Source organism: Microtus pennsylvanicus, chromosome 6, assembly GCF_037038515.1.
Source record: "Microtus pennsylvanicus isolate mMicPen1 chromosome 6, mMicPen1.hap1, whole genome shotgun sequence".
NCBI classification, from domain to species: Eukaryota; Metazoa; Chordata; class Mammalia; order Rodentia; family Cricetidae; genus Microtus; species Microtus pennsylvanicus.
The window spans coordinates 26,357,869-26,502,047 of NC_134584.1; the positions used below are offsets into that span (position 1 = coordinate 26,357,869).

Below are 144,179 nucleotides of genomic sequence, written 5' to 3' on the forward strand. Positions count from 1 at the left end.
CTTGTTTATTAAGCTGATCACAGTGACATATATTTACACGATGTACAGGAGGGTTATTCCACAGAAGGTATAAGTAGGAAGAGTGATGGCTTGGTCTGCTTCTTTTATGAGGATAACGGACCCAGGACCTCTTAGAAGCTGCTTGTCACTGCCTCACGCCACAGAGTTCAGAGGAGGTGCTGCTTCCCAGGGTTACATGTCTAGTCTGTCAAGTTTTCAGTTCTCCAGCATAGATCATGGTGGTTGGGATAAAAGCTAGGACAGTTGGGGTGACTTTATGTATGTCCCCTAAGAAGATGAGATGATTTCCTCACGGGCCAGGTACATTTGGAGTTGTACAGATGATACCTAACAAGGGCCGCAGAAAACCTAAGAAGGGGCGTGGTGAGGAGGGCTTGCCAGCAATGGCCAGGGCATTCACTGAGCACTGATCACATGCCAGCTGTCTACTTGTGCTTGCTCTTCCCTGGAAGCAGGAGAGTCAAGGCCCTGGATCCAAAGCCCAGCTCTGTCACTTGTGAGTTGGGGGGCTTCAGATGAGCTACCTCATGGCTTTTTGCCTCTGTTTCCTCATCTAAAAGTGAAGAACAGCCAAAGTACCCATGGTCAAAAGTGCTGTATCAACCAAGTTTAAATCTTTGCAACCATGGGAAGGACTCCCCAAGTGTTAGGCGCCAATTGTTACAAAGTTTTGAGAATGGAATTCATCATACCAAATGCATACATGAGCATGTGTGGTTTGGGGATATTAAGTACGTTGCCACTGAGTACAAAAGAAAGGATCAAAACTAGGAGGGCTCTAAAGTTCATGATTAGTTTTCCTATTAAATAATGTGGTCTCTCAGTATGGTATCAATGCAATCTCTTCAGGCTGCTAAAAAATTCCCCACATGGGAGCCCACTGAGGGGTTTAACTAAAGAAAAGGTGCTTAGTTGGGGTGGGACAGAATATCTTAGGAGGAACCCAGAAATTGTTTCTTGAAAAGACTCAAGAAAAATGTGTTTACTGCATCAATGAAACAGATGAACACTCTTAAGTTGCACAGCTTCCAGAAGGAAACACTCCAAGCACATCTGATAAGAGTGTCATACATTAACCGGAACTAATTTTGAGCAAATTAAATGTGAATAAATCAACACCATAAAACAATCAGCAATATTTAAGTATTTCTGAATTTGTTGAAGTATGTGATTTCCAGTGATATACAGACTGCTTTTTAAAAATCAGATTTTAACACCACAGGTAGGATTGATTTGCTCCTCAGATGTTATCCAGGCCGGATATGACCTTGAGAAATGGAAGCTGACTTTCCCCATCCCTGCATCTAAAAGCAGGTGGCAAGGAAGATGCAGTGAGGTGGGCAATCCTACCACACTCACCTTTCCCATGTGTGCATGCAAAGTGAGATTGCAGTGTGGGATATACAGTTCCTCAAGCCGTAAAGTCCAAGAACATACTGGTTTCTTGCCACAAGCCTCACCTCCTCGTTTGTCCGAGGTTTGAGCCGATGTCTCTTTTTAAACCTAATCTACATATCTAACAAAGAGAGCCACAAAGCAACAGCCTATCAGTGCCACTGCAGAGGCTGTGATCACCACCACAATGACACTCCCAGCCATGTTGACCAGGAAGCCCAGACCAACTCCAACCAAGATCTGAGCCAGCTGCACCATGGAGGTGAGGGCAGCACAGTCCACACCTTTGCCTCTTCCACTCTTGTCAGGTGCTCCTGGGGCTCCCCGCTGCTTCTGCAAGAGAAACACAGGGACAGATGTTGATCTACAAGGCACTGTCACAGGGGGGGTCAAGGGTCAACTTACTTTTCCTGGGAAAATTCCAATGGTAAGTACCTTTGTGTTTCATGGGATCTTGGTTGGAACTGACTGTGAGCTCACAAATCAAGAACAAGTTCACGTAAGAACAAACTACATTCCAATGCAACCTTATTAGATTCCGTGCCATTTTTATACATCACAAAACAGCATCCTTCTTTGAATTTATTTCAATCTTTTAAAAACTTAAAAGGGATTGTCATCTTATAAACTATTTGAAAACAAACAGTAGGCTGTGCTTGACCAGCAGGCCATAGTTTTCTAATTCCTGATTGAGGGACTCCAGGGAACTCCATTGTTGCTGTCTTCCTTATTTACAAGGAAGCCTTTTCCTCCAACTTTAATGAGCATACGGCTCAAACATGAACGTGGTCAGGATTCTCTTTGTAAGAAGTGCATGAATACAATGTTGCAGAAACTCAACAAAGTGTCCATTCAAATATTTTTGTCTACCTTGGTGTTAAAAAAGGCAAGTGGTTTCAAAAGAATGCTAAATTACTTTTAAACATAGGAGAAACAAGTTTCAACCACTTCTCAGCATGGTTATTTGGTTAATATGTTAACACTTGGTATATATTTGGCCCCTGTCCATTCACATTGCCATTGGGTGTCTCTTACATACATGCAAGGCCTTGCCCAAGGCTGTGTTGCAGTTGGGACCTTATTTTGTTATTAGCATTCACCTAGAGCAGATGTTGCTGTCACTGTCTCCAGGACAATAACTCTAGCTGTCATTTTTGGAGTTCTGTGAGGTATTAACTAGGTATTATGCTGAGCACAGTACACACACACACACACACACACACACACACACACACACACACACGTATATAATCTTTAGTGTCCCACTCACTTTAGGAAGTGAATGTTACTAATCTCTTGACTGATAAGGGTATCTGGTGTCTGAATGATCATTCCCTTTACTTGTGAGCAAAATAAGCCTTGGTAATGAGATAGTTAGGAGTCACAATCATGGTCCTAAAACTCAAAAAGTGCTCCACGGTTCACAGCAAGGAGGAGGGAAGAACTCAGCTAGGCTGGTTGTCATGTCTGCATGATGATAATAGTTTATGCAGTCTTCTTCCAAATTCTCCCCTCCCCCGCCCCATTCCTCAGGTAAATTCTCTTTGCTACCCACCTCCTTCTCCTCCTCAAGGTGGTACTCGGCAATGAGGTTAAAGGGCACAGTGTACAATGTACTGGACATCACACCAAACATAGAACAGAGGGCCAGGGTAGAGTAGACATTCGGAAAGAGTCCTATGAATCCTGTTCCCAGGCCAAAGAGCAAATATCCAATGAAATAAAGGCCCTTTAATCCGATGTAGGAAACCAAAGCTTTATGAAAGTCTGTTGAGAGAATAAATAGGAAAAATTACAGCTGGCAGGTGCCTCACAATATCTAATAATTTCAGATAATCCTTTCTTTTGAAGATGCATTTTTTTAGACAGCTTCCTTTGATAATAAGTCAGGAGCAAAACACTTCCTTATCTGTGTGCAAGAAACAGCTGGGTTTGGCGATCAATTTTAAAGCCTTTGCATAAAAGGCAGCATAAAATTGCCTTGCTGGTTTATTGTCCATAGAAGAGAACCAGGTACTTTTTAGCAGTCAGCCAAATATCAAAAGAATATGAAAAAGAAGAGGCACAAAAGCAGACCTTGGTGATGGGACCCAGAGGATGAAAGACACAGAGGAAGAGTCATGTCCATTCTGATGAGAGGGTTCTGGTCCCAGTGGACCCAATGGAGCATGTGTGCCTATCCTGACCCTACCGCCCAAAGTCAGGTTGGGAAAACAATCAGGTTTTGCAGAACCATTCAAATCATTCTTAGTTTCTTAATCCCAATCTGAAGGCAGTCTGCACAGGTAAGAAAGTTGTGAGGTTCTCTGCAGACATTTTCCCCACCCTGTCAATCACACAAAGGCTGTGAAAGGGTTCCTACAGTTCCCCCATGATGGAGACAAGTTTCTTATTTGCTCATCATCTCATCTTTCTTACCTAAAACAATGGAAGTAAAATGTTAGTTGGAATCAAATGAGGTGAAATATATGAAAAATCACCCAGTCCACTATAGGACACATAGAAGATATTCAGTTCATGTGACCAACTGCAGGGTGGGCCAAAGATAGCTAACTTTGGACTTGGCATACACTTTGCACATACAAATATAAAAAATACAGAGGCTGGGCTATCCCTCTTCTACTTTAGTCTATTGGTCCACATTAGCCAGAGAATAAATAATAGATTCTTGAGATGCGCCTATTAAGAATAAAATGTTGCTCAGCCACTGGAATTATTATTGAACTTATGCTTCACAGACAGGAAACAAATCTGTATCATATTTGAATCAGTTACAAAACAAAACACTGTCTTGGGTCACTGGATGAAAGACAAGCTGCAGAAATGGCAAGCAGACAACATTACTTCCCCTATCAGATGCAATCCATGTCTGGAGCACTGTTGCTAAGGCTTGAGAATGGAAGCAGTGCAAAGCTAGGTCAATTTCAGAATAACCCCAGACAAGCCTGTTTGTTTAATGGTTTATATTTATGCAGAAAATGTAGTCTAAGGTGTCTCAGTGCTCAAAAGATAACAGCAATGCATAGCACCTGTCTAGGTGTGTACAGCAAGTCAAAGAGAAGCAAAGAAAGATAAAGAAATACTTGAACATATCTATAACAACAGCTCAAAGGTTGAAAGTCTGGCTTACAGTGCTTTATTCATGAAAAGAAGTCAATGCATCACAGGGACAAAATTCCCTTGCCTCTAATGCCTATGATACCAGGGTGGGCCACATCCTCAACAGTACTGCCTTTGTAGTGGGAAGAAATGACTGAGTTTAACATTAGTCATGAGCATTAGTATAGGATAGGGCAGGCAGCTACGTCTCCGCGCTCAGTTCTTGCAGTAACTGCTAGAAGGCTGTCTCTTGGCTGTGTGGATGGAGATGAGAACAAGTCCAGTTCTCTGTCACCACCCCACCCAGGGATCCAGGTTGACCTGTGGAGCTCTGTGGAGCTGGAGACGCTGGAGAGCTACAGATTTGCTAATTCACCTATGAAATCCACAAAATATCTATGGAATCACGAGGGGTCTTGCTCCAGCAGAACATGGAGCTGCTGGAATTCACATCTCACCTGTCCAGTATCTCACCATCTTACTCACAGAATCCCCTTTTGTTTTCTAAAAAAATATTCCCCAGAAACCCACTGATTACAAGCACAATTCAAGGGCAATGACTCCTAGACTGACTATGGAAAATGACACTGCACATGATCCTCTCTACAGGAATAGTTTTTCCATATTTCCTAAACATTATCAAGAGTCTAATAAAAAGAAGAAAAGAGATTCTGAAGTATAAAATCTGGGTCCTGCTGCCAGCCTGTGGAAGGCTTTCTTAGGAAAAGAACTTACACGAATAAAGTGAAGAGAACAGGGAGTTGATGCACAAGCCCCAGCATCCAATCTCAACTCCTCTCTCATAGATGAGGAACTCTGTGGAGTTGTGGGAACTGTAGGGATCCCCATGGTACACAATCTGAAAGAGAGGGGCCAGCAGTTGAGTAAGGAGCGCAGGATGCACAGCACTTCTCGTGCTCCTAAACCCTTGGAGAAAGGAGCCCTTCATCCGGTGCGGAGTCCAATCAGACACCACCGGGTCACTGTATTCATCTACTATGCCTCCTTCAAGGGCCTTCATGATAAATAGTTATGCATCAAATATAAATAACATTTCTTTGGGGTGATCTTTAATGGTCCTCCCTCTCATCCTAACTCCTGGCCCCACCTGACTTAATCCCATTCTCTAGTATAGCTAACAGACTTCCTACTCACCTCTGCCTATAGTAGGGAGTCCACTTCTTTGTTCCCAGCTGCTCAGCCCCAAAACAACCACACAGAAACTGTACTAATTAAATCACTGCTTGGCCTATTAGCTTATGCATATTTATAGATTACTCTTATATCTTAAATTAACCCATTTCTACTATTTTATATTTTACCACAAGGCTCATGGCCTACCAGCAAGCTTCCAGCTAGCAGCTCACATCTTTCCCCTCTGGTGGCTACATGGCATCTCTTGACTCTGCCTTCTTTCTCCCAACATTCAGTTTAGTTTTCCCCACCTAGCTCTCCTCTGCCCTATCACAGGCCAAGCCAGATTCTTTATTCATTAGCCAATAAAAGCAACACATATACAGAAGAACCTCCCATACCATCTGCCCACACCCTTCCTATTCCCACTTAGAATTCTTTCTTGTCCTGTTTTATCTCTGAAACTCTGAGCCATCCCTCAAGGCCGGGATCATGCCATATATCTCTTTTATGAAGCTTGACATGAGCTCTGAAGATCATACTTACTCTTGTCTAGTTGTTATATTTGACCACACAGTGGTAGACCTCAGAGTATTTAGTTTTACAGGGTGTAGAAGCCTACTTCTAGAATATATCTGTAAACCAGTCCTCGAAGGCACCCTTGGCTGTATCTATTCCAAAGGCCTGACAGAAGAAGCTCCCAATGAATGTGTAAACATAAGACACAAGTTTACCTGTCCCATGAAATCTGTGAAGAAGAGCATGTTTGACAGGAAGGCTGTCCATCCAATGAGGTGGCTGATGCAAAGGCAGCGATAATGGGAAGGCATGTTCACTAACGTCCTCAGAAGTGACTTCATCGACATTGCCCTCTGACTCTGGAAAAAAGCATGAGTCTTCAGCATAGGTGCCCAGGCAGCAGAAGGAGTCAGAGCAAGTACCATGTGACATCTCTGTCACTTGTCTATCATATGACATCACATGTAGGTTTCCACAGGACAAACTTATTGATAATGTGATATGGGAGTATCATATATCAATCTGTTGATTTCATTGGTTAAGCAATAAAAAAACTGCTTGGTCCTGATAGGTTAAAACATAGGTGGGAGGAGTATACAGAACAGAATGCTGGGAGGAAGAGGAAGTGAGCTCAGAGACGCCATGCTCCCCGCTTCCGGGCAGATGCACGCGATGAAGCAAGCCGCCAGGTCAGACATGCTGAATCTTTCCCAGTAAGACCGGTGCTACAGTTTATTAGAAATGGGTTGATCGGGATATCAGAATTAGCCAGTACGGGCTAGAGCTAATGGGCCAAGCAGTGTTTAAAAAATTACAATTTGTGTGTTGTTATTTCGGGGCATAAGCTAGCAGGCAGCCGGGGTGCTGGGGACGCAGCCCCGAGCTCCTATTACTACAATAATGTGCTGTTAAAAATGAATGACTGCTTAGCAGTTACAGGTCCATAAATAACGTTTAAAACCTAAGGCTGGAGAGTTCAGGGATGGAGCTCCACTCAGTGCAAGGCATAAGTGACAGCTGACACTCTGTCTTTAAATGGTATTCCTGCAAGAGGACAAAGCCCATGGGCCTAAACTGTCCCTTAGATAATTACTACTCTTAGAACCTGGTAGGCTAATTCAAGGTGAAGTTCATGATCTCTTGTCTAGATGGTAGCTACAATTATGTTTTCTTACATGTAAAAAATGGATCTGGAAAATATGCTTAAGGTTACTAGTTAGTGGACCCTGAGGGAATTAACAGACAGTTACCTGGTTAATACTAGCTGAATCATACAAGTCCTCAGAAAACAGAGAGTTGTTTTTGTACCAGCTGGGAACAGAAGCAGAATTCTGAGCAACTTCAAGCATGAGGGTTGAAAACAGAAAGGGTCACATGGAAAGGAGCTTGAGAGGAGCCCTTCACAGCTTCACAGTTCCTGGCCAATGATCCACAAGAAAATAGGGACCTTACTCTCACCCCAAAAGGAACAGGGCTCTGCCAATGACCTGAATGAGCTGGAAGACAGGTTCTGTGCAGCTGAAGCTCCAGATGAGAACACTACACTGTTGACATCATGACTGCAGGGATGTAGGACACTGAGCAGAAAACAAAACCACCAACACTTCTGACCTACGAAACTGTTCTAAGCTGCTACATTTGCAGCGATGTAAACTAGGAAGTTAACAGAGAGCCAGTCAGTTCCCTTTGCTAGGTAGGTTCCCGCTCTCAGGTCACTTCTCTGTCTCTTGCCAATGATGGGCAGGTGTAAGTGAGCTTTACGGTGCGTTAAAATGGGAACAGTATAAACACACACACATATAAAACATGAGTACTCATGACCCAGATTCCTCACTTTAGGTTTATGCATTAACAGCAGGGGCTGTAATTATTATTATTATTTGGTTCCCACAAGCTTGAGAGAGCTGGAATTGATACCACTGATGATGTAAAAAGTCTTTAACATCTTGTCATATAAGAGAAGAAAGAATTAAGCAGTCAGCCTCGCTGAGGACATCAAGTGAGGTGGGTTGGTGGCTCTTTCTTCTTGAGTTTTTTAAAATTCTGGGTCTTGACATAATGAAATTGAAACCTAATTAGTAGAATTAAAGGTCTCCTGAGATTGTCTGTTTTCTTTATAATAACATATTGTCCTAAAGCTCCTTTTATCATCTATTGTCATATAGTACTGTATTATGGAATATGTCTTTTTACATAATTGGAAATATGAGGAAAGGATCAATTTATGGTAAGATAGCCATTCACTCTGTTATGTTAAATGTCACATTCTTGGTTATTTTCTGCACATGAGACTTCTTTCTTGGCCTTGTTCTGTTCTAGAACTCTTTTAAAAATAATTTATTATTTTTTATTTTATGTGCATAAATATTGGTATTCAGTCTGTATGCATGTCTATATGAAGATGTCTGATTTCCGAGAACTGGAGTTACTGAGTTGTGAGCTGCCAAGTGGGTGCTGGGATTGGAACCCATGTCCTCTGGAAGAGCAGACAGCGCTCTTAACCACTGAGCCATCTCTTCAGCCCCCTGTTTTATAACTCTTAAACTTATCTGATACCTCTTCCTATTTCTATGTTGAAAATATTAGATTTATCAATTCTGGGCTCATCATAAGGTTGATACCTTCAGTTTCATCACCTTGTTTGCATTTTGTATGTTGAGACAGGATCTCACATAGCTCAGGCTGGCTTTGAATTTTCCAGGTCCCTGAGGGTGAGAGAATGACCTTGAACTGCCAGTCCCCTCCTAAGTGCTGGGATTATAGATGTGCACCATCGCACCCAGCTAACTCCACTCATCTTGTAGTATTTAACCCACTGGTGGGGACTATGCTAATTTTCTTATACATACACACATACATACACACACACACACACACATAGCACTCTCTTACATACAAGAATATAGAACCTAAAATAAAAGATTACTGTAACAAACATGTAGAATTACTTATTCTTCTTCCCAGGGAAAGGTGGCTATTGTCCAGGGAAGGGCAGCTGACCTTCACGCTTTTAACCAAGCACTTTCTCTTCATTTTGTTTCTCCTTTCACCCAAAAAGCACACGCTCGGGAAAATCAGTCTGGCAAGCAAGCATTCTGCCTTAGTCCAAATATTAATGGATCTTTCTTCTTTCCACATAATTTTCAGCCTTCTCCATTGTTAACCTAATTTCTCCTTCCTTCCAAAAGTAAATGTGAGCCTTCAAATTGAGCTTAGCATTTCTGTAAAAGCTGGAAATATAAATATTCAGTTTTTAACTCAGAATAAAAAAAAATCTAGCTGGCATCTTACTTCTGACCCATTGGTTCCCTGAGCAAAGCCCTTCAATGGCTTGGAGGCCCTAGGAGTTGTCTTTGAGAGGGCCGGGGAGCCAGGCAAGGACCACGACTGGCCCTGCTCGTAGCCCTCCAAGACCAGGCCTTGGTTTCAGTTTACTGGAACCAGCTGGAGCTGAGAAAGCAGTTCTCTGGGTAAACCACATCACAGGGGCAGCCAATCAGCAGGCAACCCATAGCCTTCTGCTAGCTCAGCAGAGAACTATAGCCTCCTGCTAGCTAAAGGGAGCTTTCCCTTCCCTGCTGCTGCAAAGTTCCTAACCATCAGGGCCGCCCACAGATCAACCCCAAGACGAATATCTCCTCTCTAGAAACCCCAACCCATCTTAAAAGGGGCCCTGCAAGCCTCTCCAGCTGTCACTGTTTGCCACCCCAACACGCTGGCAGGTTTTTATTATTATTATTAATAAACGTTTTTGCTGAATGTATACGTGACTGGCGGTTTTTTATGGAACTTCTCTCGGATCTTAACAGTTTTATTGCGCAGACTCTACACCATCCATCGGCTGGTGACTGGAGAGTGGTGGATTTGCAAGTGAACTCGCTTCAGGGTCCTCAGGAGGAAGACACACCAAGGCCTTCCCTGATGGAGGAAACGCAAATGTTGAGAAGATAAACAGTTTTGGCATGCAGGGATGGGAGATGGGTTTTTATAGGATCTAGTTTGAATTCCAAAACAGGTCAGGACTCTTTCTATTCAGAATTATAGTTCTAAATTATGCAGCCACCCTTGGTTTGGAATCAAGGACTGTGAGAAAGCTCGCTAACTTTGACCTTGGCTTTGATCTAGGCCCTGACGTGCACAGCTGGAGCATCCCTAGAAGATCATGGAGAAGGGAAATGCATGGAGAAGGAAGGCTTCCATAGGAGCCCACGATGCCTTCTCTGCTACTTCTTCGTTAGTTTCTTTTACAATACTTTTTTTTTTTAGCTTTGCCCACTTTGGTGTATTTTTTTTATTTGTCTTGGAATAGGTCTTATTTACAGAATCCCTGCCTGGCCTGGAACGGGTACATAGACCTGTGCAGATCTGATCTCACAGCAATCCAGCTTCCTCTGCCTCCTGAGCGCTGGGGTTAAAGACACGGGTCACCACACCTGGTCTAGCTTGTCTCTTAAGCCAAACAACAAAAACCGTTCAGATTCTGAAGCTTGTATGTGAACACACTGCTGTTATTTGCCTCATTTTTTTTCTTGTTATTCAACTGAAGAACATTGTTTGACGTGTACTGCACGATGATTGGGAATATGAATACACCATGGAATAACTGGAGAGGATTAAGTGACCTGCCTCGTTGACGGCATTTATCTTTTGTTTTCCCTCTCCCTCTTGCTTCCTCCCCTTTCCATGTTTCTGCTTCTCTCTCTCTCTCTTTCTTTCTCTCTCTCAGAATGAAAACAAAACAAAAAAATGAAAATCAAAACCAACATATCAAACAATAGGATAAAAAATAACAAAGCAAAACAAAATAAAAAAAAAAAAACCTTGCACACACACTAACCCCAACCAAAACAGTAACAAAAACCACGGAGCCCCTCATTTGATGAGTTCCTTTTGGATGGTAATTGATTATCAGAGTATAGAGTTTACAGGCTTTTTTTCTCATCTGGCACCTCGCCTGCTCCTGCTGCTGACTGTATCCTTTGCTGCGCAGAGATCTTTTAGCATCATGCAGGCCCATGTTCCTCTCCTGATTTTGTACTTTGGGATGATAACTAATGAAGAGTCTCTGTTCCCAGACAAAGGTCCCATTGTTTTCCCTGCTGTCTTCTTCTAATGGTTTTACAGTTTGGGGCTTATGTTTAAGTCTTTGATCCCTTCTCATTGGCTTTCAACATAGGATGTTATTGTGATCTCGCTTCATTCTTTCATGTGTGCATATACAGATTTTCCAACACTTTTTATTGAAAACTATCTTTTTTTTCCTAATGTTTATCTTGGCTAGTTTTTGTCATAGATCAAATATGAGGATTAATTCTTGGTTGTCTGCTCTGTTCCATTGGTGTTCATGCCTTATCATGCTTTGTTAATTATATAGCTTCACAGTAAAGTACTTAATGCCTCTAGCTTTGTGCTTTTTGTTCAAGCTTTGGATATCTGTGGTCTTCATGATTTTATATAGTACTAGATATTTTTTCTATTTCTGTGAAAAAAGTTACTAGAATTTTGATAGTGAGGATATTGAATATTTAGATTGTTTTGAGTAATATGGATATTTAATAATGTTAATTATCCTCATTTCCAATTAATTGTGTTTTTTAATATTTTTCACCATTGCTTCATAGTTTTTAATTACAGATATTTTTAAGTATTTTTGTAGCTGCTGTATATTGTTTTTAGTGTATTGATTTTAGTTCTAGATAGTATCCTGGTTTACTTTCTATTGTTGTGTAAAAACACCATGACCAAAAGTTACTAGGTGTGTTGGCAGCTTTTGTGTCAAGTTGACACAAGCTGGAGTCATCCGAAAGGAGGAAACCTCAGTGAGAAAATGAGTCTTTAAGATCCAGCTATAGGACATTTTCTTGATTAGTGGTTGATGCAGGAGGACTCAACCCATAATGGGTGGTGCTATCCTTGGGCTAGTGTGGGCCTGGGTTCTATATGCTGAGTAAGCTATGATGAGCAAGTCAATAAGTAGCACCCCTCCATGGTTTCTGCAGCAGCTCCTGCCTCCAGGTTCCTGCCCTATTGGAGTCTGGTCCTGACTTCCTTCAGTGATAGATTATGAAATGGAAGTGGAAGTCAAATAAACCCTTTCTTCCCCAACTTGCTTTCGGTCATGGTGTTTCATCATAGCGATAGTACCCTCACTAGGAACACTTGTGGAGGAGAGGGCTTATTTGACTTTCACATCCCAGTCACACACCGTCATGAAGAGAAGTCACAGGCACTCAAGGCCAAACCTAGAGGAAAGAATGAAGTAGAAACAATGGAACAAGGCTGCTTACTGACTTGTTCCCCTTCTTTCTTATACAATCCAGGCCCATCTACTTGGGGTGGTACCACCCAAAGTGGGTTGGGCTGTCCCACATTAACTGTTGCTCCAGAAAATGTCTTCCACAGACTTGCTCACAGGCCAATGTGATGGAAGCATTTCCTCAGTTATGGTTCCTCTTCCCAGACGACCCTAGCTTGAGAGAAGTTGCACAGATAGCCTGCTGGAAATATTTGCCAGTGTACTAACTTTTGAATATCCTCACCTCTACTTAATTCATGGTCTGGTTCTAACAGATTTTGGGTTGTGTTACTAGTCTTATGAATATAACAATCTATCCTCCACAAACAGAGACAATTTATGCTCTTTGTTTCCACATGGACACTTTCTTTTTTTTTGACCTTTTCTATTTCCTTGTCTTCACTGATTGCTCCACTACTATGTTACATAGAACTGACAGTGGGTATCCTTAGCACAATTTATTAAGAATTTTAAATCATTAAATGATGTCGAATGTTGTCTAATGCCATTTCCACATTTCTTCCCTTAATCACAGTGTTAACCCTTTGTTATATAAATGTGATACACTATGCCACATTTATAAGGAAAAAAATTTTGCTTGATCATAGTAAATATCCATTTGGGTGTGTTGCTATATTTGGGTGTGCTAGTATTTTGTTGAGGTCTCAACATCAGAGTTTATTAAGAACATCGGCCTGTGAATCTCCTTTCGCTGCTCTCTCTTTGGTATTGGCATAGGAATGATTTCCCCGAAGCATTCAGAAGTTTCCGCTCTTTTGGATTCCTTTAAAAGACTCTGAGAAGAATTGGCACCAGCTATTTACACGCTTGGCGGACTCCAATAGGAGCTCATTCGGCTGTAAACATGGCATGGGATACCGTCACGTTTCTCTTGAAACCTCTCCTGGGACCCACGGGCTGCTTACAAGAATGTTGCTTCATTTCAATATGTCTGTGAATAATCTTGTGTTATTCACTCCTAGTTTTACACTACTCTAGTTGTGAAAGGCCCTCAGTCTGGGGGGGATTCTAATTATTTTTTTAATTATAGGTTTAATTTAAATTTGTAATAAAATATTTAATTTCCCTCTTTTTTCTTTCTTTTTTAATTGTTTTTATTGAGCTATACATTTTTTTCCTGCTCTCCTTCCTTCCTTCCATTTCCTGTTCTAGCTTCCCTCTGCACCCACCCCCATGCTTCCAATTTACCCAGGAGATCTTGTCTTTCTCTCTTTCCTAAGTGGATTCATGTATGTCTCTCTTAGGGTTCTTTTTGTTGTAGACTGTAGGCTGATTATCCTTTGCTTTAGGTCTTCAAATCCGCTTCCGAGTGAGTACATACTATATTTATCATTCTGGGTCTGGGTTACCTTACTCAGTATGTTTTTTTTTTTCTAGTTTCGTCCATTTACTTGTCTATTTCAAGATGTCATTATTTTTTTTTACTGCTAAGTAGTATTCCATTGTGTAAATGTACCACATTTTCCTTATCCATTGTTTGGTTGAGAAGCATCCAGGTTGTTTCCAGATTCTGGTTATTACAAATAATGCTGCTACGAACAATAGTTGAGCACATGTCCTTGTGGTATGATTGAGCATCCTTTGAGTATATGCCCAAAAGTGGTATTTCTGGGTCTTGAGGTATATCGATTCCTAATTTCCTGAGAAATTGTCATACTGATTTGCTAAGTGACTGGACAAATTTGTACTCCCACCAGCCTGTGGGGCTCGCCCAACATGCCTGGCTCACCCTCGCCCCTCAGTATAATTTTAATCTTAAATTCCTAGGGAAATTTTCTGTTCTGTTCAATTGAGAAAAACATAGATTCTAATGCTACTGGTTAGGTTCACATGGTATAAAGTGTGGTTCTAAGCCCATGTGTCCTTGCCGATTTTGTCTGGATGATCTGTCTACTGCTGTGGAATTTACACCGTGTGGCTAGATGTTGCTGGGATGGTTTCATAAAGAAGCTGACTGGTCAACAGCTGGACAGGATAAGGTTCCGCAGGACAGTCAGACTAGGAGAACAGTGGGAGAAGGGAGGGTGGACTCTGGAGTCACCAGCCAGAAAGAGAATGAGTGAGACACTCCAAATGGGATAGAGGTGAGAGCAATGAGCCTTGGGGCAGCACATAGATTAATAGAAATGGATTAAGTAGTCATTCATTTAACAACAGGCCTGAGCTATTGATCGAGCATTAATAAGTAACCTTAAGTCTCCGTTTGGTTATTTGGGAGCAGGCGGTCAGGACATGAAAACCCTGCCTACAACCTACCACTGTGGGTATTGTCCGTGGTCTCTACTGCATTGCACCTCCCTCCAGATCTGTCAGTCATGGATGCTAAAGCTGATGGAGTCCTGCATAGTTATAAAGTTTATCTTTCTGTAACATTGATCTGTTTATCACTAATACCCTTCGACGCCTTTTAAAATTTGTTTTTGTGGAGCTGGGGACCAACCCAAGTCTTGCACATGCTAGACACATTCTCTACCAGGAAGTCCTACCCTTGGCTCTGGTTTTATGGATTTGACTGAAACTCTGTTTTATCTAAGACTGGCCAATGTGAAATTGTTACTGCATTCCCATACACACTAAGGGGGTTTTTGAATTTTTTTTTGATTTGTTTGAACTCTATAGCTCCTTTTTTCTCTACCATGAGCATTCTCCCCAAATCTCTACCTCAAATCCTGACCATCATGCAAAGCACCACTCTGGGATGATCTTGTTTTCTTCATCCATGATGTCTTACTCTATTTACTTAACAACAATTTCAACATTTTGCAAAATCAATTATATTTGAACGCATGAATGAGTGACAGTCAAAGTGCCGTCTCTCTAGATTTACCACACATTCTTGACAATGGCCAAGCAAGATGTAAGGTTCTGGTGCCAGCCTCTTCTGGGTTTGGCTGGGGGTGAGGGGAGACTTCCTGCTCCGCCCGTGTCCTGCGCTGCCTATGCCCCTTCCCTTTCACAGGTGTTTGCCTTTTATCTTGACAGGAAGATACCACTTCCTGCTTCTTCCCTTTGTCTTTGTGGCATCACCCCTGAGAATCTCTTGAATATGTAATTCTACCCAAACACCTGCTGTTTAGAAAATCTTAGAGGATACATTGCTTTTATAGCGTTTTCTGCTTTGTGCCTTATTGTGAAGGCATAAATGGCTCATGCTCATTTATAATTTCCCAGGCATAGAGGCTGGCTTATAGATTCCTCAGCACAGGGTCTGGGCAACAGTCAATGTAATAGTCTCCAAATACCTAGTACAGTGCTGTGCACACGCTCAGTTTCCAAAGCAGTTTGTTAAATTAATAATAATGATAAACAATAGGCTTAGATACTTAATGTCAAGTCTAAGAAACACCTTTATATCTCTATACTAGTTGCAAAATACAATAATTCTGGCAAATCGGCTAAGTCAACAGGAGAAGCCAACCTCACAGAGAGCGGTGACTCACTGGGCTGGTTATATATCGTTTGCTTAGATAGCATCCCCTGATTGTCTCAGAGCACTCAGCAGTCTCACAGATTCATTAGAACAATGCCTAAAGTTACCACCTAGCTCTCCAGGGGGAACCATCCTGAGTGACTTACACAGATCATTCCATGTGAACTGCACAATGCCCTTGCTGGTAGATAGAATTACTTTCCCATTTCATAGAAATGGAAATGCCCAAGGTCATACATCTTCAAAGTTGGCAGTGCCAGAATTTGGCCATGCTCTAAACCTCGAGGCTATTCTAAAGCCACCCTGTCTGCTGAAGAATAATGAAGGTCAGTCATGTATAAGGCTTAGATGTCTGTGCTAATAAGATGATCCTTTATACTAGAGCCCCAAAGAATGGCTATTTAAGGGCAGCTGATGGAAGAATGCGGTTCATGCACCAATGTTGTCCAATCTGACACTTTATAATAATAAAGAAGCTCTACACTTGGCATGCTTGGGTCAGCGGTACTGGTCCCATGTGGCTCTGAGCTTAATTGCAATTTAAGTAGTTATGTAGGGTTAGTGGCCTTCATAACTACTCAACATGATTCTAATTTCTTCTCCGATCTGACCATTTCCTCTCAAACTTGATCCATTTCTCTGGCGTGCAATTGAGGGTTTTGCTGTTGTTGTTGTGGTTGTTGTGGTTTGTTGTTGTTTTGGTGTTTGGTGTTGTTATTGTTTGTTTTTATTTTAAAGTTGAAGCTAATGAGCCTGTTGCCCAGCCAAATCATGCTATGCAAATTTTGTGTGTCCAATCCAGTCATCAACTCAATGACATTCTCACTCGGAGAAACAAAGTTATAGATGATAGTTCTTATAGAAGAGACTGTTTTCTGAGGCCAGAGGATGGCTGGAGAGCTCTCATATGGTCTAAGCTTTGACAGTGCCATCACCTTCCCTGATCTGATGTTTTGAAAGGAGTAAGAGGCAAGAGAACCACAGAGGCACAAAATTCTCATTCTGAAGGCTAATGGCTGATTGAGGTTTTGATTCAAATAGCATTCACAAAAGTCTTCACATCAGACCAGCAAACAAGTTCTCACAAAGAAGACCATGAAGACTATTTCCCCCATTGAAGAAAAAGAAAAAGATTACACATATGTACCTGTTCAAAGGCTTTTTTGTTTGTCCCTTCCTTTAACAGCTCTGTGTCTGCATCATCGGGGTTAACTTTCTCAATAGAACCATATTCGTGAATTGCATCTGCCGACAACGATGGGCTCTGAGGGACCTGGTAAGTGGGAGGGTCTTCGGCAGCGTCTCTGAGCGGGGCTTCAGGGATACTGCACAGGTGGACGAGAAAGCACAAAGTGAGCACCAGGCCAGAGAAGAAGAACATGACCTGGAACTCGGTGCCCAGCAGCCTTCCCAGTTCCAGATGCATCCAGTCTATGGCACCCAAAAGGTAGCCAAGGGCGCCACCAAAACCTGAAAAGCAAAGGAAAGAGCGAGAGATGAGTTGCTATAGTCAGCTAATCACGCTGGTTCCCCACCATGCACAGGCCCTCCTCTTCTGGGAAAAAACTTCCTGAGGAGACCAGAGAAAGCCTGGTAATTATGAAGAGACAATGTAGCAAGAAACTAAGACATCTCTGGTGGAGTAGTGTGGGTTTAAACCCCAGCTCTGGTGTTTACTTGCTGTGACCATGGTCTTGCTCATCAGTTATGCAGCAATAACTGAAGGTCATGATTGGAAAATGACGGGTGCTCGGCACAGCACCAGATATACAGCAGGTGCTTGGTAAATTACCACTATAGATACCATAGACCTGAAGTACCATGCTTAGCTACTCTGGGTCCCTTTAGATAACAAACTCTCCCATAGGGGGCACACAAGTGTGACATACAAGGCACCAGATATACCATTCAAAGATGTCTATTTACTCAGCAGTAAAAAACAAGGACTTCTTGAATTTTGCATACAAATGGATGGAAATAGAAAACACTATCCTGAGTGAGGTAAGCCAGACCCAAAAAGAGGAACATGGGATGTACTCAATCATATTTGGTTTCTAGCCATAAATAAAGGACATTGAGCTTATAATGCATGTTCCTAGAGAAGCTAAATAAGAAGGTGAACCCAAAGACAAACACATAGGCATCCTCATGAATATTAACCTTCATCAGGCGATGAAAGGAGACAGAGACAGAGGAGCACGGGACAGAAATCTCAAGGTCCAAATCAGGAGCAGAAGGAGACGAAGCACGAGCAAGGAACTCAGGACCGCGAGGGGTGCACCCACACACTGAGACAATGGGGATGTTCTATCGGGAACTCACCAAGGCCAGCTGGCCTGGGTCTGAAAAAGCATGGGATAAAACTGGACTCGCTGAACATAGAGGACAATGAGGAATACTGAGAACTCAAGAACAATCGCAGTGGGTTTTTGATCCTACTGCTCGTACTGGCTTTGGGGGACCCTAGGCAGTTTGGATGCTCACCTTAGGAGACCTGGATAGAGGTGGGAGGTCCTTGGGCTTCCCACAGGTCAGGGAACCCTGATTGCTCTTCGAGCAGATGAGGGAGGGTGACTTGATCAGGGAAGGGGGAGGGAAATGGGAGGCGGTTGCGGGGAGGAGGCAGAAATCCTTAATAAATAAATAAATTTAAAAAAAAGATGTCTATTTATAAAACACGAGACTCAAAACAAGAACGCAGAATTTCACCTTATTTAAAGACACTATTCTTACTACATTCTATCTATTACTCAAATGGCAATGTGTGAACTTCCTGACTCAAATATCTTCAACTCTGTAGAGGTCCTCCATGCAGACACTGGCTTTGGTATCACACATAAAATTCTGGTGTGGACAAACGCGTGCATGTGTGTGTGTGTGGACTGCAACAATAATAAGCATCTCGATTGTATTTTATCTTTCTGTTAGGATGCGAGGAATCCCAGGTATGGAGAGTTAGCAGCTCAGAGCTTATCTTACCATCACTGAAGAAGAGCAGATGGCCTGGGGGAAGCTGAGCATCTGTGTCCGTGTTCTGAGGGAGCCTTGTACGGGGAGTGGCAGATGATTCAGTGGTGCCTGTTCAACCTGACCACTAGGATGTGGTGGGGCAGTGAGCACCCTCATAAATGTGGCTGGGGCAGATGTCGCTCAACCTAAGTGCTTCCCCTCCCACACCTTTGCTTTCTATACCACTAACGCGTGGATGCAATCTCTGAGGAAAGAAATGGAAACCATTCCAATCTGATTGAAGCCATGTTCCCCTGTCCTGTGGCAAGGCCCTTATTGTAGAAGCAACTGAACTGTTGGCCTTTGCAGGTTCACAACCATTTTAGACATAAGTTTTCATCCAATGTCATCCTTTGCTGGATGATATCTATACAGCAGACTAGAAAATTTTCAGCAAACCATTGTCAAAATCACAATGTTCTTATTCAACCAAATAAATTCTGATAGCGTGCCAACTGCATTTGCCCAAAATTGCGTATTCTCTGAGATCAGATTTTTTTTTCACACTGGAAGTTTCTAATTTTTGCTAACATGCCTAATACAATAATGGTTCATGCAAAAACATCAACTGTAATTACCTCGCCATTTTTCTAGAAATGAATTTCTCAGTTTCAGCACAGAAAATGGCTCACCAGCCTAGTTCAGAAACTTCCCATTTTCTGATTGGACTCATAAAATCTGACTTCTGTTTCTTTTCGTGACTAAGGATTAGAAATGAGTATATTTTCAGCTCATTAATTGATCTGGTTCTTGAGCCATTTGTCACTATTTACAGTTAATTTTTCAAGTCTACAGAACTGAGACTTATAACACTTGCGTATTTAGGCATCAACGGGGTGAAGGCCTTTGAAAATGCACTAGCGCCATCTAGTGGCGACTAAGAAGAACGGAGTACAGATGTTAGAGATAATGCGCTGAGGGAAAATCCTTTTGAACCACGCTGCAAATCTCAGCCTAATTCCCTCTTGCTCCAGCAGCGGCTGTGGTGAGTTTTACAAAGCCAAGCAGGTGCATCTGGACCTCCCTTCACCTCAGGGAACCACACACATCTTGGAACAACCTTGGGTTAGTGGAGTGATTCTTCCATCCTTCATCCTCCGAGATAAAGAGTTCTGAGACACACTTTACAAGGCTTGTCAGGGAGCATGGAGAGATGGAAGGTAGAAGCCAACTCCATAATGCCTGGTCAGCACATCCAATAATAAGTCCCTCCTTCCCTATGGAATTAATACCCAAATAAACTGTGTGTCTATATTCCCAGGTCTCAACTTGTACCGTAATCCAAATGAAAACAGACACCACATCTTCAGTTAGGTGTTGGCTTTTACCCCTCCCCAACACCCAGTCAGGTGGCTTGGGTTAGTCACTTTAACTCCCAACAACACAACACAACCATTGTGAAAATTGAGGATGTTAAAATAGAATATTCATCACGCCAACAGTTTCTGAGGCCCTTCCATATTCTATGCACTGTTGAAAGCACTGGTCATAAAGCAATGAAAAGACAGTTCCTGCCGGTGGGGGATGAGGAAGCAAACAAAGAAACCACAAATGAATCAATGAATACTAAGAGATCACATGTGAGCATAGGATCTGGAAGGAGAACAAGGAGGCAAAGAGGGCTGTTGGCATCAAGGGGCATTGTGCTAAGTGGCAAAGCTCTCCCAGGGACATCGTGTTAAGTGACAAAGGCAAGCAGGAAAGTATACATAGTGGGTGGAAGCAGAAAGAGCTTGAGCACATAGAAGAAGAGCATAGAGGCACAGCACAGAGGCACAGCACAGAGGCACAGCACAGAGGTAGAGCACAGAGGTAGAGCATAGAGGCAGAGCACAGAGGTAGAGCACAGAGAAAGAACGCAGAGGCACAGCACAGGGACAGAACGCAGAGGCACAGCACGGAGGTAGAACATAGAAGAGTAGTCGGTTCATGGAAGCAACAATGGTGAAAGGGGCAGGGCTGGTGATGGCCCTCACTGCTGTGCACTGTACACAGGCATTGACGACATTATCACACCGAACCCTGTAAATAGAGATGGCACGTGCTGAGTTTGAAACTAAGCTAATTAAAGAGAGGTGGGGGGATGTCTATAGTTTCCACGCTGGCTGTGTCTCTGCCAGGGTGCCAGAGGAAGATGTGAAAGTCCCCCACAGGCACGAACTTCAAAAGCAATCCAGTTGATGAAACAAAACCACTCATCCCACAATTATTCATGAGTGAGAAAAAGTGAAGATAGCCCCAAACATGAAAGACAGTTCTTCAAGAAAAGAAAGAAAGAAAGAAAGAAAGAAAGAAAGAAAGAAAGAAAGAAAGTTCTTCCAAACCGAATCAAAAGTTTGGTTAAATGGGGCTCTATCTGAAATTTATTTTTAGCTTTCCTCTTGGTCTTTTATTTTCTAAGCAGAACATCTTATTTTTACATGTTAGTATTTTGTGCCCACGTTGAAGTACTTTTTTGAAGTTAGGAGAAGCCAAGCCCACTGAGTTTCTTCCCTTTCTTCTGCAGGAATACACAGGGTTAGTTTCTCCTTTACATTCATTCCTTTACAAATACTACTTTTTCAGAAGGGAGCATAGCGAAGCCAAGTGAGCAACAGCTCTGGCCTTCGACCCTGGGCACGTCTCTTTATTCTGTGCGTGGGTCCTTTTGCCAGTTTGTTTGCAACTAACATCATAGGCTCACAGGCTTGGGGACAGGGGACACAAAGTTCAGACCTCCTGAGCCAGCACTGCTGCAAAGGGGAGGCAGGGTTTCCCAGCCTGCCAGCTGCAAGTTTGCCACCCACAGATAGATCTCACTGCCCAGAACAGCACAGTCTGCAATTCAGTTTAGCACAGATACACTGGGTTAGGAACTCTCAACACAAAGCCACTTTCTCCCTCTAAGCATGGGTTTGGTGGCTCACTGGGCTGATCTCCACAGTGACTGATGTGCATACGGAGAGGCTGAGAGTTTGTCCACCAAACCCATCACAGCTCCTGCTGAGCCGGGGCCGGAGAGATGATGGCTACTTTTTAGTGGGAGAGACAAAAGGCCAAATAAAATAGCTTTCTAGGGGACAGTAGAAAAATTCCTCTAACACATTCCACATACACACAAATACTCACGCATACACGCACGCATGCGTGCACACACACTGAATGTGCCGGCTTACATACACAGAACAAGGAATGCTGCATTTTACGAATGGCCTAGCTGTCACTGTCATGGATAATGCAGAGTGCCATCATCAAGTAGTCCGAGACCTTCGAAACAAAGCTCTAAATTGGATGGGGCTACAGACTACTACTCTGGAAGGGAGGAGCTTGATCCTGCTCTTCTCTTGAGAAATGGACTTGCTAGAAGCTAGCCACACACAGTGACCTCCCACAGGCCCTGGAGACACTGACTGACATCTGCAGCTTGGTGCTTACCATGAGACCAAACAAAGGAAAACCTAGAAATCAAATGTCTCATAAGTGCAATTAGGACTATATTTTTTTAACTATTGAATTTCTTTTCTTTAGTAATGCCCCTTCTTCTGTGCTAATGGATCCCAGTTTGCTCCAGGGAAGTGCCACTGTCCCTAAAAATTAAAAGCTAAGCAAACCTTCACTTTTTAACTTCAAGTGCCTAGTAAACGATCTAATTGTGCTCAGTGAGAAACAATAAATGTCTGGGGGGAGCAGAAAGCTCTTGCTTTCCTCGTTTAAACAGATGATGCAGGTTCTTTCCCCAGCTTCCTCCCTGACTCTGCTCTCCATTCCTCCTGTCTAGAGACAAACATGATGGCACTATAGCAACCATCCCGTATCCAAGAGTAACCAATGAAAGTTCAGTTGGTGCTGATGTGGACAACTGACCAAAAGCCACCATGTATTCACTCCCGGGCTTCTTGTTATTTTAAAAATAAAAGTACACCAATACAGGCGTTTAAGCAACTGTTGTGTGAACATTGTTAAGATCAAGTCCTTCCCTAAACGATGCGTTCCTTGAACACCTGCCACGAGAGGGTGGGAGGCATCAGTAAAGCACAGTGACTCCAGCAGGACAGGAAGTGGCTCACTCATCTGCACAGAAGGCTGATAGCTCTGCCACATCTTCCTCACCTTCTTGCTCATTAACACACACTTCTGTGGATAGTTCCTTCTTTGGCAAAATGTGTGGTATTACTGGGGTGACTAGAAATGTCCTAAAAATAGGAGATAAAACAATACCAAAGGCCATGAGGATTATATAAAAATCTCCCGTTGAGGACAGCCTGGTCTTTTAAACTGAGAAGCCCTGGATTGTTTCCTCACAGCTGGACCCAACTTTCTCTTGTCACCAACTGCTCTCCCACCAGAACCAGGGGCTGCAGGTACTTTAGGAGACCTTAAAAGAAGCATCGTGTGGAAGGACCCGAGAACTGCAGGAATGAGACCTAGTAGTCGTGGTCTTTAGACCACGAGCATAAAAATGTAGAACATTAAAAACAAATCTCTTTATAAAGAACTTTTGTGCTCTTATGGTTATTCAAAAAAAAAAGAGAGAATATCTCCAGTATGCTGAAAAGGACAATGAAAGGGATTGGGGGAGGGAGCGAGAAAAACGGGTATGCTCAATCAATATGCCATCTTTTCTTCGAAGGGGAGCTGGGCTCAGGGTCAACGGCCACTGTATGGCCTAGAGTGCACCTGTTCTCACATTCATGCCCTGACATCCTAAACCCTAGTGTGACTGTGTTTGCATGGGGTCTTTAAGAGGTGCTCACAGTTAAATGAGACCTGGAGTCACCCTAGTCTATCAGACTGGTTTTCCTGTATAAGAAACACCCCTGGGGGCAGGGAGAGTGAGGTGGGAGGCACTTGAACAGCAGCGAGGTCACCTGAGGACTCAAGACTGATGTCTGCAAGCCAGGAAGAGGCTTTGGCAGAACCCACCTCCGCAGACATGACCTTAGATTGCAGCCTCTATAAAACTGTGCGGATAGCCTTCCTGCTGTTCAAGCCAGTCAGGCAGCAGTCCTGGGGCACAGCAGTCAGGCTGACCAGAGAACCCCCGGGGTGCTGCACTGAAGGATGAATGCTGAACTTCAGCCCGTCTCTCCACGCTGGAGCCAGCCACCAGATCCCCTGTGTATCCACTCAATAAACTCTGTGTTTTGATTATTTTCTGGATAAAAAAAATCAATCAGATATTAAGTCTAATTGCAATTTAGAAGAGAGGAAGAGGTGGGAATTCCAGACCATTTTTGATTTCTAAAAAGATCTGAGAGCCAAGACCTTGAACCCAGAGAAGAAAAGAGAGAGGGCCTGGAAGGAGTTGGGGGAAGGAAATAAATATGACCAAAATATATTGTTTGAAATTCTCAAAGAATACATAAAGGCATTATTAAAATAAAAAAACGAAGAAGTGTTAGGTTGGAATTTATTTTGAGCATTGGCAATTTGACTGCTGGTGGCCAAAGAGCCCGGGGAAGTGTAAATGAAACAGACTTGATGTCTGTGCTGGAAACATGCTGAGAATTATTCGGGGCACAGAGAATATGGAGGGGCCCCTAAGACATAAGGCTTGAGATGCAGAATGAAAATAGCATGTGGGCCCGGTGGCGGGACGGGGGGATGACTTAGCTGAGAGTGAGGATGCTGAGCAATAGAAGGAAAGATGAGGCAGGAGTTTTCCCAAACTCCAGCTGTGTTCTGCAGCATTTAGACCTCCAGAGGCATGGAGGTCAGGCGCCACTGACACACAGGATTGCACCTCTGGCCTTGTACTTTCACCCAGTGTGGCAGGAACAGCTGACTGGACTGGGGCCGCCTCACCCCTTCCTAGATTCACTACTCAAATATTTGCCAAAACAACAAAACCAGACTTCACGGATTCCACATGCAGGAACTAGTCTTGGCTCTGGAGGTAGGACCCTACATGGCCAGGGAAGGAGACAGGGTGCTTCAAAAATTAACGTGCATTCGGCTTGACTATGAAGACAGTAGAATAAAGCAGCCTGATAGAGTCTCCCTGCTGGATATAAAAATCCCCGGGCTCAGGGTCCTGCCTTCACTTGACAGGCTAACAGGGACTAGATCAAGGATGCCTGGTGTGCTACCAAGAACTGCTTGGGAAACGGCCTAGTGGCAATGGAAGGAGGCCGGCAACAGCCCCCTAGGAATGGCGAGAGCCCTCCCTGCCCAACCAACAAGGACATTTTAAGTGAGCAGGTTGATTTCTTTATATAATTAAGAATTCTTGAAGATGGTGAGGGCTCACTTGCTTTCTCAATTCTAGTTTGAGATTTCAATGAGAGTGAGACCGGCCACACTCTCTGGGGTTCTTATTCAAATCAAAGGCAAATTCCCGAGCCCCACCTGGAATTCACCGAATCAGCATAACTGGAGAAAGACCCCAGAAACCTGCAGTTTCAACACATCCCTAGGCAAGGCTGATGCAGCATGATGAACGCCTGAGGCTCTCTGCTTTAAAGAGAAGGGTCAGTGCACAGGGCTCCTTTTCACTTCCGCTGCACGTGTTTCCACAGCATTCTGAAGAAACCTCTTGCGTGAACATCCTTTTCAAGAACTCAAACCCCAGTCATGAGCTTACTTTGTTCAGGGAAACCAATGGAGACAGGGCGGAGCGCGTGATAGGTGCTTCCTGTCAACTGATCCATTCATTCAAAAGACGCCAAGTGCAGAGACTCTGGCTGCCTTCCACTGAAGTTTCTCCCCATCTGTGAAGCCGAAGGAGAAACTTTCCGGAATGGTCCCTACCTGTGAAGAGGGCGTGGTAGTGGAGACCCTTCTCCTTGTCCTTGTGGGAGCAGACGTCGAACAAGTAGGCTTTGATAGGCCCGTCAATGAAGTCAGCCGAAAAATCGAAGAGAACCACACCTGTCATGGTGATGCTTACGGCCCAAACCAGCTTCCTCCTTGGGTTAGCGACCAAAGCTAAAACAGAAACAAACATCGGTCCTCTGCAGTATGTCTATAGCAACCCATATATTTTTATTTCACTTAAACTGCTGTCAAGTCATCCCTTTTCGGTTATGTAGTTTTATTTTTACATCTAAAAATGACTTTTTTTTTTCACGTTTAAAAAGTATGCAACTGGATGCCCAGGAAAGACAGATCTATGGACAGGAAGTAAATTGGTGATTGCCTGGTACCTGGTGCCTGGGAGAAAAAAAGGGAGTGTCTGCCAGTGGGGAGTGGCTTTCTTTGGAGAGGGACATGAAACTATCCCATATGGGCACAGGGGTGACGGTTGCTCAATCTCATGACTATTCTAAAAAGCTCTGGGTTATATACTTTATCTGAATACTCTGGGGTTTTAATGACACCTCTTTACATCAAAAATAATAACGATATGAAATAACCCAAAGAAAATCTCTTAAATCCTAGGTCCAGTAACAGCTTTGATATGGGGCTTCCCTTTTTGCACGTGCAGACATGCAGTTCTACAGAGGGGCCAAACACAGGACTTCTCAGACCCTGGAGAGCCTGACTGCCATCGGAACCACTTTGTCGAAGCACAGATTGCTGGCACCATTTCCCAAGGCTCTGATTGGGCAGGGGTAAGGGGACGAGTATGACAGCTGGTAACTCTACAGCCCCTTGATACACAATTTTGGGCAACCCAGGCAAATGAGATCATGGAATATAAACATGTCTATCCTCAACCAACTCCCTGATCCCTGATTTAGAAAGCCACTGTATGCTTTTAGCACTTGAGTAGAGTCCATTCCACAAGCTCTACTCATCCTTCAGATCTGCCGAGAGGCATATACTGTTGTGTCCTTTGCTTATTGTTTGTTAAGCTAAAGACAGTGTGCAATATGGAAATGTATTTGAAACATTCCAGTAGAAAAGTAAGTGAAAATGAATTGACCCTCTGTTTCTTACCTCAAATTTCCTAGTTATAACCTACGTTTCCTTATCTATATATCCTTCTAAATCAGTGGTTCACAACCTGTGGGTGGCGACTCCTTTGGGGGGGTCACATATCAGATATCCTGCATATCAGATATTTACAATTCATAACCATAGCAAAATTACAGTTACTGAAATAGCAAGAAATAATTGTATGGTTGCGGTTCACCCCAACATGAGGAAATGTATTTAAGGATCACAGCGTTAGGAAGGTTGGGAACCACTGTTATAAATATATACAAATATTACCTACTTATCTTGTATCATAATCACTTATTCTACTGGCATAAATGGTCTAAAACTATGTGCTTCCTCATGATTTCTTTTTCAATGTGCTGCCAACGAGTACTTAGGAATTGGTAGCTGGTTTCTAACTAGAAACAATGCTTTAACACCAATTTTTTTTTCAGAATTCACAATACAAAGATGTCTTAAGAGCTGGCAGATCTGTGCTCGGTTCCAATTAAAATGTCATAGACCCAGAATCAACTCCTATTTGTATACAGCAGAAGGTGCTTTGTTACAAATGCTCAGAGCTGGACAATTTGACAAAGTATTCCACGAGACATGATATGCTACAAAGCCCTTCAACTGAAAAAAAAAAAGCAAGAATATTTAGTTTGGACAAATGGATAAACTTTCAATCCATTTGAAAACCTTATAATAATAGAAACATTGTTGTAATGTTTCTAGAAGTAAAGGCTCCTCAGCCACAGGTTTGGAAGTCATTCTACTGTAGAAGGAAGTTTACCCCATACTAGGAGAGACCACTGATTGTAACCAGTTTCTGGCAGGCACTAAAAAGTATTTTACCTTAATACTTAACTATTCGGCCCGTGCCCACCACTTACCTGATACAACAGCATCTCCATTGAGGTACAGGGCCATCCCCAAGAGCATCATGATGGCCAGTGTCAGGATGTAGGGTCTCCGGCGGCCCCACCTGGCCCTACAGTGATCACTGATGGATCCCACCACAGGCTGCAGAAGGAATCCCAAGATGGGGCTGAGGAGCCACACCATGCTGTACAAACTTTTAGGCAGGCCCACGCTGAGCAGAACCGGAGTCACGTAAGCGGCCTCCACAGCGTAGCAAAACTCTCGGCCAAACATGGCCATGCTGTGCATGATGAGCCTCCCTGTGGATCTCTTGGGTTGCTCCACAGATCCAAATGGGCAGTCCTCCGAGAGGGATTGATAGGTGTGGGTGTCAGTCTGTCCATGGCTGCCACTCATGACCGCAGAGGTAATAACTTTCCTGCGTGCTACTCAGGTTTGGACTCCAAACCGGCTCTGACATGGAGCCTGTCTGAGCAGAGATGGGCAGGCTGGAGGAGGGGCTGGAATTCTTTCATTCCTCCAAGATCACAAGTTATGATGAGAAGCAAAGGGGGTGCTGGCACTTGGAAGCGTGACAAAGATTAGCTGTTGCAAGCCCTCTGGCTCCTTAGAATGCTGGTGTTTGTCTAAAGTCTCTCTCTCTCTCTCTCTCTCTCTCTCTCTCTCTCTCTCTCTCTCTCTCTCTCTCTCTCACACACACACACACACACACACACACACACACATACACAATTGTACACATTGATTCCATTTTCAAATCATAAAGGCTCCTAAACAGAAACTAATAAAATGTAAATAAATGTAATAATTTCTATAAACTTCTTTCTATCGAGCTGGATATTCTTTTTCCCTGAATTCACATTTTCTACACACAGCTTAAAAGATAAATTAACTAGACTTAAAATGGTGGGTGGGGGTGTCACCCTTCACCCAACTCATTGTCACCTAAGTCCCTGAACGGTTTTCTCACTGCCCTCAATACATTTTCAAATGAGATAATTCAGACAGTTTGTTATATCCTTTGTTATTTCCTTAATATATCCTTTGATTAGCCTTGATCTCCAGGACAGAGATCAGGTTGATTTATGGTATCCCCAGCATGTAGCCTGGCACCTCTTAGGTCTCCCAAAATATTTGCTAATAAATACAATGAATTTGAATGAACAGAGTATAATAAGTCCGTTTTGTGCCCTTCACTGCCTACTTTGCTTAGATCTTGGGACTACCTTTCCCAGGTTCCTTTGTTCTTTGGCTTCTGGGTATATTTGCCCAACAGCAAGCTTTGGTGAAAAGCTAGGGAGGAAGGGAAAACATGTATAATCCAATTTTCTTCATACCAAGGTATTTTTGGCATTGACTGTACACCCACCGTGAACCTACCTTCTAACAGCCACACTGGACCGCTGGATTTCCTTAACTCCCCAAAGCCATTGTTCCCACAGCCCTAGATGTGACCCTGGCTCCTTGATTCTGCTCATATTGGGGTGGCCTCACTATCTCTGTTCTTTATCGCCAATGTAATCCTCTAATTAAATTTACTGTTTTAAAGACTAACTTCAAGTAGGTCACATTTTCCTTACTGGACCCTAATAAAAATCCTTGGTAGGAAAAGTATCTTAGAAGTCCCTGATCTCCAGAAAAAGGGAAGCACACATCACTAACAGGCTACTAACATTACTTTTATACATTTATTCTTTAAATTCACAACCTACCAAAAACAACGTCTCTTTCACTTTGTGTAATCACCTAAACTCAGAAATCAGCGTCAAAGCCAGCTCCTCTGATTAGCCACAGATCTTAACCAATTTGCATTTATCTTTTCCCTAACCACTCCACTGAACAGATTTTTTTTTTCTGAGAACATATGCTAACAATAACAATGGTTTTAAAAAGACTTGTTTGGTTTATATCTCTTAGAACAATGCCACTTGTAATGGTCAGTCCGTCTTTTTATGTATGTGGGTGTTTTTCCTGCATGTCTGTCTGTGCACTACATGCATACCTGGTAATGATGGAAGCCAAAAGAGAGTGGTGGAGCCTCTTGACCTCAACCCTGTTGAGGGCTGCCATGTGGGTGCCGGTTCCTCTGAGCCATCTCTCCACCCCAGCAATTGCTAATCATGATTGCCAACAGGACTGAGTTTAGAAGTCCCCAGGAGACTAGTGAAGCATATTTCTGGGTGTGCTGGTGAGGACATTTGCATACGGGATTAGATCATGAGGACTTTCACCTGAATGGTTTAACCCCCTGGTGGACTGATAATATGGATAGCCAGCCTCTTGGGAGGCAGTGGAGCTGTGGAAATGGAGCCTGATTGGAGATGTTTGGTTGCTGGTGTAGGAAGGCCTCCTGGGGGGGGGGGGTTACTTCATGCCTTGGCCCCTCCTATTGTCGCTCCATCTGCCCCTGCATGCCATAATCCTTGCCTTGCCTTGATGGTCTGAAACTTAGCAAAAGTAAACCTTCTCCGGTATTACCTGTCTCAAGTATTGTGGTCACAATAGTAAGCAAAAGCATCAGAAATTAAGCAAGGTGAAGCCTTTGAGTTGTACATTACATACAACTACTTGGATGCTTTCTAGAAATGCAAATGTGTAGGTATCACCCTTGGCCCACCGTATCAACTTTCTGGGAGCAGGGCTCAGATTCTGTGTTGGCAGATTCCATAAATGGTGTCTTTGAACTAGATATAAATACTACAGTCATTACCCCAGGCGATCATGGCTTAGTGAACAACTTGTAAGCCATAATAAAAAGTAATTTCTATGCTTGGACACAAAAGCAGAGTACATTGGGAACAGAGCAAGGGCCCTAACAGAAAGAATGAACAACTTCTGAGCTTTTACAATATGTCAAGTACTTCCAAAGTATTGAATCAGACATCACATGGGAGAGTAAAATTTGAGCACATGACCTTTCTGACATTATAGCTCACATTCACTGTGCAAAACCATCCTAGGGTTGAGAAGGGAGGAAGTTGGACAAAGAAGGCTGCATTTGAGTCAACATGGCTTTGCTGACCAAGCGGCAGGAACAAAAGGTGTATTGTTTGTCCCAGAAAATGATGCAGTGCACGGAAGCAAGAGATACAACATGCAGACATTTGAGTTGGTCCAAATGGCTGCAGAGCAGGAGCTAAGGATGGGATTGGTGACCTAGGCAGCTTTTGTTGTTGATTACTGTTATTCCTGCTATTAAGATTATATTTTACCCCATAGGAGAAAAATGCACTATTGCAAAATTTTGCATGCCTAAAAGGCTAGTCTTGCATCAATTACCAATACGGTGATATGACAGAAATAAGAGCGAAGTAGTGGTATCAGAAGTGGAGACAAATAGACAAACAGCAGTCACCTGTTGGGAGGGAGTTCTGTTGAGGTGGGGGTTGGAGGGGGGAATGAGGGGTAGATATGCTCAAGATACACTGTTTATGCAAATAAAAATTTCAAAGGATAAATACATTTTTTTAAGAAAAAGAGCATTTTAAAGGAGTTGGGACGCCATTAAGTGATGGAGGGGGTGTTAAGCCGCTATAGAAATGTGAACTCTAGCACTGAGCAAGGAAAACCACGATGCTCTGACCCAAGACCAAGGCTGACAAAGCCATGAGCATCTTTTGAAGTTGTAATAGAGATGCCCAAAGATGAGGTGCCCACTTTGCTCCTGAAGTTTATCTTAGTCATGGCTCTCACTGAGGGGCAGGTCAGCGTTAGGATGTCTTCTTTGCACTGATTGGTCTCCATGTTGTCTGTGGAATACCTCCTGACTTGCCTGCTTAATTAAAGCTGCTTATTGTGATTTTCGAGAGGATAAGCAGAAGGACTTCTGGGGCAGACAGAGACATGATCAGTTCAGAGGCAGACACTGGTGGGAGGAGCTTAGCAGACTTTCATTGGATACAGGGCAGTTAATTGCCAGGTGATGGAGAAGGCCACCCGGCTACCCCCACACAGCCCAGCATCCAGCACACTGATCTGAAGCAGGGTTTTATGAAGAAAACTTAAGACCATTTGCTAACATCTGAGTTCAAAGACAAGGAGGGAATGAAAAGCCTATTAAAGGGTATGCGTTTTTTTAACAATAGTGTCCCAATATTTCAATGCGCCAGAAAATTCTATTTAATGACATTTAAAGGGCTTCCTAGAACGCTTTTACAACTTAAAAACACTGTTCACATCCAGGTGAAAAAAAAAGCTTTATTTATTAAAATTATATTAATCCATTTAAAATATACCAGTTATATTTCTATAAGAGCATTAATACCAATGAATCATGTTATCAAGTAAATTGAAAGGCAGAAAAGCCATGACAAGTTAATATTGGTACACACACAAAAATATTCCTCAATCAGAGGCTCTGGAGCGCGGCTTCAGAATGCAATCGTTACTCTGTAATCAGCCTTCAGCTGTGTCTTGATTGGAATACTCAGATCACTTCATTGCTATTCATCCGCATTTCCACGCACACCATGGGTGTCATTCTCCAGTGTAACAGCGTTCAGATTCCCTGGAGCCATGCAAGTCAGAGGCGGGCTTTGGGCTTCGTATTCCCAATGACTCCATCTGAGCACAGCTGCTTGATCTCATCTGGACTGAACCCAAACTCTCTGAGAACCTCTTCGGTGTGCTCTCCTACAAAAGCGTCCCTTTTGGCAGAAGGGACGCCTGGGGTTCTGGACAGGAGAGGCGCAGGGCGGGGGCTTGTGTGCTGCTCCTCGTCCCTGACAAATGAGGCGCGCTCCCTGTTGTGACTGTGGTGGACGGCCTCCTTAACCGACAGCACCGGGGTCACACAGGCGTCTGTCCCGTCAAAGATCTGGCACCACTCGGCCCTGGTCTTCTTTGCAAACACATCTGCAAATTTCTTCTTCATTTCCGGCCAATCAGCCATGCTCATCTGGTTGGGGAGTTCATCAGACTGGAGTCCAAGTCCTGAAGGGAAATGCAATGTCTTAGGTTATTAGGCTCTGGGCGCAGCAATAGTCAGTGAGTCCACCATGACAACCTAAATCAGAGTTTCTCAAAGGACTGGCAAGGAAAAAACTAACCAGTTTGAAGCTGGAGCCAATGGCTGCAGTAGGCAGGGATGGGGCAGTGACAGCTCAAAGCAAGCCCATCATTGTCAAGAGTTTTTACCGACAATTTCAGAAAGGGAGTCTGTTTTCAATGATCTAGTTTCCAGAAATTGACATCTTTCCTGAGTAGATTTTTTTAAAAAAGAAATTTCCTCAGGATAGCTTTATCTGTCTAGTTGAATTAAGGTAACACGATACTTCATATAAAAATACAATTTTAAATATTATACCTGACTATCACTGCTAACAAGAAAATAGGCTCAGGATAAGTGGTAAGCACAGGGCTGGGCTGTAGCTTTGTAAGTAATATTCCTTTCTCTTCACCTTAAACTAAAAGCTCAAAGGTTTTTAAGGTAGCCAAAGTCTAGGTGAAGGTTTTTAGACCTCACATTGGTGTGAAAATTTGCCAAACAACTATTATTTCTCATTGTCGGTGTTCAATAAATTATATGGAATATTCAACAGCTTATTATTTTTAAAAAGCCATGGGTTCGAGGAGTTTCCCAACTGTATAGTCTCATGTAAGTGTTCGGAGCCCATTAAGCTTCGCTGTTCAGCAGACACATCCGATGCATCTTTGTGAGTTTGTCTACAACACTGCCCCAAGTGAAGGAAGAGCCACTTTACAATCTCACTTTCCTTCTTAAAAGTGAGGTTTTACAGCTGGGCGATGGAGTGCAAGCCTTTAATCCCAGCACTTGGGAGGCAGAGGCAGGCAGATCTCTGTGAGTTCGAGGCCAACCTGGTCTACAAGAGCTAGTTCCAGGACAGGCACCAAAAAAGATATAAAGAAACCCTGTCTCAAAAAAAAAAAAAAGGTGAGATTTTACCTAGCTTAGCTGAGCACTAAGCTAACTGGGCAGACTTCAGTGGTTACACTTACAAGTAACACAGATTAAGTTAATGAAATTCATTAGAAACAACAAACCCGCAGAGGAACAGAATGCCATATTAATAAAGAGAAATGAACAGACTTCTAAGACACCACCAAATATATTTACAAAGGCATTAACAGGGCCATACAAAGACAGGAAAGAAAGGTCAGAAGAAAACAATTGAATAAATATCTTAAAAGTTTCAAAATTTGATGAAAACCCCTAACCCACATGTGTAAGAAACTACTCATCAAAGAAGGAATTCAAACTACAGAGCATCACTGAGATTACAAGGCAAGTAGCCCAGGTAGACAGACTGGGAAGCTTAATGTGGTTAAAGACAGTAATATCCTCAGATCAGAGCTTACCCTCAACAGAACCTCGGTCAAAACCTCAGCTATGGGTTGGAGAGATGTCTCAGTGGTCAAGTGTTGCCACAGAAGCAGGGAGAGCTGATTTCAAATCCCTGGGACCCACATACAGCCACGGAGTAGTGATATCTGGCTAATCCCGGAGCTCCTACAGTGAGATGAAAGGCCTGAGGATCCCTAACTGTGTCAGCCAGTCTGGCATTTGCGGCAGCGAACAATGAGAGAGACTCTGTCTCAAGCAAGGTCTAAGGCCAACACTGGCCCCCAAGGCTGTCCTTTGAACTCCTCACAAGTGCCAATGCCCACACTGCCCCCCACATGCCCACACTGCCCCCCACAAATGCCCACACTGCCCCCCACAAATGCCCACACTGCCCCCCACAAATGCCCACACTGCCCTCCACAAAATGCCCACACTGCCCCCCACAAATGCCCACACTGCCCCCCACAAATGCCCCACTGCCCCCACAAATGCACGTGCACACATATATCATGCACGCAAGCACATTTAAGAAAAAGCAAATACCTTGTTTGCTGAAATTGACAAACTGATCCTAAACTTTACATGGAAATCCCAACAGCCAAGACAATGCTGAAGAACACACACCTCTCAGTTTCGAACCTACTACAATAATCAAGACACAGTGACATAAAGACAGACAATGCAACAGAACTGAAAGTTAGGAGTAGAGTACTCTCCTACCATGTGGGAAGACCTGTGCTCTAACCCCAGTTCTGTCAAATGAAAAGAGGAGAAATAAACCCTTACATGTATGGTCACCTGACTTTAAGAAGGATGCAAATATTATTCTATGCAGAAAGAACTGTCTTTACTGGGGAAACTACAGATCCCAATGCAAAAAAAAAAAAAAAAGGAGTTAAATCCTAACTCACCTTGACCGTAGACATTAATTCAAACTGCACAAAGGCGAAATGTGAGAACCATCCACCAACGCAGCCTTCATAAGAAACCCCGGGTGAGACTGAATAACTGGGAGTTTTCTGTACTGATTTCTGTGCAGTGTTTACCAGAGGATAAGGGGAAATGTACCAAGACGGCTTTCAGTGAAGTTACTAGTGCTCAAGAGAAGCTGTGATTGTTTAAGAGTTCAGCTTTTTCACTGAAAATATCTTCACTTTGAAATGTGGATGTTGATGAGAAACAACAGACTAAAATTTACTTAGCCATTTAACGGTATTTTCTGTAGACGATACATATATTATATACACATGGCTGTTATGTGATGTAAAGGCCTCCGTGCTGTACCCTTGCTGCTTTTTCAGGGCTCTGTGGACAAGACATTATGCACTGACCACTGACCCTTCTTCATCTAGCATTACTCAGTCTAAAATTCTGAAGTAAGCCTTTAAACATAGTTTCAATTTCTGCTCTATATTTTTATCGACTATACTTGAGTGTAAGTTAATAATATGAATATAAAATGCTTTGGGATGTCTATAAAGGCAACCAGGACAGGTACATACAGATCATATGTAGCAGTGTCCTGCATTTAGAGAGCCACTAACAAGGAAATAATGGTACTGCATCGGCTTTTTACACAACTGAAAAATCCCCAAACAGACATTAATTCCACTTTTAAAGGACTGGCACCCATAAAGTGTTGTTCTTCAAAGATGGGAAGAACAGCATGTTTAAGTTCTTTTCTGTGACTAACTCAACACATTGGGCTGTGGGGGGTGTGTCACTCAGCCCTCATTCGAGATGGTAATTAACAGACAGTAGACAGTGACCTCACTGTCTCTCAGCCCTGCCTGGGATGGATGTCCTTATCAAATGTCTCCCCTCAAAGCTCAGGGGGCAGTGCTAAAGGTGAGGCAGAAAGACTGTAAGAGCCGGGGGGGAGGGGGGGCTGGTGGCTCCAGCGAAAATGGCGTCTTCCAGATACGACAGGGTGATGTACGTGTGAACTCACAGAGACTGTACTGGACAAAATTCCAGCACTGAGAAGGGGAAGCCAACACAGGTCCCACTGCCCTGAACCAAGAAGGTAAACCTGTGACTGATACCTGCTGGAGAGGGAAAAGCAGTTTTCTCTAAGGAAGTGGCACTGGGTATATGCACTACAGGGCAAGTCCCATGTCCAGGGGGGTAGTTGTCCAACACGAAACAAACTCGGTGGTGTGTGTGTGTGTGTGTGTGTGTGTGTGTGTGTGTGTGTGTGTGAGCATGTGTGTGCGTTGGTTTTTGTTAGTTTTGTTTTATTTTTGAAACAAAAAAGAACAAAAAGGTGGTTGGGAGAGATGGTGGGGAGAAACTGAGAGGACTTGAGAGAGGGAAAAGAATATGATCAAAATATAAATATGCTGTATAAAAATTTTTAAATAGTAAAATAATTTTTAAGTAATAAAAAAGACATACAAAATAAAACGGAGAACAAATGAAGAAAGCACTGAACCTGAGCCTCTAGTCTCTGCATGCGTTTACCTATGGTACCACGTCTGAACCTGAGCCTCTAGTCTCTGCATGCGTTTACCTATGGTACCACGTCTGGCCTGGTGTTTCCATGCCTTCACATGCCTGTCTCTACTTCCTGAGTTGCTGGGGTTACAGGTATCTGCTATCATGGTCAGTTTTACTTCAGAGTATATCTAAAACCACTTAATGAGTCGTAGTTGGACCTTTAAACTGAAACAGTTCACATAACTGAATAATTCCAGTTCAATTATTTCACAAGGGAAGAAGCAATCCCAAATTCCCCCAAATAGTGGGTGACATGCCACAAAGATAGGATCTCACAATAAAGGGAAATTTCCAAGATATCAAGGGACAGTGACATTGTTCAGCTGCATCTCACTCACCAAAATCTCTCTGTGCTCAGGTGACTTTACCACACCTTAGTAAAGTGATATCAATCAAGGAACAGAAGCCAAGAGAACCAACATACCTCTTCCAGGAAGGATAAGGAAGGTCTGGGTACATGAGGAGGATACACATCCATCCAGTGTCATGAGCAGCTGAGGCATCAGCTCTCCCATTAAACGGATTGTTAATGTTTCTTAAGTCCTGAGTTATTTTATAGAGTAGTAAAATTATCTGTCAATTTAAGAAATTGACAGGGAAAATGCCCCCACAACACGTTGATGGCTATGGTTACATTAACTAGAAAGTTGGACGTAAAAAGAACAATAACAAAAAGACATCATGGAATTCAAAAGGTCTCACAATCAAGACTAAAGAACTCACAGTAAAGGGGGAACAGGAGGCCCCTTACCTTTGACCAGCAGCTGATAGAACTGAGGCTCTATTGCACCAACAGCCATGAACTCCCCGTCTGCTGTCTTGTAGGTTGTGTAGAAAGGGGACCCACCATCTAACAGGTTTTGTCCTCGAGGCTGTCCCCACAGCATCGTGTGCTGAGTCTTCCACAGGAAAGAACTTAAGTAGGCTGTTCCTTCCACCTTTAAAGAAGCAAGACACTTTAGGTTGCAGATGCTTAGGGAAGTATAAAGGAAGGATGATTTAGGGTTTTCAATATTTATGTATCTGCCTATTTTACAAGGCATGGCAATTATATCTAACCATACGATTTCACTGATATTTCTGGAGGTTTCTTTGTGCTACTGGGGCTTCAGGGCAGTTCTGGAGTGGACCTAGGGCCTTGCACGAGCTCAGCAATTACTCTCCCCTAAGCTATGCCCTCAGCTCTCTGTTTATTTTTAACTTTGGACAAGGTCTCACTAAGTTGCTCAGGTTGACATGATTGCAGCCCAGTCACAGCTGCTATTCTCCTGCCTCACCTTCCTGAGCAGCTGGGTTACCTGTGCTATCTGGCCTTATAGTCTAAAAGTTTTAGAGTTCTAATGATGCCAGTGGCCGAGGAAGAGCCTCTTACCCTGAGGTTACCCACAGAGGGTTCCTTTCCAGCAGTGAGCATGGAATTCCTCATCTGCTGGCCATGAAACAAATGCAAAACAGTCTCTGGATACAGTCCAGTTTTCCCTTCCAGCTTAAACTCTCAGATGCACCGAATCATGGCAGTGGCGTTTGTCATTGCCAAACACAGTCCTCCTATAGCCAAATGATAAGGGCTACTTATGCTCATGTAACCAGCCTAGCCACAGGCGATGCTTCTGTGGGGTTAGGTCAGCATTCTCATATTTGTATGAGGACATTAATGAATGGCACATCGATATACATATGCACATAAGTATGTCACTGCTTTAACTGAACTTTATGTTTATCATTTAATGCTTTAATCCCAAGAAATCAGAGACCGAGTCACACTCATTACAAAAGCTTTTCCCTCTCCTTTTGCATAAATTTGAGCTTGTTATTAAAACACTCTAAAGGAAAACTACTGTTCTACACAGATCTTAATTTGGGCTTGCTCATACCAAACCCACTACAAAAAGGGCCGGCTTTCTCCTCAGGCCTCACACCTGACAGACGGTTAGTGGAGCAAATACTAAGCAAACTGGGTTACCTGAGCGGTGGCACTAGCAGTTCTCGTGGGAAGTTCAGAATACTGATCATCTGACTTTCATATTCAGGCCAAAGAGGGCGAAAAGTTTTCAGGTTCCAGACTGAACCAACCTTGTAACAAAGTCTTTCCGCTGGGCTTCCTTGTAAGTGAGACACACTTAGCATCACAGGAGGCCGCAGGAAGAGACCTAGCGCCAGCGATCCTCATCGTATGGTGAGGCCCAGCAGTGGCTACCCCAGCATGTGTCCCCTACTCGCTTTCTCACATGCCACGCAAGCTGCTCAGACAAGAGCCTAGGGCACAGAGAAGGGCAGCCCCGACTACCACCACTGTCATCATGTGGGCCAGCAGTCCACAGGCGGTGCACAACGCCAAGGTCAGGTGCACTCCAAACAGAGAGCCGATACAACAAAATCGACCTTTGCCACAGTTATATTAACCCCACGGGTTTTAGGGCAAAGCACTGTGAAAAAAATAAAAAACAGGCCCCATTTCACTTCAAGTCCTCTGGGACCAAGCATTCTGTTGCCCAACAAGGAGCTACTGGCCTGTCGGGAAAAGATATCTGGCTTACCTTAGTCAGTGTCTACAAATCTTACAGGGCTGAGGACATGATAAATGAGGTTTACTCAACCCGTTGCCTTCAGTCATTAACCAACAATTATGATTGCCTAATGTAAGTACGAATCCCAAGGAAAGTTTGTACTTACTTGGACCGCACCATTGTCTAATAATTAGGGAAGTCTAATTAGATACATTCTGATGAAAAGCGAAAGCATCTTCTACTTACAGTTAACTATAAACAGTCAATTACATGCAGCAAACTATGATCCCCTATAATCCTAAGGCCACATGTTTGTTCTTGGTCCATTCCTTTTGGATGGCACGCACTGTGCCCGCGGCGGGCAGTAGAGGAAAGCTTTTGAAAGCCTGTCTTGGGTTAAATTGTGCTATGGTTCTGTCTCTGAATCTTTCTAGCCAGCCTTCAAAGAATAGTATCTGGAGCCTTCAAATTTTCAATAGCCAATGGGAATGAGCCTATCGCCCTTGGGTTGTGCGGCTCCCAGAGAGGTAGCCACATGGCACTCAGTGATACAATATGAACTGTTTGCCGCTGTTGCTAGCTCATGTTGAGGCTGTGTGATGACGGGGCCAGGAGCCAGGGTTAAACGGTAAACTTCACATTATGCCTCCCAAAATACACAACAGAGGGACCAAAAGGACAAGATGAGCTGTGCCCATGACAGAATCACAAAAAATAGGCATAGTGCAGGGCTGGATATGATACACCCACGGGGAGAAGAAAGCAGTCAACCAAGGCTTCAAGGTGAGGAGGTGCAGTGGACATGGACTCTGTAAAGGTCACCTAGTGACCCAATCCAATTTACATTGTTCAATCATTAAAACCTGAGGTGCTCACAGGCCTTCCTTTGACCCTCTGGCCATTAGTGTTCTCTGGGCACTGTCTGACTTTGGTCTCCATGACAATAGTCCCTTCTTGTTCTAGACTTACCCTTCCTCCACCATTGTCTCTCCTCTTCTGCCTACACACTGCAGACAGAACAGCAGTTTGTCCCCTCCCCAAGGGACCATGGACTCTCCCACTTCATTCCCAAATGACTGCAAATCTGTCACTAGCCCCTACTTGGGTATTCCCCCTGGACATCAAAAAAAACTCCTTCAAGCTTTAAATGCACAAAACTAAATTCATTTTCCTGTAGAGGGCGGGAAGAGACAATCACAGATCCTTAGAGAGTCAACTGGGGGCACCGCTGACACACCACACAGTGATGAACTAACCCCCAGGCAACTCTGACAAGTTGACATGTTATTCCTTGACATGGTTGGAATGTGACCATCCAAGAGGCCTGCAGAGCTAGGAGGAAAGAAGTCAACTGCCAGCCTGGGCTCTGCTGCTTCGTGCCATCAGAGGGCACAACAAAGGAGGGCACAGGGTCTCCAAGCTGCCCTCTGACCTCCAGATGTACTCTGACACACTCACACAAAACAATTAAATGAACGAATAGGTTTAAAGTGCTGGCACCATAGGCAGCTTCGAGATAGCATTCTAAAGCATACGGCGGGTGGGAGGGGGCATTTGAAAGAAAAAGATACCTTGTTAGGCATGGTGGCACACACCTTTAATTCCTGCATGTAGGAGACAGAGGTAGGTGGAACCCCATGAGAAAAAGGGAAAAAAAAACCCTCTTTGGTCCCTTGAATATTAAACTTTATTTATTCCTTGTCTTATTCGGAGAGTTTCTGAGGCAATCATACATCACAGGGCAGCCCCACCATCACCAGCCCACCACCCAGTTAATACTCACCATGTTCGCATCAATGACCTGACCCTGGCCAGAACGTGTGCGTTCCAAGAGAGCGAGCACAATGCCCAGTGTGCACATGAGGCCACCACCACCAAAGTCAGCCAGGAGATTCAACGGTGGGTATGGGTTCTCCCCACTTTGGCCAATCTTTGACAGAACACCTGCGCCATGGACAACAAATTGAATGCCCCTTTTAAATAAACACACGAGCATCTTCGAGGGATAACCGATTTTTATAATCATCGACCTAAGTGAAAATGGTACACGGTGCTCTTCAAACTATGAATCCATTTGGCTTTACTTTTCCTCTGCTAAACTGTCCTAGAGTCAGGCGGGGTGGCACAGCCCCGCAAACCCCGCATTCAGGTGACTGAGGCAAGCAGATCTAGATTTTTAGCCTGGGCTATACAGCAAACTCCCCCAGCAAAATACATAAATGAGTAAAAACAAGAAAATCACTGCAACTGACATTTTTAATATCTTATTAAGGTTCTCACTAAGTTTAAGAGAAAAAAAATTACTGTCAATTTGTTTCCTGGCTTTAAAGCAGTACAATACACTTTCATGTTTTATCAAAAAAAGATGTAAGAAAAACAGAGTCTGGCCATTCTAACACATGTTCTCACAGGCATGGATTCCAATGGAGTGATGGAGAGACCTGAAAACTGTGGGCTTTTCACAGAAGTCTGAAATGGTGGCTCAAAAGGATTCTTGGTGAGGGAATATAAGAATCAAGCTTCACCAACTTTCCCAAAATGTAGAACGGGCATCCATCTTATTACCTTGTTCCTCACCCCTCGTAGGTGCCTTTCTGAAAACTGACTTCCCAATCGTAGAAAACAGGTGTTACTAGTGATTATCACCCATCAAATGAGCTGTGTGGGGGGGGGGCACGGGTAAAGCTTTAAAATGACAGTTCTAGGAACTCAAATCAACCTGTTTTCAACAACCACGTTCTCTTTTGTCAACAAGTATTTCTATCTTTACACTTTAAAGTTCTTGCTAATCAGGGCTGGGGGCTAGAGAGATGGCTCAGCCATTCAGAGTGTGTGCTGCTCCAGTAGAGGACTCCAGTTCAGTGCCCAGCACCCACACAGAAGGGCTCACAACAGAGATCTGTGACCCTAGGTCCAGATGCTCCAGGACCCTTTTCTGGCGTCCAGAGGCATGTACGCTCACACTCATATATCCACATGCATACAGACAATGAAAAAAATAACGAATAGTTTTTAAACCCTTGTCAATCAACGGAACTGCACTTCCTGATGTTGAAGCCAATCCCAAGGGTTTTCAAAAAGCAGTTCCCACATACCTGACAAAGCCAAATAGTTGATGTCATGGCCAGCTGCCTTGGAGAAACTTCCCGACTGGCCAAATCCACTCAGTCTGGCATAGATGAGCTTTGGATTGTCTTTCAGTAGGGTTTCTGGCCCAAGCTGAAGCTTCTCCATGACACCTTTAGAGAAAAGTCATCAATTGTTTGGGGGGTTTTGTTTTTAAAGAGAGCACGAGACAGAGATAATCCCTTCTACAGGGAAAACTAAAAGTGTGCTCATGCAAGTAACACTAACAAGAGCTGCTGTAATTTTGATTAAAGCTGTCATAATTAAGAGTCATTTGGACCACCCTCATCTTCAAATGGGGCACTTTAATGCTATGATATAATCCTAAATGTTACCGTTACTGTCCTCAGATATGCCTGTGAAGACTAAAAGTTGTTACATATAAATACACCTGGTGCCCCGTCCCCACTCCGTTCATTGTCCATCTTCCACCAGGCAGTGTCACTAAGAGTGTTTAGCAAGAGTGGCTAAATCCGGGATCGATGGAAACACAGGTGCATGGGATACTCTGGACTAATAATACAGGAGGAAAGACCATTTTTAAATGGATGGAGAAAGACTTGACTCGGTTTGTGACAGTTGCAAATGCCTGTGGACAGCCAGATGGGGGTGTACGTCACCAAGTATGCAAGTCTACAGCTCGAAAATGGTGTCTGTAGAGCATTCAAACAGTGTCTTTGCAAGGCCCAAAGTAAATGAAGTGATCTTGAAGTCGGAGTTTAGGAATATCATCATTCAGGGAAAGGTAAGCACGGACTGTGGACAGCTTTAGAGCACATAGGCATACCAACATGTCAAAGGGTCAGTGGCAATATTCCAATGAGTTGGAGTCTCAAACGGTTCAAGGCCCCCAGAGAATAAGGGCAGATGTAGAAGAGCTTTTAGAGTCCAAAAAAAAAAAAAATTAAGCAAATTAAAAGGCTAAGGAACCAGAGAGGCTCAGAGTAAGGAGCCAGGAGAGAACTCGCGGCGCGGCTCACCGCAGCGGAAGGGCTCCAGCAGCACGTCCGCGCTTGCGCACAAGCGCCGCAACACGGCGGCTCCGCGCGGCTGCTTCAGGTCCAGCACGAGCGAGCGCTTGCCCCGGGCCAGGAGGCTCACGTCCCCCCCGGACCCCGGCCGGTCGACGCGCACCACCTGAGCTCCGAAGTCCGCCAGGATCATCCCGCAGAACGGCCCGGGGGCCAGGCCCGCCAGCTCCAAAACCCTGATGCCACGCAGCACCATGGCCAGTCCCGCGGCGACTGCCGAGCGCCCCGGAGTCCCACCCGCCCTGTATCATCTCTGACCCCGCACCCCGCCTCCCTCACGCGCCTGCGCGGGGGCGCCCGAAAGGCTGTGCGCTTGCGCACTTCCCGCCTACCCGCGGTAGACCCAGGCTAAACTTTAGCCTGTGGTTTCATTTAATGGTTTAATTCGGGTGCCAAAGTTAAGTCCTTGACCTTGAACTCTGGCTTCCGCCAAACCTACCTGGAATCCCTGCTCCCATCCCCCACAAGTGACTAAAGGTACTTTAAGCCCTTCATTATTTAGAGCAATATAAGAAGGCAAGCACATATCCTTCCATACGCCACAGGGTGTCTCCCTTGCTGTCCTGAAAACTGTTTCCTTCCAATAACAGTTTGAAAACCCCTCCTAGACACCCTAAGATTTAAAGGGAAGGCCTGGGGGTGTAGTTCAGTTGGTAGACTGAGTGCCTAGCATGCATAAAGACCAGCGCCGCTTAAAATACCCATGGTGTGGACTCCTATAACCCCAGCATTTAGGAGTCTGGGATATCAGAAGTATTGTTCAACCGGGGCTGAGTGAGAGCCTTAAAAATGGTTTTGGTTTGTCAGCTGTCGGTTTTATGGACAACTACAAGTTCGAGTTAGAAACTCTTTTTTCAACCTTTAAAAAAGTACGGCAAACTATCAAATACCCTACCCACATTTACGGGTCTTATTACCAGTAGTGGTGGAGACTGCGTGTAGGTGGCCAAATGCAGTTTCTTTTTTTTTTTTTAATTTATTTATTTATTAAAGATTTCTGTCTCTTCCCCGCCACCGCCTCCCCTTTCCCTCTCCCTCCCCCAATCAAGTTCCCCTCCCTCATCAGCCCAAAGAGCAATCAGGTTTCCCTGCCCTGTGGGAAGTCCAAGGAACCCCCACCTCTATCCAGGTCTAGTAAGGTGAGCATCCAAACTGCCTAGGCTCCCACAAAGCCAGTACGTGCAGTAGGATCAAAAACCCATTGCTATTGTTCTTGAGTTCTCAGTAGTCCTCATTGTCCACTATGTTCAGCGAGTCCGGTTTTATCCCAGGCTTTTTCAGACCCAGGCCAGCTGGCCTTGGTGAGTTCCCAATAGAACATCCCCATTGTCTCAGTGTGTGGGTGCACCCCTCGCGGTCCTGAGTTCCTTGCTCGTGCTCTCTCTCCTTCTGCTCCTGATTTGGACCTTGAGATTTCTGTCCGGTGCTCCAATGTGGGTCTCTGTCTCTGTCTCCTTTTATCGCCTGATGAAGGTTAATATTCAGGAGGATGCCTATATGTTTTTCTTTGGGTTCTCCTTATTTAGCTTCTCTAGGATCACTAATTATAGGCTCAATGTCCTTTGTTTATGGCTAGAAACCAAATATGAGTGAGTACATCCCATGTTCCTCTTTTTGGGTCTGGCTTACCTCAAATGAGCTCTAGGAAACTGAATAAAGCAAGAGAGACACAAATTCTATAAAACTCTGGCACCTATTCTTAGCAAGTGAGGTAGAAAAGAAAAGCAAAGGCGAAATGCTACATAATTGTAGCCAAAACTCTTTTAACCAGCTGCTGAATTTTAAGATACTTCTGGGCAGGGGGATCTGTGCTCTCCCAGAGTGAGCTGCCTCCTGCCTAGGGCAGGCATCCTCTGCATGATCTCCAATGCTTCCCTCTGGTCAGTTGCTGTTTCGCGTGTCTACCTTTGTTCCAGACTAAAGTTTCCTATTATCGCCGCTTACTTTCTGTTCATTTTGAAAAACTGGAAAGGAAAGAGAGAATTGCAAACCCTGGTATGGCTGGCTTCCACACGGAGATAGTAGCATTTTATTGGAGTTGCTTCTGTTCTGTTTTTCTGAAAAACCTGGTACAGATGTGGCTTGAGCTTACATACAGAATCAGAGTCACATGAATTGAAGGTCTTAACCAGTACCATACTTTACAAATCATTTCAAAGTACTGAGTTATCCAGAGGCCCAGACAATGTACTAAGAAATCTCAACCCTCCAGATCTTTCCTCTGGCACAAACTGTCTTCACAAAGTTAATCAGAGGAAACAATAATCTAAAATTTTTGGTATGGTGTCAAACAGCTGTCATCCCAGCACTTGGGAAGTAAAAGCAGAACTATCAGAAATTCAAAGTCATCCTTGACTATATATAGCAAGTTCAAAGCCAGGCTGGGCTACATGAGACCCTGTTTCAAATCAACCACAACAACAATAAATAAACAAATAAAATATAGATGCAAACAAAAAACCTCCTAAATCAAAAAGATTAAATATTTAAGAATTTTATACTTTTTTATTGGTATGGATGTTTTGCCTGCATGTATGTCTGTGCACCATGGGCAAGCCTGTTACCTGCAGGGCCAGAAGAGGGTGCTGTATCTGAGGATACAACAGTTCCCTGAGAAACTGGAGTTACTGGTGGCTGTAAGGTGCCACATAAGCACTAGGTATCAAACCTCTAAAAACAAAAAGAAACAAACAAACAAACAAAAAAACCCTCTTTGTGGGAGCCTAGAGGGTTTTTTGTTGTTGTTGTTGTTGTTTGTTTTTAGCAAATGGGAATTCTCTGTTGGGTCAAGATAGGAAAATATGTAGAAAACTTGTCAAATGATGTGTCTTATTACTGTGTTTGAAAATAAAAGTGTAAGTCTATGGTTGTTGGTTAGTCATAGAGTGTTCGTGCTTAAGGTGATGGGCTTGAAACCCTAAACAATGAAACAATAATAAAGCCACAAATGCATACAGAAAAGGATCTGGCCCCTTGCGGTCTGTGGCTGTTGGAATCTGCTTCACACCATGTTCCCAATTACTTTTAGCCTACTGTGCTCTGTTGAAAACTCAGAGAAGGCAGACGGAATGGCTGAGTAGCACGTGTCTTGCAATGGTAGATGTTTACCAGCTGTAGCCTTGTCCTTTGGGATTTACATTCTCATTGGAATACACATTTATTTTGGTTTAACTTTACTTTTTTTTCCAGTCATGTGATTGAGCCTAGTGCCTTGTCTATGCTAGGTAAGCACTCTACCTGGGCTATATCTCTATATCTCTATTATATCTTTATTTTCTAGATTGATTCAGGATCTTGCCAAGTTGCCCAAGCAGTATGGAACTTGTGATCCTCCTGCCTCAGACTGACAAGTAACTGGGATTACAGACTTACACAATCCAGTATTGCTTTTTTATTTAGACTTCAACTCTTTCTCATAATGCACTCCCTTATTTTCTTTTACTATTTCAAATAATGCAAATAGCATCTGAGAATGTTCTTAATACATAAGCTCAAATCCTAGAATACTGCATGTGTGCGCAAGTGCACATTGAGTGTGAATATTTATTTCCATATATGCTTATGAAGTGTTTCTTGCACCAGTTTTACCTAAGGATAGCTCAAAATCTTCTTCCAAAATACTTTCTAGGTTAGTGGGTACTCTTTTTCCTCCATACACTTAGTAGTATGTATGTTGATGGAATTTTTCTTATAATTCATGAGTGTGTTTTTTCCCCATTATACTATTCACTTACGGTTGTGGCTTTAACTTACACAGTTTGAAGTCGAGCATCAAAACTGGCCCCAGCTTTTTCCTCCTTCACACTGCCACAGGCGGATGTTACTGTCATCCTAGCAGCCTCGCTATGTGATTTTGTTCTCTCTTTCCTTTTTAAACACAGAGCTTTCCCCTTTTCACTCAAGGGGAGTGCTTCATGGCTTCTCTGTGGCATGCCCAGCTTGTCAATAGCACGGCTTTGTGTTTATTGCCATCGTTGAGCAAAATAGGTGTTTTTTGAACTCAGGAGCTGAGATGTGAGATATAACCATGACAGACACTAAGCGACAAACAGGCTGGCAACATACATAGTGTGGATATGCACAGCAGATGTTCCTATCTTGTGGTGAAGGAGTAGAGAGCATGAACCCCATTAGTCTACTCGGAATGGCATACAATTCAGATCTTATTATGAATGTCTAGGGTGTCCTACTTAGAATCTTCAGACCTCAGTTAACCACATGTATTTGAAACTTGCAGAAGACATCACCTCAGGGAAGTAACCACTGTGTATTTAGTCCATGAGCTGTAGAACCATTATTGATAAGTACTTTGATCTTCCAGTTCCCTCACGAATCACCTTCCTTTACCTACTGGTACTCTTTTGCAAGCGAGGTAATTTCATCCTCCACAACCAAATCCATGTACAGCTCTGATAGGATGAAAATTAAGATTAAATTGTGACATGAACATAAAAAGATTGTAGGTGTATGATGAAGACTCATCCACTCAGAGATACTCAATTCTTAAAAGGGAACTGGTACCCACAGATGTCTTAAAGGGGTGATGATATGGAGTAACTGGAAGTGGAGTCTTGTGGTGACAAGTGACCCTGCGGTTTGCACATCTCTGAGTTGCATGACTGGTAACAATGACAGGAAAATATTATTGCTTTACATTAGCCACATGAGTTACAATTATATCACAATTGTGCTTATTAAGAACAATTACAAAACAAACATGATCACCAAAAGTTTGTTTATTTCCACATATGCTTATGCAATTTTTCTTGCTACAATTTCATCTAAAACTATGCCAGAATCTTCCTGCAAGACAGGAAGTAGTAGGTAGTGGATACTCTTCAGATATGAAATTCCTTTGGTCATTATGTCCAATATCTTATGCACTTCTGTGAGATGTTGGTGGCATTTAATTGCAGTAAAGCTTAACTTTGTGACCCCATATGCTCTGAGCATAGAACCACACACTAAATCACAAAAATACTGTCTGAGAAAGCAAATAATGACAAATAGCCTTTCACTTTAAAAGAGTGTTATATGCAGATTCACAAAGAGGTTAAACAAGTTTGTGGGTGAAAAGTATAGGGTCAAAGGTTGAACTGAACCTGGCCACCAATGAATTAGGCAATAGGACAGCCTCACTTGACTTTCATTGTCTCTAGCTGTAGGGTGATAACTTGAAGGAAATCTGTGGTTTAAATGCCTTTGCATAAGTTTAAATTGTTGTAGAAAATAAATTAAGGGTTCATTACTTTAAAGAGAATTGATGATATGGTATTTTTCATATAAGAATCTCATTAGTTCATTTTATATAGGATTTAACACCAGGGTAAACACTTTGAAGTGCTGAGCTTCAAGGAAACAAACTTGGGTGCTGAAGATGTAGCTTGGTAGAAGAGCACATGCCTAGCATGTGCAAGGCTTCAACAATACACACACACAAACAAACACACACGTATGCATACTTATGTATATGTGGTACTATCTGTGAGTGCTAGCTTATGGCACATTCTATGAAGGTGTTTTGATGACAATTTTAACCCTTTTCTGATAGATTCTGGGGTGGTGAAAGTTAGTCAAAAGCAAGCAAGCACCATCTGTAACATATTACTGTTTTGTGAACGTTAGTCAAGTATGATAATAAAGAAAATATTACTTTTATTGCAAACATTTAAGATGTGTTATTTTGTGTCTCTTAAATGGAATACTCTTATATTTTGCATCCATTAGTCTGCCTGTATATAATTAAGTTAATAAGTCTTTCAACATAACATGGCATACATAAAATATAAATATTTTGGGATAGTTCTCAAATTTAAAAAATGTGATAACATCTGCACTATATCAGCTTAATCTTACCTCAGCTGGTTGTACAGAGTCAAGAGAGCTCTACTGTGGTCCAAGTAATGCCATAGCAAAGATGAGATCTGGCAAGCCAGATGTGATAAGCCCAGTTCTGGATTATAAGAAAATTTTATATCTGGAAATCTAAACCATTAGAACTCAATATTAATTTGCATGTTTGTTTATGTTCTTAACAAGGAGCCAATTATTTGTGGGCATTGGAAATAATTTTACTATTTAAAAGTTATCTGAAATAACTAAAGCTTTCTTATAATTTATTCATGAACATAAGAACACAAATCTATAAAACCAAATGTTATTTCGCAGTGTAGACTTTGCAAGAATTTCTCCACATAGGCTCTGGTAAAATAGGCTCTAATTCTCGCCCTAGTCCTGCTGTAATCAGGCTGTTCTCTTTAATGTGAAGAACAGTGAACTAGAACTTGTTTGGCTCCAAAGCTGATACTACATTTAAACAGAGCACCAAAACTCTTTGCAGATGCTTTCTTTGAGGGGAACACTTATTCCCAACCTGTATCAGGTGACAATTCCTTTAGACAGGTAGGGAAGAGTGATGAAGATGCTGAGTGTCTCCCAAGGTCATCTGGGAAGGTTACCTTGTGGTCTATTCTTCTGAGTCTCTGAAGCATCCAGCATTATTGGTATACCAGTAGAACAAGTAGCAATGTGACCAATACAACAGTTAAATATTCCATATAGATCCCCCAATTAAACTCCTTTCCACTCATAACATTCCAAGCTCAGCTACAAGTCTCCCCCAACGTGGAACTATCCTATCCTTCCTGTCACTTAGTCTCAAAGAGCAGGAAGCCTGCGAAGGTAGAGAAGCGCTGGTGGTCCCCATGGAGGGCACCGTTGCCCATTCTCAGCCAGACTTCATCCCCTTTGGCCAGTTTGAGCACTGCGTGGTTGCTGGATGTGTCTGACTTCCCCTTTGTTTCGTAGCTGGAAATAAAGAGAGGGACACACTACTTAGTCTTCACCATGCAAACCCAGCCCTTGAACCCATTATGTCTCTACTTTCTCCTACGCTTTAGGTAGAGTCGTGTGTTAAGTTCTCTAAGTGGCATGCAAAAGGGAATAGCATAAATCACTTTTAGACCTGTCCAGTAGGATTACTATATAGAAGAGAGTTCCTTATCCCTATCAGACTAGAAACTTACACCCAGCATTATCTTACCAAACCTCCCTGGACTGTTAGGTGAGAAAAAAGAACAGTTCTGCTATCTTTGAATATTTACATGTAATTTTTTTTACAATGATTTATTTTCTTCTTGACAATCTGGAATTTGGTATTCAAGGAAGGTACTTTTGACCACCAAGATGAAAATGCACTTGCTAACAGCCAGGCAGGAGGCAATGTAGAAATAAATTCTGTGTACTGAAAAGATAAACGCTGGTGTGTGGCGGTTTGAATGGGAATGGCCCCTATCGGTTTATGTATCTGAATAGTTAGTCCCCAGTTGGTGGACTGTCTAGGAAAAATTGGGGGTGTGGCCTGATTGGAAGAGTTGTGTCATTGGGGGGCTGTCTTTGGGGATTCTAAAGCTCATGATGCGCCCAGTCAGTCTTATATTCTCATATTCATATATATTCTCTCTGTGTTTCTCTGTCTCTTTCCTGCCAAAATGTATATCAGGATATTCGCTCCCAGATACTGCTCCAGTGGCCATGCCTACTGCCGTTCCCACCACCATGATCTTTAAGAGCTCAGCCTCTGAAACTGTAAGCAAACCTCCAGCTAAATGCTTTATTTTATAAGTTGCCTTGGTCCTGGTGTCTCTTCACAGCAATAGAACAATAACTGAGACCCCATGTTATGCTTGGGAGATATTTGAAAAAAGTAGGGTAACATAGACCTGGTATACAGTCACCACTTAAGATAAAGGATTTCAAAGAGGTAAATATTCTTTGCAGATTTATGATGTTTCTTTAAAAAGATGAGTTTGGAGAAGAGCAGACATGCTTGAAAGATAAATAGAGTCTAGACAATCAAGGCTCTAACAAGGTTGGGAAAAAACAAACAAATAAAAAAAAAGGTGCTTGTATTTCTGAAGAGCCAGGACAAAGCTGATGTGTTCCCATTAGAAACTTACACTCAGAGTCACATGCCACTTATTTCCTCTTGGCAATAATGACTGCATTTAGAAAAGGGCAAAACAATGAAGAGCCACAAGAGTAACCGGCTGTCTAGAAGGTGTATTGGCTATCATTCACTAACACGTTCCTGACTGTGAGCCAAGAGAGCAAAGACCTGATATGTTCTATAGAAATCCTTGCCGAAGACCCAGCCTGGGTTAAAAAGACTTGGGATATCTGGCTAGTTCTCAGGTTTCCACTGCCTGGAAGTGGAACATGAAAAACTCTAAGACAGAACGACTTACGCTTTAGATGTGACCTTGGATAAAAGTGACAAAGAAGACCCTTCAAAAGATAGAATCAGAAGCCAAAGAGAAAATCAGCTGAAAACTGTCTTAAGAAAAGGATTGTTCATCTCTGAGTTCTGCGTTTGAACTAGTTTACACTATCTCCCACGAAGACCAAGACAGAGAAGTGTGTTTTACGGAAGGAGGAAGAGCTGGGTGGATGTTTGGGAATAAGGAGCCCGAAAGTGTCTGGCTTTTACCAGAATTCATTGTCTCCTTGTTATGGATTTGATAGAAAATGTCCCGCACCAGCTCATGTGTTTGAACACTTGGTCCCCAGCCAGGAGAATGCTTTTGAAGGTTGTGGAACCCTTGGAAAATGGAGGCTGGCTGGAGAAAGTAGGTTGTAACAATGCTTTCTTGAGTGGGTGTTTTTGTCACTTGGTGTAATTGCTGTGTTCTTCTACAGTCTGGCATCAGTAAGAAAGGGGAAGGATGAGTTAACTGGTAACAGCATTGTTAAGACATCCAGAACACACCATCTGAGACATCAGAACCCTGAGCTTTCCTTGTTCCTTGTCCACTGAGGTGTGAGGGGCCCTGCCACACCAGGCTTCTGGAGAACTCTCCCATGCTGTCTTTGCTGTATGAACTGAGCCCTCTCAATAAACCCTCCCTTAAGTTGCTTCTTTCGGTGATGATCACAGAGATGAGAAAAGCAGTGAACGCCCTCCTACACAAGAACTGTACTAGTTCATGCTGTCCTCGGGTTGGTTAGGTAGAGCTTGGATCAGGGGGATTGAATTCTCTGAATTGAATGACAAACAAAAGTGTTCACTGTCTGTTCTTTCCTCCTCCTGACTCTGGAAAGGACCGTGATCAGTGAGAATTTAGGAGTCAGTTTTATAGATGTCTAAGTTGCTTCATCAGCCAACATCCCTGAAAATAAAAACAAATGCAAAACTGGAGAACAGCCCCCACCCACACTGCTTTACAATGTTCTCTTCTTCCCTACCTGCCAGCCTATGTTCCCCTTTCTGGAACCCCTGCCCTGGTTGCTCAAGGTTCCGATATGACAATGTGTGCTGGATGGCTAACAGCTCTGTTACCTGTTTTAACTCTTTCCCTTTCTTACAGGTGCCAGACTCTAGAAGAACACAGAAATCACAAGTGAGAAAAAAAATACAGGGGAAAAAAATAAGAGACCAAAAGTGTTTCCCTTAATTACGGGGTGGGGGTTGGAGGGTGCTGGCTGTCTGCATGTCCTAGCAGCAGAGCATGATATGGTGCTGTCTAAAGCATTATTCCCCAAGGAACTCCAGGGCCAAGGTGATGAGTATCAAAGTAATACACATCATTAGACATAAGGACCTATTCTGCCTTCCTCATCAGCAGTGAAGGCTGTGAAGACCTTCAGGCAAAGCGGGAGTGGGGAAGCAGAAGAAACCAAAGGGAAGCGAGGAGTTAAAGAAAGGATCTGAGTGGTGATGGTGAGGAGTGCTGCTGGCCATTTGCCCAAGGCCCCTTTACTTGATAAGTTCATTACTGCTCTTCCCAAACAGGAGTGATAACCTGACCAAATAGAAGAGAACAAACCTGCTAGAGTAGGCTCTGTGAGTGCCTAAGCGCTCCCTGTGATCAAGACGGCACGTACCTGTACATGCTGAAGACAGTATTGCCATTGTGCATAAGGTACACGTACACCTCCTCTACGTCCTCATGCTTCATCATGCTGAAGGTGAAGAAATACACACCTGGAAAGGACAAGGGTTTACTCATTCACTCATCCGTAGAAGATGAGTCAAGCGATTGCACACATGGCTTTGTTTTATCTGTGTATTGTCTAGTTTCATGATCTCTTCATATGAATATACTTTTGTTTGCTCCCTTAAAAAGTGCTTAGTTTTTTTTGGGGGGGGGCGGATTTTGAAACAGGGTTTATGTGTGTAACAGTCTTGGTTGTCCTAGAACCCACTTGTAGACCAGACTGGCCTCTCTAACTCACTGAGATCCACCTGCCTCTGCCTCCCAAGTGCTGGGATTTCAGGCATGTGCCAACACCGCCTTGTACTTCTATTATTTTTAACTCAATGTACTTCCTGTTTATACTTAGTAAGATGACAAAATAATTAATAAAATTAGTCAAATATGTACTTAAAATGTACAACTACATTCCCCAAATGTAGCAAAGGCTACATATTAGAACACAAGTAAATGTTTCATAGTTCTAAAAAAATGGTTTGGGTCATTTCTCACATGACCCATTGTAAATCAGTAACTCTGCCACAACACCTTGTTGCTAAAAGTATATTCCTACTGATTTCCATGTTACAACTTTTGAACTACTAGCTATACAAAAGAAAAGTCCAGAAATATCTATAGGAAAAAAACTAAAGCAGTGGAGCAGTCATATTTCTTTTCAAACACTTATTTCTTTCCTATGAGGATATTAGCTATAAGGATCCCTCTGATGTTGAGCCAACTCACAGAGGAAGATTATGCTTTGTTAAATGTTAGGAATGTGTATTTGATGGCAATCTGTGATGCCCGTTCAGATACCAAGAGATTGGTTCAGAGAGGAAAAGTAAGAACAGATGAAAATTAAAGTTCTTCAAGAAACAGTTTGTATGTATCTAGTGTTTTACATTTTATAGAATTTCATTTTATACACACATAACAATTATCAATGCCTGCAGAAAATAAATTTATAATCAAAATGGCAGGTAAGTACCTTAGCCTTCCTTTAAAAATGTACTGTAAATAAAAATAGATGCAGAAACACTTTAGAAAGAGCAGGCTATGAAACCAGACGGTAAATAATGGAACTCTTAGGATTAGAATTGCAGAAGCAAGCCTGTATAGTACGCACATGGGGCTCTCTCTACCAGAATGTGGTTTGGCATACTTGTGCTCTGGTTTTCAGGTCTTTGAGCAGGAACTGCAAACATCAGTATTCTCTGGCTTATCAACTTTAAAGGCGGGAAAGATGATCATTAGTGTGAAACCACTGGGAAGGTTAAAAAATAAACAGTAAGTAAACGGATTTAAATTACTATTATCAGAATGGTGTCCAACCAAGGGAGCACAAAAATTTAATTATGGAGTCATTGAACTCAATGGGACCATTGATCCAAGATATCTAGACTCTTATCTGTGGCACTGGTCATGAGTTGCAAAAATTTTCACATGAAACTTAAAGCCCTCAGAGCAAAAAGATCACAAAACTGACATGGAGTGAAGTATGATGGAAAGACTGTCTGGAGTTGCATGAGTTAGGCCATTCTTACTTTAACAGGGCGAAGTAAACCAAAGCACACATTAAAAGCATATGTGTAAGTTTAACACAGCCAGCGCATTCTTAGAATACTTTCCCTGTGTATACCATGGAGGGGAACAAGGAAAGAAAACTGAAAAGCAGAAATTGAAAAACTGTCAGATTTCTGCAAAACTACGACACTGATGGAAATCAATACACTTCAAGTATGTAAAGGTGCTGCCCAACGCAGCAGGAAGCTGGACAGGGCTTCTAGGAGCAGCAGATATCAGCCCTGCCAGGAAAAAATATTCTCCCTGATGGAGAAAGGCCATTCTCAACTGTTGAAAGACAGTTCTGGGATCAGGCCTAAGAGGGCAGTTTTCTAGGAAAAAACACAGACTACAAAAGTATTTCTTTAGTAGCCATTACCAGGATTTGCCAGCAATAACAAGATTCCTGAAAATCAGGGAGTTTCAACGCTGCTTCAGAAGTCTTTCTCAGGAAGTATGAGGAGGAACTGTTGCCACAAGGGATGAAAACGCGGAGGAGCTCTGCTTAAGAATCTTGTGCGAAAAATCCCTGGGAGGCCTGCTCTTTCTGCAGGGAAATAGAAGAGCAGTGGACTGGGGGAGTTGGGGGAGGTAGGACTTGGAGGAGTGGAGGGAGGGGAAAAAATACAGGTGGGATGTATTGAGATCCCTGGCAACAAGGAGAGGCATGGAAATGCCACAAGATCAAGGATGCCTGGGTCCATTCCCAGCAATCTTTAACAAACAGCTGGTCAAGGTGAGCCAGTCATTCAGCCATCAGCTGCCTTTTAAAGGCAGAAAAAACAACAAAAATTATACAATGGATGATTAGTCCCAAAGGACATGTTGTCATATACCCAATGGGTGATATTGCCGAATATGTACACCACTGGGAAAACCTGGCTGTAGTAATTATTTTCTCAATAGTTGTGACCAAATGCCTGACAAGAAGCAAGTCAATGGAAGAATGGGTAATATTAAGAAATGTTCTTAATATCCTCAACTGTGATCACAAGTGCAAGACTGATTCTTCTGGAATCAAGGTATTCTCTTGACTGTGAGTCTCTGCACAGGTCAAAACCATACTGTATACTTCCACCATAGTGACACAGAGTAAATATTCCCATTCTAAAAGGAAGGAATGGGAGCAAAACCAAAACCTACAAGGGTAAGCACCAACCCTACAGCTCCCAGTCTGGGATCTGGGGTCTGTGACAGCATTATTTGGCTCTAAAGGGCCTTGTCTGGCCTACCCATCCAAGTCAGCTACCTGTAGCATATAGAGCTTCTCTCTCAGGTCAGATCCACTCTATGGCTGCAGATTGCCTCCCTGGAAAATCCCAACGTTCGTTCAAAGTCCAGCATCTCCAACATTCTAGGGTCCCCGCTGTGCCTTGACTTCTTCACCTTCATAGCTTCATAGCAGACTCTCAAGTCCTCTTTGTAGGGGCTCTGACCCTGCACCCATCAGATGGCCCCAGAGGCTCTCCGAACCCTTGGTACCAGACTGCAAAAGACTCCACAAACCCGTGCATCTTACATCATTAATGTCTCCAAAATCAATACCATCAGAACGATGCTGCCAACTTCTAATGCCAGCTCAAAATGTAGCCTGGCCCACTTTGCATCACAGCTGCAAAAGCCTCTCTGTGCCTTTTTCACCTTGGAAAAACACTTCCCTGGGTGGTCTTTAACCCCCCTGTATTCTCTGCATTCCTGTGAGCGCTCTGGCTTCCAAGTTGCCATCAGAAGCTTCCACTAAGATCGGCTCGCAGTATCCTAGGGTTTTTCTAGTCTGAAGTTCCAAACACTTCCACATTCCTCCTGCAAACCAACTCCAAGTATTTGAGAACCACATGGTCAGGCGGACGACAACAATGGCCCCACTGTCCCATACCGGTTTTCTGTATCACTTTTTTCATTGCTCTGACCTCCTGCTTGTAAGGAATCAAGTTAAAGGAGGAGGGTTTACTTTGTCTTGCAGCTTAGGAAAGGACATGGTCCATTACTGCTGGGGAAGCTTGGCATCAGCAGTATGAGGCAGAGATCCCATTACCACTGAAGTCAGGAAGCATGCATCACAGATAAGTGAAGCCAGACTAAAGGCTCAAGACCCGTCTTCAGTGACCCTCTTCCTTCATCAAGATCCGTCTTCTAAAGGTCCCACCACCTTGCAAAACAGGGTCACCAGTGGGGGCCAAGTGCTCAAACATACAAGCCTATGGTGGACATTTCACATTCAAACCACAACGCTACTGAATTCCTAATAAATTCCAAAATCAGTGGCAGTGTTGTGCCCAGTGGATTCCTTCATTTTGGTAATCAGATTTTAGTTCTAGTAAACGCAAACTTCGGAGAAAACACACTAGAGTGAGCACAAAACTTTGGCAATCTTTTTGTAACTCTTCTGTCAGTCTAAATCACTTTTTGTTTAGTTTTTAGTTGGCCAACTGTCCAGACATTTCAAAGATTTTGCTGATGGCATTATAGATAAATGAGTGTTTCCCTATCCTAGTAAGAGGAAGAGACGGCTACAAGCCTTACAACCTTGCAGAGCTGGTCAAACTCATAAAGAAGTTCTGTCTATGTGTTGCTTTTATTAGTTAATAAAGAAGCTGCTTTCAGCCAATGGCTTAACAGAGTAAAGCCAGGCTGAAATAGATAGAGAGAGAGAGCAAAGTCAGGGAGAAGTCATGTAGCCACCAGAGAAGGAAAACACAAGCCATAAACTGGAAACTTTGCCAGTAGGCCACGGCCTCATGATGATGTACAGATTAATGGAGATGGGTTAGTTTAGGATGTAAGAGCTAGTTAGAAATATGCTTAGGTGATTGGCTATGCAGTGTTTTAATTAATACAGTTTTGTGTAATTATTTCGGGTCTGAGCAGCCGGGAATGAGCAAACAGCCTCAGCTTACAAGAGTTTGTCTTTGCTTCCGTGATTCCGTTCCTGGTACTTGAGCCTACAGATATAACTGTATGTGTTCAATTATAAACTGACATAGGAAAACTACTGACAGAAGGCTTACAAAATGTGGAAACAGCCCAAAGGGCCAATAACAAGGAAATCAGTAGGTACATTTTCATGTTAATTATAAAAGAAAGTCATTACAAGGGAATATTTTTAAACATTATGGCAAGTCTTTCTTTAAAAACAAACTATATTTAAAATATAGAGTATGCTAACTTTTATATAAGATTAAATGTTTTCTTAAATAAACTTCAAAAGTTGGATTATTTACTCAATTTTCAGTCTTAAAAATAGAACAGGTATTCCTTGGGGGCAATGATGAAGGAACACAGTTATCACACAGTAAAACTGTGAGAATTATGTTCCGGGGACTTTGAACATCAGAGGTGTCTGTACCACCTCAGGGACATCAGATCACTCTCGGTTCTTCCCTCCCTCCATTCCTTCCTTCTTTGTTCTCAGCAATCCTCCTTCCCACCTCTCCTTCCATCTTCCCTTCCTCTCTCTGCCTTTCATCCACTTCCTTTTCCTTCCCGTGTGTCTTCTTCCTCCTTCCTTCTTTTCCTTCTGACCTTTCTTTTCCCTTCCATCTTCCCATCATTTCTTCTTTCTCTCCCTCCTTCCTCTTTCCTTAATGGCTTCATTCATGGATGTGCAAATCTCACCTGATACAGGAGCCCCAAATCTACCAGTCATAACATCAAAGAAGTTTCCAATGTTGGTCTCAACACTGCTGAAGATGATGCCACTGTTCTGATTGCTGAAGTGAGTTGCTAGAGAAGCCATGAATGCGATCTAAGGAGAAAGCTGGTGGTCAGTGCAAATTTGTCTTAAAGAAAAACATCTCTATACAGGTAATTTTCTTTCAGCGTTATTTGTAATGGAAAACTTGAATACAATAAGTACTAAACAATAAACAAAGAAGTAAATAAATGATAATAATTTAATGTATTTATTCCATATAGATATAGTCTACATTAACAATTCTGAATGTATTTAAAAAACTACTAGTCCTTAAAAGATACTTTTTTAAATATTAAGATTGTGTTATCAAGTAAAACTGAAAAAAATTGGATAAAGTTCTTGGGCTGTAATATTAGATGCATATTTGTATATTAAATGATTAGAGAAACTTACAGTTGAACTTCTTACTTTTGTTAACCCTAGGTAAATGTCTTTTAATGCATTAATTAAAAAGGCAACACAAGATTATTGTGACTTAATATTAGACTTCATTAAGTGTTCTATTTAAGTGGAGTTGTTCTGTAGTCAAACTGAGAAAAATATCTTCAAGAATATCCATAAGTGGATAGCAAGATGATTGAGCAGGTAAAGGTACTTACTGTTGGGTTCAGAGACCTGAGTTTGATCCCCAGGACCTATACTGTGGGCAAAGAGAACCAACTCCCCAAAAGTTGTCCTGTCCTATTTATTTTACAATGAAAGGGTATTGTATGAATTACCTTAACAGGCAAAAGAGAGATTTGCAGTTATCCAAAACATAGCAAAAGTGGTTAAAGAAAATCAGAAATCTATTTGACTATTGGAAAAGAAAATTTTCTGAGCTTAATTCTGCATAAAATAAATATCAAACAAATTGAGGCCAGAAAATTCAAGAGAACCAGAAAATCGGTTACTGTGAGCAGCCCCACCTGTAATTTAAGACTAATCCCTTACGTTTAGGAAACCTTGAGAGCCTCAGCTTAATTCATGGAAGCTGAGTAGCAACAGTTACTCTGAGAAACCTGTTCCATGATCCAACCACGAGATCCTATGGATTGGGGAATAATCTATCTATTTGGGTCCTGTCTTAGGGTTTCTACTGCTAAGAAGAGACGCCATGACCATGGGAACTCTTATAAAGGAAAATATTTGATTAGGGCCGCTAACAGTTTCAGAGGTTCAGTCCGTTATCATCATGGCAGGGAGCGTGGCAGCGTGCTGACAGACATGGTGCTGGCTACATCTTGATCAGAAGACAACAGGAAGTGGACAGGGCTTGGCTCGGGCATATATGAGTCCACCCCACAGTGACATACTTCCTCCCACAAGGCCATACCTACTCCAACAAAGGCACACTTTCTAATAGTGCCACACCCTGTGAGCTTATGGGTGCTAGTTACATTCAAACTACCACAGGTCTGAAGATACATGATTGAGACTCAGCTTAAATCTGAGCCTCAAATATCCATGTCCCTTAAGTTGAGAATGAGGCACCATTATTGCTCTTTTATGGGTACTGCCGTTGTTACTGCTAGTAGTGTTCTAAACTAGAATTTGAATAATTAAAAGAGCATTAGAACAATTGTCTCTATCAAGAAATGATTTCACTTGATAACAATGTTGGAGGAGATTTGAAAGTCAATGACAATCCCTTAAAAATAAGCAGAAGTAAGAATAATAAATTCTTTAACATGTAATGGATGTTAATCCCCCTTCTTCATAAGTTTTTGTAATTTTTTTAATTTTAAAATTAAAATATGAAATTAAAACCTTCTACTTCCTTTTAAAATTCATGGCGTATTTTCTAATATTTTGTTATTTTTGTTTGTTTGTTTGCTTTTTGAGACAAGGTTTCCCTATGTAACAGTTCTAGCTGTCCTGGAACTCAGCTTTGTAATGAGATGGCTTTGAATTGACAGATATTAGTCTAATTCTTCCTTCTAAATTCTGGGATTAGAGATGTACACCACCGAGCCCAACCTGTGTCCTCTTTGTAAGAAATTAGTATTGTTATATATACAAATGCACAAAAACATAGATATAACCTGCTGAGTCCATTCAGTGTTGCATATATATGCATATATGTGTGCATATATAAATATAAACACACATTTTCAGGACTGAACACTTGGTATTGAGTAACCAATTAGGGGACTCATCCCTGACGAAAACTAAACCACCGTCTCTCAGTGCTTAATTGGCTGTATCTCTTTGTTTAGAAGTGGGGTCTAAGAGATTCCTTTCATCCATGTTAGCATGTCTGTTGGTGCTGTCGTTGTTCAGAGAGCCATGTGGTTGACGATTCGTGAATGTATGATTCCTGTTATTGCTAGGAGACAATCTCACAGCCGACTTCCTGTTCCTCCAGCTCTGACGATGTCGTTCTGCCTCCTCTGCTTTGATGTTCCCTGAGGCTCAGCTGTGGGGCTGGGTTGTAGATGTATCAACTACAGCTGGCCACTTCACAATCTCTGCATTTTGAGCAGTTTTTTCCACAAACTTAAGTCTTCCATGAATGTGTGAAAGAGTCATCTCTACATTTTTTTTGCTAGTTTTCATACATCTCTAGACCATCATAGAAATTACCTTAGCCTAGCTAGACAACCTCCCAGCCCACTTGTTAATTTATATTGACATACGAATCCCATCATGCTGAAAGTATTAAACAGAATTAAGAAGTTGCCGCCAAGCCCCTCAAAAGTCAGTTCTGGTAACACACAGGACATCTTATTTTACACTTGAAAAACAGGAGCCCAAGAGAATGGTGCAGTGTGCCCAAGAGTAAACAGCATGACTGCTGCTCAAATAAGCAGCAGTTTCCTCTCATCTTGCAAACAAGAACGGCTTTGTATACCCGTTCTCAGAAAGTCTCTCTTGTTCCAGAATTTTCTCCCAAATACTTATTTCTAACCACAAATTGCTCTTTGAGGAAGACAAATTAGCGAGACACAACCTGAACAACAACAACAACAAAAAATCCATTTTTAAATATTAACAAAAACTAATATAGAGTTAATCATTTTTCTGGATGACCTAACTTCAATATTTACAAATTTTAGTTGTTGCAATAAGAATTATAAAGATGAGTTCAAAGAGAACTAAAGAATGCATCCAACTATAAAGGGGTGATGGCCATATAAATAGATTTTAAAGCTTCATGTAGAGATGAACATAGCCTGATCTACCAAATGGAATAACTCAAAAAGTAAAATGTCCCTAGTGAAAAGAAGACACTGGTGTGAAACGTTTATATAAAATTGAACTATAAAATCTAATTTAACAGAAAGAATGTTAATATACAAAGATGAAATTTAACTACATAATGTGGCAAATTAGCAAATAAAATATAACTAGATGCTTAGCCATTCCATTTGTATGTTTAAATGTTTTAGCGCAACTTAGTTATAACCCTCTTATTTAACCCATTGTCTCATCTGGAAAATAGGGTATGAGTTTATATTTATGGCTGTTTGGTCCTATGAGGGAGCTGGATCTCACACTTGATAAATACCCTTTCTTAAAGCCATGTTTGAGAACAGGCCTGCCATGTAGCTGAGCAAATTGAAACTGAGATTTTCTCAGGATGACTGACGGTTTGTTTACTAGAGCCCTTTGGTCCCTGGTCCCGAATGTGCATGCAGCATTAGAAGTCACCTGGGGATCTGCGGAGGGTGGTTTACCTGCAGTTCTGGTGGCACTCCTGGGTAGCCCTTCTCTCCTTTGGGGCCATGCTGCCCCCGCTCCCCTCGAGGCCCCAGGTCTCCTTTGTCTCCTTTCTCGCCTTTAGCCCCTTCATGGCCAGTGGCTCCATTATTTCCATTGTTTCCATGGTTTCCTTTAAAAGTCAGAGATCATATGAGAAAACGGATTCACTCCGACCTCCATGTGCTTTTAGACAAACACAATTCCTTCCTTCAGAACTAGTCAAACTCATCTGTAAAGGGAGACCATTAAAGAACCCTGACCACAGCCCTTTAAAGGGCATCAGACAAGTGCTCTTGTACTGGGCTCTGGATACGATTAGAGACCAAGACCACAAAGCATGCTTTTCTACAAGCAAGGATTGAATGAAAGACTGTGTAAAGACCATCACATTGCCATTGGAAACAGTGAAGATTAACAAACACAATACCCACCAGTGCTAGAATGGCTCAATTTTAGTAATGGTGCATTTTATTAATTACATATTTACAATAAACATAAGTGATATTTTAGTTATGGTTGTAACAAGTAGGGATGGTGTGGTACTATTTTAGTTTGAATCATTGTATATTTGTATATTATATGCATAGATGAAAAACTAATTCTAGTTATTATCCACAATTATTTTAGTTTTTCATGAATAGATGAAGCAAGGGTGATTTTTGTGTTGTTCTATATGTTTTTCCATCTCCTTCAAGTCTTATACAAAAGCAATTTTATATTTGGGAAGAAAAACTCATATAATAGCATAATAATTTTTCAAATCAAGAGTCAGGTAGTATATTCAAAGGTTCACTCTGCTGCTCAGACCAGTTCTGCACCTATCTTCAAATCAACAGTCAGGTAGTATATTCAAAGGTTCACTCTGCTGCTCAGACCAGTTCTGCACCTATTTCTTATTTTCATATTTGCTAACCTTCCGTCTCTTTTGTGTTATACTTTGTGTGTTATCTTTGACAGGGCAGTACATCAGGCTTGAAATGTTCACAGATTAATAAACTTGATTGGATCAAAGTGTTCTGTCTCAAAGGTGTTTCTCATGGGAAACCTTTCACCAAAGCCAACTTGCCCTGTCACCTGAGAGGAGGTCAAAGAGCCTTGCTTCACATCACTGACCCTGTGAACGAATGGCTTTGGTGGACAAAGACATAGGCTTAAGTATAGGACAGGGTACGAGAGTGGGAAGGAGTTGTTAGGGTTTTTTTCTTTCATTATAAATTTGGTTTCACATGAGAGGTACAAGGAGTTAATCCAGTTTTGATAAGTATAAACATCAGTGGGGGAAAGTCAGGGAACACAAGTAGATTTCTTGTAGAAGGAACTCGTCTGGGGTGGGGCAAGGATAAAGGTCTTTGCTTTACCCACTCTGTTCACTGTAGTAACGCTCTAACAGAGTGACCCAAGCTTAATCAGCTGGAACAATACAACACAGGTCAACCATGGATCTAGAGCAGTGGCTCTCAACCTGAGCCCTCTGTGGGTTGAACAGTCCTTCCACAGGGGTCGCCTAAGACACCAACTATTTGCATTACAATTCATAACAGTAGCAAAATTAGTTATGACGTAGCAATGAAAATAGTTTGATGGCTGGGCTCTTTACAGCATGAGGAACTGTATTAAAGGGTCACCGTATTAAGAAGGCTGAGAGCCACTGTTCTAAGGGAGCTGATGAGCTCAAGAGCATTTCCTTTGCTGCTGCAGCTTCTAGAGCCCAAAATAATACTCATGAGTCCAAGTGAGGCGTGGAAATCAACTAGAAACAAGGATCTAAAATTAAAAAAAAACAACTAAACTGACACAGAAAGTCACACCCCTCAGAGAATAATAGAGCAAAATCCAGCAAGCTTTCCTTTCTACCTTTTCTACCCGCCTCCATTTGATATGTTTTAAGAAAGTTATGGTGTGTTGTACAAAGTACACTATGGCAGAAATACTGACCACTGGGGTTTAGATAAATGCCTCCCCAAAGCCCATATGTTCGAGGTTTGTTCCCCAGTATGATGCTCTCAGAAAGTGGTGCAAACCCCACGAGGTGTGGTCTAGGTGGAGGTTAGAGGTCACTGAGGATGTGTGGCTTGAAGGAGGTTATAGGGGCACAGTCCTTTGTGCTCCCTCACTCATGACGTGAGTGCCTTTGCTCCCCCCAAGCTCCCACTAACTACAAAGTAGTCTTAGCCAGCCATGGGAGAAGCCTCCAGAATCATGAGCAAAATCTAAGTTGATTAGCTCAGGAATTGGCAACAGTGCCGGAAGGTACCTAGGTGCTAAGGTGTGTGTCGGTGCTAAGGTGGATGTTGCTGCTAAGGTGGGTTCCCTGTGCTAAGGGGGGTCCCGGTGCTAAGGTGGGTCTCTGTTCTCAGTAAGTGGTTCTGTCCATAGGCTGGTGATGAACCTTCTCTCTTTTGAGTCTCAGCTTGGATGCCTGAAGCCTCTTGGATTCTCGAAGTAGTGAGGAGAATAAACACCATAGGGCAGTGTTCCACTTGACCTGACCTAATGAACTTAGCTCCTTGCCATTCATAGCACACAGTATGTCAACCTGAAGGGTTTGCATTTGCTCTTGGCTTCTGTTTCTGACACTGTTATTGAAATTGCTGTGCAAACTGTAGGTCCTTACCTGGAATGCCAGGAGGACCTGGAGGCCCAGGGGGGCCTTGGTAACCACGGAATCCATAATCTCCATGACAACACTTGCTGCAGTCTGGGGGCAGTCCTCCGGTTTGTGGAGACTTGAAAACAATGGGAAAAGAAACTTCAGGTAAAGATATTTGCAAGCACTTAAGAGCTTTTTAACTTCCTCTGGCATTCACCCTTAGATAACTTATCAACTCAGGGTCACATCAGAAAAGATGGTGTGGGACACGGGGAATATCTGTGACCTGGGGGCTACGGAGTGGTAAGGTGAGTGGGTGATCAGAGCTTAAGGATACAGGGAGTCCACGGAGATGTGCCGTGGGGTGGTGTGAGGGCAGGGTGGTGCAGAGAACAGGGGTGGGCTTGGACAAGCCCATGACAGCAAAGGCAGTATCTTGTTCCCAAGAGGAAGAGGACATGAAAGCCCCTTCTCCCTTGATACCCAGAAGTCTCAGGTACAATTAGACTATGGTAAGCCTCAAAGCAAGCGAGCAACAACTTCCAAGGTAGCTACTAAACACCACACTCCTAACGTTGGCTTAGAGGTCTTAGGACCTCTGCAACTCCACCTTCCCAAACCTCTAAAGCACACAAACTGCTGAGGAAACAAAATATTCCTTAGTCTGTACATTAGCTCATTTATTTTTAGATTGAAAAATAGAAATATAGTTATCATATACAACAGCTGTTCTGAGACACGCATGTACGCCCTTGCTGAGTGACCAGTTCATATGCATTACCTCGCTGGCTTTCCTCCGATGGGTCCATTCAAACCCTTCTTCTTGGCAGTTTTCAGGAGTTCAATACACTGCTGCTAACTGCGCTCATCCAATTGATTCTTATTATGTACACGTGGGGCAACTCTAACCTCACTTTAAGTACTTAACATTTTATACATTCCTCTTCTAAATTTAAAGTGATTATCTCACTATGCAAACTAATATTTAATAAGCGCAAATGGACACTATATGCTCAACTGTGACTCCCATATAAGAAGAATATAAAAATATAGGAATAAAAAAAATTCTCAGTTATACAAAGATAAAATTCTAAAGTGTACTCTTGCTGTGAAGGAATCAAGAACCCAGTGGACTGACTGGCGGGAGAGTCAGAACGTGTAAAATCTGGATTCTCCTCTGCACTGGCAACCTGCCTTCTAATTGTGTCATGCAAAATACTTGTGGAAACTTTCCTAGATACCAGTTACAATCCAACAGTTTTGAAAACAGCACGTGGTTGCTAAGGGATTCATTGTGAAAAGGAAAGGATCCGAAATGAAACGGACAGAACAGAGGACAAACATGGGGCACGCGGCAGGGAAAGAAGAGGAGGGAGGAATTCACCGTTCTGCTTTTCTCTGCCACTAGATGTCCTCCAAGGAGAAAACTGGGTGAAGAAGGCCTCACATCACCACACAGCTACACCTTCCTTTGATTGGTTGGTCTTAGAGACTTGGTCATTGTCCTCCCTTTCCCTGAAGTTTTCCATTAAACCATTAAGGGAGTAGCCCACCCGGGACCAAGTCTCTGTTGCCACAGCTCAGACCCAGTGTTGAGGAATCAGGAGCTAAATGCTGGAGATAACTCTTAGTCTTAAGTCTGCCAAGCCTAACCATAGACAAGTATAAATTCATATTGGCTAAGGAAAAAAATCAGCTAATACACTTGGTTAGAGATGAAGACACTTGATATCAAACTCCATAGGCAACCCCACCTACCACACATCTGAGAAGTGTGTTCGTCATCTCCTGGGATGCTTTGCTAATGTGAAATGCAGCTTCTAAACCCCAGGACCCAGAGTTTGGCCAATGATGGGTTTCATGAATAGAGTGGTGGTGGAGGGGGAGCTCTGTAAGAACAGAATGGAAACTCTGAGATGCTTAGGACTGTTAGAATAATCACTGCACTGGGACCAGGGTCCCTGCTCAGTTCTTTGTGGCCTTCGAAAGTTACCATTCCCAGACATCAATCTGAGCTGGCCCTGAATTTCCTTTCTAGTGCTAAGATGCAAGCAAGGATGCTATTGTGTTTAACTTTCGATAATAATTTTGAAAGACCTTTAATATTTTTTGATTTTTTAAACAATTTTATTACATGTATTTCTTCTTTCTTATATGCATAGGACACGTGATGTGACACACATGTGGAAGTAAGAGGACAAACGTGTGGATTCTGGGGAATCAAGTTTAGGTCAATCAGGCTTGCCAACAAGTACCTCTGCCTGCAGCGTCAGCTCACACATGAGAGAGTCTTGATACTCGCATTTGTAAATGTCTAGTATCTGAATACAGGGAGGTGGTGTCTCTTAGTATCCCAGCTAACGAGGATGATTGGTGTGCATGTAAGCTATCTCGAGTAACATCAGGAGCACAGAGCTGCCACCAGTACAACAGGCAGGCTCCTGGTTCTCCTAGTTGGATGCCTCCCAGGAACCCTCCTGCGATGTTTCATCATGTGTTCTTCCATCTGGCCTTGTCTTTCAAGGTCTAGTTCAGAGGAACAATGATAGTGCAGCAAGGAGGGAGGGAGAGAGAGGGGAGACACACACACACACACACACAGAGAGAGAGAGAGAGAGAGAGAGAGAGAGAGAGAGAGAGAGAGAGAGAATATGCTGTACATATTTGTTAGTGTAGGGTGTGCTCATGGGTGTGCATGGTGGGGACCAGAGATGAGTGCCAGTATTCTTCTTCCACTATTCTTTTACAAGACAGAATCACTGAACCTGAAGCTTGTAGGTTAGCTAGGCAGGCTGGTCAGTGAACTTCAGGGATCTGCCAGTCTCAGCAGCCCCGCCCCCCACCCCAGCACCGGGTTGCAGATGCGCAGCACACCTGTCTCTTTATATGAGTGCTGGAAATCCGCCTGCAGGTCCGGTGCTTACATAGCAGCCTGACCGAGCCATCTTCCCAGCCCTCTCGTGAGGCTTTTGCTGGGCTCCGAAGTCGGACAGGATATGATCTAGACATTTTATTCTCGCTAAGGAGGAATTTGTATATGGGAAGTCACTATCCACAGTCTCTTCAGTTTGTCATCCTCCTTCCCAAATCGGATAGTTATACACTGGGAGCGTGCAGTTGAGCAGCTGACAGGACAGGGGTGTCGTCTGTAAGACAAGCTCCACCCATTTCGCAGAACTGAGTTCTACTCTCAATGACTGTAGGAAAAGAATCAACATGATGGTAGGGAGGGAAGGGGAGAGAGGCTTTGGCAAAGAAAGTGCCCAAAAAAGAGAAGGGAGATAGAACTCTTCCAGCTCCAATCCACCACGGACCCGATAGCCAGCTCCCTTTCTGGTACACAAAGCTTGTTACCTCCCTGCTCCGCTGTCACAGGCTGAACTTTCAGGAGCAAAGCTTAGATAGTCTAAAGTTAGCCTAAACTCCTTGACTAGTCAAGAGTACTCCCGTGCCATCCAGACATGCAGGTCATCCGCAGTCTCCTCCAACAGCACAGGGCCCAACCACACCCAGCTGCTCATGGGCTCCATGGTCCTCAGTGTCTAGTACTCTTTACACCTCTGCTATGAACATCCATCTGTTTGTTTCTTCTCTTTACTATTTTTTAAGGTCGAGTGACCAAGACTATTCATTTTTCTCAAGTTTTCTTTGTGCATTGACCTTGTTTACCACACAGAATTTAATCAAACATAATTCATAAATTAACAGAAAAGACTGGTTGAATATGAGTAAGGAAACCTGTTGCTTTAGAGCTAATGTTAAAACTTAATAAAAATTCAAAAGAAATAAAAAGGTTGGAAAATGAGTGAGTGAATGCATGAACGAAAGAATGAATGAACAAATAAATACTGATAAAATTTTGTTCCTAACAGAGTACTTCAGAGTGGTTGGTGATGGGGGCTTGGGTGTGTTTACGGTCTCAGTTTCCATCCTATAGCATGGAGGAAGTCAAAGCTGGGAAATGCTTGGGGAGTAATTGATGGGGGAAAGGAGAATAGCATAAAGAAGAGGATGGGGGAAGTAGGGAGAGAGGGAAGAGTTTCACATGATCCTAAATACAGTATCCACTTGTAAAGAAATGGTACTGAAAACTTCCGGGATGTTACTGGCTCTGAATCTTCTGGGAAGCTCCACAGGGTCTTTATCTGAGGGTGCTTCAGGAATCCAGGGCTAGAAAACTAGAATGTGGAGGGGAGCAAAACTATAGTTGGTGTTGGTTATCAGGAAATAACCGAAGACAACCTATAGCAGCCCATTGGACACCTAGGAAAGACACTATCCATCAAGATGGAAAGCCAGATCGGGGACTGGACACAAAGTAAATGAAGATAAAAAAGTTAGATGAAGATCACTGAAGCAAATGTCTTTAAATAGAAGACAGACTTGGAAAGAGTCATTTTGTTCATACACACACACACACACACACACACACACACACACACACACACCCTTGACAAAACCCCACAGGGAGACTAAGAAACTGCACCGTGTGGTCCAGTTACATGTCTCAGGCTATTCCAGTCCTGCTGCTGAGTCTGTGTGGGATCCTAGGCTGACCACATAATCAGATAATCAACCAAGACTTCTCAGTCTGGAGTTGGGGGTTGCAGCCATGTGAAAAGAAGTTCCAGGGTCTCTACAAAGCATCCAGTTCTGTGCTCGTATGTCCTGCTTCAAAGATCAATTAGTCCAAGTGTCCTTCTCTCCACTCCATCTAACCTTAGCATTTTGTATGTTAGATTCTAAGTACAAATAAGTTTCTTCCTGTTTTTGCTTCTTTTAATTAAACTGAAGTTTGCAATTCACTACACCAAAAACCTATCCTCATTCCTAAAAGATGTAAAGATATGTCCTCAGATGCTGGGCTTTTGTCCCAAAAATCAATCAAGTTCTCTTACTAGGAGACTGAGTAATTCCATACCTTGTAATCTTTTTGTTGTTTGTTTCTTTTTCTCTTAATGAGTTAATCTGTTTTTTTAAAAAAACGTTTAAACGAGAAGGCTTAGCAACCTAGACTGCTACAAAACAAATAAACAAAACTAGAGGGGAAAATCCCCAAATCAAAGTAAAGCAATCTAAACTGGCTTTTGGCAGAGGCAAAGGGCAGCTTCTCCCTGCTGGGGAGGATTAAAAAGAACCCAGTGCTTTGGGGATCAGCAAAATAATTATTCACAGCAATGCATCTATCCACATGGGTCAGCCCTTCTTTCTGCATCAACAGAGCAATAAAATAACAATAATAATAAGGTCCCAACACAAAAGTAGGCTGACTCCTCCTGGTCCCTGTTCTCACCCAGCACATCATGCCAGCAACTAGGAGTTCCTGTTAGATCCCAGATACCCACAAGCAGCTCAGCAAACTGCTCACAAGCACAGATTTTAAGAATCATAGTTAAAACAACAGCAACAATAGTCATTTACGTCTGCAAAAAGTCATTACGTCTAAAATCTTAGAAGAGAATTCCGAGTACCTGGCCCCAGAATGGGTTGATCTGGGCTAGGTCCTCTACCTCAGGGTGCGGAAGCTCATCTGGTCTCAGGGGTTTTAGGTCTGTAGAAGTGTTATTATCCACAGTCCCAGTTTTAGGATGGCTCCGCTCTCTCACTTTCTCCCTCCTGGAGCCGCTACGGCCAGTCTGCTGGTGGCTCTGCACTATCCTGGCCACCGCCTTATTAGCTCTTCTGCTCACCTCCATGTATTCATCTTGACACAGGCAAAATGGGAGGGAAAGCAAAGCCAGCAGGTGCCACCAGACGATCTGCCTCCCGAGCATGGCTCACAACAGAGCCACGGAGTCTTCCTGGGCAGCTGGTGGGGCTGTAGGTGCCGTGGTCGCTTCAGGCAAATGCCAGGTCTGGAGATGAGAGCTGCAGCCGGCTGGGTGGTTTTATACTTTCGGTGTGTAATAAATAAGGCTGCAGTCATGCCAGAGTGACGGCGGCCCTCCCCCCCAGACAGAACAGCCCCCATTCATCACATTCCTGCACCACAGGCAGAATAGTGTGTGCGCGCGGGGTCCAGTTGATGGGGTTCATAAATGTCACACCTTGGCATGTTGTTTTGTGTAAGAGCGAAGAATATGTACACAACCAGCTGGAAACAGAGACTGTGTATCCAGTGGTTCGCTTTCATGATTAGACACGGAAAGGCTGAGCCTTTGTGGTCTAAAACAACTTTTGGAAAAACCTCCCCCTGAGCTTGCCAGGGAATCCAGCTCAACTGTATCAGTTCCTGCAATTACAGCAGGAACTGGTTCAGGTCAACGGAGAGAGGTTTTGCTCTGAGCAGTACGGTTTGCTCGTTCCGACTTTGGGCCACTGCAAACCGTGAGTCCTCCCTTTCAGATACCAGCAGGAGCCAGCAGTCTGTGGACTAGGAAAGACTGATCAGAATCCAGGGGCAAAGGCTGAGTTTGGCTGAGATGTTTTCCCCATGCTAAACCTTATTTTCTTCTCTTTTGCATCTCTAAAAGCCAACCTTAAGCAACACATGGTCTAAGTTCTTGCTAGGTGGAAACACAACCTACTTTCTTGTTAAAGACATCCTTCTCCGGCTTCTCTGAACCTATGGAACACTGATGTGCAGTACTACCAAGAAAGGTGGAATGCACCCAACAAAACATACGATTCTAAGGGCTCAAAATCGAGAGAACTACCACCTCTGAAAGCTCCTGTGCTTGTATTGATTAAACCAAAGAACAAATGGACACGCCCAACCTCTTTAGTGATAATAAGTTTAGAGAGCTGATAGTGTTGCCTTTAAAAATTGATTCTTCTTTTATTTTTGTTTTCTGTTTTGTTGAGACAGCATTTCTCTGTGTAGTCCTGACTGTGCTGGAACCTGCTCTGTAGACCAGGCTGGCCTTGAACTCACAGGGGTCTGTCTGCCTCTGCCTCCTGAGTGCTGGGATGGAAGGCAGGTACCACCACTGCCCAGCTAAAACGTGCTTTTATTTACAGATCATTCCATCTATTACTCACTGATCAGAAGGTTGTTGGCCCACCCCCTTGAGGCCTGTTGCTGTCCTGAACTCTTAAAGGGGATGAATGGGCTAGTGTCTGGTCTGGGTCCTCGAGGGCAGTTATAGAAGACAGCCAAGACAGTTTTCTATATAGAAAGCAGGGTTACTTACTGAGCAGACAGAGAAAGCGAGGAAGGAGCTGCCATAGCTGCTCTGTTTCAGCAAAGTGACCTGAGAAATAAATGCTGCCTCTGAACTGACAAACTGGCAAATGCTACCGTGGCCAATCCTGCCACTCATTGCCTAGCCAACTATCTCCCAGAACCCACATGAATCCAAAGAAAGTGCTGGGAGCCAGTGATAGAGTTTCCCCATAAAATCAAGCTCCCTAGATCACAACAGGGGGTTGGGTGTCATGATTAGTCAGGACCGACAGTTCTCATCTTCTGGGCAGAGATACCCCAGTTCACTAGTGTGCTAGCTGCATCTCAGATGTCTTCTGTCTTCTTTGAGCACACATAAGCATAGTGCAAATGTAAACAACACATCGGACTACAGTCCAGCTTGGATTCTCTCAGGGAACCCCCTCCCAGGCCTGGATGCAATCCGACAGGATCGCAGCCTGTGTGAGCAGACATCAGTGGTGAAGACTCAACTGTGGGTGAGAAGAACAGTGTCCCAGTGGGGTGCTCCAACCTCAAAGAAGCCTGGAATAAAAAAAATGACAAAGAGAGAAACAGCTGTGAAAACTAGGTCACCTGATTCACTGACTCTCCAAAAGCTGCCCGGGCTTTCTCTGTCAGGCGTGTGCTCTCCTCTCTATAACAGCAAATCCTCTTCTCTTGCCTTCTCGGCACAGCAAACCCCTCATTAGGGTTTCATTCCTGCCGTCCATCCTGGTGGTTCTCAATCCTAGCTGCACATTAGCATAAACCCAGGGACTTCTAAAAATACCAGCACCGTGGTCCTGCTTCAGACCTTCCCGTCAGAATCTCAGAAACACCAGGCGCTTCCAGCCGTTTTCCCCCAGGATAAGTGAGGGCTAGGAGTCACTGATCCATGTTATCCTGGACTTAAGGAGAATAGATAACAATATTGTAATGTGTTGATAACCATATGCCAGCCAAATGCTTCTTTAGATTAGCTCACTGACTTCTCTCAGCAAACTTCTCCACTTTGCAGAGCAAATCTTAGATGCTCACAGAGGTACAGTGGCTTGTTTGGTGTCACACAGTGGGAGAGGGGTGATTGAGAAGACACCCCCATCAGTCTCCCATTCTGTACCCTCTGCTTTCTTCCACAGCAGAGCAGGGAGGTGGGCATAGACTACCTACCCTGTACCTTCCAGGGAGCAACTCGTCAGAGGCCCCACAGTGTCAGAGGTCGATTGTATATATCCCAAAGATAAAAGGGTGCTGTAAAATCCCCTATACTTTGAGTATGAATTTATTTTCATAGCTGATCTCAATAAGATCACTGGAGTTGGGTCTTAATCAAATATGATGATGTTCAAATTAGGAAGAAGACATGCACATAGGCAGAGCACCATGTGGAAGTGAAGGTGGAATCAGGGCAATGCTTTCTTTAAAAGCCAAATGACACCCGTGATTGCCAGCAAACCACCCAGAGTGGAGAAAGAGACACAGGACAGACCCTCCATCCCTTCAGAGCCCTCAGCAGAAGCAACTTCACTGACACCTTGATCTCTGACTCCTAATTTCAGAATGTAACATGATAATTCTTTCTCTGTGTTTCTTATTCTTCAAGTGAATAAAGATGGCACTGTGGAAAGTTAAGGAAAAAAATAAGGCTCCAGACAGAACAACAGGTCTCCTGATGTGTAGCATAGCAGGCTAGCTATGGCTGACAAAATTAATAGTCTGTTCTAGAATAGCTAGTAGAAAATATTCTAATGTTTCCAGCATAAAGTAACTATAAATGTTTGAGGTGATATGTCTATTATCCAGACCGGGTATTTATACATAGTGTGCATGTATTACATTTTATTATCCATTCCTAAGTATATGCAATTACTATGTGTCAATTAGCAATTACTTTAAAAAAAACCTGCAGACTCCTAGGAAGATGCTGTACCTAACTCCAGGCCCTGAATGACCTTGGGCTTCACTGGACACTGTGGCACACTCCTTTAATCCAAGCATTCAGAAGGGAGAGGCAGGCGGATCTCTGTGAGTTCGAGGTTAGTGTGGTCTACAGAGTGAATTTTAAGACAGCCAGGACTATTTATTAAGATCCTATTTCACAAAAAGAAAGAAAGAAAAGAAAGTAAGGTAGGAAGGGAGGGAGAAAGGTAAGGGGAGAGAGAGACAAGAAGAAGGAGGAGGAGGAGGAAGGAAGGAAGGAAGGAAGGAAGGAAGGAAGGAAGGAAGGAAGGACAGAGATATGGATGCATGCCCCCATCCCTAATGCAGAAGCTATCTCCAGTGGATAACCTCTTTAAAAAAAATAGTTTTCTCACAGAAGTCTCAATGGAGAAACAAATTACTCTTAAGGGGAGGCTGTACGCCCAGAAGTAGATGGCCAATAGGAAATGAACTCAACAGCGCCTTTGGAGGTTCCTTATCTCATAATGTCTTGTCCGGGTGTTTGTTTTTATTTATTTATTTTTCCCTCTTTTTACCCTGCAGGTGTTTTGGGTATATATTATGGCTTCCAATTTTATGTGCAAATGAGTGGGTTTCTGTCTGTCTGTTTCTTTTGCCTTTTATCTGACCTGGATGGGAGAGGAGGTGGGGAGGAACTGGAAGGAGTAGGAAGAAAGAAAACTATAATCAGGATACATGAGAAAAATCTATTTTCAATAACAATGTGAAAAAAAACCCTGAAGACTGCCATCTTATTCCTGAGGAGATGGTAGTTTGATGTTTAGCCAACTGCACAAGTTCAAGGATGACAGATGGCAAATCTGATTCGCCAAGTCCCTGGTGTTTCAACTCAGGTTCTTTCTCCTTTACACACGAATTTCCCATTAAATTGATTAAACTATAGATTATCGTTAAATGTTACTTTTGATTATCATCCATAAATCTTTCAGGATGTCTCTTCTACCTGGTGTTCAAAGGCGAAGACGTAACTATGATGCTTGCCTATGGGTTAAGTAGCAACAACATCTGGAATCTTCCACTTCCCTGTAGATGATGGAGTTCCAGTTCTGTATAGCTGGCTTAAGCTCTGAACGCTCCCAGAGGATGTATGAGGACATTGGGCTCCTGAAATATCCAGGACTGCCCCCTACATCCTTCCTGCCTTTCCTCCAGCCCCAGCCCGAGATGTTGGCACAGCTTGTAGTACAAGCAACAAAGATGTAGGTGCATAGGAATATATGCATAAAAACCCAGTCCCCTAGCTCAGCTTTGCATGTTGGAGGCAAATATTTGTTTAGCCTTACAAAGGAGGCTGTTGTGAGGTGTGTAGGTGCCCTGTGGCCTCCGCTGCTATGCTTCAACATGGCTTGGGTCCAAAGAGATCAGTTATGGTCTGGCGGTAGACAGTCAGGAGTTATGCTGGATTCAAGGTCTCTTTATTTCAGGGCCAACTTAAAGAGTAGCTAATGAAGGAGACTATCTGGCCAATTTTCAGAAACACTTGATGAGTAACCCACATTTCCCTAGTCCTTTTGGGTAAAAAAAAAATACTCCTTATACGCACTTGGGTGAATTCAGAGATTCCACAATCAAGGCTTTATTCCTTTGTTTAAAAGATAGATGTGTTAAACTACAAGTGAAATTAAAAACATTCCCCCAAAAGAGCTAAGTTAACTGTGTGGTCGTTTACATCTAAACATTTAAGCCCTCTCCAGATCTTTTCTGGGAAGTTTTGTTTAGAGAAAAATTTAAAGACCAAATGGGATCAAAGAGTTGACATTGTCTCTAGATAGGAGATATTTATACCTGCAGAAAAGGCAATCCCTGCTTGCTCAAGATGTCTCTGTTTGCTACTATGGGACCAAAACAGGAGAGGAGCATGGAAGCATGGTGGTCAGCAAGTCAAAGGTGCCATTGCCTTGGTTGAATTACATGGTTCAGGGAGGGACCCATCTGACACGTGCAAGAAGCCCAGCTTCAGAATCCAAGTAATGGACCTGTCTCTATGACCAAAATAAGCCAATGAGAAATGGATATGCAAACACCAGCTCTTACACATAATTCCCTGTTAGTTATGTAAGTCACACTATTTGATGAACAATGGGTTCTCTGTAGGCAATAGACAAGAAGCCAATCCGATGAGAGAAGTGTGTGATGGTGTGTGTGTGTGTAAGGGAATTTGTTGAATATCATCAAGCATTTGTATCTGTCAAGGACGAAATAGAAAAACAGAACCGTGCTTGGTGTTTCAACAGAAATAATTTAATAGGAAGAATGTGTTCAACATACATAGTGATTTATGTTGTTATCTGAACTTAAAAGCTTGGAGAAATGGCTTTGCAGAAAGGTTTGTGGAGGAGGGCGACTATCCAGCTAAAGATGCCACCTGTACTGGCATCCAGTGAGACATATTTTGGAAACATGAACAGGTGCTCACTTAGAGCCAATGGTGACTGCCAAGATGAAGGCCATCGTTCTAATGACACGTGGTGCTGGAAACAAATGTGGGTCCCTTGCATGAGCATCATGTACTTTAAACCACTGGGCCATCTCTCCAACTCACATTCTCCTTTTTGTTTGGGGTAAGATCCCAGCTCAGGAAGTAGTGCCACCCACATTGATGGTGGGACTTCCCACTTCCGTTAACACAGCCTAGGAAACGCTCATTAAAATGCCCAGAGGTTTGTCTCCTAAGTGATTCTATATCATGTCAAGGTGACAGTATTAACGATCACAGATACTAACATAACTTTTCCAGGGCTGGCCTGCTCAACGCCAATTCACTCACTGAGAAATGGAAGTTGACCTCTATACATGGAAGCCATAGTGTGATCCAGGCTTCAGTGAAGCCAGAAGCATGAGTTCCTTTGACACTTAGGGTCTTATTTCCCAGCAGGATTCTGCTACATCAGCTTCCTAGTCATTGAAAAGCAAACGGTATTCACAATAAACAGGAGACAAGAGTTTTCTCAAAGATCTTCCTATTCTATGGCAAGATCCAGAAAGATTCAAGCTTATTCCTCAAAATGGTAGACTACTGTCATCAGAACCCTTGTATTAATCAGGAATCTCCAGATAAACAGACATAAGATACATACATGTCATACAGATGTATATATGCAATATATACATTATACATGTGTAAATATATTTGTTCCTCTGTATGTGTGTCGAGAGAGAGACAGAAAGAGAAAGAAAGAAGAAAAGAATGAAAGAAGGAAGGAAAGAAGGAAGGAAAGAAGGAAGGAAGGAAGGAAGAAAGGGAAAGGAAAGGAAAGGAAAGGAAAGGAAAGGAAAGGAAAGGAAAGGAAAGGAGGAAAGAAAAAGAGAGAGAGAAAGACAGACAAAAAGAGACAGAAAGAGACAGATTGACTAATTTTGAGGATTTGGGCAGGCTTCTATAGAGGGATAGAACTACTAGAAAACAAATGTGTGTGTGTGTGTGTGTGTGTGTGTGTGTGCGCGCGCGCGTGCGTGCGTTTGTGTATTGTAAAAATGGTTTCATGAGTTAGAGAAATAGCTCAGTGCTTGCCATAAAGCATGAGGACCTGAATTCAGGCCCCCAAACCCATGTAAAAAAAAAAAGCCCAAGTGTGGTGGTGTTTGCTTATAAGCCCAGCAATGAGGAGACAAACAAGTGGATCCCTAGGGATCCTTAGCCACCCATCTTAGCCAAAGCAATGAACCCTGGCCAGTGCTATCTCAGAAAAATAAGGTGGAAAGTGATTGTGGTAGACCCCAGAATTTGACCTCTTGCTTCGTTATGTAATACACATATGTTTATATGTACTTACATACAATGTACATGGGCACATACACTCATATACACACACACTTGGGAATTCACTATATTGATTTGAATTGGCACCTACACACTGGAACTTTGTAGTTGTTCAGTTCACAACGCATCCAGCAATCTCAACCAAGAGCTGAGAAGAGTCCTGAGAAGTCTTTGTTCTTCAGCCAGCATTAAAAGGCTGATAAGCTGGGGTCTAATGTCAGCAGAGGACAGCAACAGCAGTAGCAACGAGGATAGGTGTCCACCAACAAGAACCAGAGTTAGGCAGGCAAGCAACATTGCTTGTTCAGATCTCTTTGTATCTGACCTGCCCATTGGAGAGTGACACCCGTTATGGAGAAGACTCTTCTCTCCCAGTCAAACCTTTCTGGAAAAGACCTCATGGACCTGCCGAGAGGTGTTAGTTGATTACAGAGTTCATTAAGTTAACGATGCTAATGACCACAGGCCTAACATGATCAAAAAGGCTGTCAGTCTGATAGTCTTGGGACAAGCTAACAGGCTGTAAAGCATGAATTGGTATTGTAGTTTTGAGTCCATTGTCATCTTCGGGCTGAACTGCTTGCTGGTTGGGGATCTCTGCCTTTTTCCTGAGGCTTAAAATGGATTAAATGAAGCTGCCCTACTTTCGTTTGTTCCTGTGATAACATGCCCTGATGGAAGCCCCAGAGTCAAGAGTAAAGACAAATGGATGATGCAGCCAGCCCATATCAATCCTTTATAGATCAGGGCCCCAAACCAAGATATGATGCCTCCCACAATGGTCTGGGTCCTTCTACATCAATCAACAGTCAAAACAATCTCCCACAGACCTGTGGGCCAATCCGATCTAGGCAAGCCCTCATTTCTTTCTCTAGGTGATTCTAGGTCGTGAAAAATGAAATTTCAAAACGAACCATCGTGTAAGCTTACTACATTATAAAGGTAACTTAGTTTCTTTTCTACTCTTACAGTAAAACCTGTGAGCACAGCAACTTACAAGAGGACGTTTATCTGGGCTTATGATTACGTTAGAGTTTATGGTGGCAGAGCAAATGTGTGTGATAGTCGGTGGCTAGAGCAGCTGCTGAGAGTTCACACCATCTACAAGCAGGAGGCAGAAAGCACACTAGGAACAACACAAGTGTTTTAGATCCTCAAAGCCCATCCCTAGTGACACACCTCCTTGAACAAGACCACACCTCCTAATCGGTCCCAAACAGTACCACCAACTGGGGACCAAGTATTCTACTCAGGTCTTACGAGCCTATGGAAGCCATTCTCATTCATACCATCACAGAAGGATATTGTAATTTATCCAAAGGCTAATAATTTACATCAGTCACATTGAAAAAAAAACCTTCATAAAAGCATTTAGATTGGTGTGTGACTAAACAGCTCGGCACTATAGCTGGCAAATTTGACTCAAAATTCACATTTCTTAATAATTTCAATTATTTTTTTAAAAAAGAAAACTATCTTTTTCATTTTTTTTCATTTCCCAGTTCCCACTTCCTCTTCTCCTCCCATACCCTTCACCTACTCCTCCACCCCACCTCCAATCCAAACCTCAGAGAGTATAAGGCTTTGGGGAAGGTACATGGCACTCCCTACTATATCTAGGCTAAGCAAGGTATCCATCCAAATAGAATAGGTTCCTAAAAAGCCAATGCATGCAGTAGGGATAAATGCTGGTGCTATGCCAGTGGCCCCTCAGTCTGCCCCAGCCATACAACTGTCACCCACATTCAGAGGGACTAGCTTGGGCCTATTGCTATTTCTTTCTCTGTCTAGCTGGAATTGGTGAGCTCAGGTAAACTGTTTCAGTGGGTGTACCCATCATGGTCTTGACCTCTTTGCTCATATTCTCACTCTTCAACTGGACTTTGGGAGCTCAGTCCAGTGGTCTGATGCAGGTCTCTGCCTCTGTTTTCATCAGTTGCTGAAAGAAGTTTCTATGGTAACATTTAGGATATTCATCAATCTGACTACAGGGCAAGGCCAGTTCAGGTACTTGTGGATTCCTGGGAATTTCTCTAGTGCCAGGTTTATTGCTAGCCCTATAATGGCTCCCTTAATCAAGATATCTTTTTCCTTGCTCTCATCTCTGTCCTTCCTCCATCTCAACTATCCTGTTCCCTCAAGTTCTCCTCCCTTTCCCCTTTTCCCCTTCCACCCTCTCTTTCCCCCTACCCCCATGCTCCCAATTTTGTCATGCAATCTTGTCTATTTCCCTTTTCCAGATGGATCTATGTATGTTTTTCTTAGGGTTCATTTTGTTACTTAGCTTCTCTAGGATCATGAACTATAGGCTCAATATCCTTTGCTTTACAATAGTAGCCCCTTATGAATAAGTACATACCATGTTCATCTTTCTGGGTTACCTCACTCAGGATGGTTTTTTCTAGTTCCATCCATTTGCATGTAAATTTCAAGATGCCTTTTTTTTTAACCACTGGGTAGTACTCTAATGTGTAAATGTGCCACATTTTCTTTATCCATTCTTTGGATGAGGGGCATCTAGGTTGTTTCGAGGTTCTGGCTATTACAAATAATGCTACTATGAACATAGTTGAACAAATGTCCTTGTAGTATGATTGAGCATCTTTTGGATATATGCCCATGAGTGGTATTGCTGGGCCCTAAGATAAATTGATTCCCAATTTTCTGAAAAACCACCATACTGATTTCCAGAGTGGTTGTACAAGTTTGCATTCCCACCAGCAGTGGATGAGTGTTCCCTTTACTCAAGCTTCTCTCCAGCATAGGTTATCATTGGTGTTTTAGAGCTTACCTATTCTGACTGGTGTAAGATTATTCATGAGAGTCATTTTGATTTGCATTTCCCTGATGGCTAAGGATGTTGAACATTTCCTTAAGTGTCTTTTGGCCATTTAAGATTTTTCTGTTGAGAATTCTCTATTTAGTTCTGTAACTTATTTTTAATTGGATTTTGAAATTTTGATATATAATTTCTTGAGTTCTTGATATGCTTTGGAGATCTGTTCGATGTGGGGTTGGTGAAGATCTTTTCCCATTCAGAAGGCTGTCTTTTTGTCTTATTGACTGTGTCCTTTTTTTTACAGAAGCTTCTCAGTTTCAGGAGGTCCCATTTATTTATTGCTCTCAGTGTCTGTGCTGCTGGGACTTGGGAGATGGCTTAGCTGCACAAGCTCACACATCCTCAGGGTTGCAAATACATTCCCACCCCAGTCTGGCTGTTCCTTTTATGCTCCATCAATCCTAATACATTCCTATCTCTTGGTCTTGGCCATTGTCTCTTTGGCCAAGAAACTTCTCATTCAATCATGTTTCTTCACATTTTCCAATGTATTTTCCTAATGTTAAAATGTATTTCCAAGCTGTTCATTTACCACTTAACATCATTTATATAATAGATGAAATTTATTTTTGGCCTGGCAACTATTATTCTCTTACTTCCATGTAAAAACAAATCCCACTCTTATTCTTCTGTCTTTTAGAGGTAAGTCATGATGTGTGTGATCTGCTGTGGTCTGAGATTCTCCATGCCTAAAATTGGACATAGAGAAAGAAATGTACTTTTCCTGTCTCTTTCTCCATAAATTCTATCGTGATTACCTGTAAAGTGGAACACTACAGAAACCTATAGGATTCCAGAACAAAATGATGGAAGATGCTTTTCCTCTTAACCTCTATTAACCACTGATCTAGCAAGCCTCAAACCCACTCAGCCGTCTTCTATGTATGACATATGGGTGCTGTGCTCGTAACTTGAGATGTCTCAACACTGTCTTCAGCATGATGCTCCTGGATGTTCTTTTCAGTTAAGATGTTGGTAGGAATAGAAGTACCCCGGTTATCATGCTATAGAGCCTTGTTCTACAACTGACACATCAAAAACATTTCATAACTTTGCATCAAGAGAATACATTGAAAATATAAAGTAAATTCATAGATTCATAATGAACTGATTAATTAAAGACTGTCTAAGATAAAATGTATATAAAGGAGGTGAGGGAAATCTTTCCCCCATTTTAATATCCCCAAAATATTTCTGGCAGAAGCTGAGTAATTTCTCAATTACTGCCAAAGTCTCTCTCCACAGAAACAAAGTTCTGTATTTAGTCAATAATGTGCTTCCTGCACACCTCCCCGCCTCCTCTGCAGTTACACTGGGGCCACGTGACTGGGTTCTGGCCAGTAGACATAAGAGGCAAGCCACTTCTAAGTTTGACCTTCAATAGGAAGACCATCTGACTGTCCCTTTCTTCAAACACTGACTTCAGAAGCTGCATATTCCACATGGTGGAGCTGTGAGGGCAGAGCTTCTGCCAGCCTAGGTTCCAGGGAAAGTGTCTGGAGACGGCTGTCTGCTGACCCTACAGACATACTCTAAGCTGGTAGCGAACTTCATTGTGCTGAGCCATTGCCTTCAGAATTAATTTGTCAGTACAGGAAGCAGCTAACTTACACCCTTAACTGTTTTCTCTCTTGAATGCTTTCAGGGTACTAAACATTTTTTGTAAGAATTCCAAATCAAAATTTGTATGTATTTACTGTATTCTTTTGCTATTTTTTTCCTTACCGGCATGTATACGCCATAATAAAAACTTTTTCTCATTATTTTACTTTTTTTTTGAGTCAGGGTCACATATAGCCCACCCTGGTTCCAAACTGGTTATATAACATAAGCTGCCCTTGACCTCCTGCTCCTTCTGTTCCGCCACATTACTGCTATAGTCACTAGATATCACACTGACTTTACTGCTGTGTTTTTAATGCCTAACATAGTGTTGGATATGATAAATCTAGTATTTGTTAATGAATAAATGGGCTTATGGACAGATGTGAATTGATTTTTAGCTTCAGGCCCACCTGAGTTTAAGTACCAGTTTTTCAGTGTTCTAGACTGGTTACCTTAACCTTTGGAAGCCTCGGTTTCCTCATTAGTAAAATAAAGTGTATAGCTTATAGCAATTCTAGGAAGATTTAGAGGGACATCCTAACAGTCTCTAGAACATCACTCCTAAGATCCACTGTCAATACTGGCTATTGATAATTAGAATTTTTAGGAAGACAATGTCAAGGCAATGCAAGTCTTACTCTGCTTCACGCAAATGATTCAGCAAATGTAATTTGAATCAATGAACAAAACAGAAAAAGAAAATTTGTGCTTCGTTTGTAGACTAAAACAACCTCTTCCTGTTTATTTTAATTGACAGTGAGAAATTTCTGCTTGTCAAAATCAGTTTTAAGTATTCTAGGGCGTTGGTGTTCTTTTGTGTTTGGGAGCCTAATGCATTTGGCAAGTATGTCTGTATCCATTTTATTTCCCAAAGGTGCATCTGAAAAAAATCAGGATAGCGCTCCGGCGAGAAAGACAAACATCCTGAAGAAATAAAGCTAAGTTTATGAAAAATCCAGATGAAACTTTGAGTCTGCCTTCAGCATTAATCATCTGATTCTGCCAATAGCGACGCAGCTCCATCTTGCCTGCTTTCATGGTTTGCCACAGCCTGTTCCAGGACTTTGCAAGCATTAAGGAGTGGAATGTTTCCACATGAGTAATGCTGATGCTAGACACTCCACCCGAACCACAGGGGGAGCAGATCTGGGGCTGGCGGCCCAGATACATTTCTTTATTCCCAGCCTTAAACTAAGCAGTAAAGGAATGGCTCTTGGACGGTAACCCTGGAGCATCTCCAACCATGTCCCCTTGGTTCCTGTCTGCTGGTGTGACAGACATAGTGCTCTCGTCTCTCACTGCCATCCGCCTCATTTGTCTGCCTTCTTTTCCACAGACACAGTCAATACCCACCTTCCAAGGCAGCCTTCTTGGCTGGCCCTGTTGAGGATGGACTTTGATGCAAAAATCAGGTGATTTTTATGCACTTGGTGGAAAAGTGTATTGGCTGAGAGGGCATGTGTTTTATAAGCAGTCAGGGCACTCGGGAATTTTAGGAGAAGCTGCAGCCCACTTAATTGAATTCTGCCACCTTATTGGTTTGAACAAACAAGGGCATAAACAGGAGAACTAGCATGCCGAGGATAATACGGCTCTCCAGTAGCAGCGCCAGCACTAAAACATAGATCTGTTGACGGCTAGATGAGTGTCTTCGTGATTCATAGTGTTTGATGGGTTCTGTATATAGCACAATGAAATATTGCTCTTTCGTACAGCTGTCTTCCAGATAGTCAAATGTTTTATAGACAATGCACAGTATTTTAATATCACTTGTAACTATTGGCCAAATATTTTAAACCCTACCTAGATTACTTATGATCTCTAAAACAATGCAAATGCTATATTAATGGCTTTTACACTGTCTTGTTTCAGAAAACCCTTGTGTTTTTAACTTTATATTGTTTTAATCTTTTTTTTTCATGTTTTCTGTTTCTTCTTCCTATTTTTCCTTTTGTGTTTTGATTGCCACCATCACTGCTGGCCAACATATGTTGACCGAAGTCATGTGCCTTATTTAGGGATTTAGAGATAAACTACCGAAACCCTCTCAGGATGTCTTCAGCAGAAAAGACTTGCCTGGAAAGTTGTAGGGATCACAGAACGGATGGGGAGCTAAACCTCAGACTTGAAAACGTAAGTCAGAAATGGTTTAAAGAGTTCCACACAAGAAGCTGATTATTTTTGCACAGGATCAGTCAGGATGTGATGTCATATCAATAGAATGAGACCTACATATCCCTGTACACTCGTGAGGGTGTCAGGACTAATATGCGCCTTCGTTGACTGATTTTAAATAACATGCCCAGTCCATCATTGCTAATGATAAGAACTCACCATGCTCCATGACAGAAGGTAGGCTTGAGTATTCCGCTCATGCTACATACATATAAGGAGGAACTCTCACACAGAAGGGATGCAACATTTGATAACCAACATGGTAACAAAAGGCAATGAGCATATATGAAGAATTCAGGGTCTGTGAAAAACTCCCAATTCACATCTGAGGCTGGCATACCAGGAGAAATATAAACTGACCATGGTCTTTTTACTTGTGTTCTGCCTATGAGTTCGGGCAAGAATAAGAGGTATATATTGTTACCCTAAGGAGATTTGCATTGCTATACATGGATTTTCAAGATGCAAAGGGAACTGGGAGACTTCTGACTTATCACTGACATAGATTCCCGACCGTGACCCCTTGGTGCTAAGAAGCCCACATCTGTTGTTTAAGCCTAAGGCTTTACTAATAAGTTAAAGCTCCAGAGACAGATACAATTCTCTGGCAGTTATGTAAATCAATGTCTCATATTTTCCAAGATGCAGTGGGAAATCTGCATACATCTGTCTTCAGCTCTGAAGCACACAGCAGCTGTGGGGCAGCTGTTCAGCCTTGGGAAGATAGGGTTTATTGTCCCCGGGTATACACCGCTCAAAATCTGGTCCTTTTGTTCAAACGGCTACAGTTCCAGACATTATAGACCCAAACAGCAGAGAGATTCTTCAGAGATTACTACATTTGTTCAAAGTATTAAAATGGGAATGTGTAGGTCATAGTAAATTAAGAGCATAGGGAGGATGGGACAATGGGGAACATAAAGAGGGGGTGGGGACTAAAGAGGTTGACACAGAGGAATAATGCATGGCTGTTACAAGGGCTAATGCCAAGGGCAGGTGTAGCTAACCAAGCCGATGATTGCTGAGTAGACCTCACGGAAAGGTTTTCTGTGTAAGGCTACTGTGAGATGGTGGAATTGTGGTTATGTCTAAGTGTTTAGTGCCAGGTGTTTATACGACACATAAGCTGTTGTGTGATGTTTTGCTCTTTAGACTTTTTGGATTCCCACCACCCAGCTCCCAAATAAGTCATACATGGAAGCTTATTCTTAGTTATGGATGCCTAGCCTTAGTTTGGCTGGTTTGTAGCCAGTTTTTCTTAACTGAAATTAACCCATCTACCTTTCACCTCTGGCCTTTTTCCTTTTCTTCTTTATATCTTACTTTCATTCTTATTCCATGGCTGGCTGGGGAGCAGGGAGGTCATGGGGACCTGGCCCCTGATGTCTCCTTCTCCTTGTTCTCTTGCTTCTTTTCTTCCTGGTTTCACCTTTTATTTATTCTCTCTGCCTGCCAGCCCCACCTATCCTTACTCCTCCCTCGCTATTGGCCATTCAGCGCTTCATTAGGGTTATCAGGTGTTCTAGACAGACAAAGAATCACAACTTTGCAGAGTTTAACAAATGCAGCATAAACAAAAGCAACACATCTTTCCATCGTTAAGCAAATGCTCCACAGCACAAACAAAAGTAACTCACCTTAAAATAATATTCTACAGCAATAAGCACAAGATTTCCTCCTTCACAACTTCCCAGGTTCATTTGCTTACTTATGGTTATGACTTGAGATAAGAGACTCTATTTTGATCCTGACAACTTTCACAGGAGAAAGCTACTACAGGATGTGTGTGTCACCTAACTTAGTCACTGTCACTAGAATTTCAAAACTTCACTTTGTAGGAGCAGCCTCCATCACCTTGACCATTAAACAAAGGTGCCCGGCCGGGAGAGACCTCAAACCCCTAGATCTAGCACTTCCTCACAGATATGAAGCACTTCCCTTTTAACTCTAAAACCTCAGCGCCACAGAAAAGAGGCATTTGGAAGGGGTGCCTGGGCTCAGTGGACAGAAGTTCTTTTTGCTACAGTTCCTTGGCTTCCTGAGCCCTTCACTGGACCGTATCCATGTGAGGGGTAGGATCCCACTGGCAATGGGTGAGTGTTCAGTCTGGTCAAGGGCGTGTGTGCAGGTTAGCAGACCGTGCTGCAGCCTGAATAGCATCCACGAGTCCTCTGGGTGTCACAGCGGGATTCTCTCTCACATCTCTTCCCTTTTTCCTCTTTTGTGGATGCTAGTTGAGGCTACTTCTCATTGGAGGTGTGATTCTTACCCATTACCTTTGTTCATCTTCTCTGAAGCTCTCTGAAAATCTGGATTTTGTCCTCATCATCTCAAAACCATTGCTTTCAGGGTTGTAGACAGATGGGAAATCAGACAAAGGGATATGGAGAGAGCTGTGTCAGAAAGGAGCAAAAGGGGCAAGGGGCAAGCTGAGAGCCGCTTAGCGACTTCCCACTCAAGTTCCTGCCAAGATTAACATGTTTAACCACACCTTGTTTCCACAGTGCACTAAGCTGCCACTCAGTACACTCGAAGACAAAAAAGATTCCGGAGAAATGTCATTCTCATCAGAATATGATAGCCTCGAGTCCAGACAGGGATGCCTGAGTAAGACAAATGACGTGCTGTTGAGTGGGGTTTGGCTGACTCTTGGTGTGTACTGGAGCAGGGAGGGGATAGAAATGTCAAGCAGCAAAGCAAGCGCTGTGTTTCCCTGCTCTATTTAGGAGGTGGTTTAAAGCTTAGGTAATGTGCTAAGTTGCAGAACATAGACTCGCAAGTAAATGCTGTTGACATGCGCTGTAGTCAACTGTCCATTGCTAATGTTAGCTGTGGGGAGGAAATCATCTCAAGCATATGCTGGGTCCTAGTCTCTTCTCTTCTCTTCTCTTCTCTTCTCTTCTCTTCTCTTCTTCTTGGGTTGGCTTGTGGGCATGTTTCACTCTATTTCCCTTTGTGGAAACTATACTTTGTCCTATGTATATACAAGTATGTTATATTATACATATATTGTATATATTGTACACTGGTATATTAGTGCTGTCTTAATTAGGATTTCTGTTGCTGTGAAGAGACACCATGACAGGAAAAACGTTTCATTGGAGTGGCTTATATGTTCAGAGGTTTAGTCCATTATTATCATGGTGTAACATGGTGGCGTGCAGGCAGACATGGTGCTGGGGCAGAAACTGTGAGTCCTTAAAAATACATGCACACACAGACAGACAGAGAGACACGGACACGGGTCATCTTTGACACAAGAATGCCAAACTTTATTGTGCTCAGGGGCAGCTTATATAGGGACTCTTAGCCACGCCCAGCTCTCAGGATCTTTCAGCCGCAGATTCATGAGGCTCAGAGCAGCTGCAAACAAGGTCTCGTGCTCAGAGCAGCTGCAGGCACAGGGATTTTGCTCAGTTCACTCCAGCAGGCAAAGGGTCTAAAGCAAGCAAAGAAAGCCAAGGGTCAGGGATCTGCAGCTGAAGATGCTGTAGGGCTTTCTTATAAGGGCACAGTCATATGGGATTAGGTCCACACTAATCTACTACCTCATGCCTTAGTCTGTTTGAAGATTGTAAGAAAGCCTAGAGATGAAGTAGTTTTATTTCTCATGTTCTGAAGATGAGCCAGCCGAGGTCCCAACAGATTCAGTGTATGGTCAGGGCCCCCTTTTTAGTTCACAGCACCCATTTCCCTGTGTCTCCATATATCCAAAGGGTCCAGGAAGCTCACTCTTAAGAGGTCATGAGTCTTATGAGAGTTCCACTCTCACGGCATAATACCCTCCAAAGGGAGCTATATCCTGGTATGATCACTCTGGTGGCTAAGATCTAAACTTAAAAGCTTTGGGAACATACAAGCCTTCAGTCCATATCTCCTCTGTAAGGAACTGACCTCTGGATATAGTCACCCTGAGGTTCTGGGGTGACAAATGGACTTCAACACATATATTCTGAAGGGACACAGCTTGGCTCAATAATTATGGCCCATGAATAACCCAGAATGGCTATGGGAGCACATTCCACAGCAAGATTTGACAGTCTTTTTCCTTGTGTCCTGCTTATCCATTTCTGGATACCATGCATTTTGTCAGTGCTTGAGGTATGGGCAGTTCCTTGCCCAAAGGCCAATTGTGCCAAGACAGAGCATTCCTAAAGTCCAGACAACCTGAGTTCCAACATGTGCCACATCCACTATAACTGCCACAGACACTGGTGTGGGCCCTCCATCTCCCTTAGAACAAGACAGACTCTGGGGGTTATAACATGACAGCAAGCGGCCATAGTACTAAAGACAGATCTGGAACAGAGCTTAATTCTCTGTTAGTTTTCCTACAGGGGCTCTTGTATAAATATTGCCTCATTTAAAAGTCTTCACTGTCTGGCTTTCAGGCTAGCCCTCATTTATTGTGGTCTTTGTGATCCCTCATATTACCCCAGAGTCTGCGTCCTCCCTCTTTTATACTATGTCTAGTTTCTAAGTAGCTTCATTCTCTTGAGAGCAAAAAAAAAAAAAAAACAATTGTGTTTGCTGATCAGCAAGGGACTAGGGCATTAACTTTCTCTTGAAAGTTACATATTTAAAGATATAAAAACTTTAAAATCACTTTTTACACATTTAGTGCTGTGTGTATGTTTGTGTGTGAATATGCATGCATACATACACACATCCCACAACACAGGATATGAAAGTCAGAGGGTGTCTTAGGGTTTCTATTGCTGTAAAGAGACACCATGACCTTGACAACTCTTATAAAGGAAAAACATTTAGGCATAGGGGCCTACATTTTCAGAGTAGTCTAGTCCCTTATCATCATGGTGAGACATGGTAGCATGCAGGCAGACACGGAGAAGGAACTAAGAGTCTTACATCTTGACTTGCAGGCAACAGGAAGCGACCTGAGTTAAATGGTGAGTGTAACTTGAGCAAAGGAGACCTCAGAACCCACCGCACAGTGATACACTTCCTCCAACAAAGCCACACCTCCAATAGTGCCACTCTCGATGAGCTTACTAGGCCAGTTACACTCAAACTACCTCAGAGGGCAACTTGTGAGACTCAGTTCTCTTCTTTCTCTGTGTGCTTTCTGGAGATTTAACATAGTTGTTGGTTCTGGTGGCAAATACCTTTAATCACTGAAGTATCTCTCCAGCCAAAATTATTTTTAATTTTATTCCTCGTATCTTTCACTTCAAGCCTCCTGATCTCACCCATCTATCATCCCCACCCATGCTGTCTCAAGACAGAAGAGCAACAAGGACAGGTCTCCCATTCTCACAACTTCAGGCCTGACCCATCACACCTCGGCCAACAGGCTTGGCTCTATTGTGCTGCCTAGGCAAGGTGCAGGGCCTGCTGTCCCGAATGTTGTAGCTGGGGTGGGGCCAGGGACAGCACTTCCACTATTAGGACCTCAGGGCCAGCTCCTCCTCACGCATCAGACATTGATGGGCAGAGGTGGGGAGGTGTCTTTCCCCAGCCCACGCTGCTTCAAGACAAATGAGTAATGGGGGCAGCCCTCCCAAGCTGGCAAAAACCAGCAAGAATGAGAAAGGACTAAGGGTAAGGTAGATCTCTGAAAGATCACATCTCCACAAGCATTAATCATTAATGAACAAGTAACTTACCATTACCCAAAAGAAGACAGAGTCTTGCTTGGTAGGCATGATGGTTCATCTCGGTTTTCAACTTGACTGGGTGTGGAATCAGCTAAGAGACAAGTTCTGAGCACAGGTGTAAGGGATTTATTATTGTTATACATTAACTGAGCTGGGAAGATAAATGTGGATAGCACCTTCTGCCAGAGCTCTCTATGTACCTGTAACCTCAGGGGCAGGTTCATCAGGTCTAAAAGAAAGCACCTCTATCCTCGGAGTCATCTTGCCAGCCCAGGTCTCTTGATTTTTCAAGTACTGAATTGTCTTTCAGCTGTGTCTAATATCCTTCACAGACCCTCCAACCTGGACTGAAAACCACTGGCTCTCCAAGAAGCCTCCAGACCAGCAGTTCTCATCCTCCCTAATGCTGCAAATTTTAATACACTTCCTCATGTTGTGGTGACCCCAACCATAAAATTATTTTTGTTTCTACTTCATAACTGTAATTTTCTTACTCGTATAAATCAAAATGTAAATAGCTAGTGTTTTCGGTGGTCTTAGGTGACCCCTGTGAAAGGGTTGTTTGACCCCCAAAGGGGTCTCGAACAACATGTTGAGAACCTTTGCATCATATTGGGGTGGCTGAGGCATCCAGCTATGGGTTTTCAGTCTTTTCAATGTGGAGACGGTTATTACTAGACTGCCAAGACCATATCCTATAAGTCAAGCTAATACATACCCTTTTAATATACTTAATGTGTGTGTATATGTATGTGTGTATGTATGTATGGACAGATGGACGGACAGACAGACAGATGGTTGGATGGATGATGGACAGCATATTCGTTCTCTTCCTCTACAAAACCCTGACTACTACAGCAGGTATATGACAGTTATCTGCAGAATGATTTTCTTAGTCTTTCTAACATTTGAAAGTGGCAGCTACTGCCCTAAAATATGTAGACTGGGCACTGGTTGAATGTTGGCTTACATAGTAATTAAGGGTTAGTCTGCCTCATGATGGGCCCAAACATATAGGAAAATGAAGTCTTTTGATTTGTGTGGTTCCCCCCTGTTGAGTTCTTAAGGGGAGGGACCCTGCTTTGTGGTCTCTCAGCAGTGACTTCTTCCACAGATTACTGTCCTTTGACTAGTACTTCCCCAAACCACCCACAAGGATCAGAACAACCGGATTATATACAACTTTATGAAGTTAAGGCAGTTCTGACGACCTAGGCCTTTTTGTTCCAGGACTTTCTACCAGGGAAGGCAGCCATTACAGTCTGAAAAGGATGGCTTCACACAAATGGGCCTCTGGATGCTGGCCATCATTGTGACTTCAGTTCCTAAATGCAAATCACAGCTTCTGGCTCTAACTGTACCACAGGCCGCATAGCTCTGCTCTGGCTAGTGAAGCCAAACTTGACCACAAGCCGCATAGCTCTGCTCTGGCTAGCGGCGCCAAGCCACTCTCAGCAGCTCATCTGTGAATCCTCCTCTCCTAGAATTAGAGAAACATCTGCAAGATTCATTTTATCCCCTGGAATAAGGCAAAGGAAAATGCACATGCTGGCTTACTTGTTAAAAATGAGAGACTTTCCACTGAGCTGGACCCTTTGCTTCTGAAGAGCAATGTGGATGGGGTTACTCTGCAGCTGGGGTCTCAGCCTTCACAGACCCTCGGGCTTAGAGAGGGGGCTGTCTCTGTCTGGTCTCGTCTTGGTGGGTAGAAGATTTAAGAGTGAGCATACTGAGTCATTGTCTCATCTAAGACCCTTAGCCATAAGAAAGCGAGACAGAAAGGGCTGTGGAAACTTCTAGGCTGAACACACTGTACCGCTCTGAAATAGGCATAGGGTTAGGAAGCCTGACATAAAACACTGTCTGCACAATCAAAATAAAAGAATACTTTATTCTAAGTCAGATATGAGCAACCCTGGTCCAGGATCAGAAATTCAGGTCACGCTTGTCACTGACAAGTTCCAATGTGAAAGTGGTTACATGAACTGTTTTATTATCACAGGGAAAAAAAGGAAGTTATAAGCCAAAGAACTTGCCAACCACATGGCTGAGAACATCACACAGACAGGATACAGAAATGTGGGGACATTTCTGCTGTAGATCTCAAACGCTGGTGACACTCTTAACTTTTGGACTGGTAGAAACTAGAAGCCTGTTATAGTAATATATTCCAAAGTTCTTACTTTGGATCCTATACAGAAAGAGGGTTGTTAAAGGGACTAAATATAGCCAGAGATAATTTTGGTTCTGGATTTTCAAATCCCCATTCTCCACAATGTCGTCCTAATCAGTCAGTCCTGTGTAGTTTCAGTATGAAGAGACACTCTTCAGGGAATGGGATTTTGCACACTTTACCTTCAGGAGCAAAGGCCCTGTTTTCGCCATCCATGAAGAGGTAATACCAGCCCACCCAAGACATTCATTTCTACATCTGAGATTTCTTCTTTGCTCTTTCTCTGAATTTTTTGTTTTGGAAATCTGAATTTTATTGTTATGTATTTTGAAATTCTGTCTTCAGGAAAATTCTGATGCCCACAATAATCCAGGCTTAGAAAGTGAATTTATGGGAAAATCCTTTCATGTATCAGGTGGGGAGAACTTCAGTGAGGGATTCAATTCCACACGAGCATTATTAAGATCAAAGGCAGCCCCAGGTAAAAACTGAATTGTGTTCACATTTAATTACAAATGCATGTGGATTGATTCTCTAAATGATAGTTATATGAAATAACTAAATTTCAGAACACTAAATTGCAAAGATCTAAATAGCTCTTATTAACTGTTCATAAAAGGAGTCGTATCCAGTCATCAGAATGGAAGACTCTCCATTGGGTGTTTCGTAAGATAGATGAGCAAAACATGGAAACCGCATAGAGGGCAAAGCAACTTGATTAACAACAGCTTGCTTTGCTTGTACAGATAACAGTTGGGAGATGGGGTGGCTTCTGTTACCGTGGTTCAAATACAGATGCTCAAATCTGGGGCTCCCAAAAGATCAGATTCTTCCACTCACTGCTTTAGGAAGCTAGAGGGCAAGTGTTGCAGAAGAGGTCATCAGTGATGTTGGAAGGGCTAGCGACTTGAGCGCTGGCTTTGAAATGCTGGCACGTGTAGTCATGCTGTCTTCTTCATAACGCGCTTTGGTTGAGCATTGCCTTGGTTCTGTGGTGTCCTGCTGGCAGCAGGGAAGACAGTTGCCTACAAGGCCTAGCGTTCCTAATCGTGAGAAGTGCTGGCGAGAGATGGCTCCGAGTGTGAGTCAGATGAGCATAGCAGAGGGACTTGGAGTTATACCTGGTCCTCTTGTGGGTACAGGCAATGAGTAGACACGTGTAGGTGCTTTTGTGCTCTGAAGCAGACATCATACAACATCATACAACAACAATATCATTAAAAGTCTCTTGGTTATAATATATATCCCTGTGAATGTTGAAAATATTTTATTTACCTATATCTTGAATGTTTTCTGAAGGTGAATGAAAGAAATTAGGTAACTGGGTTTTTTTGTTATTGCTATTGTTTGTTTGTTTTGAGACTGGACCGGTCTTGATTGTATAATCCCAAGAGCTGGCATTACAGGCCTTGTGCTACCACACTCTGGCAGATACTCCTTAAACAATACGCATGCCTATCTCCAGAGTTAAGTAGGATTTGTCCCAAAGAGATGTGTAATATGAAGGCAGAGGTACCAAACTTTCTGTTGGCTCTAGGTATCAGGAGATCATCTACAGGAAGACACAGTACTTTTGCCAAAAGCAGACTTGAGGTGCCTGTCACAGCTCTGCCCTAGTTTTTGTTCATTTCTTCGTCTTGAAATGATTAGGATGTTGACAGTCTAGCTGATACTGCTCTTTCATGACATCAATCTCGACAAACGTCTTGGGGCAAGTCTGTGTTCATTTGAAAGCATTTTAGGGTCCCGAGTTGTCAGCTTTTCACCAGGAAATCATGCATAATAGCATTTCAGTTAAATCCACTTGACTTTCTTTCCTTCTTGGTGGGCTGACACATGTGGCTCCATTTTGATTTTGACAACCTTTCAGACTTGTCTTTGAATAACATCCTCTGTAGACATTCCCAATCAATGTTCATGTGGCCTGGTTTGAATGACCATTGCAGATGAAGTGAACCAGAACCTGTCCTGGTCCCAGGTCCAAGAGAAAGTGACATATGACAAGGAGTCAGTGTTAAAATCTTTTGGCCACATTTCAGCAACAAATAGATTTAGAAGTGGTTCTTAGGCTGAGCTTTTGTTAGTTTTAATCTTATCTTTCATTAGTTTAATTTTTTTCTAAAGAATGACTAGCATCCTTGAGTACTGAGCCAAATTACTTTGTTAAGAATTGTGATCCTGAAGGGATGTTGTAATTTGTTGAAGGCTTTTTCAGCATCTAATGATCATGTTTTTTTTTTCACTTTGTTTATATGGTGGATTACATGAACAGAATTTCATATGTTGAACCATCCCTGCATCTCTGGGATGAAGCTGACTTGATCATAGCGGATGATTTTTCTGATGTGTTCTTGGATTTGGTTTGCTAGTATTTTACTGAGTGCTTTTACATCAGTGTTCATGAGTGAGATTGGTCTGTAATTCTCTTTCTTAGTAATGTCTTGGAGAGAGCACCAGGGATACAAGGAACATACCTAAACGTAATAAAGACAATATACAGCAAACCAACAGCCAACATCAAACTAAACAGAGAGAAACTCAACACGATCCCACTGAAATCAGGAACAAGACAAGGTTGTCTACTATCTCCATATCTATTCAATATAGTCCCTGAGGTCCTAGCTAGAGCAATAAGACAACAAAAGAAGATCAAGGGTATACAAATTGGAAAAGAAGAAGTCAAACTCTAGCTATTTGCTGATGATATGGTATTTTACATAAGCGACCCCAAAAACTCTACCAAGGAACTTCTACAACTTATAAACATCTTTAGTAATGTAGCAGGACACAAGATTAACTCAAAAATCAGTATCCCTCCATTACACAGATGATAAATGAACAGAGAAAGAAAACAGTGAAACATTACCCTTCACAATAGCCACAAATAGCATAAAATATCTTGGAGTAACTTTAATCAAACAAGTGAAAGACCTGAATGAAAAGAACTTTAAATCTTTGAAAAAAGAAATTGAAGAAGACACCAGAAAATGGGAAGATCTCCCATGCTCTTGGATAGGTAGAATTAACATAGTAAAAATGACAATCTTACCAAAAGCAATCTATAAATTTAATACAATTCCCAGCAAAATTCTTCACAGACCTCAAAAAAAAACAATACTCAACTTCATGTGAAAAAGCAAAAATCTCAGGATAGCCAAAACAATCCTATACAATAAAAGAAATTCTGGAGGTATCACAATCCCTGACTTCAAACTCTACTACAGAGCTACAGTACTGAAAACAGCCTGGTATTGGCATAAAAACAGACAGAAGGACCAATGGAACCAAATCGAAGACACAGATATCAATCCAAACACCTATGAACACCTGATTTTTGACAAAGAAAAAAATATAAAATGTAAAAATGAAAGAATATTCAACAAATGGTACTGGCATAACTGGATATCAACATTTAGAAGAATGAAAATAGATCCGTATCTATCACCATGCACAAAACTCAAGTCCAAATGGATCAAAGACCTCATAAAACCAACCACACTGAATTTCATAGAAGAGAAAGTGGGGAGTACACTTGAACGCATTGGCACAGGAGACCACTTCCTAAATATAACCCCGGTAGCACAGACACTGAGAGAAACAATTAATAAACAGGACCTCCTGAAACTAAGAAGCTTCTGTAAAGCAAAGGACACAGTCAACAAGACAAAATGGCAGCCTACAGGATGGGAAAAGATCTTCACCAACCCCCACATCAGACAGAGGTCTGATCTCCAAAATATAAAAATAATTCAAAAAATTGGTCATCAAAAGAAAAAATAATCCAATAAAAAATGAGGTACATACCTAAACAGAGAACTCTCAACAGAGGAATCTAAACTGGCTGAAAGACACTTAAGGAAATGCTCAACAACCTGAGCCATCAGAGAAATGCAAATCAAAACAACTCTGAGATTCCATGTTACACCTGTAAGAATGGCCAAGATCAAAAACACTGATGATAACTTATGCTGGAGAGGTTGTGGGTAAAGGGAACACTCCTGCATTGCTGGTGGTAGTGTAAACTGCTACAGTACCTTTGGATGTCAGTGTGGCGATTTCTCAGAAAATTAGGAAACAACCTTCCTCAAGACCCAGTAATACCACTTTTGGGTATATACCCAAAAGATGTTCAAGCGTACCACAGGACATGTACTCGACTATGTTCGTAGCAGCATTGTTTGTTGTATCCAGAATCTGGAAACAACCTAAATGCTCCTAAACTTAAAAATGGATAAGGAAAATGTGGAATATTTAGACAAGGTAGTACTATACAGCAGAAAAAATAATGACATATTGAAATTTGCGAACAAATGGATGAATCTAGAAAACATCATATTGAGTGAGGTAACCCAGACCCAGAAAGGTAAATATCATATACACTCATTCTAAGTGACTTTTAGACATAAAACAAAAAAAAACAGCTTACAATTCACAATCCTAGAGAACCTAGACAATAATGAGGACTCTAAGAGAGACATACATAGATCTAATCTACATGAGAAGTAGAAAAAGACAAGATCTCCTGAGTAAATTGGGAGTATGGGGACCATTGGAGAGGGTAGAAAGGGAGGGGGAGAAAGGGAGGGGAGTAGAGAAAAATATATATCTCATTAACAACAATAATAATAATAGTTGTAATCCTGAGGAATTTTGAGAGGCAATATTTATGGAGTTTTGAGGGAAATAAATAAATAAATACACAACAAAAACAGAAACATCAAATTTTTAGTAGTTTACAACCAAGAAATATATTTTGGCTATACTAATTTCTAGTGTATTTAAATAGAAATACACTTGTTTGTAAAATAAGTCCTGTTTAGTAGAACACTCTGTTTAGTAGTGTTTGCAGAATCTATCCGAGATTCTCATTCCAAATACTTTAGAGAACAGTCAAAGCTGCTTGATTACACCCCTTAATAACAGCAGTGACTCCATCTGCATTGGTCTGTTGGGACGCGCATCAGTGTTTATTCAGAAGAATGCCTTCCAGTAACCTTTAGTTAACACATTGAGGTCTCTCCTCCCTGTGGCTATGAGTGTAACCTGATTTGGATACAGGATCACTGAAGATATAACTGACGCAGTCTTACTGAAAGAGGGGTGATAATGCAGTGTCTGGGGTTGACCTTGCAAGAGGAGAGACTTAGACACAATACACACATAAAGAAACTCACCTGGTGACAGAAGCTATGATTGGAATGATGCAGCCCCAAGCTGAGAAGTCGACGAACTAATGGAAGCCACAGCAGAAGTGAGAATTTTGTCCAGGGCCTGAGATGGAGCATGGCATTGCTGCCATCCTGACCTTGGACTCCTAGTCACCATAATTACACTGTTATTGAATAATTGTTTTTTTTGTTCCAAGCCACCCAGCATGTGATTAGTTGTTTTAGGACCTCTAAAGAAACTAATAAATCATCTATTTTTTCCTTTTTCAATTAAAAAAATGTACTTGTGTGTATATATGTGTAGTGCATGAGGACATGTTTGTGTGTTCATGAGTTTTGCCCAAGGTCACCCTGTCAAGCGCACGCATGTGTCTGTGGAGGCCAGAGGTCAATATTGGGTGTATTTCTGATTGGTCTCTGTGCTAGAGTTTCTGTTGCTGTGAAGGCACACTATGACTGTGGGAACTTTTATAAAGGAAACCATGTAATAGGGGTGGCTTGCAGTTTAGAATTAGGAGGATTAGGAAGTATGGTCTTGTTTAAGGAAGTGTGTCAATGGGGTGAGCTTTGAGGTTGTAAAGCCCATGCCAGGCCCAGTCTCCCTCTCTTTTGCCCCCTGCCTTGGGATCAGGATGTAGTTCTCAGCTACTCCTTTAGCATCATGTATGCCGCCATATTCCCCATCCTGATGATGGACTAAGCCTCTGAAACCATAAGCAAGCGCCCAGTCAAATGCTTTCTTTCCTGAGAGTTGCCATGGTCTTGTCTCCGTGTCTCTTCATGGCAATAGAGTGGTGACCAGAGCACAGCCGTTAAGTTCCACCTAGCCCCCAAGTTTCTCTACCTTTACCTTTGGGTTATTAGAGTTTGAACTCTTTCTTCAAACTTCTGCACAGCATGCTGTTCTCCAGCTCCGTTGGTAATCCAGTCTGGAACCGGAAGGAGCGGGAAGTGGGGAGGTCACTGCTGCTCTCCCTGGGAAATCTGAAGTAACATCTCCCTGGACGTTGGCACCTGCTGTGCCCCCTTGCCCCAGCCTAAATGGCCTCCCCTCCTGTGACACTGCCTCTACCATCACTTAGCTTCTGCCACAAGAAGCCCATTGGCATGAGTTTTTGTTTAACAAATAAAAACAGTTAAATCTTATTTAGTGCTGAGTGAATAACCTACTATAGAACTCGATCATTTCTTAATAAATCTTGATGTTAAATACTGTAGCTATGAATCAACATTTGTAGATACTTAGTATATGGCTAGCATAAATGCCAATGATTGGTGGAATCTTCTGAATCATCTGGGATAAATCAAGGCTTGCCCAATCAAGACCTGGGCAGGGGATAACTGTGTTAGGACGTCTCAGTGAGTGCAAAGGCAATAAGCTCACCAGAGAACAAGAGCATGGAGAGGGGTTTCTCACATGGAGCAGGTAAAGTCTAGAGCATACTCAGTCTAGAGTGCACAGTGCGGAACAAGCTTTGTGTAGGTCCCTGGCTCAGAGGAGAGGTGCCAAACACGTGCCTGGGCACGCTGAGCGCAAACGCACGGAGAAGATGTTTGAAGGTTAAAATAGAACGCCAACGCTCATGCGCATACACGGCTGTGAGATAGAAGACTCATCAGCATACCCTGTTGTGATATACAAGACAGTAGATAACTCAGTTGGGGCATGCGCAGCCACTTTTATCCAGAAGGGTTTTGGTTAGAATCAAAGAAAAGGGCACTGTGAAGGTGACCCCCCCACCTTAGGACTTTTTATTTAGAGGTGTCTTGCGTTTGCATGAATTCTCTGTTATTCTGCGATGCAGAGCCTTTGTTTTTCTTTCATTCCCGATCCTTCTTCTCAAATTTCTTTCACATGTGTGAAGGTGTTTGCGTATTGGGTCTCCTAAAATAAGACTCAGGTACAGCCTGTGTACAAGACTCACGCGCATCCTGTATACGAGACTCGCGTGCAGGAGTAAAATAGTGCCGTGCAAACTGTCCTCCCAGGTGTTTTTGGTCTCAGCCAATAGCTACATCCACTCTGCAGCAGGCTGTGCTCAGCAGAGCTTCTCTGGTAAACAGACCTCTCCATCACAGCTCACCAGGAAGCTGGGAAAGTCAATCTGCTCAAAAGATGAATTTCCATAGCTTGGGATGCGAAGGGAATTTTTTTTTTACCCGAATGAGAACCAGTTTTGGATTTGAGTGTAGCTTGTGTTGGGGCAACAGCGCCCTCTGTCGGAACGACAAAGTTTTTACATGTGAACAGGCTATGGGAGAGCCATACTGTCAGGAGAGCGAATATCAGAGAAGCTTGAGACATTAGCTCCCCTGTCTTTCTGAGCCTGATTTCCCCAACCTGAAAGCCTTATGCTGTTCAGAACGCACTGGCTCCTCTCCCTCCCCCAGCCGGGGTAGCTTTCAGAAGCTACGCCCTCCTGCTCATGCCCACATTACTTCCCTTTCATTCCAGCCCTTCAGTCTTTCAAAACTGTGGCCAAAGTCCTTGAGATCTGGCGGCGACGACGAAGACAGCAGTCTGTGCTGAGAATAATGGATACACACACAATCTCAGCATCCCTCCACGAAAGTTAATGGTGTCAGATGGTGACCTAGCTCTGGCCACCTGGCTCCACCGACTACCTAAAAAGAGAGTTTGTACAGCCGGAGAGACGACTCCGTGGCTCAGAGCATTCGCTGCTCTTGCAGAGAACCTGGACTCAATTCCCAGCACCTGCATCAGGCAGCTCCCAACTACCTATAACTCCCACTAAAAGGTTGTCTTCTGGTCTCTGTGAGTAACTGTAGCGTGCATAAAACAGACAAAAAAAATTTTTAAGAGGAGAATTGGAGGATACGGAGAGGAGGGAGGCGATAAGACATCTCAGACCAAAAAAAGGGGGAAAGCTTCAATAATGTTTCCTTCAATTCAAATGAGTAGCAACCCTTACTTTACCAGGATAGACCATGGATGCTTTTAGGGAGAAAAGGAGAAGGATGTATATTAAGGGTCAGAGTTTTCTTGGGTAAAACATCCATCGTACTGTTCTGGAAGAGGTCACTGAAGTACTTAGAGATGTTACCATGACCCCAGATTTCACTTTAGGAACTGAAAAAGAAAAAAAAAACTGGTCTCCCTCCATCCGTTAATTCAGGAAAAACATTCTAAAACTCGTGTCTCAGCTAAATTCCAGATAAGGTAATGAAATACTTTCCTTAAATTGACAGGGAAGCATTGAGACTAAACACCTGTTTGTAAATTTCCCTTTGATTTGAAGATTCCTCTGGGCCCGCCTTGCTAGATTTGCAGTTGTCCTTCAACAGAGGACACCATTCCGGTGTCTCCTGACACCTGTGGACGTTGAAACAAAACACAGAAGCCACATCCTCGTGGAACACTGTGAAGGATTTGCCCCAGACCACCAGGCCACAGCCCATTCTCCCGGGTAAACTACCCCACTGCTGACTTTGACCGACTTCACATGGGTTTCTCTCTGGAAGTGGTTTGCAAAGTTTTTGTGACCCTGGGGGGTCTTAGCTCTAATAAAAAAAATTGAAAAGGAGAAGGGGATAAGACAATGTTTAAAAAAAGAAGAAAACCTTTAAAACACTACAGCTTAATTTCAGAATCATTAAGTATATTTGAAACTTTTCTTCACGACTTCCCAACTCTTCAGCAGCTTCAAGCTGAGTGGCTTGGGTGGATACCACTAAGCCGAGAGAGGAGAAAAGCAAACAAAACCAAATGAAAGGAAAATAGAAATTTGTTGAGTTGCCACTCTGCTGTGTTAGGTTGAGCCTGTTGGATAATCCTGCTCCTTTACAGCTGTTTTCACTCACTGAAAGGCTCCCCAGAGTGTTCTCTGGGTGTCCACGTTTCCCAGGACGTCAGTTGGATACTAGGATCATCCCAGTTCACAGGCCTCAAGGCTACAGAGAAACCCTGTCTCAAAAAAAAAAGAAAGAAAGAAAGAAAGAAAGAAAGAAAGAAAGAAAAAAGAAAGGAAGAAAGAAACAAACAAACAAAAAATTCCAAACACAGCCAGGGATATGAATAGTATGAATAGGAGACGTGTCTGTCCAGCCCTAGCCCCCTGCCCATGTGGCTTTAACAGCAATAAGGGATATGAGTAATGACCCCAAAAATAAAGGGGTCTGTGTAAAGAAAGAAGGAGTGACAGATGAAGGGAGAACGTGGGTGGGGACAGATGAGGTCAGTACTGGGGATGCCACAGGTGGCCCAGCCTTTCCATGACATTACTTGTTAATCATGCCACCATGGTACCTTCTCTGCCTATCAGCAGACCAGCATCATGGTGACAGTAACATTGAAGGTAGGGGCTCCTCGGTTCTCTTATTATGACAATCCATTGTAAATTCCCCATCCTGCAGCAGCGAGCCCTGCACCACACAACACTTCTGGTCCCCAGGAGTCAGTCCATTCGTGAAAATCTTGGCTGGTCTTCACCTACCGGAACACCAATACAGTCTTCCCAGGGAAGACCACCCAGATGGAGGGCAAGTCCTGGTAGCCTACAACGGCTGCATTCTGGCAGGTCCTGTCTACCACGAGGCTGTCAATGTAGGCGATCCACAGGCCATGGTGCTGCTGCGGCGACCGGGCTCTGCCTATCGGGCAGGCTCAAGAGAGAATTTATATCACCCAGCAGGTCACAACACAATATTTTACAGCAGCATATTTACATCAGCAATTTCAGTGATGGAGTCTAATCCTTGCCGCTCTGCTCATCTTCAATAACCCATCATTAACAGTTTAATTCAGTGTCAAAAATTAGTTCTTGGTATCAAATGATAGCTCCAACAAAATATAATGTTTTTGTCTCGCATGTAAGGTAATTCTCACGTAAAGCAAATCTGAAGAGTAAACCTAGTGTTAGCATAGCAACCATCAGTTATGAAGGACACAAGAGACTTTGTCTTGATGTTCTGCCAACCACAACAGTCTTCCACTTCTTGATTTTGACGTAGGTTCTTGGCTTTTAGGCACCATGCCCCGTTCCACATCGCCAGGAGCTACAGAGGAGAAACCACGAACCAGAAGGCAATAGGAAGGGGAGCCTGGAACCTTTGCTCTTTGTTCTAGAATCCTGTGTCATAGCTAAAACTGAGATTCTGGAGGACATTGGAGAGAAGGGTTTGAACTGTCAGCCTTAATATTCATTTTCTAGCAGTTCCTGCCTGCAGATTATGGCCTTGGGATTGAGTCGTTGCTTGATATTGTGAGGACTTGAGGGCTTCTTCATTCCCCACTACCTCATGGGCCTGCTGACCCTCTAACTTCATAGCTCCTGAGCGCCAGCAGGACTGAGAGACAATAGAATTGCAACACTCCTCCATTGCTCCGTTTCTGAAAGGCCAGCTCTGTATATTTACCCCATTTGTTTGCTGTGGAATCCTTCTCATCTGCATTAGATTTTGTAGTGTAATTGTGCTTTTCTGCGTTCTCCAAAGAGTCAAACAGAAAATATTGAATGAACTCTCTCTGCTGCATGTGCCAGCACTTACGCGGTTGAACCACTAGGTGGCGGGTGTGTTGCCAGAAATCATCCTGCTCTCTTGAGGCTTGGAATGTGGGGGGAACAATAGAAATGAAATTTGGTCCCTAAAATCTAAGCGTGATAATTACTAATGCCTTCATTTTCTATAAATCAAATTGGTTTATTCAGTTTACTCAAGACCCAAGGAAAGTTAAATCTCAAAGTCATCCTTAGGGCAGTTCCTCTTCATGGGAAAGAACAGTAGTACAGATATTAAAAACCCAGAGACAGAAATTGGGGTTCAATCCAAAAACCAGGAAAGCAAAGGAACCAAGACTTTAGAGAAGTCTTACCTCTACCAAATCTGGGCAAGTGCACTAAGACTAAGCCTCTCTCTCCTCCTAGTTTATATTCCCTCTAGTGCTGGGATTAAAGGTGTAGGCGGCCACCACCTAGATTGGACGCTCTACACTTAGTGTTCCATCTCATCGGGCTCCCCACTGAACACGGTTGTAACAAACCACGCTCTTCCCACCTTCAGGTCTTCTCTTCAGACCGTTCCTTTCTTTGGTTTAAAAACCTGTCTGTTTCATCCCTGCTGTGAAGCTCCCACTGTATTCTAGACCCAGCCGATGCTGATGCTATCTTCTCCAAAGAGCTCACCATCCCTCCTGGCAGGTGCACAGCTGGGGTGGGCATGGCATGGCTTTGAGGGCCAGTCTACTGTTCTGTTAATGTCTGTTCACTCCTGAGAGAGTCCCAATGACACAGCTAATAATTCCATCCAAGTCCAGCTTGAGGAACCGGTAAATTTATTGGGTTGATTTATAACATTCCTCTGGCTCAGAGTTTTCCTCTTGGGCAGCTCCTGGCAATTTGGAATGTGGCCATGGTGGCTAGAGATCAAGAACCTACTTCAGGGGGTGGAAGAATTTGTCATAGCTTGCAGAACATCGAGACAGAAGTTTCTTGGGTCCTTCATACCTGATGGTTGCCTATGCCAAAACTAGGCTTAATTCCAGGTTGGCTTTACGTGAGAGAGAATTAGAGTTACTTTACATGAGATATAAAAAAAATATAAATAAACATATATAATAAATATAAAATTAATAATAACCAAACATACACATATTTATATATACTTGAATATATATATATATATATATATATATATATATATATAATTTGATACTGAAACCCAACTTTTGACACAGGAATTACACTGTTAATAACAGTGAAGAGCAGAGCAGTGAGGACTAGATGCCATCATCAACCATCACAGGTGAGGGGTCACTTACAGGAACGTGGATGACCCCAAACAGTCTCATCACTGAAAAGTCACACCCCAGCATGAGCAACACCCTCCCAAAGCTGCTTCATAAAATTCCTCTCCAGTTAACCTTTCCTTAAATGACTGGGCATTCACAGAGACCCACCTGCCTCTGCCTTCCAAAGGCAACCCCTACACCCAGCTGGAGAACCTTCGTCTGGGCACTAATCCTATTAAGGAAGGGCCTCACCCTGCCTCTAACGTTATCACGTGGCTTGTTAGGATTTCAGCACGTGATTGGGTGAGGGTGTCAACGTTCAGCCCTTAGTTCCCACCTGCAGCGACAAGCTTTTGTATAAATGGGGACAGCATTCAAGGGAGGTCCACTTTATGCCCACCTCCTAATCAGGAGCACGCTTTGTGTTTCTACAAGGACTCCCGCAGGCTGTTGAGGACACTTGATGTGACGTCTGAAAAGCCTTTTCAGACCACATTAACCTTGCTATGGTTCCATCTTAGGACAGAAAGCCTACTGGGAGTCTTCAACAGCTCCGCGCTCTCCTACTTAGTCACGACTTGGATGAGCTGCTGAGATCACCTGTTCTCTCTCCCTCAGTTTCCACATCTGTCCTTGCAGATTGCCAAGGAAAAAATGGAGAAGAGACTACACATGCTGGGTAGGCAGGCTTTTTTTTTTTTTTGACAATCTTGAAAATCACACTGTCAATAAGAAACACAAACTAACATGAGTGAACTCACAACACCAAGATGCCAAACCCGGGGCCTCAGAGGTAAGACCACAGACCTGGGATCCCGAGGCAGCTCTGACCCCTTCCCTGCAGGCCTGACCCAGTGGTTTGGGCTTCAGTCATTGTCCTTTGAGAGCTGAGGAGCTAGTTCAGAACACATTTAATGTTACATGGAGGGTGTTCACTAACGTTTTCCCTGCTTCCAAATAAGAGAAGATTCACATTACCTATTTAAAGTCACTTGCTGTCTCGTGGGGGGGTGGGGACCTTCTACCTAGGTGTAGCGTGAATTCTAACTGGTTGTAATAATAAAATCCCAGAGTCAGATATTAGGGGATGAAAGCTGAAAGATGGGAGAAGCAAAGCTGAAAGGGCAAGATCCTGGCTCTACAAATCTTCAGACTACATGGCTAAGATTCTGTCTCCACCCACTTTAGAGTCCTGTCTCCTTCTCCCAAGTGCTGGGATCAAAGGTGTAAGCCATGATGCCCACTCGGTTTCTCTTTTAGACTTGTTCAGTCTTACTAGCCAAGAGCGGCCTCGAACTCCCGATCTTCCTGCTTCCTCCTCCAAGTGCTGGGATTAAGGGTATTTGCCACCACTACCTGGCCTCTATGGTTAACTAGTGGCTAGCAGCACCCTCTGATCTTCAGGCAAGCTTTATTTGTTAGAGCACAAAGAAAATGTCACCACACCTTGGGGGGAGGCAGGGAGGATCCAGGACCCTCTGTATGGAGATGTGGGTCTGAAATCAGTATCCATAGTCTGTACTTTACTACTAAGCCTGTGGAGGAGATGGGGTGTGTGTTGCTACTCCTAGACTGCATTTCCTCTTCACAGAGAGAGTGAGGGCGCAGGGCCAGAGTGATGGCTTAGCAGGTAAAGGTATTTGCCACTTGGGGACTCAAGTTCAACACCCAGAATCCACATGGTGGAGGAAGAGAACCAGTTCCCACAAATTGTTCTCTGACCTCTCCCAATCCCCAAAAAGTAAAAATAAAACTACTTTTAAAGAAGAATACTGAAGGTTTATAATTTTATTTGTTAGTCACATACAATTTCCCCCAAAACTTTCATATTTAAGAAAACTAATATAAGTTTACATATATAAACAACTTCGTATGTATATAGATTACTGCAAATCAATAAAACAACCCTATTTTTGTATCTTAATTTGATTGTTTAGTATCATTAAAAAATGTCCTGATTAGTATAAAAAAGCATTTGCAAATATTGATCGCCTTTCTCTTCCTTTCACACCTGACCTATGATGGCTTCATGTACTTGGGGTACTTATTAACTAGAATAGAACAGGTTTAATTCTGACACCCTCAAAAAACAAATATGCAAACAGACAAAAAAAAGAGGAAGAAAACATTTCAACCCCCACCCCCAGAAGACCCCTGGGATTAATACAGTTCCCAGAAGGCTACCTTTATGGTCTGAGTGCCTTTGGTCCCTGCCTGGGCCACCCTAACCCAAGCGCATGCCTGCACACCCATTACCTACCCACACCCCCTCCCCGCAACACACACAGGACACAGTCACTTTGTTCTAGCACTTGAGAGTGTATAATTTACAGCTCTGAGGTCAGTTATGGCTGACTGTATCGATACAGCCCAGTTCTTTCTGGGGGCCCGAGTTTCCCCCTCAGCTGCTGGTCCCTGGGCATAAACAGAAGATAAAAAGAGCAGACAGTGCAGGAAGTTGCAAAGAGGTGCTGCTGGCGGCGGCTGGTCAGTCTGCAGGCTCTTTCTGGCTGGCTGAGAGGAGAAGCCTCCGGTTAAGCAAAGTCCCTGCTTTGCTAGGTCCCACTTCCGGTAGTTTCAGAAGGCAGATTACTTTAACCATTAACAGTTGATCTGCTTTGTCTTTGATTAGTGTTTTGTATGACTTTAAATAAAGTTGGACATTTTGAAAAATTACGATGGCCCATTCAGAAGAACTCAGTCTTCCCCAAATGCCCCCAAAGATCTAACCATTAATGGGGGTTGGGGGGTGTTATAAATGTTGTTGGAGGGGCCTGGTTTTCTTTACTTTCTTTCTTTTCTTTTTAAATTTTAAGCTCCTTGTCATTTTAGAGACAATCCTTGAAGCCACATCAAGCTTGTGGTAAGATAATTAAGACTTTTTATTGCTGAAGAATGCCAGTGGGGTTCACATTATGTCTTTTGCCTTCTGTGGTTTGCCTTCTGAAAAAAAGTAACGCCAAAAACTGCGAAAATAAATAAATAAGCTTGAGAGTCTTTGCCCAACAGGTGGCGCTGTTTCACTGTGCCAAAAGTCACAAAACCATTTGACTGATTTTCTTGGGAAAAAAATACAATACAATACAATAAATGATCTTAGCCAGATAGTGGTGTCTATGCCTTTAATTCCAGCACTTGGGAGGCAGAGACAAGTGGATCTCTGTGAGTTCGAGGCCAGCCTGGTCTACAGAGTGAGTTCAGCTCAGGCTGCATCTCCAGGGTTAGAAACTTGTCTAGTATTACGCAAGACCCTAAGCTCATACTCAAGCACTGAGAGCAAAAGGAATAAAGAATGGTTAAATTCTTTGATAACCTTCTGTCCAAACTGAGGTCTAAAATAAAGAAACTTTAGAAAGCATGTACTGTGGATGCCTGTGTCTAGGACCTGCCATTGCGGGATGGACATGGTAGATTGAAACGGTTAATGATTGGCCCACTCTACCGAACTCCTACCCTGAGCTTGCACAAGTGTGTGTAGTGTGCACTCCCAGGTGATCCAGAACTCTGCCTTTCTCAAATCAGCCCTTTCCATCTTTGGGGAGACTCAATGGAGTCAGGGCCTTTATTATTCTGTCCTCTGAAGGCTCTTGGGGCGAGTCTGAACTGGCTTCTTCATAGCCCGTTCTTCAAATATCTGCATCCGGCTCTCATGCTCTCTGTCTTTGCCCCTCCAGAGTAAACACCATGGCGGTTGCAGCGATCCTGGCAGAGTGCTGGCGGTGGCTCTTTCTTGCCATTGCCAGTTACAGAAACAGGCTCTGACTTGCTCTGTTGAGATGTCTCAGAGAATGCAAATAAGCATCATAAGAGTCGGGAAAGCTGTCGCTACATCTCTTTCATCTTCACTTCAGCCTTGTGGTCGGGTGACTAAAAACCCAGATGGTCTCCTCACTCATGACCTCAATCATAAGGATTTTGATTCCATTTCCCATTATAGCAGAAATATAGACCAATATTTTTTTTTAATTTACTGATTTAGTGAAGTTTAGTTTTGCTTGTAAACTGGAGTTCTCAGGAGAGCGTGATAGTTATTTCCCTACACAGGGACATCACAAAAAACTAACAAGGCCCAGCACCCACCGGTAATCCCAACACTCCAGAGGTAGTGGCAGGAGAATCTGAGGTTCAAGGTCATTCTTGGCTGCATAAACAGTTTGAAGTTAGCCCGAGCTATATGAAACCATTTCTCAAAAAACAAAACAACAATAAAATTAAAACTCCTCCAAGATATGATAAAATACATATTATATAATATGAGTTTAGTAAAAATTTAAGTGCTCTCAATGAAGAATTTTTTTTTGGTCTGTTTGTTGTTAACAAGATAAGCCAAAAGACAAGCACTAAGCTAAGAACTGCAGCTTCTCTCTTACTGAGTTGGGTGATGTTGTTGACGTCCTTAAGTTCAACCACACAACACAAGTGATGCTTCCCTCCACAGGGGCTGCATGTGAGAGCACATGATTGTGCCTATGGTTGCACTCCTAGGGACATCATCTTAGCCTGTAACTCTGACGGTCACACCAAGAGATGGCACAGTGGTGTGTTTCTCGGAACATGTTATTCTTGCTAAGAAAAGAAAGAAGGAAGGAAGGAAGGAAGGAAGGAAGGAAGGAAGGAAGGAAGGAACGAAGGAAGGAAGGAAGGAACGAAGGAAGGAAGGAAGGAAGGAAGGAAGGAAGGAAGGAAGGAAGGAAGGAAGGCCTACTTTTTTACTGCCAGATATTTCTTTTTGAATAAGAAAGCCATATACACGGGTAAGGAGCTGACCCAGTTGGTGCAGTGCTCAAGACGTGTGGACCTGAGCTCTACATCCAGCACTCACGGAAAAGAGCTGAGCATGACAGTGAGCTTCAGCATTCGGGAATGGGGGCCTGGGGAGATGGGAGGCTCCTGGGCTCACTGTACCCCCTCCCTAAAGCTGAGCTCCAGGCTAAACAAAAGTCCCAATCTCAAAAAATAAGGTGGAGGGTAATAGTGAAGAACAGCTGATACTGTGACCTCTGACTTAAACACATGCACGCAAGCTCACACACACACACACACACACACACGAGTTGCTGTTGCTTTAAGAAGTCTTACCTCATGATCACTTGTGCAGCTCTTCACCGTTGACATGCCCTTCGCCTTTCTGTGGCTAAGGAGGTTTTATTTTCTTGAACCATCCCAGACACAGGATTTCCTTCCTCCCAGTCTCCCCGCTCCCCCCCCCCCAAACACATACACATACACATTTTTTAATAGTGGAACCACCCAAGAAGACTTCCTGCAGAGTCTCCTCAGTGCCTTCGGACCAAAGGCTTCAATGCCTATCTCTGTCCTTCTCTGTTTCCCGAACTGAGCCCCCTGCTCCTCGTGGCTCTGCCGTTGCTGAACTTGTCCTGCAGAGCTGGCCTTTCCCATGTTCTGAGTTTATCACAGGAGGAGGAGAAAGGGCACCAGCACCTTGGCCTCAGGCTTCATGGGGCCTGGCACTGTCACGAGTTCCTGGCCTCTGTGTATGGGTTAGAACCCTGATGCTGTGGAACTCTTGGGTAAAAGTGTTTGTGCTATTGCTGATGACAGAGCAGAGCTGGCCTCCCTTGCCCCTCACCCAGTCAGCTTCTGCCCTTCTTAAGATTAATTCGGGGTCTTGGCACATTTGCCTGATGTCCCATCTCCCTGCTCGCGCCTTGCCAATGACATCTCCACCCCTCACTTTTCACGGTCCCCTAGGCCCTGAAGTTCCTGCAGACTGGAGGGCCTCTCCCTCTCTTTTCTTCTTAGACTCCCTTGCCATGCCAGTGAGATGTCTTAGCTGCTCCTTACCCCAGGTTTGCTATTGTGCCTTGGCCCAGATTCTCTCTGCAAATGAACACAACAGTGTGACCGGTACCTCTGGTCACAACTCAGGGAGCAAGACTGAGGGAGACACTATTTTAGAGCTGGGTGTGGTGGAATTTCTCAGTACTCCCAACATTCAAGAGGCCGAGACAGGAAGATTGTGAGTTCAAGGTAGCTACATAGTGAGTTACAGACAAACCAAACAAAACAACAACAAAACCCCTCAAAATAAAACAAAGGTGGAAAATAATATAATAACCTTTACACATAATCTTTTCTCCCTTAGACCTTCATGCTTTCTTTACATGGCTTTTTGTTGTTTTATAACGTTGATAGCAGCCAACATGACACAATTTTTTTGTTATTGTTTCTTTTTGTTGTTGTTTTTGTTGTTTTGCTTTTGGCTTTTCAAGACAGGGTTTTTGTGTGTAAGAGCTTGGTCTGCCCTGAAACTCACTTGTAGACCAGGCCTGCTTCTGCCTCTCAAGTGCAAGGATAAAAGACATGTACCATCACCTGGCTGTTTCTTTGTTTTTTAACAGCAGTTGAAAGTGTTTGAAGCACTCTAGAAAGATTCTACACATCCCCTTTTGATCCCCAGTAGTGAGTTCAGGTGAGAGCAAAAGAGGTATGCTTAGCACTCTGAAGCTATGTAGCTATTTCCTTTGGGTTGGACATGACCGTGGCCATCTTGGGTCCAAGCATCTGTGATCTCCCACGTAAGATCCACCCAAGGGGGAAGACACAGCCAGAGGTCGTTCTACTGCCACCATGATGAGCAAAGGAGTGGTGGAGAAATGGGAAAGAAAAAGGAGAGGAGCAGGTCTTGTGCTGTGGAGAGAGGCGGGACTGGAGGAGCCGTGGTGGTGAGACCAGGCAGATATGAGGGCCCTGCACTGCCACCCGAGGCCATGTGCTGTCCCGGCCTTTGTTGTTGCTAAGGGTCATGGCTGGGTCCATGGCCCTACTGCAGCCGGGGTCTGTGTTGATGTCCAGGCCTGTGTTATCACCAAAAGCCATGCTGATTCCCAAGGTCTGGACTCCCACTTAAATTAATGTTAATGTCCAGGAGTCACGCTGAGCAGGCCCTGCCCCTCCCCGGCCCTGGGAGGGAGGGCTAGTCTCACTCTCTTGCCAGCTGCACTGGCCCTATGACATGGACATGGGCGAGCTGGCCCCATTCCTTGCTGGCTTTGTACACTTGGGGAAATTGACCCTGCCCCTTGCCAGCAGCAGAGTGGTTATGGGAGAGCTGGCTCTGGTGGCATGGACACTGGAGAGCTGACCACAGTGGTGTGAACACAGAAAAGGTGGCTCAGCCCATCACTGTCTACCATGGGAGCATGGACTGGCCCTGCCTCTTGCCTGAGGGGGTGTCAGAGGCCTGGGCTAACCAACTCAGCTACCACCCAGCCCCATATCCAGTGCCTTGAGTTGGCTCACCCCAGCATCTACAACCTGCTAGAGCACGAGAAGGGACCCGTCCTGAGGAGCCATAGCCACAGGATCCCCACGTCTTAGGGCAACAGTAGGATACTGAGAGATGCCTCTGTGAGGGTCCAGTATTGATGCTGTAGCAGAAGCCAGAGGCCTTGAACCAAGCCAACAACTCATCGCAGTGAACATATGTGGTAAAGTTGTGTGGACAAAAGGGTGCACCGTGAGACACAACACAGCTCTTGGTACCACCACTGCAAGCAAGCATGTGATGGGGAGATGGGCAAGATGCAGGAGCTAAGTGTGGTTTGGGGCTTTTTATCATTTTTTTCTTTTGGCAGGGAAGCTGAAAGCAAGGAAAACAAACATGGAGGGACTGGGAGATGAGTGGGGTTGGGGAACTTGATGTGAAATTCTCAAAGAGTCAATTAAAAAATGTGTTATTAAAAAGAAGATCTTCACAGGATTGGGGAACTTATCATAGAGAGAGGCTTACAAGGCTCAGTGGGTTCACAAAGCACACATACCACAAACACACACCACGTACACATAGCACACATATACACACACACCACACATACACATACACACACATCACACACCACAAACACATTACACACCACACACAGACACCGCACATACACACATATACACACACATCACACATACACATACACCACACATACACACTACACACACATCGCACACCACAAACACATCACACACCACACACAGACACCACACATACACACACACTACACACACATCACACATACACACACACCACACATACACACATCGCACACCACAAACACATCACACACCATACACAGACACCACACATACACACACACTATACACACATCACACATACCACACACACACACATACCATACACACACAAGGCTATGAAAAGGTAAGCCATAAAATGAACACGGGTGGTGCATTCCCACCCTTGGGTGGTGGTGCTGTTGGGAACCCGCCTAGGATACCCCTCAGTGCAGGTTTACATGACTCATTCATGCTGTGGATGGGACGGGTCGGTGGTGTAGCTGACCAGAAGTGTTCCAGGGACTTCCTGATTGTGTGGCTACTTTCCAGTCGCTCATGCTATAAGTGACTCCATTAGACTGGCCGGACTTGGAAAGAATCCTCCATTTGACGTACCAGTGCCCCACCCCCAATTCTGGGCCAAATAAGCATTTCTTCCCATTTCTCAAAGGGCTCCTACGATACCTATTTGTCCCCACGGTTGCTGTGATTCATTGATCCTGTGGACTAATTAGGCAGCCAGATGTGTCTGCAGGAGGTCGTCTGGGCTCTAGCATTGGCCGTTTTTCATAGGTGAGGAAACGTCATAGTCCGTGAGACGTTGTGACTTGCCTGTTGTCACAGGGTGAGTGATCGGCCGAGAACTGAAGCCCAGCCTCTGTTGTACAATAGGGCCCTTGGGAGTTGGTGGCATCTGGATGTGTGGGGTCTAATTTCAAATGACGAAGCAATGTGCCAAATGAAGAACCTCAGAGAGCCTCAGGAAGAGGACAGTTGCTGGGAGGGATTGGCTCCTTCTGAACCCCTCGCTGGCTTTTTGGAGGCAGTCCAAGGACCCCACGCCTTTTTCCCAACAAAGAGCTCTGGTTCCTGTCGGCCCCAACTTTCAGTCTCTGTTTCCCTTCCTCTGGGTCACCAGGTGAGAGCAGACTGACTTTCCTGTGGGTTCCTGTGTACACAGGCACACGAGCCTCTCTCTACACGTTACTGTGAGAGCGGGAACTCCAATCGCATGCATGCAGGATAAAACAGAGCTCCCGAGGGTCCCAAGAGACCACACAGTCATTTATAAAGCCAGTCTTCAGCAAGCCTGGCCGTTCTTCACCTGCCCCTTCAGGGCCTTCTCCTTGGGTTTCTAAATGACTTTCCACTCATTTGATGGAGAAGAAAGTCCTTAATTCATTCACATTTCATATTAAGCTGTCCCTCTGGAAGCCGCACAGGCCTGCATCAAATTCATGGGACATGAACAGGAGACGGTCCCAGTGGGAAGTCAGGACAAGCGCAGTGCAGGTGGTCATCCATCTTGAGATGAGGCCTCAGGGAAACCTCATAGGCTCTGCTGTGAACTGTGCCCTTATTACCTGACACACATTTACTTGGGAGCTCCTAAGGCTGCAGACACACAATACACCTTTCTAGAAACTGGATCCAGAATTTGGTGCCCTGCTCCATAAGGTTTAATTCATGCTGCCCAACTACCACAGTCTGAAGAAGATGAAGCCAGGGAGTAATGGGCATAAAAGAAAAAAGAGGAACGGTGATGTTCTAGTGAACTTAGCTCCAGGCAAAATCTCTCCCCTACTTTCATAAAGCCTCCCAGTTTGATTGGGTGTTCCATATGAACCACGGTGTTTGACTGAGCTCACAGCTAACTAATGAGGTATAAGTTACCTGAAGAAAGCAGGTTTGGACGTATTCTTGCACCTTGTCATCTATCCCTCTTTGTCTCTCTCTCTGCTCCATGGAAGCCAGGAGGTGAGCAGTTTAGCTCTGCCAGGTTCTTCCACTACAATATTCTGTCTCATCACTGACCCAGCAAAACAGCTGACTGTAGACAGAAATTCCTGCCCTGCCTGGCCCTGCAGCCATTCAGTGCCCCCAAAAGCACACAGAGGCTTATATTAACTACAAATTGGTTGGACTATTTGATCAGGCTTATTACTAACTAAGTCTTAAAACTTAAATTAACCCATAATTCTTATCTATGTTTAACCACGTGACTTGGTATTTTACTCAGTGAGGTATTTTCACCTTGCTTCCTCTGTATCTGGTTGGTGACTGCAGACTGAGCCTTTCCTTTCCCAGAATTCTCCTAGTCTGGTCCCCCCACCTACACTTCCTGCCTGGCTACTGGCTAATCAGTGTTTTATTAAACCAAAGTGGCAAATCTTTACAAGGTTTACAAGTGCATTATCCCACAGCACTTGTTTAACCATGGACTAAAATCTCCGAAGCCATGAAACACAATGAGTCCTTCCCATGTAAAATTGTGTCAGGTAGGCCACCACAGCAGAAAAGAACAGCCAGCGAAATTGATGACCCTATGCCAATCTCTCTCTACTGTATTTTTGAGATAAGCTTTCTCAGTAAACCTGGAGCATGCTAATTTAGCTAGACGGACTGGCCAGTGAGCTCCCGGGCCCCACCTATGCCTGCCTCCCCAGCACGGAGATTATAGGTATGCGTGCCCAGCTTTCTTTAGAGTGGATGCTGGAAATCTGAACTCAGACCACCATGCTTAAATTACAAGCATTTACAGTCTGAGCTCTCTCCCCAGAACCCCTCAGAAGAATATTTTTGAGTGAATAAATTAGCCACAGTAGCCCCAGCTGTACCTTGAACTGCAGGTGACAAGGAGGTTCAGGTGATCTTGCTGAGTCTCTGGCCCTCACTTCCATAGCAACGAGTTAGAGATAGCAGGTGACAAGGAGGTTCAGGTGATCTTGCTGAGTCTCTGGCCCTCACTTCCATAGCAACGAGTTAGAGATAGCCAACGCAAGAGTTTTGCAAACTACAAAGAGGTAGTTTGCATGAATACATAGTGGGGGAGGGTACCTTTCTTTACTTCAGTCTTCTCAGTAAGATTTCTCTGGAAGGGAAGGTGCTGAGGCTAAAGAAAGGCTAGAGAAAACTGTCAACATTTTCCTTGAGAAAACGAAAGGACTTCCTGATAACAGGTAGGTATTTGACTGGCATTGGTGCTCTTAGCCAAGCCCAGTCATGAAGATAGCAAGCCAGACCAGCTCTTCTCTCAGAGTAGATATTGCTGCTGGGGACTGAGATAACCACATTGAGAGCCAATCCCTGGAACTGGCTGCTTAGCTCTGGGAGCTCTCAAGGGAAGCATTCAGAGCGACCACCAGCCCCTTTGGACAGTGAAGGGCCTCACTGAGACATCTGGGCCAAAGAAAACCCATTCTCTGCCTCTTCTCTCCAGCCAATGGCTTGTTTCTCACGACTTAACCTCAGTGGGTAAGGAATTCTCATTCTTGAATAAGCTAATAGCAAACAGCTTTGGAGACACCAATTTAGGATTCTCCTGATAGTTCTTGAGCCTCCTAGGGAAGTGTTCCTCCATGCAACACATTACAAGTTCTATGCTTCTGGGAGTGGAACAGTGCTTCTGGCCCTAGTCAGGGCCACAGGAAAATTTTAGAGTGGGTATGGAGGCATTTTCAATGATAATTAGGTGGAGAGAATGTGTGGCTGGAACCCATAAAAGTAGGACTTGCCTGAGGAGAAACTGACGGAATACGTTCCCTCTGGGACTTGGTTCTGGAGGCAACAATCGTTTCTTTTCCAGGAAATTTCGAACTAGTTCAGAGACCACCGTGAGCTTACAGAGGAACTGCTAATAAAGTGGCCTCCAGCAGGGCCGGAGAAAGAAAGGGCAAATGCAGAGGCCATTTGCCAGACAGAAATAGAAAAACAAGCGGTACCAGAAGACAAGAAGTCAGACTTTAATCTGTTGACCAGAGCCCCAGAGGCCACAGGACATGGTCCAGAGCTCCGCTAAAGCTCTACAGGAGTGGATGGCGGGCTCTACAGGAGCGGATGGCAGGCTCTACAGGAGCGGATGGCAGGCTCTACAGGAGTGGATGGCGGGCTCTACAGGAGTGGATGGCGGGCTCTACAGGAGCGGATAGAGGGCTCTACAGGAGTGGATGGCGGGCTCTACAGGAGTGGATGGCGGGCTCTACAGGAGCGGATGGCAGGCTCTACAGGAGTGGATGGCGGGCTCTACAGGAGTGGATGGCGGGCTCTACAGGAGTGTATGGCAGGCTCTACAGGAATGTATGGCGGGCTCTACAGGAGCGGATGGCGGGCTCTACAGGAGCGGATGGCGGGCTCTACAGGAGTGGATGGCGGGCTCTACAGGAATGTATGGCGGGCTCTACAGGAGTGGATGGCGGGCTCTACAGGAGCGGATGGCGGGCTCTACAGGAGTGGATGGCGGGCTCTACAGGAGCGGATGGCGGGCTCTACAGGAGTGTACGGCGGGCTCTACAGGAGCGGATGGCGGGCTCTACAGGAGTGGATGGCGGGCTCTACAGGAGCGGATCGCGGACTCTACAGGAGTGGATGGCGGACTCTACAGGAGTGTATGTCAGGCTCTACAGGAGCGGATGGCGGGCTCTACGAGCGGATGGCGGGCTTCCGAAGCCAGCCGAGATGACCGACGTCTGTTTTACTAAAGTTGTAATGACTCCTCTGAGACCCAGTACTGAACAAAAACCCAGTAACTGACAGGATATGAGGTCAGATATCGAAGACGGATGTCAAATGGCTATTAAGGGGTCCAAAGATAGCCTAAGATAGGAGCCAATTTGAAGCAACACAAAGTAAACCATTCTGGTCTCATCACCAAAGCAAAGCACTACACTGTTATCACTGGAGAACCTGGAAGCCTTCAAAATGGGCGGAGGATGACGTGAAGGCACCACGTGTAGACGGATGGTGTAATTTACACCAGTCAGGAATACACGCTTATGAGCAACTGAAGAGCAGGATCGATCTGGTGACAGTTTCCTGGGCAAAGGAAGCTATTGCCTGATTAGTATCTCTACGCTGCAATTTCACTTTCCGTCAGATAGATGTAAAACATCTCCCTCACAGATTACGTGTCTTACTTGAAAAGTGCCATCCAGTGATATTTGCTCAGCGCACGTCACCTAAGCATAGGCTCTGCAAGGCTTGGTCAATCTGCATGCTATCCCGTCTACTCAACACCTACCATTTCCCTTTAGCACACTTGGCAGCCTCTGTGCTTTGTTGTGCATGGGACAGAAATCAAATGGCTGTGTAAATGTAAGATCTTCGCTCATCCAATCCTTTAAAAACATCCCTTCACATTGTACTCTTTAGGGAACTGTGCACAGGTGATAGACAGTTAGCTATCGTTGTCTGCATAACACACCTGGACTTCAGCTGAGGCATGGCCTCCATCATGTTTGTCTGTGGGCATGTCTTGGGGGCATTGTCTTGATTGTTAATAGATGTGGGAGGACCCAGTGTGGACAATACCATTCCTGAGCAGGCACACTGAGCCCGCCAATGCAAGTCAATGAGTAGCCTTTTTCAGTGGTTTCTCTTTTGGGCTCCTGCCTTGAATTCCTTTCTGTCTTGGTTTCTTTTGATGATGGACTCAAACGGTAAAATGGGATAAACCCTTTCCCCACCAAGTGGCTTTGGGTCACAGTGTTTATCACAGCAACAAAAAACAAACTTGAACAATCTTAGAAGAATCACAATTCTCATCAGAGAAGAGCACTGGCTGCTCTTCCAGAGGATCTGGGTTCCATTCCCAGCACCTACATGGCAGCTCACAACTAACTGTAACTCCATTTCCAAGGAATCTGATGCCATGTTCAGGCCTCCTTAGATACTGCATGTGGTATGCAGACATATATGCAGGCAAAACACCCATTCACAAAAATCCAACACAGGAATGAAGCTGGAGAGCTGGCTCAGCAGTTACATATCACAAGGCAGTAAACCAGAGAAGACTACACAAATGTAAAGCTCGGGGGATGTGTTTCACACTGTTTTTCAGGAATTTGTGTAGATAACAAAACACAATGAAAGACTTGTAGGGCCAGATAGATGTTCCTAGCTTCCTGGCCAGTCACATGTGCTTGTACATCAGATACCTTGTGAGGGTATCATGTACCCTACACACTAGTATGGGTCTCTTGGGATGGCTGGATGAACACGAAACAAATCTGAAAGCCCTGCTCTTGTTGGCTACTTTCCAGGAGAATAACAGAAATTCTATGGGGAAGAAATAGTATAGATCATTGTTTCCTTACAGCCTCCGCATCTACCACAAAGGACTTGCTTTTTTGTGGCCTTATTCCCATTTTCATATTAGAGATATACTAACTTGCCTGTTCCTTGGGCAGTTTAAGCCATGACTCTAAAATTTTCTCCCTTTTTTTTGTATATTTATGCCAGTGTCTCCTCTGCCTGAGCCTGGCTGGCTCTAAAAACTCATCTAACAAATAAAAGACACCAAGTGATGTTTTGTGACTCCTGAGTCTAGACACATTGATCATCTGTTTTAATTCACAAATTATCCCTAAACTTCCTGGATGACAACAACTACAGTTTATTATTCATGATTTCTATGGGTCCATAATTTGGGATTAGCATAGCTAGGTAGTCTCTGTGTCCCTCTTAAAGTTTTGGTTAAGATATCAGCTAGGGCTGGCGTCACTGGAAGGCTTGGCGGGCTGGAGGACTCACTTCCAAGCAGTTAACTCAGCTCACATGCTGCTGGCAGATGTCTTCAGTTCCTTTATGGCTCCTGACCAGAGGACTCTGTTCCATGCCACGTGAGTCTCTCAATAGTGCTACTAAGGGTCACAGCAGATGACTTCCCCCCTCCCCCAGTAAGTGACTTGAGAGCAACAGAAAGAGGAAACCACAGCGTCTTCATATCCTAATCTTAGGAACCAGACGCCAGCACTGCATGTGGTTTGATTATTTAGACACGAGTCACTAAGAATCATCCATCTTTGAAAGATAATTAATTTGAAAATAATTAAGCTCCACCAATGGGAGGAAAGATGATCCGAGTATCTGTGAGCATGTAGAATACTAACACAGCAGGCGTGGAAAACGCTGCAGCCTCATGGCAGCTTGGCTGTTGGGCAGTCAACCTCAATGCCAACTATAAGAAATTCAAGTGCTAGCAAATGCATGTTCGTGTACCTCCCAAATTCACTTCTTAAAATTTAATCACTCTTAGCAGATGATTACGTGAAGGGAGCCCAGTCTTTCAGAAGAGCATTAGTATCCTTGGAAAAGGAGTCCAAAAAGATATCTCTTGCCTGGTCTGTGTATAAAGTTTCAGTAAAAGAGTGGATGAAGTGTCACCAGATCCTGAAACTCCAAGCACTTTGGTCTTTTACTTGACAGTCCCCAGAATTATGAATACATTGCATCATTTTCTAAGGCACCTTTTTGTGGCATTTCATTCTATCTCCACCAATGTCTTCAGATAGCAAGTAAATTATTTCAGATAACTTTAGCTCTAGTTACTGAGACACCACCACCACCATCACCACCACGACCACCTTCTTACCAGTGTCTAGAGGTCCGTGTCTCTGTCTGTGTGTCTTTGTATGTTTCAACCTCCAGCCCCTTGCCCGAAGCTCGGGAACTGTATAATAGCACATAGAGCGCAGACAGGCGTGGTGTGCTGCAGGGAACCCCAAAAGATCTGGCTAACAAGAAGAGCCGTATCACTGAGCTCTGGGTTTTGGATCTGACCCCCAAGCCCCACTGAGCAGTCTCCCCAGCCCGGTATTTCCCTATCTGTGTTGATTGTCTTACACATATCCCTGGTGCCCCATCTCACACAAAGGAAGCATGTGTGTCAATGCTTCCTCCCGTGTCCTAGTCACAATGTTACACCTGTTCTTCATTGCTGATGAAGCCTAGCGCTGTCTCCTAGGCTACAAGCTCTTGGATGCTGTGTTTTGTTTTGCTCATCAGTTTTCTCCCTAATACTTAGCAGACAGTTCAAAACATAGGAGGAATGCAATAAATGCATTGAGACAGGAAGTAGGCGGATAACTGATTTAAAAAAGAAAGAGCCCAGAAAACAAACCTTATCATGTGTCTAGAGTCCTAAATATATACTGTTGAAATGCTAACAGGATAACTGAATAGCCTGAATTAGAAAAAGTACAACTGGATTTTTATTTATTTTAGTTGTGAGCCTAACCTTTAACAGCTGAGCCATCTCTCCAGCCCAGAATAATAAAAATAATTTGAGACTAGCTGACTGTATGTAGAGAAAAGTTTTAACTAATAGTGGGAAAATCATACAGGCCACATTTTCTAAACCATGTAAAATGTGGAATTTACATACACAAAAATAGTGAAAACTAAAATAAAGGCTAAGTAAGAATCCTGAGGCAAATATAGAATAACAGGAGCTGATACCCATGTGTGTCTATAGGAAAGGAATGTTCTAATATATCCAATACATAATAAAAAGTCATACACAATTAGTAACAGACAAATTATGTGCAGAAAATAACAAAAGTTAAAAATCAAACATGTTTGATAGAAACAGAATGAGGGCTGCTATTCTTCACACATCAAGATGCAATATATATTTACTTTTATAAACATATTTTGGCAGGGACTGCCACAGGCTTGCTAGAAGGTGTGCGTTACAACCTTCCAAAGTTCCTTAAGATGGAAAGTGACTGCGGCTAGGTCGGCTGTGACTTTCCCTTTCTCCTAACACACATACACAAAGCCGTCCTGCAGGACAACTCCGTGGAGTGTGCTGTTGGCTCGCAGGCGTTCCCCAGAGAACGCTGGCCTCTTTGAATCTCTCAACATGCTCCAGGGATGCTGGTTAAGTTGCACTTGAATTTGAGATCTCTGTGCAGCAAATAATGATGATAATTTAGATTCAGCAATGTCTCTTCGAAAATGGAAGTGGCAGAGTGGTTTATGATTCAGACTCTTAAGAAAAATAGTCTGTGGATGAGAGGGCACGACCACATCCACCTCACGGGCACATTTAGGTCCCATTAAAGAGAAACACACTGTCAGGGTCAGAAAGAGTTTGCTGCCGTGGTGGTGTGAGCGCTGGCGTTGGGAGGATTCCTGCAGTAGGGGTGCAGCCGCAAAGCCTGCTTCTCCTGCTTCCTCCAAGTGCAGACTTTGTCTCGTTCCAAAAGCCGCTATCCCATCTTCAAGCCTTTGTTACTGCAGCAGGCCAAACCGTGACACCCATTTTCTGTTGCAGTTCCATTTCAAGTTGTTATAACAGAATACCCGAGGCTATAAAATATAAATTGTACAGATTGGGCTAACGGTTCCAGAAGACTGGAAGTCCAAGAGAATGATATGGCATGCCTTTCACACGGTGTCGTCCCATGATGGAGTACAAAGAGCAAGAAAGGCCCGTCTCTCTCTGTTCCCAGAACCATGCAACCCTGTGAAAATGGCCTTAATCCATTCGGGAGGGCAGTGTTTATGCCCTAACAAAGGCTGTTGAAATTCGATGTGAGTTTTGGAGTGACCATTACAGTCACAGCATTTTCCATTATAATAGAGAAGTAGCTGGATGGGGAAAAAAGCAAAGGCAGGAACTCATCTTACTTATAAAGTCGTCATGAATCAAAGAAGGGAGAGGAATGGGAAAGACAAAGCCTGGAGCTTTATTGACAAGTGATAAAGAGAAGCAAAGGAAAATAGTTTATATTAGAAAGAGCATATAAGTGTCTTTGAATTTATCATAAAAGATCTAAGATGAGATGCAAGAAAATACAAGGAAAGAGAGAAAAGAATTTGAATTCAGCAATAGCAGAGAATGATGTTGTTTTTCTGATCGCTGACTATGGCGAACTGTCAAAGTCCTCAACCGTGTTTGCCGCTAGGTGGCAGTCACGCATCGAGAATGGCTGACGCTCTAGCGGTGGTTGACTCTTGGGGTGCTCGGTCCACCCACCATGAAAGATTCCAGTTTCTACATTCCACTTGAATGTATTTTAATAGTCAAGGCAATTTGTCAGTGCCCATTATAATCGCTCAAAATTATGGCCCAAAGCAATGGCTGTTGTAGGCGTCCCTGACGCGCGGCTTTCCTCCCATTGTTTTGAGTCTTGCACCTTTATTTACTTTTTTTTCTCTCCTTAGGAACTTGGCACTACTTCTGTCTTGGAAATTTCATTCCAGACAAATATTTCTTACCCAACTTGTGTATGAAACAAGTGGCCAGCTGGGGTTTGGGGTGGGGGGCGGAGTTGGGGGTAGTGATAGAGGTGGGGATGAGAGAGGGGTTGGGACTGAAGTAGAGGAGCAGGCATAGGGATGAGGTAGGAGGGATGAGGTGGGGTAGGGGTAGGCAAAGGGATAGGGGTGAAATCGGCAAAGGAATAGGGGTAGGGTAGGCATAGTGAGAGGGGTAAGTGTGTGGGTTGGTCTAGGGCAGGGGTAGCAGAGAGGGTGGTATACGGATGGGATAGGGTAGGAGTGGGGGTGGAGGAATATCTTGTTTGATAATAGTTTCCTTTCTGTGCAAGATGAACATTGAACAAACCAGGTCCGATCGCAGGGATCTAGAGGGCCCTACGTTTCCATAGCTGTTCCTGAGCAGGCATTCTTCATTTGATCTAATATGCCTGTCAAAAAGGCTGACTTTTTCTGTTCAGCAAGAAAATAAGAAATGCCCATTTGACCACTTTATAAAAGGAATTCTTATATATGTATGCACAACTATGCACAGGATAAAAACTAACCAAATAATCTTCGACTTTCATGGTCATATGTTTCCCGAGTGGTTTGTGTTCATGTTTCTTACTAAGAAGGAACATGTAGGGGAGACCCAGAGAGTCATCTAGATGGTTGCAGCTCTTTGGATGAGCTCATCTTCAGTCCCCGGGGTCTCTCATGTAATTTTTCTCAGGATCGGCTGCCCCACTGGGGAGGAATTTATAAAGCTATAAGGAGCTTGCTTGGGGAGCTGAGTGTTCGGAGGAATATTCTGGCAAAGTAGAGAAGCTTTTCTGGCCAATAGGAGACCTTGTTGTGTGCACCTATAACGAGGCCTATGAACAGAATGATGGTCTTGTGTGTCCCTTAGCCTGAAGATCCCAGGAAGATGTCTCTCCACAGATGCCTGGTCGTAACCCTTTCTTCACACTGTGCTGTCCCAACTTGCCAAGCTTACCAACTAAACAAACTATTTTAGCTGGTATACAATACTGAAAGACTCAGCTTTCATATTAAGACGATTTGGGTTTTTAAGAATTTAAAACTAATAATATATATTTATGTATCTTTTGAAAGACACAATATGGACCATGCATCCATATGTTGACAGGAATCTCCCAAGACTTAGAATTACTTCTCTTGTTGATTTTTCTTCCTTTCTTTATGTCTGCTTTCCAATTTTTTCAGCAATAATCTAGTACCCAGTTTAGAACCACAGTGCATGACTTTGTAGATGGGAATAGTAAAGCATTATATTCTAAGAAAGGGGAGGCGCTGTTGGCCCTAGAATTGGTAGCTGGAACGACCCTTGCCTGACCTTTTCCCCTAACAGACACTAGCATGATCAATGCCACCAAAATATTAGTTTCTCACCTGAAACAGAGCAGGGGGTCCTTGACCAACCCTGTCAGACACGGAGGAATCATATGAGATTATCTGCACACACTTACTGGCCAGCGGCACCTCCTGTTTCCGGGAATTCCTAGGCGCGGGCATTGTGAGCCTTCCTGGACAGCGACTCAGAGGCTCTGGCGTCCACTTCTGAAGAGTTTGCTAACGTCAGGACTGGAAAAGTCCCAGATTTGCTTCCAACAGTCAAGAGTCAAGGCGTCGGATATCCTGACCCTGAAATGCCTCAGCACAGATAAAATACGGCACGTACAGTTAAGTCTGGGCTGCAGATAAAGATACCTGGCAAACGATTCTTGGTGTGTGTCCCAAACATGGCCCAGGAGTCACTGAAACTAAATGGCTGTTTGCTATTCCTTTAAAGTTCAAATTTAACAGAGCTTTCTCACTGTACTTTCAATTGTTGAATATGGGAAGACTGAGACCTTCTGCCGCCCCCTCTGATTGGATGGCAGGTTGGCTTTACTTACTAAACACAGCTCCGTAGTGACCATTTAAGTTTTATAACTACATGCACAGGCCCATTCTGATCAGGTGGTCGCTCTAAGTAAGCCTGGCAGGTAATAAAGGAGGGGAGGCTAACCCAGGGGCTTGGGTGGGGCTGGCTGTGGGAGAGACGTCCTCCAGCTTTCTCTCAGGACACTGAGCAGGAAAGAGCTTCAGGGATGACTGACAGGGCTACTCCCTGACCATTAGTTGGCCTCCTTGTTGTACAAAGAAGGCAGTGGTAGCAGCCCATGAGCTCACTACCCTGTCAAACGGGAGCTGTTGTTCATCTGCGTGTGAAACTGTCTGGGGCGAAAGAATTGAGCAATAGAACGCAGCACCATGCGGGGTCAAGCTCGGGCCGTGGCCTTGCTTCCCAGAGACAAGGCATCTCCTGTCCCTGGTTGGTGGAAGAACTGATATAACGCAGGCTGGGCTGCAGGTGAAGTAAACAACCGGCCAACTGGCAGAGTTTGAAGAATCTGACCCAGCAAACTCTCCAAATCCCCATGTTTGCCCTCATACCCGGCAGACATGGGGACATTTGAACTAGATTCTTCCCAACAACTACATACAAAAAGGCTTCTTTACCTGATGCTTTTTTATATAGCCATCAGTCAGGAAAGGACAAGGTCCTTCCTTTCTAGGAAGGACCATAGTCCTGAATCAGGAGTCCTGGTGGTAGGACTATAGACTGGCTGATTTCATGTGTCATCTTGGTATAAGCTAGAGTCATCAGAGAAGAAGTGGCCTCAGTTGAGGAAATATGTCCATGAGATCCAACTGGTTTGGGCTCTATAAGAAAGCAGGCTAGGCAAACCGGGGGAAGCAAGCCCATAAGCAGCTTTCCTCCAAGGCTTCTGCATCAGCTCCTACCCTCAGGATCCTGCCCTGTTTCAATCTCTGTCCCGAATTCATTCAGTGATGAACAGCAACATGAGACTGTAAGTCAAATAAACTCTTTTCTCCCCAACCTGCTTTTGGGTAACAGTGTTCTGTCACAGCAATGGAAACCCTAAGTAAGACAGGCTCCATTATAGATTCCCTAATTTCTAAGGCAGGCGGTGGGTCCTGATGGTGGCTGAGCTTGCATGTGATGCAGGATTAGAATTTAGGGAAAAGAAGGATTTCATGACTGCTTAGAAATGCAAGGATCAGTACAGGACAGCAGTGTATGCTTTAGGATGGGACCTAAGGTCCCAGGGGGAATAGCAAGGAGCACTGGGACAGGCAAGGTTCCAGCATCTGAGTCCTATCACTGATGTTCTTCATTGCACTCCTGGCAAGGCCCAGTTCTTAAAGATAGGGCTAGATGCACCTATGTGATAAATGTACACTCAGCAGCAATTTATTTTGTCCGTTCTCCTGGCCCGGCCAGAGTACACATTATAAACCCTTATAAACTTAGCATCTTAATTCATTTAGTGCTGCTGTAACAGCATACCTAATGCTAACACTGTACTTTTGAAAAATAAAGTTAATTTAGTCCACAGGGCTGAAGACACTGGAGTACGGTGTCAAACTCTGCTTAGCTCTGGGGTGACATCCTGTTTGGAGCATGTGCACAGGACATCACCTCAGGAGACAAAACAAGAGACCCAGAAAGGACAGGGCTCATCTAGTAGCCTATTCCTGAGAGAGCTTATTCACTCCCATCACACCCTGACGTCTCCCAAGACCCAGCATGCTACATTCACGAGGGTGGTACCCGCGTGACCTCAGCACCTTCCACCAGGCTTCTCCTCTCCCACCTCCACCATCTCGACAGAGTCACACTGGAGATGGCATTTGCAGTACACGAACTTTTGGAGCACAAACCAGATCTGATCCGCGACATTCACCCTATTTCTTTAATTGGTAACTAACCCAAGTGTCACGAAAGTTGAAATTTCTGGGGTACAAAAACACTGAAAGCTCTTTCTCTTCTTCGGCAGAGTAGGAGAAAATAGTCTTCCTCCTAAGACTGGAGAGATGGTTCAGCAGTAAAGAGCTCTGGCTGCTCCTCCAGAAGACCTCTATTTGCTTCCCAGCACACACATGGCAGCTCACAGCTGTCTCTAACTCCGATTCTGGGGAGATCTGGTGCCCTCTCCTGTCCTCCACTGGTACTGCATGCATGTGTCGCACAAGCACTCAGGCATATCACAGGCACATACGAAATGAAAGACTCTGCATAGCCCTATCTTAGCTACAGTGTAGAAGCAGATGCTGTGCTGTTCTGGTGTATGCCCTCCCTCCTTCTGCATCTCCATCCAACCACCTTGGCTTGAATCACCTTCAGAGAAGCAAGAAGAGGTATTAGGGGTCGAATTACATCATTCTCAAATTCCCTCATACCTCAGAATGTGACCTCAGTTGGCTATAGGCGGCTGTAGATTATTGAGTTAAGATGAAGTCATTAGTGTGGCTCTTAACCAAATGCATCTGTATAACTGAATCTTTATAAAAGTTGGAGTTAGACACAGAGGGAAAAGAGCCCACGAAAACAAAGGCAAAAATCGGGGTAACACATGTTCAGGAGAGGGAACACCAGAGGATTCTGGAAAGACGCTAAAAGGCAGCCCTCGCCCTTCCGGCCCACAGACTTGAACACAATAGATTTCTTTTCTTTCAGCCTCCTGGTGCGTGGTACCTTGTTATAGTAGCCCAGGAATCGAACACAGACAGCCTTGATCAACGTGATCTTGTCTTTGCTTGCAGCTCACAGGGGCAGAAAGAACAAATCTGTGGAGGGGTGGAGAGGCCAAACAGAGGAGAGAAACGGGTGTGGGTGTCTCACAGCAACCTCAGAACTCCAGGCCTCTAATGCTGTTGGGCCCAGAGCCCAGAGCTGAAGAAGAATTTCCAGAAGTGAAGAAGGGTGTGGGGCTGCCAAGGACGAGCGCTTTGGAACCAAACCCTCCATCAGCCCAGGCTGGCTCTGACTTCCCCGGAGTCCAGGGACTTTCTTTGCTGTGTTCCCCTTGCTTCTCTTAGATGTGGGGCACACTTTTGGTGTCTCGAGCACCTCAGATATGCAACCCAGTCCTATCCAGTCTCTGGTTTAAAGGTTGCTAGCTTCTGTTTCGTGTTTTGCTGATCTTTAAATTCTGGCCCAGTCCTGGTTTTGCTGTTAGCACTCCAGTGTTGACACTGAGACCTCATGGAGACCTTTGCCCTAAATTCTTTCTCTTTGAACATGTGTGTGTTCCCAGTGTGTGTGTATGTGTTTACAGTTAGCAAGGCCTGAACTAGCCCTCCGTGGTCCTCCATAGGTCTTCACTTTCCTGAGGCAGGGGCTCTTGCTGAACCTGGAAGTCTCTGTTTCTAACTAGTCTAGCCAGCTTGCTCCAAAGATCCTTACTCTCTGTCTCCCAAGCACTTGGATAACAGGCAGCTACCATAGCAGCCTGGACTTTATGTGGATTCTGGGCCTGTGAACCTCATACTCTATTCACTGAGCCATCTCCTGCAGGCCAGTCTTTACCCTCACGTAACCAGTGACGACAGTACAGGATGTTAGGGAATCACGGAAAAGAGCAGAACAAATGGTTTCTAGAAATATTACTTGGCTCAAATCAAAATAAAGGGAACAGCTAGGGTTTCCTAGGTTAATACACTTTTGTGTATAACCTCTTTAAATACCATATCCTCCTGGGAGACAACTGTTCAAGCAGATACCATTGGGGTGAGGGTGTTTGTTTGGTTTGTTTTTTTAACATCTTCTTGTTACAGTTAGAGAAACCAAGGCTCACAGAATTTACAAAACAATCAAAATCACACAGTCACGAGGAAGACTCTCTGGTTTTTGTTTATCTGTTTCATTATTTGGTGTAGTAGAGCTGAACATCAGAACTAGAGTCTTGCATTTGATAGGCAAGCATCCCCCACCCCCACTTCCCCACCCCACCCCCGCCTGCTCCACCAGCCCTGGCCTCTGCTTTCAAACACAAGTTGTTTGTATTGTTCAAGGCTCTCCCTACAGCTCAGCAGACAGGAGTATGCAGAGCCTGGGCCAAAACGACATAGGCAGAGACAGCAGAGACAGACCAAAACAGTCACTGATTTGGCTCTCCTCTCTTGTCAAGTACAAACTGGCCCAATACCACACACTAAGAACAAAAACACCTTGCGTTTATATAACACCTCATGATTGCTGGCGTCTTGTAAGCATTTTCAAGTGATTCTCACAAATAATCCTATGTGAGAGACATGCTAACCTTGGTTTTACAAATGAAACCACTAGAAAAAGTTCTGCTCGATGTCTGCCATGAGGTCACAGATCTAGGGTGTTGAAAAGTGGAACCCCGATCCAGAGTTTCCTATCAAGTCCAACCTTCCTACTTCTGGGACGTAGAACTAGACCAGGGATGGCAAATACTTGGCACACATACAGTCCTATATTTTTCCCCACAGCCAGGGCAGACATTACTAGTTGACCATGGCCTTGTTGAAATTGGCCCAGGTGCCTCAATATAGTTCCCCAGGCAGCAATTATTAGCAAAAACAAGGCAATCAAGATGATTATGTCCAGCAGTTCCCAACAGAAGTAATACTCAGAAAGAGAGACTAAGGGCAGAAATCCATCTAATTAGAAACCTGGTTCAAGACCTCAGAAAATCCTTACAATTATTCTGAGATAGTGAGTCTTACCAATTAATTTGTAGGTGCAACAATAACAATGGCTAAGTTGTGGACACAAATCCCAGGGGTAAGCCCGACAAAAGAGTGGTGGAAAGAAGCTGGCCCAAAAGCCGGTCCTCTCTACTTGTATATTCTAGCACAGACTTACGAGGAGTCTGAGAATCTAAATTAGACTCAAACATCCACGTGGCTGTGGAGTTATATTGTCAGGGATAGAACGTCCATCACTGAGCAGTTCTGGCGTGAGTTGTGGTTTGCCATTCTTGAACTGTACGACAGGCAGACCTCTGTCTGTAGTTTTGTCTATCGCTCTGCATTTGACACGAGCAGAGCTGGGCAAACCCAGGCTTTCCTGATTAGTGAACAAAATAAAAGAAACTGTAACTTACAATGTGATGTTGTTTAGAGATGAAACATTTAAACGGTTCTTAGGGTAAAGTGATGAGGTCATGTGGCTGGGAACTTCAAGATGAGATCAGTGGTATTTAAGAAGATGCAGGAAAGCTCCCCGTAAGCAAAGACTGTTCTTATGCTTCCCAACCGCCCAGACCCAAATAATCACACAGAAACTTTATTAATTACAATACTGGTTTGGCCTGTTACCTCAGGCTTCTTATTAACTAACTCTTACATCTTAAACCAACCCATCTGTATTATTTTATATCTTACCACGAGGCCTATGGTTTGTTACCACTTGCTTCTTGGGTGGCTACATGGTGTCTGCCTGACTTTGCCTTCTTTCCTCCTGCATTCAGTTTAGTTTTCCCACCTACATATATTCTGCCCTGCCATAGGCCAAAGCAGCTTCTTTATTAACCAATGGTAATAAAACGTATTCACAATATACAGAAGGAAATCCCACATCATCTCCCCTTTACTGTCTACATAAAATGGAAGGTTTTAACTTTAACATAGTAATATTACATATAATAAAACAGGTATCAAGCAGGAATTACAGTGAAAATATTTCTTTGTGAGTCTAAAGCTTCATATCTAATTTATCTTTTACCATAACTAAGAAAAACTATAACTGTAATTGTCTTCAACTCCATCAAGGACTCCAGAAGGATATAATATTACCTAAGTAAACAGAAAGAGCATTATAAGCAACTTCCAAAACCCTAGAATTGACAGAGACATCTCACTGCCCGAGCAGTTATCCAAAGTTCTTCTGCAATGTTGGGGCATCCATGTTCAGCTTACAGGCTCATAATATCTGGCAGACATTTCAGTGAAGCAGGAAATTTGTAGATCTGTTCTGCCTTGTACTGGCAAAGTTCATCAGTTGCTTTCCTCTGTGTCCTGCAGAATGTCTGGCAGTTTCTTCTGTGAAGCAAGAATCCTGAAGGACCAACCTGTCTCTTGGAAAGTTCAGCAGTCACCCTTCTGTGGGTTCTGCATGTCCAGTTCATACAGCATACCATCAAGCAGTCCAGGCAAGAGCAGTTTCTTGCCCAAATAATAGCCTTGTCACATTGAAGGTAAATTCCATAATGTGTTTCTTTGATGCCAACCAACCTCTCTGAAGTAATTAGTGCTACTAGAAGCAGACATGTCTCAGTGTCGAGAAAAATCAAAGTTCTTAAATTATTTTAAATGCCATATTCTGTAGGTCTTTGAAGTGTTGAAGATTATTTATCTAACTGAAATATAACTCTGTATATCTAGAAAATCTAACTAGCATGACTACAACTTTGACTCTTATAAATGACTATTAATCTGTAATTTTTAATTATACATTACATTTTTAATGAGCTCTATAAACATAATACCTTTAAAAAGAGTAGAAATATACATATAACAAAACAAACCTTAAATTTGTATCAATAAACCAAAGTCCATACCAATGTAAAGCATTCATTTCTGTATCATATCCCCTTCCCTGTTTTTTTTTAGTTACTACACTGTTTGGCTGATGGCTCAGGCACATTTCTAGCTAGCTCTTACATCTTAAATTAGCCCATTTGTACTATTTTCTATTTTACCACGAGGCTCATGGTTTATTATCTCTTGCCTCCTGGGTGGCTACATGGCATTTGCCTGACTCTGCCTTCTTTCCTCCTGCGTTCTGTTTAGTTTTCCTTCCTACCTATATTCTGCCCTTCATAGGCCAAAGCAACTTCTTTATTAACCAATGGTAATAAAATATATTCTCAGCATACAGAGGGGACTCCCACATCACCCCCTCCCCCACGTGCGGATATGAAGCCTTATGTTTGCGAGGCAGAAAGAGATAGACGCCCTGACCTTCGCTGGCTTGGACTGTGAGAAAGGAACCCCAATTGACTGGGTCATTTAATCCGTGCACCTTGTTGTAGCCGTGCAACTGTGCAAGCCACACTCTGCTTCCTCCTCCAGAGCTCCGGCTCTGCTTCTCTCTGGTTGTCGAGCATTGTCACTGAGGTCCTCCTTGATGTCCTCAAAGTCCAGGGGCTGATCCCATCAGCAGCCCAGCCCAGCCTGAACTTACAGAAGCCTGAGTCTGCTCAGCGGTTCTGCATAATCTACTCTGGGAATGAAGAGAAGATCAGTGTGGGATAAGACTGATATGTGACTTGGAATGTGCCTTTGGGTGACAGAGCAATGAGCCTGTGGGGAGGACAGCAAGGACAACAGAGATGGGCTGACTTGGTTGCCATGGTAAGCATTGACATGGTACCAACTGGAATTCAGAGGTGACTGAAGGCAAATGATTTATTTCTTCAGATTTCAAATTACTCTATAGCCTCTGAGTCTTCCAAGGGCTTGGGTGAAAAAAAAAAAAACCTAACAGTTTCACCTGGATACAAGTTCCTACAAGAAAGTTTCCAAATTCCAGGAGCCTGGATTTATCTGCTTTCTTCTCCTCAGGTTGGAATGATCCTGCGTGGATTTACTGCAATATCCTTGAAGTCATTTTTGTCCCCTCCTGTTTCACTTCCCAGCTTGTGAGCTCATAGATTTCACATGATTTCAGTATGAAGTCATCAGCAGAGATCCAGCTTTGTGGACAGACTGTAAACCCTCTGGAGGTTTGAGGAGACTAGAATTAAACCCTCACAGCTTACACCGAACCCCAAGCCCAGAGTTCCTCCCAAGTGTCCTTGCATGTGGATGTAAATATACTCGACTTCAGATGGCTTTCTTTGGAAACACTGAGGCTTCCATGCAGCCACTCCCCTGCCCCTTGCCTTTCCACCTTCCCTCCCAGAGCACAAGAGGGTCCAGAAGGAGCCAGGACTCAATGCTGGGGAAGTACTAGAGCTCTCTTTTGAGAGTCATGTGATCACATGTAGGAACTGAGGCAGCAGAGACTGTCCAATGCAACAAGAAACCAAAACCCCATGAGTTGCATGACGATCAGAAAGTGCTGTGTGTTTGAAGAATCCATGAATAGGGTCAGCACTCTGAAACCCAGCCAAAATGCGTAGGCTTGGAATTCTGAAATGCAAATTCACTGAACGTTTCTGATTTCCAAAGTCACAGGCAACAACAAAAATCACATTGTTATATCAGATACTCCATTCTTGTGTGTGTGTGTGTGTGTGTGTGTGTGTGTGTGTGTGTGTTGTCTCTAAGCAAAGACAAGGAAGAAACTCATAAAATAAGATATTCAGCATGAAGACTATTTCAATTATTTTTTTCATAAATTTTTTTTGATTATATGTTAAAATCATTGTAACTCTTTCTAATTTGACTCAAACATGTATTATTGAGGGTCCACTATGTTCCAGTCTGGACTAACTTCTAAGGAATGTAATAGAATTATACTAAATGCCTTCTTTCACGATTAAAATATGGAATCTGTGAGATAATTGGCAACTGAAGACAAGTCATTGGCACCATGTATTGCCATCAAATACTTCAGGAGGTCAGAAGAAAGGACACAGAAGGAAGGCAGAGAGCAGTGTGAGCCAAAGTCCTCGAAACCATCTTTGCTTGAACCTCTGTGATGTAGACCAAGGGAAATAGCCACATTCATAGGCATAAGAGACTCAGCTGGACCTTCAAGCTAGAGTATAGTTGTTCTAAGACCCAGAAAGTCCCAAGAGGAGTCTGTAAAGCCTGGGGACAGCTAGAGAAGAAGTCAAAAAGATACCTAGAGGAGCAAATGACAGATTCCTGTTCTTATCCTTCTTTCTTGTCTTTTGTTTCCTTTTCTATACCTGCTCCCATGGCTCCCAAGACACAGTCTCACTATGTAACCTGTGTTGGCTAGGAACTCATGGCCCTGCTTCAGCCTCTCAAAGGCTGGAATTACAGGCATGAGACTTCCAGCTCAGTTTATATTCCCATTTCCTTTTTGTTTGGAGGAGTCATGGTCAGAAAATTCTAAGCAGAGGACTGAGGAAAGACTAACTGAGAGGTGAACACTGTGAGGTACTGGGCTGATAGGAACTCAACGTAAAGTAGCTCCTTATGAATATGCTTATAGGGCTGGAGAGATGGCTCAGCAGTTAAGAGTACTGATTGTTCTTCCAGAGGACCTAGGTTCAATTCCCAGGACCCATATGGCAGCTCACTACTGTCTGTAACTTGAGTTAGCTCCAGGGTACCTGACATCCTCATACATATATACATACAGGCAAAACACCAATGCACATAAATAAAAAATTTTTAAAAGAGAGAATATACTGATGACTTTAGGAAACATGACATTTAACCAAATCTCGCCATTTTTTTTCTTTTCTTCTCTTTTGGTGCTTTTTGTTTTTGTCTTTGTTTTGGTTTGGTTTGGTTTAGTTTTGGTGTTGATTTTGAGACAGGTTTCCTCTGTGTAACAGCTCTGTGGAACTCACTTTGTTGACCAGGCTGGCTTACACTCACAGAGATGGGCATCTAGGAGGTGATTGGGCCACAGGAGTGCCACTCTATAGTAAGAAATGGGCATCTAGGAGGTGATTGGGCCATAGGAGTGCCACTCTCATGGACAGGATCAGTACATGACAAAGGGGCTTGAGTAGGGTCAAGTCTGCAGGACGACTCCTGTGCCAAGTGAAAACACCATCAGCGTTAAGGTTCATCCTAGAAGCTAACACAGAGCCTGCCAGCACTTGACCTTAGATTCACAGCCCCACAAGCGTGAAAAATACACTTCTATTATGTATGTATAAAATACCAAATCTCGCTACTGTGACAGAGGAGCACAGAAGACCAAGATATTAAACCTCCTCACTTTGGTCCTTCACACAGCCTTAGAAGTCTAACACTGGCCATTCACATAATCTGATCAAAAAACTGCACCAGACATTACAGAAAAGAGCGTGGAGGTTCCTTTAGAGATTAGATATACATTTGCCATATGTCCAGGCAAATATCACTTCTGAATATTCCCCTGATGACTTCCTTCAATGAGGACTGTCAATGGGCTCCGCATCCCGATTTAGGGCAGCTTTGTTTACAATGGCCGCAAGACGGAAGCCACTCAAATGTTTGCCGACAGATGACTGGATAAAAAGCGCACAGCAAACACATGCTTGGGGGAGAGGGGGTACTTTTGAGCCATAAAAAAAAAAAGAAAGGTATTCTGACACACAGAGTGGATGGACTTCAAAACTACCAAGCTAAGCAAAGTAAGGAGGCACGGAAATGACGAATACTGTATGATCCCTCTCATAGAAATAGCTGAGGTTGTCAAGACCGTAGAAACAGAAAGTAGAACGATGGTTACGGAGGGTGCAGGAGTGGACAGTGGGGACAGAGCTTCAGTTTCACAATATGAACATCGCTAGTCTGCTGCCTAGTGACATGAATTGGGTTCAGTTCAACAATACTGAACCAAGCACTTAAAAATGGCTAGAATGACCAACACAATGCTAACCTATTTATAATAAACAATGACACCCGCTTGCAGCGGGGCTTCAACATTTGCCTGCAGACATCTGAGAGAATCTACTCACTTGTGACTTGGGTGACAATAATCAGCTTTTTAACGGCGACCTCAGAAAGGTAGCGTATTCTGGGTGGTAAGAGGACTTTTCCCCATTTATTCAGTCACTTCTTCATTCATTAGACCTTTTGAGAAGTCTCCTATGCGCCTGTGGTGGTGGAGGGAGAGATAAACAGATCATCTACCCTCAAGAGTAGCTGTCTAATAAGAGGGACAGATACAAACCCAATCCCGGGTCCTTACAGACCAAACCGTACATGAATACACCAGCGAGAAATCTCAGTTAATGGGACGGGTCTTCTAAGAGTGAATTCCAGAAAGTGGGAGGAAGGGATTATTTCTGCTGGTGGATGAGAAAAAGGAGGACCTAGGGACACATCCTTGAGGAAACAGGGGAGCTTTTACTCAAAGTGTTAAGGATATCCAAGAAGCATGGTGGACTAAAGAGGAAAGCCTCACATGTTGCTTCTCAGTCAAGTAACAAAGTCTAACATCATGGACAGCACCCATTATTGGAGTTGATGTTCAAGGTGAAAAGAGAAGGAGAAATTTGGAGAAAATGTGAAAAAACTCCTAATTCAGTCTTGAGATGAAACCAATTTTTTTTTCTGTTAAAAATGTCTCTAACCATCTTTAAGCAGCTGGCAATAACCTGGTAGACTTATAATCACTTTTCTTGATCAAAATTAAAGTAAGTTAAGTAAGTTGATGTATCCAGTGGGTCCTACATCATCAGTGCATAATTGACCCTAGATATAATTCATCCTGCATGAATATTGATGGTCAGTTTCACTAAAACCCCACCATCCAAACTGAAGTTGTAGAAAGGGATTCCTGCTGCTCCTGCTATTGGCAAGAAGAATGCAACAGCGACTTTAGCCTTATAGCGTCTGGCATCTTTTCGGTTTTTATTCAGAAAAGTAAGAATTGATCTTATATTTTTTGAGATAAGAATAACTTTTTAGCCGGGTGATGGTGGTGCATGCCTGTAATCCCAGCACTCGGGAGGCAGAGACAGGCCTCTGTGAGTTCGAGGACAGCCTGCTCTACAAGAGCTAGTTTCTAGGACAGGCTCTAATGCTATAGAGAAACCCTGTCTCAAAGCAAAATAAAAACAAGAATAACTTTTTAACCAAGTAGCATATATGATTCATATTACATAAAAAAAATAAAAGCTGGGGATATAGCTCACTGGAAGAGTGTTTGTCCGATGTCTAAGTCTGATCCCCAACAACACACACACACACACACACACACACACACACACACACACTATCTATCTATCTATCTATCTATCTATCTATCTATCTATCTATCTATCTATCTATCGTCAGATAACTCCATTTAGTCTTTATATTGACCACATAATCGGAAATAGCCAGGACCACATATTTATCTTCCCTTACTCACTTTTCTTCCCTTCTTTTGCTGATTTTATTTTACTTTGACAATTTCATACATACACACAAGATAGTTTTATCATAATCAGCCCTGACACCATCTCTTATCCTCCTCCCACTTTCACGTTGTTATTATTGCTATTGTTTTTAGTGTGTCTCACTGAGTTTAATGAGGACTACCTGTATGGGCATGTGTAACAGATCATTTACTACAGCACTGGGCAACTTATCTGTGGCTAAACCACTGAAGCAGAATGACTTTGCCTCCTCTGGCAGCCACTGGTTTCCAATACTTCCACACTTAGGGATGCTGGCCCTCCTTCCCCCTGTGATCACCATCACCAACCATGATGGGATATTGCTGGGCCCAGTCTTGTTCAAGTCTTTGTAGAAAGCCACAGCTGTATGTCCTCATGATTCCAAAGGCTATGTCATATCGAAATAGAGCTCTTGCAATCTTTATGCTCCCTGTTCCATAATGATCCATGGGCTTGGGGGGGGGAGGGGTAAGGTGTCCCATAGGGCTGAGCATTCCACCAATATTCACTTACTCTTGGCACTTTTACCAATTATGAATCTCTACATTAACCATTGCCTACCCCCAAAGATGTTTCTCTGACCAGTGTTGAGAGCAGCGTTAGTCTACAAATATAAATAGAAATATTTGGAAGGCAGCCTGGGGCAGGACCTTGCCACATACCCCTGATTGAACTCCTACCCACAACGTAGCCCAGTTTGGCCTGCAACTCATGGCATCCTTCAGTTGGTGAGTTCTCATTTCTGGGAATTACAGATGTGTTCCACTGTGCCTGGCTTCATCAATCATTGTCTATGAATAATAATCTACTACCTATAGCCCTCATCCCTTTATGAAATCAATTACACAAAGCAACAGTTATAAGAAAGAACTATGAGATCTAATTGCAGGTATTGTACAAACCAAAAGTAAAACTTTGGGGGTTTAGCGTGGGAATTGTCCAGCAATTATTAAAGAAGTCCAGGGAAGCCACTGTCAACTGACCCCAGCAAAACAAAACAAGAAAGTTCTTAATGGAATACATGTCTCGGTGTCCCTAAAGAAAAGAGAAAAAGAATGGTGTTCAATAATTGCAATGTTTTGTTTTATTTCTTTGTTTATTTGGACGTTTCTTGTTTGTTTTCACAAATTGGTAAAGTTTTTGAGATTGTTTCAAAAGAAATCGGATTTTAGCTCTCAGTTACAGGAAAGAAAAAAAACCACACACACACACACACACACACACACATACACCACCAACACCAACACCAGCAACAAAGCATTGTACCCTCGTTTTGAACCTGAATCCATGTGGTTACAATTAAATGCCTCAGAAGGACTTAAAGTCGTCTGCGAGCCAGCAGAACACATCACAACATGTCCAGCTGCACAGCTGGATGTAGCTCTGTGCAGTTTGTGCTTTGGAAGCAGCATCCCTGAGTGGGAGAGAGGCAATGTTGCCGGGGCATCACAGAGAAAGCATTTAGGAAACACAGTCTTTCCTTTTCATCCTAGATCTGGGTTCAGGTACTTATGAACTGCCAAAGCCTGAACCTGAAGTTGGAACCAGAATTCAGGATCATCCTGGGAGCCTGTTGAGCCCTGCTGTTGCCAGACACTGAGTAATGGAGACATGGGGAAGGAGATGGGAGCAGGGAGTGCATTGCCTTTGGCAGATGCAGGAGAACTTTAGGGTGGCAGTTGCAGACAGTGACAGTTCTGAAGAACCAGATGTGTTCTGAGTGTCAAGGAAGGGAGGAAGCTATGTAAGACACGACTGTCTGACTGGAAAGGCAGGTCAGATTCCCAGGCACTGCCCTGGAACAGGAACAAACATCACTGGGTTTTAAGCACTATGAGAAGTAATCAGATTCATAGTATCACTCAGATGGCACAGGTGACAATCAGCCCACATGATTGTGAGAAAATGGGACTCAGATTCAGGGATGTTGAGCTCTATATGGTGGGGATCAAGGAACTAGAAAGGAAGACGGCATGGCCCATGTCATCTAGAATCTTCCATGACACATACTGAATCTGTGACGCTGTCTTAGTTCCTTTTCCTGTTGCCATGATAAAATCAACTTTAAAAAGCAGCTTAAGGGGGAAACTGTCTCTCTCAGTTCCAGGTGACAGTCCCTCACTGGGGAGACTCAGAGCTGCAGGAAGCGGCATCCACACCGAGGAAGCAGAGAAAGAATCCCATCTTCCCCTCTCCTTTCAGCCCAGGACTGTCAAATGGTGCTGCCGCAGCGGGCAGTCCTTCCCACGTTAATTAAGAATCAAACTAACTCCCCGCAGGCATGGCCAGAGATCAACCTCCAAGATGAGTCTAGATTCTGTAAACTGTCAATTAACACTAATCACCGTGGAAGTGAAACAAATATTTTGCTTTGTTAATTAAAAGAAGGGTGTGTGAGGCAAAGTAAAATTTTATATCCACTGACCTAACTGAATTGCACCGCAGGCTCCTGAACAGGAATAAGCATGTTTCCTATGTTCAGCGATTGTTCTGACTCAGCCACAGCTACTGAATTGCTGCCACTGTACCCCCTTCTCTAATGGCACCCTCTCCTGTTTTCTGACCTGCTACATGGCCATACGTAGGGCAGAAACCAGAAACTGTTCTCTTTCTTCACAGGACAGGCAGTGCAGAGATGTCACATTTACCCTCCAGGTTTCAGGAGAAGACCGCCACAGGCGTGGTGAATTTTCCCCTTTGTCATTGCACTGGGTGTTAAATCTAGAACCTTGCTGTTCCACTGAGCCATCTCAACCTCTTTTACATTTTACTTTGAGACAGGTTTGGACTAAATTGTCCCATCAGGCCTTGAACTTGTGAACCACCTGTTCAGTGCCTGGAATTGCAGGCTCATGACACCAGATCCAGCTGGCATACTGAATTTTAACTTAACGTATCCTGGGTCCTCTCCTCTACTTTTGTGTTCTCAAAGAAACAATACGGTGTGTATGAGGTTGGTTATGGATGACTAGTTAGAAACAAGTTCTTTCCTTTTCTCTTATTACACTACTTTCTAGTGCCATTGATACTGCTTCATAGACAAAATATTTATGATTCGAACAACAGTCTTCCCAAGGCCTAACATCTAAATGTTCCCATACACTTAACAGTGATGGTCAGAATAGGTTTGCTGGGTTCGGATTCTAGCTTTGTCCTTTTCTCACTTAAGCCAATTATTTATCCTCAGTGATGAATGGGGCTGATGGTTGCTGTCACCATCTGCCTAAGGGTAGGAAGAGATCTAGCCAGACAGGCTAATAAGATTCAGCATCTAACTCCCCAAATAAGAACTCTGAAACACTTCAGAGTCTAAAACTTTCTAAGCACTGACATGATAGCCCAAGCAGAAAATTTCACATGTGATCATCTGTAATTAGTCCCAGGGAAAACATGGGTGTAATAGAAATACGTAAGATTACCTTCAAGGCTCAAGTTTGGGGAATATATCAAATATGAATAAATTTTGTATTTAGACTTCGGTCCAACCCCAAGACACCTTTTTATGTTAGTGTGAATATTCCATATATCTGCAACGTTCTAGGACCCGAAAGACTTCTTATCGCCCTATTGCTGTGAACAGACACTATGATCACTGCATGTCTTATAAGGAAAATCAAGCCAGGCAGTTGTGGTGCACACCTTTAAACCCAGCACTTGGGAAATAGAGGCAGGTGGATCTCTGTGAGTTTGAGGCCAGCTTGGTCTACAAGAGCTAGTTCCAAGGACAGGCTCCAAAGCTACAGAGAAACCCTGTCTCAAAAAAACAAAAAATAAAACAGAACAAAATTTCCCTGGGAAGATGACTCAGCAAATCAAATTCAGCCAACTCCAATGAGCCCTCAGCTTCTCCTCCCAAAGCTACCAGCTATGAGAGGACTCCTTGTTCCGTAGTCTTCCTGCTTGGTTCCTGATGTGGTATATTAAAGAGTGCAACATTTAAATGTGTACATATGCATTGACTTCCTAATTCTCAGTACCTCAGAAGAAGCAAGTTCCCGACGGATGTAAGTAGCTAGGATGATTAGGATGGGCTCTCATCAAGAGGATGAACATTCTGGTAGAAGGGAAATGTGTGGACAGGTGCTCACAAGGAAAGACATCAAGGCAAGACAGGACAAAGGGACAGGAGGCTGTGGATCCCCATACCCCTGCCCTGGTAAGAGGTATTTTTCGCAGCTGGTCTCCGACAGAAAGATGTACCTACAGGCAAGAGACACCAATGATTATCTAAAACACAGGAGGCTGAGGGAGACAAGCTTTACCATCCTCTGTAGCTAGGTCCAGAAACATGGATTTGTCCTATGTATGGGACCATGTGGAGCTTATGGGAACAGCACACTCTACAGAATGAGTTCAAATCTCTGCTACTGATGAGCTGTGAGGGCTTGAGAAATCTTAGTATATCTGAGTTTCTGTTTCCTTGTTTACAAAAAGTGGACTTTTCTCCTAATATGTCACAGGATCTTCTTCAAAACTTTCAGCCATGAGCCAACCCTGGCCACATCTTGACCTCAGACACACTTGTCCCCAAACTGACAGACATTATGTTTCTGATGTTTAAGAAGCTACATTGTGTAACTTAATTGCTGTACCCTGCTATGGATTGAACTTGGACTCTAGCCCTCAACTTCAACCCCAATGGGTCATATAGCATATAGTGGAAACATAATCTGATTATGATAGAGGTGGGACTTTGAACACTGATTACTTTTGAAGTCATTAAGGTAGAACTCCCATGGGAAATAACAGTGGCTTCGTAAGGACTGAGACCAGACAGAGATATACATGTATCCATACTATGATGCAATTGAACTAAGGGACTGCCGCTAGGGCTTATATCACCCTGTTTGGACATCCAGTCACCTAAAACGTGAACTAACATTCATTACATTACATAAACATTTTTGTAATGTAATCTGCCACATGCATTTGCTTATAGTAATGAAAACTGAAAAATATCCAATTTAAGCATGCAAATAAGGCTGGTGATTGGCAAATCGGTGGGACACTATAGTGTCTATGAAATGCCACTACAAAGTCGTCCTCAGAGTGATTGGGTGAATGATGGAAAGAACCACAGACTCCATAGCCACAGAAAAATGTCAGAGATCAAATAATTAAGTTCTCTAAGATGGTTTCCAGAGAGCTATAAGTGGCAAGTCCAACCCATAGAACTCAGAGAGGGAAAAAAAAATCAGTAACTGTTTGACATGCCAGCAAAGACAAGAAGTAACTAAGAAAAACTGCAGCCTAAGCCCCAACCTCATCCCTACTCTCCCTATCCCTCTTTTTCTCCTGTCAGCAACATTTTTTTTTAATACTCTGAGGACAAAGAACACAACTCCAGGCCATTGCTAACATCTCTGGGTACCAAGAGACAAAAATAAGCCTTGATGTATCTACACTAGCCAGAAAAGTCCCTGGAAAAGGTTCCGTTTGGCCCAGGCAAATCACTTCTTGACAGTTTCAAGGAGTGCTCATATAAGGAGTGTTGGGACTGGGAAAGGTAGTCACCATGACCACCGTGATCACCAGACAACCTGTATCATATCAACTCTGGGGTACGCTGGTCACTTCAGGCTCTAGAGTCTCCTCCCACTGTAGCTGAAGGGAAGCCTTTTTATCTACTCATTATTGGTTCTCTGGCTGAGGTCCTAAAACCTCAACCTGCAAAAGATAAATCACAGGGAAAACCAAAGAACAGTGCGGGGGGCATCAATAAGGGAGCACCAGCAATGAGCAAACCAGAGGAGTAGTTAGAACTCAGGCTTCGTAGTGTCTACATCATCATAAGTCAAGCCAGTGAGAATGGGTGTGGGAAAGAACACAAGGGAGGGGCTCAGTGAAGCTCTGAAGAGCAAGCTTGCCTGCTTCTGTCTGTTGTGTTGTGTGAAGCTAGTGCCATCTCCAGGCAAAACATACCAGAATCCTGCTCTTCCTGCTGGGAGGGGGAGTGGATGTCCTATTTACATAAACGTTTCCTTCAGAAGGTAAATTCCCTTTGCTACAAGAAAACATGCCGGCTGTCTTTAGAACTGGGACAGCTGATCCCCAAAGGCTTTTAGCTCAAAATGGTCCACAAGCAACAGCATGTTTCAGATAGAGTCCCCCCGGTAGGGCATATATTTATGTTGGTGACTACTGGTCTGTGCCTGGGGAAGCACCTCCGTTTTGAAAGAGACCACACTGTTTTCTTAGTTTCTTAGACCATAAAAGAAATGAGACCACACTGTTTTCTTAGCTTCTTAGACTATAGAAGAAATGATGCCAGCCATTATCACTACCCATGAATGTTGGCCGCACGGCATGTTGGGAGAGATGTTTACGACCCAGGTGCTGATGGTATTCAGAAGGAAGTAAACTACAGGATACAGCAATGGCGCTTGAGATATTTCAGCCATGTTATGAGAATGAATGACAGCAGATACTCAAAGATAGCACTGTTTAGAGGAGTGCTCGGGATAAGGCAAAGAAGAAGGCCCAAAAATCGCTGGGTAGCCAGCATAAAGGAAGCGTGTGGAACCTTGGGTATGGCAATAATACAAGCATCTAGGACTGCCCAGGATAGGAACAGCTGGAGAACTGCCCTAAACAGACTGCCCATGCATGCTTAAGCATTGCTGGGGCATAAGTGATGATGATGATGTTGATGATGATGATGATGATGATGATGATGATGATGATGATGATGATGTGGCCCTAAACCACGGAGCAGAGAATCTTCCAGAACTTCTGACAGGATGTTGAATTCTCCTCTCCAGTCCTGGATTGAGAGATGTAGTTTTACCACCCTCTGCAGCTAGGTCCAGGGACATAGATTTGTTCCACATATGGGGACATATGTAGCACATGGGAACAGCACAGTCTGCAGCATGGGTTCAAGTCTCTGCCACTGATGAGCTGTGAGACCTTGAGAAAGCTCCTTCATAGATCTGAGTTTCTGTTCCCACGTTTGCGGAAGGCGGACTTCTCTCCTAATACATCTATACTGCAAAAACTATAGGTGTTCGTTTTACCCAGAATGCTCAGGCAAACACAGGGCATCTCGGTGCATGTGTTATTTTACTTCTGTTGTTATTCTAAAGAGCATGGGTTTCCCAGTAACACCCACTATTAATATCACAACTCTGCCTCTTGCTAGACGTGTTGTCTAATCTAGCTCGTGCCTCAGTCTCCCATCCCCTAACGCAGGAGTGCTAATAGAAGCTTCTCCGTAGCCTTATTCTGAGGCCTGCCTGAGATCATGCATTTCAGGCACTAATTAGAACGGAGGCGCCTATTACATTCCGGGATTCAGCAAAAGCTTGCCATTGTTTCCCTGGCTTTAAATATATTAAGCCCTGTCAACACATGCAGCTAGTAATACTTACTCTGTGCTTTCTGTGGCTGGGGTGATGTGCTCCAACCTCTGGGGAATACAAGAAAATTAGGGCTGGAAGCGCCCCAGAAGACCTTATCCAACTCTGTTACTTGTTCGATGTTTAACCCTGGGCCCTGAGCATCTACATCTTCATCAAGCAAGAGGAACATGACCTGTCTGTCAGTTCCCAGGAGCAGTGGGTGACATTGGCAGTGACTCAAAAAGCACAGCCCTGGATGAGGGCACTAGTGTTGGGCCCCAGGAGTGTCTGGGATCACTGACTGCAAGCAAGCGGTTGCTTGAAAAACCTGGAGAAGGAATACCGGTTAACACTTCCACGGAGCAGAGAGAGCGCCCATGCTCTGTAAGAAGACACTCCATCTGGGATTGGAGCTCTGACAGTGTAATGCAAGCTGTTCTCAACCCTAAACAGCACTGCTGAGTGAGACTTCGTGGGTGGAATGGTGAGCCAAAAGAGCTCGTGTTTTTCACTTCCTGCTTTTTTTATTCCCGAGACTGCTGCGAGTTAGCATATGGCACTTAACGGTGTGAATGAACTGTAATTTGTGTTCATGATGCCAATAGCCAGAAAGGATCTATTTAGGAAAGAGAAAACCAATATAGGATAGAGTAGAGACATGGTATCTTAAAAAGCATGGTGCATGGGGTCCTGGAACATGAGCTCTGACATGACTTGCCACCGTCATCCCCAGCCACCTCCCTCCATGCATACTCCTAAAGGCTTGACAAAAGCTGGCCTGGCACGTGAAAGAAGGCAGTCCTGACCTTCCTTGTCCTTCTAGGATGCCAATAAATGATGTCATCTGTGCGTGCACATCCCCGGGTGAACTGGAAATCAGCCTTGGAAAATCAAAATCGGTCAGAGATGGCTTAGTCGCCAAACCTTTCTCTCCCGTCTGTAAACCTACAAAATAAATTCTGCAACTTTAAAAGCATTCTTTTTAAAAAGTACAGAACACTGGGGTAGTAGGAAGGAGGAAGGGATAGTAAACCCTGAGTGTGTTTGCTTTCATATACTGACTAGCAACCCTTGTCAAAAGCTTCACGTATCCAGTCTGGCACCCTAGATTTCCAGTCCCATTGGCTATCCCATTTTAATATGTCCGTTAGCACATTCTTTCCCTTTGT

The 144,179-nt window shown here is 43.4% G+C and overlaps 3 protein-coding genes and 1 long non-coding RNA gene across 6 annotated transcripts; 1 reads left to right on the forward strand and 3 right to left on the reverse strand.

Moving 5' to 3' along the window:
- Nucleotides 1–989: 989 nt before the first annotated feature.
- On the reverse strand, nt 990–28,135 carry Slc45a2 (solute carrier family 45 member 2). Its single transcript, XM_075977803.1, has 7 exons — nt 27,662–28,135; nt 25,653–25,829; nt 17,062–17,384; nt 6,384–6,527; nt 5,251–5,374; nt 2,972–3,183; nt 990–1,749 (listed from the first exon to the last, which is right to left on the reverse strand). Exons 1-7 carry the CDS (start codon nt 28,044–28,046, stop codon nt 1,525–1,527), a joined length of 1,590 nt encoding a protein of 529 aa, XP_075833918.1. The 5' UTR covers nt 28,047–28,135; the 3' UTR covers nt 990–1,524.
- A 3,698-nt stretch (nt 28,136–31,833) lies between these two features.
- Amacr (alpha-methylacyl-CoA racemase) lies at nt 31,834–43,313 on the reverse strand. 2 transcript variants are annotated; one of them, XM_075975881.1, is made up of 5 exons: nt 43,067–43,313; nt 42,056–42,199; nt 40,744–40,904; nt 37,205–37,391; nt 31,834–32,582 (listed from the first exon to the last, which is right to left on the reverse strand). In XM_075975881.1, exons 1-5 carry the CDS (start codon nt 43,311–43,313, stop codon nt 32,173–32,175), a joined length of 1,149 nt encoding a protein of 382 aa, XP_075831996.1. In that variant the 3' UTR covers nt 31,834–32,172. The 2 variants fall into 2 exon arrangements, with proteins under 2 accessions (XP_075831996.1, XP_075831997.1); XM_075975882.1 differs by lacking the exon at nt 40,744–40,904 and having other exon boundaries at nt 32,429–32,582.
- A 38-nt stretch (nt 43,314–43,351) lies between these two features.
- On the forward strand, nt 43,352–53,542 carry LOC142851812 (uncharacterized). The gene is made up of 3 exons (XR_012910870.1): nt 43,352–43,594; nt 50,619–50,704; nt 52,908–53,542. It is a non-coding gene; the product is annotated as an uncharacterized LOC142851812 (long non-coding RNA).
- On the reverse strand, nt 47,835–70,566 carry C1qtnf3 (C1q and TNF related 3). 2 transcript variants are annotated; one of them, XM_075975884.1, is made up of 6 exons: nt 70,310–70,566; nt 64,644–64,755; nt 62,005–62,159; nt 58,267–58,396; nt 53,000–53,099; nt 47,835–49,924 (listed from the first exon to the last, which is right to left on the reverse strand). In XM_075975884.1, the coding sequence occupies exons 1-6, from the start codon at nt 70,391–70,393 to the stop codon at nt 49,765–49,767; spliced, it is 741 nt and encodes a 246-aa protein (XP_075831999.1). In that variant the 5' UTR covers nt 70,394–70,566; the 3' UTR covers nt 47,835–49,764. The 2 variants fall into 2 exon arrangements, with proteins under 2 accessions (XP_075831999.1, XP_075831998.1); XM_075975883.1 differs by having other exon boundaries at nt 47,842–49,924; nt 70,091–70,500.
- Between the last annotated feature and the right edge of the window lie 73,613 nt (nt 70,567–144,179).

Coding starts and splice junctions, on each gene's coding strand:
- Slc45a2 (XM_075977803.1), bottom strand. CDS start 28,046: ATGAGTGGCAGCCATGGACAGACTGACACCCACACCTATCAATCCCTC. Junction 25,830..27,661: donor TGGAGATGCTGTTGTATCAG/GTAAGTGGTGGG, acceptor TTTCTGTTTTAG/CTTTGGTCGCTAACCCAAGG. Junction 1,750..2,971: donor ACCTTGAGGAGGAGAAGGAG/GTGGGTAGCAAA, acceptor TTTCTCTTGCAG/AAGCAGCGGGGAGCCCCAGG.
- Amacr (XM_075975881.1), bottom strand. CDS start 43,313: ATGGTGCTGCGTGGCATCAGGGTTTTGGAGCTGGCGGGCCTGGCCCCC. Junction 37,392..40,743: donor AGGTCATTGATGCGAACATG/GTGAGTATTAAC, acceptor GCTTCTTTAAAG/GTGGAAGGAACAGCCTACTT. Junction 32,583..37,204: donor CTATCAGCTGCTGGTCAAAG/GTAAGGGGCCTC, acceptor ATTTCCCTTCAG/GACTTGGACTCCAGTCTGAT.
- C1qtnf3 (XM_075975883.1), bottom strand. CDS start 70,393: ATGCTCGGGAGGCAGATCGTCTGGTGGCACCTGCTGGCTTTGCTTTCC. Junction 58,397..62,004: donor GAGTGCCACCAGAACTGCAG/GTAAACCACCCT, acceptor CTTTCTCCTTAG/ATCGCATTCATGGCTTCTCT. Junction 49,925..52,999: donor ACTGTCTTCAGCATGTACAG/GTACGTGCCGTC, acceptor CTTTATTTCCAG/CTACGAAACAAAGGGGAAGT.